This window comes from Hemiscyllium ocellatum, chromosome 15 (assembly GCF_020745735.1).
Source record: "Hemiscyllium ocellatum isolate sHemOce1 chromosome 15, sHemOce1.pat.X.cur, whole genome shotgun sequence".
Lineage (NCBI taxonomy): Eukaryota > Metazoa > Chordata > Chondrichthyes > Orectolobiformes > Hemiscylliidae > Hemiscyllium > Hemiscyllium ocellatum.
Window position 1 is genome coordinate 35,635,594 of NC_083415.1, and position 144,179 is coordinate 35,779,772.

Consider the following 144,179-nt stretch of genomic DNA (forward strand, 5'->3'; position numbering starts at 1 on the left):
GGCTCACACGCTGTGTGCTGCTGCATGGGGTGTGCTGCCATCTCCTGAACGAGAAGCAGACTTAAATTCTGAGCTCCAGAGAAAAGGCATTTAATCGATTAACCAAATAATTGATTATCCAAACGAAATAGTGCCCGCCCATCTCGTTTGGATAATTGATGTTCCCCTGTACATATGAGGGAGGGAGGGAGAGAGAGAGACAGCCAGACTGTGTGAGTGTGTGTGAGAGAAGGAGGGAGAGAGCGCGTGTGTGTATGTGCTTAATAGACTGTGTGCATGAGTGTGATGGAGTACTGTATATGCCTGTAAGAATGTGTGCACATGGGTGTGAGTGTGGGGGTTGTATGTGTGAACGTGGGTGCTTGAGAGAGCATGTTTATGACAGAGGGCTTACATGAGTGTGAGATTATGTAAGTGTGTGTGTATGTATATGTGCCTGTGTGTGAGTGAGAATGTATGGTTTGGTGGGGTCACCTGTAGTGTGACATGAACCCTCGGTGCCATTGAGGCCATCCTCATGGGTACCGAACATGACTAACAGCCTCTGCTCTGCCACTCTGTGTTGTTGCGTATCCTGAAGTCTGCCTTAGAGGACAGTCATCCGAAGATCCGAGGCCGAATGTCCCTGACAGCTGAAGTGTTCCTCGACTGAGAGGGAACTTCCCTGTCTGGCGATTGTTGTGCAGTGTCCGTTCATTGGTTGTTGTAAGGTCTGCTTTGTCGAACCAATGTACCATGCCTTGGAGTATCCTTGCCCACAGTGTATGAGATAGACAACATTGGCCAAGTCAAATGAGTACCTGCCGCGTACCTGCCGGGTGGTATTCCCATGTGTAATGGTACTATCTATGTTGACACTCTAACACATCTTATTGTGGTTGCCATGACAGGGCTGTATGGTGTTGCGGTCAATATTGTCCTGAAGGCTGGGCAGCTTGCTGTGAATAATGGTCTGTTTAAGGCTTGACAGTTGTTTAAAGGTGAGAAGTGGAGGCATAGGGAAGTCTTGGTGAGGTGCTTATCCTCCTTGATAATGTGTCGCAGGCTGCGAAGAACATGGCGTAATTACACCGCTCCCAGAAAGTACTGGACAACGATGGGTACCTTATCAGTCACATCCCATGTCTGTCTCCTGGGGAGGTCATTATGGTTTCTTGCTCTGGTACATTGGAACTGGCGATTGATGAGTTGAGCATTGTACCATGAGGGAGTCCTTCAGGTGTCAGTCACATTCCTCCTCATCTGAACAGATCCTGTGAATGTATAGAGCTTGTCCTTGGGGTTGGCTGTTTTAATATGTTTAGGGTGGAAGCTTGAGAAGTGGAGCATCATGAGGTTACCCATGGATTTGTGGTAGAGTGAGGTAATGAGGTGAGAGAGATACTAAAGAGTAGTCCATGGTAAGTCTAATGGTGGGATGAAACTTGTTATCACTGTGTAGTGGTTTCAGTGACTCATTGCCATGGGTCCAGAGGAATAAAAATGTCAATATATCTGGTGTAAGATGCTGGTTGGAAGTCCAGTGCAATCATGGTTCCATACCATGGCTTAAAATAAGAGACATACCTTTCTGGCCCTCCTCCAATCAGACGACCTTTCTCTTTTGAAAGCTTTCAAAATGAGTTGTCTTTTAAATGGAAGAAAATTAGGTAGAGGTTCAATGATATTCCTTCAAGTAGCATTGTCATGTATTCTGTTTGCACTTTTACAAACATAAGCACACTATACCAGGAGCAACACTAAAAATCTGTCAGCAACATAAAGAGGCTGCTGACCTGTTGACATGCTTCTCCATCACATTGCTATAACAATGTGCCTGGTAACAGAGTTTCCCAGAAATTAGATGGGAAAACATTCCCTTTGTGGTAAAAATTATAGAGTCAGAGTCATACAGCTCAGAAACAAACACTTTGGTCCAACCAGTCCATGTTGACCATGTTCCTAAACTAAACTAGTCCCACCTGCTTGCAATTTGCCCATATCCCTCCAAACACTTCTTATTCATGTTTCTATCCAAATGTCTTTTAAATGTTGTAACTATACCTGCATCTACCACTTCCTCTGGAAGTTCATTTCACACATAGATCATTCTGTGCATAAAAAAGTTGCCCGTCATGTCCCTTTTTAAAATCTTTCTCCTCTCACCTTAACAATATACCTCCTAACCTTTAAATTCTCCACCTAGGGAAAAGACACCTGTCACTCACATTATCTATACCCTTCATGATTTTATAAACCTCTGTAATGTCACCCCTCAACCTATGCTCCAGTGAAAACAAAATTACAATGAAGCATTTTAGCACATTACAAGAAATAATGTACTATACAATTACTAGAACACAGGGGAGGATGCTGATGCTTTCCTTAGAAATGTGTCATGGGAACGTTTACATCTACTTGAGAGGTCAGACATCTGACAGCTCAGCGTTTCCTCAGTACTGCACGTGAGGGTCAGCCTGGATTTTTATTCAATCTTCTGGAATGTGGTTTGAACTCTTAAATCTGACTCAAAGCAAGTGCTAGTCTTAATGATGACTAACAGTTGTGCATGTAAAGTTCACAACAAACAACCAAATATCACTTGCAGACTGAAGTTACCTTAATAGTCGACTAACCTCCTTTATGTGAAAGTTTCAATTTGTGCTCCAGCAAAGTGCAGCTGTTTAAGTAAGAGTGGTATGGGTTTCACTTAATTTCCAGAACAGGGATTAAAAAAAATATTTTCTGAGACATTAAACATATTTAAAAAGAACTGGATCATATTTTAGAAACTCAGAATTTACAAAAGCTACCGAATTCACTAGTCAATAAAACCTATTTGACAGTCCTGATCTGTATATAAAGTCATCTTGTTGAACTGCTGAGGAAGTTTGCAATCTGTTGGTTGTCATATTTCCAATACTCCTTTTAAGCAATGATGTGTCCTCTTAGATCTGGTGCAAGAATTGTTCTACTGAGAAACTCTGCCACCGTTTTTCTAAACAGCAGCAATATAACGATACTACCCTGCTTCTAAATCCTTCCCATATCTTCTATTATTAATAATAACATTTCTATTGACACTGCAAATGAGTCATGAGGATAGAAATGTAACCTGATGTTACAAAATTATCAAATGTTGTTCTGAGATTGTGAGGAAGAAAGAGTACTCATCTGAACCCCTGAATAAATTATCCAAACAAGAAACTCATTTTTGATTTGTAGGATATGGCCAACATTTATTGGCTGTACATAATTGTCCTTCAGAAGGTGGTGGTAAAACCTCCACTTGAATCATTGTATATGCAAATACATTTGTGGTGCCATTAGGATGGAACAACAAGATGCTAAAAATACTCAATACAATCTAAATTGAACCAACATATTCACATTTGAAGAATTATTACAACATAAGAACGTGGTAGCATTGCATAATTCAAAGGCCAAGTTTACTTACTAGGATTTGCAGAAAAAATTGGGGAAGCTGCCAAGGCGAGTCGGGGGAGGTGACAATTGTTAAGATCTTTTCACTACAGTATATTAAGGGGCTGTAAACTGTAGAACCCCTCTAGCTCATATGGAATATACATTGTGAGCAAGAGCATTGAAACTATATGAGGCATCTCAAAGTGGAGTACGGTGTATGGAGAAAAGTTTATTCCCAGTTCTTTTTCTGTAAATTTTTAATTTGAAATGTTTTGCCCTTGAGCTGTATCCTCACATTGTGCATACATCGTAAATGTTAGAGGCACCAATAGTGGAATATGCAGCATGTTGAATTCTGTTACCCTTTCTATACTTTCATGTTGAAATATTTTGCAATGTGCTTTGACAAATTATGTATAAAGTATATGTTTATTTTTTTCCAAATAACACTGAATATTAACTTTTTTTCTCTAAAAGTGGAGACTTATCTGTAAAGGTTGCAACTTCAAAAACAGTCTGAGAAGTATTGCCCGTTCAGTACTTCTAAAAGAAGGTCCATTGGAAAAACATCAGCTTTAGCTTTTGTAGTCGTGTACTAGACTCCACATTACCGAACATAAACATGTGAATTGTCCACCATCATTCATTCTCTATGTGACAGGACTGTAGAGCTCTGGCCCAATTGATTGCAGGATTGTTTACCTGCGTCTTATAGCACATGGCTTCCAATGAAGCTCTAATCAATATTCAATAAAATAACTACCACGGATCAACAATAACAAAAACCAGAGAGCCCCAATTTTCTAGAAACTCAGACAGAAAAAGTTGTGACGATAAAGACAGGTTCAGAAGCTCATGTTCTGTCACTTTCTGACTTCCCAAAGCCTTACCTCTACACTTGCCTAGATTGAAGCTTGTCCCCAATCCATAGCAAAGCAATATTAGTAGTGTCCTAGGCCCACCATTTTCCACTGTTTCAAGTCTTTTCCTGCATCATAACGTTAGAAGTGGGAATTTCCTAAACCCATGACCACCACCAACAAGAAGGACAAATGCATGGTGATTCGACACCACCATCAGCCACCAATTCCACTCCAAGGAATTCACTGTCCTGACTTAGATATGTTTTGCCAATCCTTCAGCATTACTAGGTCAACATCCTGAAAGTTCCTCCCTAATAGTTTTGCGGGTACCCAAGTTCACTCCAAGGACTGCAGTGTTTCAAAGAATGCAGTTCAAGGGGAATTGGGGTAAGCAATTCATGCTAGCCAGTTGTGCCCACATCCTTGAATGATTTTTAAAAAATTTTTAGTGCTTCAACCAATTGCTTTAAAATTGCCCTTTTTGGATTTTTAAAATCAGGAATCTTTCTTTAAATATACGTTGAAGTCGTCAACAGTAAACAAAATTGAGCTGTGTCAATTTATAAAAAACATAACAGCACTTACAGCTATGTACAGGCAGATAGCGTAGACAAATGCAAGTATTCTCTATGGTACTCAAAATGCTCTGTTCTCACCTAGAGAAGTCCCCTTCTATTGCTGTGCAATGCTTCCATTATCCCAGTGAACGCATCATGAATCCACTAGCAATTGGCTGAGACTTCGCAAACTCTTTCACACATGCCTCGTTCAATCAGTAGAGGGATGCTGTACAAGCTACTCAAACCAAGGTTCCACACTGACAATGAACTCACTATTTTAATGAAAAATTAACCAATTATGTAATATACATATATTCATCTAATTTCAAGCGGTGTTGCCCAATAGAAACTGCTGACAAGCCACAGATATTGCTATGGCAACAGTTTTAGCCGCATGCACTTCCAGTAGAAATTACATACACAATACAAATAAATTTCCTTTAAGGTATATTTATTTTACAGGCACACATCTTCCTTTAGTAACCAAGTAGGTGAAGTGTTTACATGAATCTGAAAACATTTGTTTACTCGTCTTTTTTAACTTACCATTCTACAAAGTAAGAAAGAGTTTAAAGTCCACAAGTTTTCACCGTATGATTCAAATACTCATTCACATGTCCAGTGGCATTTCTTTGATTAACGATTGGGACAGTCATTGTCCAAATCTAAACTTCTAAATTAGCCACATGACTAGTGTTAACATATTGGGTAACACTGATCTACTGTTGTGTTGTTGAAACTTAACATATTCAGTCAGAAAAATAAAAGGCCACTCCCACAGGGATCTCAGAAGATTGGACAGCTCTGTTATCCTAATGGTTCTGACAAGAGCATTCACAGAAAATCTACATCCAATAAAAATTTGAAACAATTTTGTTGAATTAATTGTCTTTACAGCATGTATCATATCATTATAGCAGGTTCAATTTGGCAGAAATTAGTTTGGAAGTCCTATCAGACAGTTGAGGTACAACACAGCAAGGACATAATGTTAGGCTATATTTACAAATGAGAATGATCAATTACAGAAAAAGAGGAAAATGTTCCAGAATTTAGATATTAGTCTTAAAAATTAATTCCAAACTGGATTTAAATGTTTCAGATGTAAACTAGCACTAAAATTTTGAGAATGCAGATATTCAGGAATGGATGAAAACTTGGCAGCTGAAATATGTGGGAAAATGTGAAATTTTGCACTTCAACAGGAAAGACGAGCTGAACATTTATATTATTTAAATAGAGAAAGACTGCAGAAAGCTGTAGCACAGAGGAAGATGGGAGTCCTTGTGCATAAAGCATAAAAAGCTAGCATATACATTCAGAAGGTGATAAGAAAGGAATATGGAATGTTGGCCTTTATTTCAAAGGTAATGGATTATAAAAATAAGATCTTGGTAAAACCGATACAGGGTACCTATCGGACCACAGCTGAAATACTGTGCACAGCTTTGGGGTACTTATTTAAGACAAGATATACTGGCATTGGAGGCAGTCCAAAGAAGGTTGGCTAGGTTGATCCCAGGTCTGGAGGGACTGCCTTATGAGGACAGGTTGAATAGGTTACAGTATAGTACCGTCCCATGCAAGTTCACTTCTGCTATCCTAATAGCAATCTACATCCCATCCCATGTGGAAGTGAAGAGTGGGTTTGACGAAGTGTACAACACTACATACAGTCTTGAGAAGGAATATCCTGTGACCTTGCTCATGACTTCAACCAGGCCAACTTCAAGAAGGTGTTACCAAAATGTCTTCTGTCCCACATGAAATCTGAACAACCTTGACTATTGCTATACAACCTAAGATGCCTACCGCTCCATCTCTGTCTGCATTTTGGAAAAACAGATCACAATGCTGTGTTCCTCCTTCCAGCTTACAAGAAGAAACTGAAGTGTGAGGACTCAGTACAGAAAGCAATGCAGTGTTGGGACTGCTTAGAGTCGGAAGAGTGGCCCACATTCAAGAACTCAGCAGCTAATATAAATGAGTATGTCACAACCATTCTAGACTTCGTTAGTAAATGTAGAAGACTGCATGCTGAAGAAGTTAATCCAAATGTTCCCCAACCAGAAACTAGGAACAAACCAAGAGATCCACTCCCTACGGAAATCCAAGCCTGAGGCATTCAAGTTGGGCAACCTTGACCGATATAGGAATCCAGGCGCACCCTTCATATGCCTTGGCTTCTCCCTCTGTAACTGGATTCTCAACCTCCTGATCCATTGATCATATCCATCATAAACCTCAACACGTGCCCTGCAAAGCTGCATACTCAGCCGCCTACTATACAGTCTGTTCTGTTTTAATGCATGTTTCTTCAACGCAAATTGGCTTTAATACGATTGAAAAATTTTAGACTGTTATTTGTAGAACTCGAACTTTCCTTACCTGTATTGGCTATAATGCTATTCTGGCCCCATTAGTTTAAATGGCATGGCTATTGCGCAATGTTCTTATAATGCGGGATCGCATGAGAACTGAACTATTGCATTATATCAGAACCGACTGTACTCCTTTTACACTCGTGACTGTGTGGCTAAATTCTACCCCAACTCCATTTACAAGTTTGCTGACACCACCATCGTAGATCAGATCACAAACAATGGGACAGAATACAGGAAAGAGATTGAGTGCTTAGCAATATGATGTAAAGACAACAATCTCTCAATCGATGTCAGCAAAACAAAGGAACTGGTCATTGACTTCAGGAGTTTGAGTAGAGGGCACACCCCTGTCAGCATCAATGCTGCTGAGGTGGAGATGGTCAAGAGTGTCAAGTTCCTGAGAGTGACAATTACCACACATGATGATGCAACAATCAAGAAAGCACACCAGCATCTCTAGCTCTTCAGGAGGATAAAATAATGCAGCAAAATTCAGCATGTCCACAAGGACTCTTACCAGCTTTTATAGATGCACCACAGAAAGTATCCTATCTGGATGCATCACAGCAGGGTATGGCAATTGCTCTTCACAAGACCACAAGAAACGACAGAGAATCATGAATACAGACCAATCCATCACACAAACCAGCCTTCTATCCATTGACTCTATCTATATTTCCCACTGTCTCAGGAAAGCAACAGATATAATGAAAGATACCTCCCACCCCAGCTATATTCTCTTCCAGCTTCTTCTGTCTGGCAAAAGATAGACAAACTTGAATACACGTACAAACAGATTCAAGAACACTTCCTTCTCCGTTGTTCAGGCTTTTGAACGGAGCTCTCAAATATTAATTCTGACCCCTCTCTCTCTCTTTCTCTGCACTCTCTCTGAGACTGTAACAATATATTCTCCACTCCTTCTGTTACTCTGAGGCACTTTGTATTGTACAATCTGTCCACATAACATGGAAATCAACACCTTTTGCTGTATCTTGGCAAATGTGATAACAATAAATCAAACTCAAACTCACAGTCAAGGACCAGAGGACATAAACTCAAAATTAGGGATCACACATTTAAGACAGAGATGAAGAGAAATTTCTTCTGAAGGTAGCAATTCTGTGGAATTCCTTACCACAGAGAACTATAGAGGTTGGTTCATTAATATGTTCAAAGCTAGATAGGCAAACATTTAACCAAAATGGGACTCAATGGGAAAAGGCAGGAAAGTGGAGTTGAAGGTTATCAGATCAGCCTTGATTGAATGGTACAGCATAGTTGATGGCTGAATGGTCTATATCCATTCCTGTCTTAAGATCTTAGGAATGTAAACTGATGATAATAAAGTGAAAGACCATGAGCCACGTGTATTATTAAATGTATGTGGGACCTACATAAGCACATCTAATGTTACACTGTTAGAACCATTGCTACTCAACTTAAAATGAATACGTCAATCCAAGACACTAATACAACTTCTACATTATATGTCAATAAATATTCAACTGCAAATTTATCATCTTCCATTTGATATTTGTTGGTTTATACAAAAATAATGTCATTTGAACGTGTCTCAACTAAATGACAGGTGATGATGAATTTGCTGTTGCCATTTTATGAAAATACCATTCACTGATTGAAGTGCCATCTAGTGGTAATAAAATCAATTCTAAAACATTAACTACAAAAGCTGGAAAACTGAGGATAGACGTGAAAGTGCTAAAACATAAGTACGAGCAAGAGTGGACCATGTGGTTATCTGAGCTCCACAATTCAATAAGATTATGGCTGACCTGATCCTCAGCATTAACTATACTGCTGTCCCCATGCCATTTAATTTGATTTTTCAAGACCCAAAATATCTACCTCTACAAGTCAACAATGGTGCTTCTACAATGCTCTAGGGTAGAAAATTCCAAAGTCCATAACTCTTTAAAAAAAATGTTCTATGACCGTATCTTTATGTTTTAGATGTGCCAACTAAAGGAAAACCCCTGTGTTTCTGTCAAGCTCCTTCAATATCTTAAATATCAATGGTATCGCCTTCTAACATATTCTACATTCCAGAGAATTAGCCCCATGTACTTAGTCGCTTATCAAAGCGCAAGCCTCTCACCCCATGAACCACTTTGTAAATCTGGTATACTGCCCCCCACCTACCACCACCCCCTACACTCCCCACCCCCCTCCAGTGCAGGCATATCCTTTATAAATAAGGAGACAAAAACTATGCAAAGTATTCTCAATGTCACCTAAGCCCTTAACAACTGATTCTTGTACTCCAATTTTCTTGCATTTAAGGCCAACATTGCATTTGTTTTCCTAATTGCTCATGAATCTACATGATGCCTTTGTTCTTTTTAGGAGAACAGACACATTTTTCTGAATGTCAACATTGTTAGTTTCTGCCTTTTCTGTACCTAATTTCTCACATACTCAAGATGGCAAAGGAGAGAAAAAAAGACAAGGTCAGAGGAAAGAGAGACGGGGGAAAACATATTTTTCTCCCATTAAATGTAAAGCTTCACATCTACTAATTTATTTGTTCTCTAATCAAACAAAAGCACTTCTTGCTCACCTTCTCCAGCAGGATGAATAAAAACATAACACAAAGTCAAGGAAATATATCTATCCACCATAGGACTGAAAGCTGGAGGCACAAAACATTCCAGCCAATCAGGAACCAAGTGTGTGAAGCAAGTTATTTTTACACAGTGGGTGGAAGGTGCTTGGAACGTGCAGCCAGGGAGGTGGAAGAAGCAGATGCAATAGCACCATTCAAGAGGCATTCAGACAGATGCAAGAGCAGGCATGGGATAGAGGTATATGAACCACATGCCAGCAGTGGGATTGGTTTAGAATGATATCATGGTTGGCACAGACAGCTAAAGGGCTTATTTCTATGCTGCCCCATTCGATGTTTTATGCTCACTCTGACAGATCAGTTGATACGCAGTCATTGAAGACTGGGTGTTCTAGTGAACCCTGTGCTTGATACTGGAAAATTGTGGTACTAAAAAATCTAATTTTTCCTTTGAATTGTTGGTCTTCAATACTCTACTGTGCATAATTAGACCATAAGGAATAGGAAGAAGTCCTCGAACCCACTCCACCATTTAATAGGATTATGGTTATTATAGCTGCTCCAACATTCCTTGCATCCACTTCCCTGCTCCAACTCCCCCACCCCAACCCACCAACAACCCTTAATTTCCCTTCTGATCAACGATCGATCTCAGCCTGAAGTACACACAATGTCTCTGCTCCCACAGCTGTCTGTGGCAAGGAGTTCCAAAGACTCTCAACCCTCAAAGAAATTTCTTATTTGCAAAGAAATTTCCTATTTGTGATGCTGCCTCTTTAATAAGGTTACTTTGTCTGTTTTTTTCAAGAGAGCTTGTAAAGGCAGAGGTGCCAATATGTCTGGAAGCGGCTACTCTAAACAATGGCAGGGGAGTGGCCAGTTCTCCCAGCACAGGTTTTTTCTAGTTTGGTTTGTTTTAGGAGGCAGTCAGAATCTGCTAGTAGGACAGAAGCTGTTACTGTAAAAAAAGGTTCTCTGCTTCACAGATGTTTCTTGCCTGACTCTTCTCTTTGTAGTCTCCCCCTACCTGTAAGAACCTGAGTTTGGATTTACCATTTGCCACGGGATATGTTTTTGGGATGTTGCAGGCATTGGAACAGCTCCTTCATTAAGTTGTGATTTCAAGTTGGTTGGGTTTCAAGTAGTTCAGTTATTCTGCATTCTGTTTTCTTTTGTTCATGTTTTAACTGTACTGTATAAATCTGTTTTGCTTAAAGCTGAATGGCTTGACCAGCTGCATCACTCCTAGAATATCCACTTTACATCTGCCTTTAACATAAGAAAAAGTTAAGGTCTGGGCTACCTTCTTAAAATGTTTTTTTTTGGGGGGGGTGGGGTCTAGTCTGGTCCATAACAGATTGGGGGATCTTGGCAGAATTTATTCTATAGTTCCAAATTGGGATAAGGGTTGTTGGGCTCAAAAGTGGCAAATGATAGGTGTTAGTGTCTTTTGTTCCAGGTGTTGCATTTGGTTAGTTTAAACAGTGCTTGTGGCAGTAATGGCTCTTTCAGTCACTAAGATTTTCAGGGGGTACTAGAAGTGACTTTGGGGGCTTTACGAAAGATGAACAAGGCAAAGCTGCTGGAATTGGTGGACAAGCTAGAATTGGAGATGCCTTCATCTATGAGAAAAGGACAGATAATTATAGCAATAGCTTGGTATTTAAATTTGCTGGAAACACCATTAGAATCTTTGAAAATGGCTAAAATTCAATTCAAAATGAAACAGCTTGAATTAGACACAATACAAAAAGAAAGAGAAAACAAAATTAATTATGATTAAAAGCAGAGGAAAGTGAAAAATAATGAATCACCCTAGCAGAACAAAAAGGAAAAATAGAGAGGGGAAAGGGAGAAAGAGAATGAGAAAGGAGAGAAAGAAAAAGCATTCGAACTTCAAAAATTGGCACTTCGACAGGAGAGTATTTAAAAGGACAGAAATGAAGGTAGATGGTAAGGTTAGTGAAGAAGATAGTGAGGATGAGCAAATCCACTGTAGCCAAAGACCAGGTAGAGATCTGTTTAAATATATATAAGCATAGTCTTTAATGAGAAAGATGTAGAAGCCTTTTTCATCTCATTTGAGAAGGTGGCTAAACAAATGAAGTGGCTAATGGGTTTTATTGATCCAAACAAAGCTGATAGTGAGGGACTTGCATCACTATCAGAGGAGGCATCTGTGGAGTATGAGATGGCGAAGAAAGCCATCTAAAGTACATATGAGCTTGTGCCAGAAGCCTACAGACAATGTTTCAGGAATCTAAGGAGGGACCACGGTCAAACATAAATTGAGTCTGAAAGGATCAAACAAAGTAATCTTGCTAGGTGGATAAGGGTATTAAAAAGAGCTCAAACATTTGATGCTCTTAGAGAGACAATTATCTTGGAGGAGTTCAAAGATTCACTTCCTGAACTGGTGAGCACTCATGTGGAAGAGCAGGAACTTAAAATGGCAAGACTAGCAGCTAAAATGGCTAATCATTATGAGTTGGTTCATAAATCAAAGTTTGGCTTCCAACATCAATTTCAAATCATGAGGAATAGAAGTCGGGGAAAGAGAAATCCTCATGTGACCACCGTAGATCTCAGTGAAGATCATAAGGATAACTTAGCCCATGCTAAAAACAAAACCCTTGAAGGGGAAAGACAAGTTAAAAAGCTCCAGTGTTTTCACATGAAATCACAGTGTTGGTGGTTTAGAAAAAGCATTGAGAAGATGGATGTAGGAAAACAGGATAAGCAGTAAGTTTTGTTGGAATTGTAAAAGAAAGCACAGTGGAGGCTAAAATGCCGCACCAGAATGTATAACCTGGTCAGGGGTTGGTTAAAGAGGAAGTGCCAGATCTTCTTAAACCATTTCCGTGCAATGATAAAGTTTACTCACATAGAGCAGAAGCAGCAGGTAAAGAAGTTACAGTATTAAGAGATGTGCGATCATGCCAATCTTTGATGCTGAGAGATGAGGAGATATGTAACTCAGAAGGATTATTGCCAGAAAATGTGTTAGTATGTGGAATTCATGGTGAGCCAAGAAGCACTCTATTATGTACAGTGATGTGAGAGTGTCCAGTGAAAAGTGTTGGCAGAAGTACTGGACAAACTCACGGCTCCAGGAATACAATTTGTCCTTGCTAACGATATAGCTGCAGCATAGATTGGAGTGTCGCCCTACTGTGGTTGAAAAACTAGTGGAAAATCAGGCAACTGAGATATTACAGGAAGCACATCCTGAGATTTTTCCTGACTGTATGGTAACGAGGTCACAAAGCCCCACCAGTTGAAACAGGAGGAGAAATCAAAGAATACAGATAAAGTTGAAATAGAATGATCAGAGACCATATTTAATTAAATATTTGAGACAAACAGGAAGAGATGGAGGACAATGTGGGCATCACTAGCTCAGAAAAAATAACTGAGTCACAACAAAAAGATGAAAAACTGAAGCAATTGCATCAAAGTGTACAGAGAAGAAGAATCTGATAGTAGCACTCAGGGATACAATCTTAAAAATGATGTCTTAATGAGGAAATGGAGACCATCACATACTCAGGCAGATGAGAAATCGGCAGAAGTTCATCAAGTCATATTACCAGTGGGTTACAGAAAGGAGGTGCTGCAGGTAGCACATGATCTCCCAGTAGGAGGTAATTTAAGGGTAAGAAAAACTCGAGCTAAAATACATTTTTACAGGCCTGCACAAGGATGTTACTGAATTTTGCCAGTCATGTCATCCATGTCAGGTAATTGGAAAACCACAGGCAGTAATAAAACCCATGTCTTTAATACCCATTCTTCCATTTGAGAAACCATATACAAGAGTTGTAATCGATTGCATAGGACCCCCACCCAAAAAAAAAGTGAAAATCAGTATTTGTTAATAATGGATGTGTCCATTAGATTTCCAAACGCCATTCTGTTACACAATTTCACAGCAAAGAGAATTGTAGAAGTTAAATTTTTCATGAGGTACAGATTACCCATACAGATACAATCAGATCAAGGGTCAAACTTTACACCAAAGTTATTGAAGGAAGTTATGGATAGTTTAGGATTAAAACAATTCAAATCCACTATGTACCATCCAGAATAGCAGGGAGCACTGGAAAGGTGGCATTGGATATTAAAGACTATATTGAGGGCTTTTGGTCAAGATTATCCAGAAGATATAGGATATAGGAATTCTGTTTGTACTTTTTTCCATTAGAGATGCACCAAATGAATCAAGTCCATTTGAATTAGTTTTTGGGCATGATATAAGGTGACGATTAAAATTAATTAATGAGAAACTGGTGAGTCAGAATTCAGAGACTGCATATTTGGAATGTGCACAAAATTTTACAGAATGATTAAATAGTGTGGGGAAAGATGGCTAGACGGCATTTAAAAGAATCACAGAATAGGACGAAAAAAGCAGATAAGAAATCAAAACTCAATTTTGCTAACAGAGATAAAATGTTAGTGTTACTTCCAGTGATAGGTGAACGTTTAAAAGTAAGGTTTAGTGGACCTTATCAAGTCAAAAGGAGATTCAGTGAGGTGATCTATTTGATAAGAACTCCAGGCAAAAGGTAATCTCAGTGCGTCACGTGAATATGCTCAAAAGGTATTTTGATAGGGTAAGAAAGTAAACGGAGAATGTGTTACCGGTTACCACATGGAGTGAAGAACCAAGTTCAGAGGTTTCTCAATTGGATATTCCTCATATAAAGTTGGGCAATAAGGAAGTTGTCAATGATTTAGATAAATTAAGTTACCTTCCAGAGGAAAATCAAATGACCTGAGTTATTTGCTATCGCATGGGAAGAGATGTGGAAATAAGTCAGGATGTACTAATCTAATTATGCATGATGGAGAGATAGGAGATGATATTCCAATTAGGCAACATCCTTATAAACTTAACCCTCTAAAGTTGGCATAGGTTCAAAAAGAGATTGAATGCATACCCAAAAAACAACATAATTGAAGTAAGTTGCAGTGACTGGAGCTCACCCATAGTAATGGTGCAGAAATCAGATGGTACCGAACAGTTATGTGTGGACTATCGCAAAGTCAATGCAGATAGTGTCTGATTCATATCCAATTCCACTTTGGAAGTCTGTATTGAAAAGGCGGGACAAACAACTTTTATTTCTAAATTGGACTTACCCAGAGGATATTGGCAGGTACCTTTACCCAAAAAAACCAATGGCAATTTTGGCTTTCGTAATGCTGCATTGACAGTATCAATTTAAAGTTGTGCCATTTGGTATGAAAAATGCACCAGCCACATTTCAAAGACTAACCAATAAAGTCATTTCTGAATTACCCTATTGTGTGATATATATTAATGACCTGATGATTTTTAGTCACACATGGAAAGAACATTTGCAGCATTTATCAGAATTATTCGACCAACTTCGGGAGGCAGGCTCAGTGATAAACCTAGCTAAGAGTGAATTTGCCAAAGCCTAAGTCGCCTTCCTGGGCCATATTATTGAACATAGACAGCTGGCCCCACAGAATGCGAAAACAAAGGTTATTAGAGAGCTTTCCATACCATTGATGAAGAGAGTACTCTGGTTCGTGGCACTAAGTGGGTTTTATCGGAAGTTCGTACCAGTGTGGCTGCTCCACTCACTGAATTACTAAAAAAAAGCAAAAACTTTCAGTGGACGGCAGACTGTCAAAAAGCATTTGACAGCTGAAAGCTGTGTTCACCACTATCCCAGAATTAGCCACACCTAATTATGCAAAGCCATTTAAGGCGGCTATAAATGTGAGTGATATGGGTATAGGTGCTGTGCTCTTAAAAGACAAGGTAGAGAGATCTATCAGACATTTCTCCAGGAAATTGAACATTCATCAACAGAAATTTTCAGCAATTGAGACTTGAGCTTGGAGTTGGCATTAAAACATTTATGTTGCCAGTAACATGTCTGACACAATCTTATATACTGCCCACAACCCATTAAAGTTTTTGGAGAACTTTTAAGAAGAAAACTTCCAGACTGTTTAGATGGAACTTATCATTGCAGCCATTCAGTTTGAACATTGTATTTGTGGCAGGGCAAGAAAACATGATTGCCAACGCATTGTTGGATGAGAAACAGCAGCATACAGTGGTAAAATTAAACAGACTGAAATAGAATGTGGTCAGGCATATTTACATGGTTTTAGTTAATGTATATGCATTGTAGTGTCCTAACAGGTTAAGACTAAGGGATTTCAAAATGCAGCCATCTTTGTATATTGTTGGTTCATTTTTTTTTAAAAGCAGACGTGTGACGATAATGCCCCTTTAACAAGGTCATTTTTGTCTTTAGCTTTTTTTTAAAAGAGGGGTTATAAAAGCAGATGTGCCGATCTGTCTGGAAGTGGCTACTTTAAACGATGGGCAGTGAGGAGTGGCCAGTTCTCCCAGTTCAGGTTTTTTCTAGTTTGTTTTGTTTTAGTAGGCAGTCAGAAGCTGTTATGGAGAAAAAAAAACTCCGTGCTTCAACAGATATTTCTTACCTGACTCTTATCTCTGCAATTTCCCCTGCCTGTAAGAACCAGAGTTTGAATTTACCATTTGCTAAGGGGTATGTTTTTGGGACGGCACCTATATTAGAACAGCTCCTTTGTTAAGTCATGATTTCAAGTCGGTTGGGTTTCCAAGTAATTGTTATTCTGTATCGTTTTCTTCTGTTCATTTTTCAACCATAGTGTGTAAATAAATTCTGTTTTGCTTAAAACGAGTGGTTTGACCAGCTGCATCACTCCTGGAACATCTGCCTTTAAAATCAGAAAATGTTAAAGTGTTCTGAGGGTGTCAGGGATGGTCCATGACATCTTAAATTGGCACCTCTTTATTCTCAGACTCCACCCTCTGGTCCCACACAAGCTCATGGAGAAAGAAATATGGGCAAGTTGTTGGAGGGAATCCTGAGGGACAGGATGTACATGTTTTGGAAAGGCAAGGACTGATTCAGGATAGTCAACATGGCTTTGTGCGTGGGAAATCATGTCTCTCAAACTTGATTGAGTTTTTTGAAGAAGTAACAAAGAAGATTGATGAGGGCAGAGCAGTAGCTGTGATCTATATGGACTTCAGTAAGGCGTTCGACAAGGTTCTCCATGGGAGACTGATTAGCAAGGTTAGATCTCATGGAATACAGGTAGAACTAGCCATTTGGATACAGAACTGGCTCATAGGTAGAAGACAGAGGGTGGCGGTGGAGGGTTGTTTTTTCAGACTGGAGGCCTGTGACCAGTGGAGTGCCACAAAGATCGGTGCTAGGCCCTCTACTTTGTGTCATCTATATAGATGATTTGGATGCGAGCATAAGAGGCAGAGTTAGTAAGTGCAGATGAGACCAAAATTGGAGGTGTAGTGAACAGCGAAGAGGGTTACCTCAGATTACAATAGGATCTGGACCAGATGGGCCTATGGGCTGAGAAGTGGCAAATGGAATTTAAATCAGATAAATGCGAAGTGCTGCATTTTGGGCAAGCAAATCTTAGCAGGACTTATACACTTAATGGTAAGGTCCTAGGGAGTGTTGCTGAACAAAGAGACCTTGGAGTGCAGGTTCGTAGCTCCTTGAAAGTGGAGTCGCAGGTAGATAGGATAATGAAGATGATGTTTGGTATACCTTCCTTTATTGGTCAGAGTATTGAGCAGAGGAGTTGGGAGGCCATGTTGCGGCTGTACAGGACATTGGTTAGGCCACTGTTGGAATATTGCATGCAATTCTGGTCTCCTTCCTATCGGAAAGATGTTGTGAATATTGAAAGGGTTCAGAAAAGATTTACAAGGATGTTGCCAGGGTTGGAGGATCTGAGCTACAGGGAGAGCCTGAACAGGCTGGGGCTGATTTCCCTGGAGCATCGGAAGCTGAGGAGTGACCTTATAGAGGTTCACAAAATTAAGAGGGACATGGATAGGATAAATAGACATAGTCTTTTCCCTGGGGTTGGGGAGTCCAGAACTAGAGAGCATAGGTTTAGGGTGAGAGGGGAAAGATATAAAAGAGACCTAAGGGGCAAATGTTTCACGCAGAGGGTCATATGTGTATGGAATGAACTGGCAGAGGATGTGGTGGAGGCTGGGTGCAACATTAAATTGCAACATTTAAGAGGCATTTGGATGGGTATATGAATAGGAAAGGGTTTGGAGGGATATGGGCTGGGTGCTGTCAGGTGGGACTAGATTGGGTTGGGATATCTGGTCTGCATGGATGGGTTGGACCGAAGGGCCTGTTTCCATGCTGTGCATCTCTATGACTCTAGGGGCATCTTAAGAATCCTGTGTTTTTCAATGAGATCATGTTGTATTCTTCTAAACTCCAGTGAGAAGAGCCTCAACCTATCTAGCTTTTGTTTAAAAAAAGTCAATCCCCCTACTGGGCATCATCCTAGTGAACCTTCTCTGAACTGCCTCCAATGAAGTAGCTTTCCTCAAATAATTTTTCTCACACATCAGCATTCATCACTGATAGCTCATACCACATAACAACTGCCGAGTCAACATCAATGCAATGTAGTTCAGAGTTCCATTGTTATATAGGTTGCTACTTATGCAACTCAGTTACCATTGAAGATCAGATTTTCCAAGAAGCTGAGAGACAGGAGTAATTTCCATTTTGAAAAACATTCCTTGCTCAAACCCTTGGAGGTTTTGGAAATTTCATAAGCATAAACTCCAACTGAATAATAATAAAATTAATAATCTAACGTAGTGAATAGAAACTCCACTACTCAGTTTCAGAAGGAAAAAAGGTTTGGCCATTGTTTATTCAGAGGCTGTTAAAGGAACAGAAATGTATTGGGTTTGGAGCCTATAGGACTGAGCAAGGGTCACTTTCAATACCCATAATGTCAACAAAGTGTGCACCATATATTTTAGCATTGTCAGCTTGTAAATAACTGATGAATCAGAAAGTACCCAATATTTTGTACTCAAAGGCAGAATACATTCACTTTGAAGAATCTTCACACATTGAATTCCAATTGTCACCACATCAAAAATCAATATATAAAGTACAGATTTTTAAACAGATAACTTTTATTTGTTTGCATTGGAGAAATAAATGATTTGGAAAAAGTGCACCACCTATTGACCAAAGAGTGACAATATTAGAGGGCTGGAGCATTTTTGGCCAATGCAGAACTTCAGTCAATACAGTATCATAGGAACTGTTACATTAAACATGCACACAAACTCTCACACATACCAATACAGTGATGAACATAAATTCTGCTCCTGTAATAGTAAGTGATCGGTATATGTTGATCAGACCTCAAGACGTATCACTCCTGTTAGAGCATAAGAAATAAGTGTAGCTCTTCAAACCTGTTCCATCATTCAAGATGTTCATTGCTAGTCCTGATGTTCATTACATTCACATTGACATCCTAATTTTTGAACACTTTCAAAGTGAAAAGATTAAATTACAGAATGAAGTCTTAAAATAAACTGGAATGTTAATAACTCTTCCCATGTAATTAAGAAAAAAGACAAACACTTTCACCTGCTTTATTGTCATACATCAACAAATAAGCAATCACACTCAAAAATGGGTGCAAAATAATTAGCAACACAAGTTGCTATACAGAATTTGTAGATATTCATTCATGTCAGCAATCTTCCATGTTGGCTTTTATAACATAAAAGCTCAATAATCCCAAGCTACAGAATGAGAATACATTAGCTTGTTTTCATGCTCAAAAATATTGCACAGATTTAATCAAAAAATCCAATACTGAAAGATCACTTATCCATATTATATCCACATTATACGCAGCTGGAATGTTTCTTTGGGTGGTGGGGGTGGTGGTGGGGGAGAAGGAGAGATAGGTTTTGGAGGCAGAAGACCAGACAAGAAATGTCACTGCACTTATAAATCTAATACTTTAGAAAAATTAAAGCTGACAAACCAGAGAATGGATTTAATTTCTGAACATTAAACAAATAAAAGATTTTTAAGTCACGTCATACATTTAGACTGGAAAAAGTTTCTGTTCTAGTTTGATGCCAAAGGCCAGTAAAATTATCCACATTTTGTTTAAAATTGACATAATGGAGTACTCTCAGCCCCAGATGAATATTTAATAGACTCATTTATTCTTTCATCTACTATTTTAGTGGTGTTAACCGATTGATGTTAGCAAGTGTTAAGGTAGTAGATGACAGAGTGTTATAATGAGCAACTTCAAGATTATATAGTCATTTGTAAGGCATGTAAAGTGAAGAAGGAGCAGAGTTAGTAATCAATTATGATTGGATTAGATTAGTCAAATGAATCATCTATAACCTTATTTCTATCATCTAGGGAAAACTATAATAAGTCACACTGAAAACACCAATAATGAATTTGCAAATGCTACCTGCCCTGTACAATTGCACATAAAAGCTGAAGACAGACACAATATAGCACATGCAGTAAATGCTACGTTTGCTGTATTTCTGAAAGAAAACCTGAGCTAAAATAATCGCTGCACTATTTAACTTTACATTTTTCTCCTTGATACCCTGCAGATTTCTAATGAATGTTTGTATGTGCAAAAAAAATTGTGGCAAATTAATGGAGAAATTATATTGTCTTAAAAAGAAAAATGGATATGTCATGTATTCAGTGTAAAATGATACATTTAAATTCAAAGTATGCAAAGGGACAGTGTTCTGGTTACAATACTGATTGCTCATTGTAAAGTCTCCTTTTGTTGGTAAAATATGCATGTAACCAGCCTCTGAAATGGAAAATAGATTTATGAAACATTGATTCTTTATAGACAGAAATAGGAACTGGTTTATGACAGCAATGAAGCCAAGTAATGCAAAGTGAATTGCAGGTCCATTCAATTTCAGGCACTTTCCCAAGCTACCAATTTTGATTGTCCCATCCATCATCCACAGTTCCTTCACTTTCTTTCTTCGGTGACTTTTTATTTTTGCTTTCCCCACCTGCTGCCCAATTATCATCCCAACTGTCCCAAGCATTGCTACCGTTTGCTTGTTTTTTCATGCTGTTCTCGGTGCCCCACACATCATTATTTGTTTCACCTGATCCCCATGCACCAGCATGAGACTTCATCTTGGAACTCTCATCCTGATCAAAATTTTCCCAGAAATCATCTTCAAGTCCACTGTTCTGATAACTTTCTCCAACCGGGTGGCTATAGTAAAGACAATACAACAGACTTCAGAAGTGATCAGGCATTTGAAAAATAATTTGTAATGCAAGCTGGACACTATACAAGATTTTCAAGTTATGCACGAGATGGTGTATGTGCTTTTGTGCCACCAGACGAGACCACTAAATTTAATGTTACAATCGGAGTAAGGACCAGTATTCAGTTTTAAGTTGACAAATTGAGATCCCAAGTCACGCCCTACGTGTATAAAATCACAAAATTCCACAGTTTTGAACAAAGAATGATAAACTACTTTACAAAAAGTTGTAGATTGTATTACTGTTCAAACTTATATTCCAGCATCCAATTAGAGTAACCCTAAGATAATTATAAATAACAGACAAACCTGATTGAATACCCTATAGAACACACAATACCAAATGTTGTCAAGACAGATCCCACTCAGTGAGCCTAATTAGTGACATTATGGGACATCAAAATCTTACTGAAACTTTACAAGGGTTTCCAATTCTTCTCTTTCAAAGATCTAGCTTCAAATGCTCCCTCGAAAGCCACTCCATCATGGAATTCCTCAACAAGTACTCACATTTGGATAATCCATCTTTCATTCCCGGGTCTACAAACCTGGAGTTTGGAAACTGCACTCTAGGACTTACTCTCAGTCACAAGTGCAGCTTTTCAGGGACAGCTAGCTTTACCAAGCCTCCATATCATATCTGTCCCATAGTTCTACCTCAGAAATAGAACAGGCTAGCTTTTCAACCAGTTACAAACCTGGATGCCCTCTGCGATTGCATGCAGTGACATAAAACATAAATATAAAACACCATAAAACCCTTGATCTCATGAACCCAAAATTGCAAAATATTTCCATAATTATTTTAAAGAAAAGATCAGGTTCCTGAACACAAAGCTAATTTATTACTAGTCAGAACGAAATACTACACAAACTGGGCAAGGCAAATTTTACCATAAATGCACACAACTTCAGAGTCATACCTAAATCTTCTCACTGAAGAATATTGCATATATTGGAATCTCCAACATATATTAAAAAAAACAACTGATTTGATAAATAGATGGGGGTGGCAAATCTTCGACAGAAGGAAACAGTTCTAATAATTTCTATTTGGATCATAGGCATAATTGTCCAAAGAATAGAAGAGAATATAGTTCTGTTAATGCATTAAACTTGTTATTTCTGGATCCATAATCATTCATTAAACTATTAAGCGCTACCAATGTGATGGCTTTATTTTAAATTTATTTAAATGCATTCAGTTGCACATTACCTTTCAGAGCCAGCTGTTTCAGAATCCTTATTGGTAAAGAAAGAACTGACATCTTGCCACCCTTTAACGGTCACTCCCTGCACCTATGAATGTTATTAAAATGTTTGAAACATCATTCCAGCATAAATCTAAAATCATGTTTAATTATATACACAAATTTTTAAAAAAAGAATTGATGCTCTAACATCAGCTATTAGTCTTCTATTACTTAAACCTAGAAAACAAATACAATTTCTCACATCAATGTTAACATTATCATACAATACTCAGTAAAGTATTAGAACTCAGGTTATAATCAGTTTAAATAGACGAAACCTTTTCCTACATACTAAGTTGGGGAGACTCATGTAACAGTCCAATGCATTAAGTATTTGATCACTGAGGTATCAATATAATATCTAAATTTCATTCAATATACAATATTACAATGGAATATTAAATCAGAACATAATTCCATAACCACACACATCTTAAGGCTAACCATGATTCAAGTTATCAAATCTTCCTCTGAACCAAACTTTAAAATTATGTATTGGTTCTCTGCAATTTTAATAAATAAATCACCTTTCCACATAGACACTCACCGCATCAATTATCATTGATAGCAAAAAAGAGGTAAACACAAAATTAGTACAGAATCAAAAAGGTTTGCATGACCACTCTAAGACAGATTTCACACCTGGCAACTGTGCAGCCAAGAGATTTATATACAATTTTGATGTGAACTGTAATGCTATCTAATTTTGCTTAATGGTTACATTTAATGTACAGTGCAAGTCCAGAGGGAGTCTCAACCTATTTCACTCTGGTGTGAGGTTGGCCTCACTTCACATCTGTACAGCAGGGTTGCTATCAGATCACAACTATGTTTAAGGGCAAAGAACTACACGCAAGACTGAAATACTTAGTAGAAGAGTCACAGCACTCCATCCACTCCACCCAGGAATTCCTAAAGATAATCAAAAACACCAAAATAGAGGAAGACAAAACAATGATCTCATTTGATGTAACAGCACTGTTCACCTCCGTCAACATCGACCTGGCAAAGGAAACACCTACCACACTTTTAGAAGAGACCATCACACACACCCCAACCACCATCAATCACATTACAAACGAAAACATCATGGAGCTAGTGGACCTCACCACCCACTTCACCTTCAACAACATAATCTACAAACCAATGGCACACCCATGGGATCTCCGCTATCAGGATTCAGAGCAGAAGTGGTAATGCAAAGACTAGAATAAACAGCCCTACCAACCATCAAACCAAAAATCTGGGTCCGCTACATAAAATGAAACAAGATAGAAGAGACATTTAACATCATCAACAACACCCTCACAGGCATAAAGTTCACCAAGGAGGAAGAAACCGACAACAAACCCGCATTCCTGGACGTCACAGTCGAAAGAACAGACAACGGAGAACTACAAACCTGCGTGTACAGAAAACCGACAAACACTGACCAAATACTTAACTACACCAGCAATCATCCCAACACACACAATTGAAGCTGTATCAGAACACTATTCCAACGAGCCACCACACACTGCAGCACAGACGAACTTCGGAAAACAGAGGAGAACCACCTATACAAAGCATTCAAGAAGAACGGATACTCAAAAAAAATACAGTCTGCAGATTCCTCAAGAACAAACCACGACAAGCAGACCAAACACAGCCAGAAACCCTAACCACCTTACTATACATCAAAGTTGTTTCAGAAATGACAACCAGACTACTAAGACCCCTCAGAGTCCTAGTAGCACACAAACCCACCAACACTCTCAAACAAAAACTAACAAACTTAAAAGACCCAGTACAACCTATGGACAAAACCAATGTCATCTACAAATTCCATGCAAGGAATGTCACAAACACTATGCAGGACAAACAGGAAGTAAGTAAGCCACCAGGATACACGAACACCAGCTAGCCATAAAAAGACACAAACCTCTCTTCCTCATAGCCCTACACATGGATAAAAAACAAACACCATTTCAACTGGGACAACACATCTATCCTGGGACAGGCTAAGCAAAGACTTGGCAGAGAATTCCTAGAAGCCTGGCACCCCAACCACAACGCCATAAACAAACACATAGATCTAGATACCATCTATCAACCCCTCAGAAAACGAACAGGAAATGATACCACCACAAACCCCATCCAGGACAAACATATAAATAGAAAGCAGGAGACAACAGCTTCCCTTCACTTGGAGGTTGTCACTGATGATGTTACCTAGCCAGGATATCAAACCTACAGCTCAGCGAGCAAACCTACACCCTAAACCTCAACCTGAGCTACAAACCTTCACAAACCTTGCAAACTAATGCTGCTGCACATAAAATCTTTACAGTTTCTATTCCATTAGTGAGTTTCCCAGCTTTAAGTTTTAAGAACTTGATTTTTTTTCCCCATCTTATAAAATTTAGTTTTATACTGATCCAGGAAGGCACTGTGAACTATTGTTTTTTCAACAATGTGTTCTTTAATCTGTTCTAGCATCAGTTGCACAGTATATGAAGGCTGGCTTTGAGACTTGACCAGCTGCATCTTTCTTCATACCTTATTAGCAATGTGTGACACACCAATGGATACATCATCTAAAAATTTCCCATCTTTCACCTGTATATATAAAAATGCCTACAATTAAAAATAAAGGCAGTTTTGAGAGTTACACAACAATTTACAGAACACATGAGGAGAATACCTTTATTGATGAAAAATAGAAGAGTGCATATATCCAAACATTCTCTAGGTGATGATAAATATCGAGATAAAAAGGTGGAAATATAATAAAACTATCGGTGATTTTAAGAACGAATAGTGACCAAGACATCATCAGAAATAAATGGACATTAACACACTTCCTTTTAGTGCAATGTCTGACCATTTAGATGAGCTCTGAAGAAAAAAGGGAAGCATAAAAAGTCAGCAAGATATTTCAAAGCATGGGGTTTGGGAGCTAACAATGTTTGTAAGTGGTGGAGTGATATCTAAAGATGAGAGGCAGACACAATGAAGTTGCCATTAAAGAATAACATATTTTTAACAAACTAATATATCTTTATTTGTCAATCATTTGACTTAAAATTTTCAAAGTGCCACATATGAATATGGACATGGTGGTAGAGAGAGGAGGAGCAAATAGGCTTTCTTCAGTTTCCACAGTTGAATAATTTGTAAGCAGTATTTGTCTCAATTGTGATAAGACTTAAAAGAACAACCAGTTGGGAAAGGTATTAGAAAATCAGAAGCAGCTATAGAATTGCATCCCACCTTAAGTCAGTGCCTTCAGGCAGAGTACAGAAAGTTAGAATGCTTTCAATAATAACACTTGCATCTTCCTTTTTGAAGGAAGATACATGAAATCTTTAGGTAATTAATCTGCTAAACAAAACAAAAAGAGCAAAAATGAAATTATTAGCTATATCAGATGTTACTATTAGCACAAATACTAGGCTAAAATAGCGACTTCACCTCTCCATTCATACAATGCTGCCTGCAGGCAGTCATTTCTTGGGATATACATCTCCAGAAGCAGAACACACCCAAAATCTGGTTTGGTTTCTATGGTGACTGATAATAAAGGTGAATGGCCACCAAACATATTGGCTGATTACATTAAATGTCTAGGCTAATGTGATTTCCATGCTACCTGGCTGTACACTGGAACAATTTAAACAGACAACTTAACAAGTAACATTATGGCACCAATTAGACTCAAAGCAGTCCACAGTAACATTTGATAAGGTACCACATAAAAGACTCATGACAAAGATAATGGCAGATCAAATTAAGGGAGATGTGGCAAAAGGAATGGAGGAATTCTTGAGGGTAGATTGCAAAGAATGAAGATCAAACAGAAGTCTTTGCAATGAAAAGATATGCTGAACAGTATCCTACTGGGAAAAAGTGAGGACTGCAGATGCTGGAGATCAGAGCTGAAAATGTGTTGCTGGAAAAGCACAGCAGGTCAGGCAGCATCCAAAGAGCAGGAGAAGAAGGGCTCATGCCCGAAATGTCGATTCTCCTGCTCTTTGGATGCTGCCTGACCTGCTGCACTTTTCCAGCAACACATTTTCAGCAGTACTCTACTGGGATCAGTTTCAACACTGCCGTTATATTTTGCACATGTGAAAAAACATACTCAGAGGCAGACTGGAAATTCTTTATTCTAATGTGTGGACAAAAGGATGTGGCAAATGAAGAAAAGTATTATCAAGACTGGAACAGTCTGTAAAAGTAAAATAAGCACATACAGTTCAATACTGAAAAAGTTAGAAGTAATAGCCTTTGGAATCAGAAGTGAAAGAAATGCATTTCAAATAGTAAGATTTTAATTGTAGAAGAATGAAAGAGGATCATATCTACATACGTATATCCCAGGTGGCAAAGCAAGCTTTTTTTTTGTTGTATATAGAAGCACAGAATGTGGGAATGATGAAGCAATGTTGAACTTGAACGTCCAGACTTCGATTACTTGGAACACTGTGCACAATTTCGGACATCCCATTATAGGACAGAAATCAAAGTAGAAACAGCGCCAACTACCAGTCAAATGGACTGTTTCTGATGTGCATTCTAATGTATATGGAATATTAAAAGACTAACTGCCAAAGGAATATGACAACAAAATGTACAATTAAACATCAATAAAACCATAAAAAATCATCCACAGGTATTTGCACGCAATATAGACCAATAAGCACAAGGAAGAGTGGAATTCAATTATTTCTGAAAGTAGTATTACTTATTAGCTTCAAGTATCCTTATAAGAATGAAACATGCACCCAAGTAGCATGGAATGAGGCTTTAAACATTTAACTAAAAACAGAATACGAATGCCAAAACTGTTCAAAACTAAATGCCTCAAACAAAAATACCACAAAAGATAAATATTAAAAGCAATGGCACCTTTAGAAGTTTGATTCTCTAAAATCCAATACCTTTACCATAAAATGAAAAATACTTTATGGCTAATAAGTTATAAAATGTAACACAAACAGATAAATAATCTGCACAATTTCAATACAAACAATGGGTCAGCTTTTACTGTAAAGATATCCCTCTTGTTTATGGATAAATGGTACATTGACTTCAGATTAAAGCAAATATTCACAGACACATCACAGTTAGTTGCACTCTCACCTCGGTCAGCAGGATGTCAATTCATATCCCGTACATAGTTTGACCACAAAAATCGAGTCAGAAGTCACAGGACAACAGGTTATAGTCCAACAAGTTTATGTGAAATCACAAGCTGTTGGAGCACTGATCGACCGTCAGGTGAAAACCTGTTGGTCTATAATCCACTGTCGTGAGACATCTGCCTTTGTCCACCGCAGTCCAACACAGGCACCTCTACATCATGGCTTCCAGAAAAATCAAGAGTGCAGTAATGAGGGAGTGTTGCATTTTTGGAGGTGCTATCTTTTGACATTTCACCAAGGTAGTGTCTGCCTCTCCAGGTGATCATAAAGGTTTTCATGATAATATTTCTAAGAGCAGAAGGGCTGTCCTCTGTATCCAGGCCAGTATTTAACCCTCAATCTGCATCAAAAAAGCAGATTATCTGGTCATTACCATCCTGGTGTTTGGAGGAGTTTTGGGGTATGTGCAAATTGGCAGCTCAGTTTCCGGCAATGGCTATGAAACACTTTAAATTTCATGACTGGCATACATTGAATGAGGAGAGGTTGCTGATATTTGCAGAGTGGCCACAAATTAAACTCATTGCAAATATTTAGGATTAGTAATTAATATACTATTTTTAGTTATGCACTTTAATCACCAGAAATCAAATTTCTATGGCACTGCAAATTAAATTTTTTTTTAAACTTACTTGCTGGTGAAGAATATTCAGGTGTTGCCAGAATGCAACTGGAGGGTCCAGCTGAACAGTTATCCAGGAGTTACAGAAGAATGTTTTAATACAGTAACATTTCCTGGGCAACAATTAAATTTGAGTGATCAAAACCCTGTGAATTCTGACTTTAAAGGGACTTCAGAGGAGTCTAGAAGCAACTCAATTTCCTGGTCAATTCTCATGGCGTTGACTGCATGAGGTATTCTGCATAGTCCTAATGCACAACTCCAGCAACACAGTGATCATTGAAATATCTAGGTCAACTGGCTGCAGAAAATTGTCTGCCAACCGATTACGTCCTCTTGATTGGGAAAACGATTGCCCAAAACGTAAGTTTTTAAGTACCATAAGACCATAAAGACACAGGAGTAGAAGTAAGGCCATTCGGCCCATCGAATCCACTCCGCCATTCAATCGTGGCTGATGGGCATTTCAACTCCACTTACCCGCATTCTCCCCGTAGCCCTTAATTCCTTGTGACATCAAGAATTTATCAATCTCTGCCTTGAAGACATTTAGCGTCCCGGCCTCCACTGCACTCTGCGGCAATGAATTCCACAGGCCCACCACTCTCTGGCTGAAGAAAATGTCTCCGCATTTCTGTTCTGAATTGACCCCCTCTAATTCTAAGGCTGTGACCACGGGTCCTAGTCTCCTCACCTAACGGAAACAATTTCCTAGTATGCACCCTTTCCAAGCCATGTACATTAGTGCACCGATAATAATTTTGAGCTCCTCAAGCAGGGTTACATTACCTTGTCCTGAGCAGGTTTAATGACGTTCTCATTTATTGTATGACTTAATTCTGTAGCCTATTTAAAAATAAGAAAGAGTTCATCAGTACTGAAATGAATGTACCATAAATTTATTTCAATCATGAGAAGCAAATAGCTTAAGGATACACATGCTTCAGCTTGAACCACAATACATGCAGACAAGACACAAGGACAATGTCAACAAAACAGGCTTGCATGACATAGCAATCAAGGCTTCAGTCAAACATCTATTTCAATATTGCATGAATTCAATCTAATGCATGAAACACAAGCAGGACACAGTCCTGTTTTTAAGTTCAGTCAGGCATATAGTTTAAGCTGAGTTCGAATTCTAAAGGTCTCTCCCAAGTAACTATTAAAGAGATCCATGCTGCATTATTTTTAAGAGTTTTTAATGTCCTGTGCCCCGCTTAGGATTTATGTTCAAAATTTCATTTTCAGTACAGAAAAACTTTAATATAAAGAGATAAATTCAACTTTCATGGGGTTGCAAAACAGACAAGAGCAAATCAACCACATGCACTGCTGAAAAAGAAGTTGAATCGAGGGAATGGAAGGTGGCCAATTCATAACCACTGGTTTTCTACTTCTACCAAAGCAGAATTTTACCTCCAAGGCGCAAAATAAAATTTTACTGGAGAGCCTCCAAACTCATTTCGAAAAAAGATTGTTGACCAGTTAGCTAAATTTCCACTGTAGAAGAGAATTTTCTGCGCTAGTATGTAATCACATTTGTAAGCCATTAACTTTTACAATTACTTAGACTCTGTGACCTTTGAAGCTTTCTATCTAAATCAGTAATAAAAGTATAATAAAGCTATAAAGGTCTTCCACAAAGGCAGGAAAGATTGTGTGTGTCTGGAAAACAATGTTAGTATGATTTTGTTTATAGAAATATTTCAATTTTAAAAGGCTTTATTGGCTATATTACACAAGTTTGGGAGATTTCCTGCTTGTATACAAAGCTGGACTTGAAACACAAAGGATTACCAACAAACATAAATGCAATGTGGAGACTGAGCTGTTAGTATACCTGCATGGTGATGACATCAAAAGAATCTGATGTCTGACTCGGTCAAATAGCCTGCCATAACTCAGAATCCAAACCAACACTAAGTGTGGCTAACAACGCTGTGACCCAAATTTTTTCCCCCAAAACATCTATCAGTGGTTTCAGGACAGAAAGGACAGAAGTAAAACAAATTTAAAATATTATGGGTTCTGGAGATCTGAAATAGAACCGAAGTGTTGCAGAAGCTCAGCAGGTCTGGCAGGTTCCATGGAGAAAAGGAACAGAATTAGTGTTTTTTCACACAGAGGGTGATACGTGTATGGAATGAGCTGCCAGAGGATGTGGTGGAGGCTGGTACAATTGCAACATTTAAGAGGCATTTGGATGGGCATAGGAATAGGAAGGGTTTGGAGGGATATGGGCCAGGTGCTGGCAGGTGGGACTAGATTGGGTTGGGATATCTTGTCGGCATGGACGGGTTGGATCAAAGGGTCTGTTTTTTCCATGCTGTACATCTCTATGACCCTATGACCCTTCTTCAGAATTGGAAAAGTGGAAAATGATTTACTTACTTAGAGTCACAGAGTCAGAGATGTACAACATGGAAACAGACCCTTCGGTCCCACCTGTCCATGCCGACCAGATATTCCAACCCAATCTAGTCCCACCTGCCAGCACCCGGCCCATGTCCCTCCAAAGCCTTCCTATTCATATAACCATCCAAATGCCTCTTAAATGTTGCAATTGTACCAGCCTCCACCACTTCCTTTGGCAACTCATTCCATGCATGCACCACCCGCTGCATGAAACGGTTGCCCCATAGGTCTCTTTTATATCTTTCCCCTCTCACCCTAAACCTATGTCCTCTAGTTCTGCACACCCTGACCCCAGGGAAAAGCCTTTGTCTATTCATCCTATCCATGCCCCTCAATTTTGTAAACCTCTACAAGGTCACCCCTTAGCCTCCGATGCTCCAGGGAAAACAGCCCCAGCCTATTCAACCTCTCCCTATAGCTCAAATCCTCTGACCAATAAAGGAAAGCATACCAAATGCCTTCTTCACTATCCTATCTACCTGCGACTCTACTTTCAAGGAGCTATGAACCTGCACTCCAAGGTCTCTTTGTTCAGCAACACTCCCTAAAACCTTACCATTAACTGTATAAGACCTGCTAAGATTTGCTTGCCCAAAGTGCAGCGCCTCGCATTTATCGGAATTAAACTCCATCTGCCACAGATCCTGTTGTAATCTGAGGTAACCCTCTTCGCTGTCCACTACACCTCCAAGTTTGGTGTCATCTGCAAACTTACTAACTGTACCTTTTATGCTCGCATTCAAATCATTTATGTAAATGACAAAAAGTACAGGACCCAGCACCGATCCTTGTGGCACTCCACTGGTCACGGGCCTCCAGTCTGAAAAACAACCCTCCACCACCACCCTCTCTTCTACCTTTGAGCCAGTTTTGTATCCAAATGGCTAGTTCTACCTGTATTCCATCAGATCTAACCTTGCTAATCAGTCTCCCATGGGGAACCTTGTCGAACGCCTTACTGAAATCCATATAGATCACATCTACTGCTCTGCCCTCATCAATCTTCTTTGTTACTTCTTCAAAAACCTCAGTCAAGTTTGTGAGACATGATTTCCCATTCACAAAGCCATGTTGACTATCCCTAATCAGTCCTTGCCTTTCCAAATACATGTACATCCTGTCCCTCAGGATACCCTCCAACAACTTGCCCACCAATGAGGTCAGGCTCACCGGTCTATACTTCCCTGGCGAGTCTTTACCGCCCTTCTTAAACAGTGGCACCACTTTAGCCAACCTCCAGTGTCCTAGCAACTCACCTGTGACTACCGATGATATAAATATCTCATCAAGAGGCCGAGCAATCCCTTCTCTGGCTTCCCAGAGTTCTCGGGTACACCTGATCAGGTCCTGGGGATTTATCCACCTTTAACCATTTCAAGACATCCAGCATTTCCTCCCCTAATCTGGACATTTTGCAAGATGTCATCATCTATTTCCCTACAGTCTATTGTTTCCATATCCTTTTCCACAGTAAATACTGACGCAAAATGTTCATTTAGTATCACCCCCATTTTCTGTGGCTCCACACAAAGGCCGCCTTACTGATCTTTGAGGGGCCTTATTCGCTCCCTGGTTACCCTTTTGTCCATAATATATTTGTAAAAACCTTTTGGATTCTCCTTAATTCTATTTGCCAAAGCTATCTCATGCCCCCTTTCTGTCCTCTTGATTTCCTGATGCATAAAAACAGACCTCTACTACCAGCTAATATGAAGTTGGAATAAAATTGAAGTTGAAGGGAAAAGGGAAAAATTAATGGAGTTCTTTATACCATGACAAAATGTCATTACAATGATAATACTAGTGGTACCTTCAGACAATTTCTGGACTGCTAAATGGAAGAGGTAAACCACAGCTCAGCAACAACTTAAAAAGGTTCCAATCATGCATTTAAAACACTTGATAAACACTCATTACTTATGCAGACAAACTTATGATTCAAAGCAAATTTCTAAAATTTGAGTAACCACAAAAAATCAAAGTGATGTTGATCAAAACAAAAGGAGGATATTGATGCTACACATTAAACGAACACTGTTGCTTGTAAACAATCTATCGTGCTTGGAAAATGAACACTTTACCGGCTCAGACTGCTGCTTGTAGCCCCAAACCTTTATCCAGCAAGAAAGCAACAAGGACAGAACAACCACTTTTAGCAATTCAACAATTCCTAATATTCTTCCTCATTACCAAGGCGCAACTCTGCCCCAAACCAAAACAAGATTATTTAACATGCATTCAATGCCGTAAATATGAACAGCATTTGAAAAGCTGGTTAATCTGGAGCGGAAAATCTAAATTCCAGTCCTTTGATTGTTCTGCCAAAGCCTGTTATTTTGGGTGCTAAACCATCTCAGCCACATCTGACAGTAGTTGACATACAGAGTATAGAACAACATGGAATAAAGAAAAAAAAGGTACCTTTTGTGTTGCCTGACTTCCAAGTTTCACTGCCTGGTGAGCAAAATAATGATTAATTTCACTCCATAACTTCAGTACTTTTCATCATTAATCTTCTTTTAACATTACTCCCCTTCAATATACAAACTTGTCAAAGAAAATCACATTGAAAAAGTCTTAATTAAACAAAGACTGTTTTTGTGCATGGCTTTTGCATTTTTTTTTTACACACACTGCTTACTAAAATGTAGATGCAACAATTGTACTTTTTTTTAAAAAAAAAGAAGTGCTTAAGACTTTTGAATTCCTCTTTAACAGCAACTATTAAATTAACAACATATGAAAGGTTTAGCAAACATCAATAACAAAATAAAAATGCATTACTGTATTCACCCAATTGAAAATCTGTTTCTGGATATAAAAGCAGAAATTGCAACAGTGCTACTTACACCTTCTTTTGCAGCTGATGCAAACTTAGTGGCCCCAACAGTAAAACTGCTCCAGCCCTGTAAAATAGTGAATGTATCCTAAATTAATTAAGGCCATTCATTAGATTTTGATTTCTGAGATGGATTTGAATTTCCAAATTTAATAATGGACAATAGTTCAGAAATTTGGTAATGTGAAGCTTTGAACAACTGAACTTCTAAAATCATATTGACCATTTTTCTGTTCTCTTCCCACAAGCTCCAGTCAAACTGACCATAGGTCAAGTAGCTAAGCAGTGTTTGCAAATAACTACGAGAGAAGATTCCATACATTCATATGGACAGATCAAAGGGCGTGAGCACGGGGCTAAAGTTTGAAGAGTTAAACATACCCATTTATATGCATGGCTAGAAATTCAAGTTAGTATTCATAGATTTCAAAATAAGGTTACCAAAAATGAAAACTTTATATTCATTAAAAACAAAAAGGTTAGCAGAAAAATAACCCAGGTATTGATCTTGAGACCAAAAGAGAAAATGCTGGAAAATCTCAGCAGGTCTGGCAGCATCTGTAAGGAGAGAAAAGAGCTGACGTTTCGTGTCTAACTGAACCTTTGTCAAAGCTTTGCAGCATCTGCAGTAATTTTCTTTTACTGATCTTGAGATCCTTACTATATATTGCAAATGTATTAGCAGATCTGTCAAATTTAGAGTAGACCTGTGACAGCACATTCATAAGCCAGAAAGACTTGAATATAAAGTCCAGACTGACATTTCAGCATAGCATTAAAGAAGTGCTGAAGAGCAATTGATCATTCTCCACCTTGTCTTGTGTCTTATGTGACTAGTGTTTTCGCTTATAAAAAAAATTACTATAATTTATTGATGAGGAGGAAGTTTGAAATATGCATTTGGCTGTTTTATCTTGTTTGAACAGGATACTGCTCCAAAATGTCACCAAGGTTGCAATGTGGGACTCCTGAGCTGGAGCTAATCTGTGCTGACCACTTAGTTTCTTTTTATTCCCTCTCTGTTTTCACATTTTTTTTCTTTTTAACCTCCTATCCTCTGCGATGTCTGGGCTGAAAGCCAGCATGGGCCCAGCCTCGAGGGGGGAGCCCACCACAGGCTGGGTTAGAAGGCCTGTTATTCTGAACTCCTATTTCTTTATTTTTCTAATTTAGTTTTCGCATAAGAATACCTTGGAACCCAAGATAACACCCTAAGTAGAGACTTGTAATCTTTTCATTATTGTCACATACTTGCATGAGAACAAAGATAATTCTTGCTTAGTGATAATTAGAATCATTTATTATAAAAGCAAAACACATTATTATATGTTCAGGTATTATAGTCTCTTAAGGCTAGAAAATCTAACTGTCATAAGCAAGCATGAGGTAAGAATGACATTTAGTTAAACAATGTGCCCCATATGTTCTTAAAACTACAAAGCCTAAATAGTATTACTGCAATTTCCAGCTAACAGTCAGAAATTGTCACATTAACAATCATAAGAAATATTTGTGATGCCAATGTAACTGCATTTTTTACATTGACTATTCAAAGAATATTACAACGCTTCATTTGAAAATCAATATGCAGCACAAAAATCTTATGTCTCAGAGTAAGTTGTTAAAGCCAGCATAAAATCAATTTTCCTCAATAAACAGAGTTAAGTAATTTGTACTATAAGTACAGAGTTCAGATAACAGGTACAAGGTTACTCCCAAATCTTTATCACAAGATAAAATATACTTGAAAACAGTGTCACTTGGTGGTCACGCATAATTAAAATTAGGTATTAACTAGTAGTCCAAAAAAAGGTCTCCCATGAGAGTTCTGAAGTAAAACCATAACTACAACAAATCCAAGATTATTTCATACCGAATAAAGAGAAGTCATGGCGTTGTTGAGAAAATCATCTTCCTTTTTCTGAGGAGATGGACTATTTCCAAATCCAACGTAACGATTATCCTGACTACCAAATCCTCCGCCACTTTAAAGAATGAAAGGAAATTAATCATCACTCCATCAACTGAAAACAACAACAAAAGGAAATAAAATACATCATAGATACCTGGATAGAAATGTAAAATTTTACCTTTGATAGGAATTATCATCGTTGAGCCAGTCCTCAAACATTTTATCAGTGGAAGATCCAGGAGCTTGGTTAGGTCTGGAACTACCAAAGAAAATATATAATACAATAAATGGAGAAAAAAAATGTATCTGTAACAGTGACATATCGATATAACAAAGTGGTACATGATGATTCCTCAATGCTTTTTTTAGCTGGAAACTCAAGAATGTAAAGCTTTCAACAAGGTTCTGCATGGTACATTAATTAGTAAAGTTAGGTCACATGGGATTCAGACTCAGCTTGTTAATTGGATACATATTGGCTCAACAGCAGGAGACAGAGTGATGGTGGAGGGTTGCTTTTCCAACTGTCACCAGCAATGTTGCACAGGGGTCGGTGCTGGGTCCTCTTATTTGCCATTTATACAAATGAGTTGGACAACAATATAGAAGGCATGGTTAGTAAATTTACGGGTGACACCAAAATTGGTGGCATAGTAGATAGTGAGGAAGGTTTTCTAAGATTATAAAAAAGTGAACTTGATCAACTGGGTCAATAGGCTGAAAAATGGCAGATGAATTTCAATCCGGATAACTGTGAGGTATTGCAATTTGATACAAAAAACAAGGGTAGGGCTTATACAATTATTGGTAGGGCCTTGGCTAGTGTTGTAGAACAGAGGGAACTTTGGGATTCAGGTACATAATTCTTTCCACAGGGTGGTGAAAAAGGTGTTTGACATACTTGCCTTCACTGCTTCATTCTTTGAGTATAGGAGTTGGGAAATCATGTTGAGGTTGTACAGGACATTGGCAAGGCATCTTCTGAAATACTGCCTCAGTTCTGGTCACCCAGTTATAGGAAGGATATTAGCAATGTGGAGAGGGTTCAGAAGAGATTTACCAAGATATTTCTGGTTATGGAAGGTTTGAGTTATAAATAAAGTCTGGATAGGCTGGGTATTTTCTCACTGGAATGTTGGAGGTTGAGAGGCAAATGGATAGAAGTTTATAAAATAATGAGGGGCAAAGATAGAGTAAATGGTAGTTGTTTTATCCCTAGGAAATTTTAAGACTAAGGGGACACGTTTTTAAAGTTAGGGGAAAGAGATTTTAAAAAGACCCGAGGACAAATTGGGTAAACAGAGAGTGGTGCGTATGTGGAATGAACGTCGTGAGGAAATGATGGATGGGAGTACAATTACAACAAATGTTTTAAAGACATTTGAATAAGTATATGAATAGCAAACGTTTGAGGTTATATGCCATGTGCAGGCAGGTGTGTCTAGCTTAGTTTGAGATTATGTTCAGCATGGATTGGTTGTGCTGAAGGGTTTGTTTCCGTGCTGTATGAGTCTATGACTTTATAATTGTTCCATGTTGAAAAGGCAAATAACAAGACGACATATGCATTTTATAATAGGACAGCACAGTAGCTCAGTGAATAGCACTGCTGCTTCACAGCGCCAGTACCCAGGTTCGATTCCAGCCTTGGGTAGCTGTCTGTGTGGAGTTTGCACAGTGTCTGCATGGGTTTCTTCTGGGTGCTCCGGTTTCCTCCCACAATCCAAAGATATGCAGCTTAGGTGAATTGGCCATGCTAAATTCTCCATAACGTTCAGGGATGTGTGGGTTAGGTGTAATAGTCAGGGGCAAATATAGAGTAATAGGGTAGGGAAATGGGTCTGGGTGGGTTACTCTTCAGAGGGTCGGTCTGAACTTGTTGGCCAAATGGCTTGTTGCCATGCTGTAGGGTTTCTATGATGTTAACATAGTTGTAGCGTTATTGTTGATAGCCTGCTCATGTTTTAACCTATTTACATGAAGATTTGCAGAATGCCATAATCTGTGCATCATAGTTCAATTAAAACATCAAACATCAAAATTAAGCAATCACAGAAGTAATAAAAGACAATAAGACGAGTCGTTGTCAATTTTTTGAAAAAAATCAAACTTGCTACAAGCAGAAGAGAAGCCAAGTTGCTGCTAAGTGAACAAAGCATTCAATAAGCAGTTGAACTCAACTGATCATGCAACTTGGCTAGATCACACTTCTGCAGGAAATACCCAAGTGGTGCAAATGAAGAAACAGCCAAATTATCAGCTTAACACTGTAATCATCCACGAGACAATGTGGAGTCACTGCCCAAAAGAGGGCCACATATAATCAATATTCAAATGGAATCAGTTATTGAAATACATACTCCTGTCTAAATTTTAGTATTATTAATAGGGAAAAATATAGTTCAGTGGAAAGTTTATATTTGCAGCTGTAAACTTAAAGGAATGCAATGCCTCACCTCAAAAAGTTAAATTGAAATTCTGTTAAATCTTCATAGACATATAAATTTAATATCCTTCAGTCTGTTACAATTACTTAATCTTATTTGCACAGAAAGATTAAATATCTTCAGTCCTTAGTTTTCTCTTCAGTTTACTATGTCACCAGTTTTATTGAAATTTTATGATCTCCAAATTTTTTCCTTTATATTAAAATGCTTGATGAAACATTTAATCTAATTAATTACAAAGCTCACTTTCAGTGAGACAGACCTCATTATTTAAAATTTTAAAAAGCATCAGTTCCAATAATTTGATCCTATCAGTTTCAGAATGCATCCATTAACCTTGAGGCACTTCACCTTCATATAATCACAGAGGTCAAATATAAATAATAGGCTCTCTTTCCAAAACAAATTCATGGCTCTCCCATCACAACATTGAATTGCCTCTTTAACAAATTCAGACTTTTAAACTAATTACACCTGGAAAACACTCTGCATGAAGAAATGCTTCCACAATATCAATCCTAAAGACGTCTTTTTCCAGTTCTTACCTACAGTCCTCATCCTGCAACTATAGTTCAACTTGCAATAGGAGTCTTAATCAATCTTATCTTCCATACCAAAACACGGATACTTCTAAATTTTTTCCCTTTTAATTACCTCTTGCACTCTTCATTTAACAAATCTACTGCTGCTGAAACCACTCTATCCTCAAATTGCATAGAATCAATGCTTACATCTCTTCAGTCAAACTGGTGAGTCAACACATCTAGGTAGCTTTTTATACTTGGATTTTCCCCCAAAACATTTTTTGCTCCATTCCAGGTACAATTCCTGCTTCTTGCATAACTGAAGGTTTTCATAATCAACTTTCAAATCTCCTTCCTTGTTAAATCTGCCTGCTCTTTTGTGCAGTACAGAGAATGAAAATGTGTCTGTATTGCTCCTCTCAACAATTTAATTCTATCTTTATTAATTCATGACTAAACATTGCAAATGTGAAAACGTCTGCCATATACTAAATTTACCCATCAACTGACAAATCTAGTTAGACCGTATCATGCATTCGGCTCCTGCAGTCTTCTTCCAAAACTGGTCAATAATCCAGGATCATTGTATACTACAGATACAACTACTAGCTTTTTCTCTCCACTGCCAATTGTCTCCTTAAATCTCTCTTCAATGTGTCCTCCACACTCAACTCCTAAACTGAAGCACTTTTGCCTTTACTGACTTGCCCACCAAGCCAAGCTTCTCCCGAAGATCCTGCCTACCTCAGCCCAGTGCATACTTCGATTCTCAGTTTCCTTCATTTCATGGTTCAAGTTAATTTTAATTATGGAAGCTACCTTCAGCATTCCTGACGCTGTTCAAATTAAATTACTGACAACGCAACTCTCCCTCCTGATTCACATCAGTTCTTATTTCCTCCCTTTCTCCGACCACTGTCTCAAATAGAACCACAGTGTTCACAATGTTGGCAACCTATTTCGTTCTGATAGAAGTAATAGCCAAGGACTGAATAGGGATATTCAGCATAGATTTGTGCAAGGAAAGTCATGTCTCTCAAATTTGATTTGAGTTTTTTTGAAGGAGTGATCAAGAAAATAGATAAAGGCAGAGTAGTAGACATTATCTACATGACTTTAGCAAATTCTTCAACAAACTTCCACATAGTAGACTGGTTAACAATGTGAGATCACGTGGAATTCAGGGAGATCGAGACTACAAAAATTGGTTTGATGGTAGAAGACAGAGGGTGATGGTAGAGGGTTGTTGTTCAGACTGGAGACCCATGACCAGTGGTGTGCTGCAAGGTTTGGTGCTGGGACCACCAGTTTGTCATTTATATAGATGATTTGGATGTGAATATAGGTATGGTTAGTAAATTTGCAGATGACACCAAAATTGGTGGTTTAGTCGACTGTGAAGAAGGTTATCTCATAGTGTAATGGGGCCTTGATCATCGGGCCTACGGGCCAAAGAATGGCAGATGGAGTTTAATTCAGATAAATGCGAGGTGTTGCATATTGGTTAGACAAACCAGGGCAGGACTGACACAGTTAATGGTAGGGACCTGTGGAGTGTTGTCAGAGAGATCTAGGCAGTGAAGGTACATAGCTCCTTGAAAGTGGCGTCAGGGTAGAGAAGATAGCGTTGGCATGTTTGGCACGCTTGTCTTCATCAATCAGAACACTGAGTACAAGAGTTGGAACATCGTATTACAGCTGTACAAGACATTGGGGAGGCCACTTTTATGAAGTACTATATACAACGCTGGTGACCCTGCTACAGGGAGGATGATGGTATTAAACTGGAAAGGGTGCAAAAACAATTTACAAAGATGTTATGTAGACTGGATGGTTTAAGTTATAAATAAAGGCTAGATAGGCTGGGACTTCTTTCCCAGGAACATAGGAGACTGAGAGGTGACCTTTTGGTAATTTATAAAATCAAGAGGAACAGAGATAAGGTGAAATAGTCCAGGGCAGTGGACTCCAAAATTAGAAAACACATTTAAAGTGAGAGGGGAAAGATTTAAAAAGGACCTGAGGAGCAATTGTTTCCATACAGAGCATGTATGGAACATGATGCCAGACGAAGTGATAGAGGCAGATACAATTACACCATTTAAAAGACACTCGAACAAGGACATTGATAGGAAAGGTTTAAGAGGGATAATGGGGCAAACGCAGGCAAATAGGACTAGCTTAATTTAGGAAACATGGCCAGCAAGAATAACTTGGGCTGAAGGGCCTGTTTCCCTGTTGTATGATTCTTTAACCAGCAAAATACATTTTTAGGATTGACATGTGGAATCATTTCTGAGCCTCTAATGCAAGTATTTGTTCTTGCTATAGGACATTAATATTTTATTTCCAATTACATTGTTTATGCTTTTTGAAATTGGGCAAGCCTAGCATTTTTAAACTATCCCACTTTTGTACTGTTCCTTCATGAGGACTTAAAAGACAGACTGAATTTTCCAAACTATACAATCGGCTAATAACAAACAAGCACATTCAGCAACAAAAGATCCAAAATTAAATTTAAGAACATGCAGGTCACTTTTAATTTTTGCACTCTGATTACCAAGCCTTCTAGCACTAGATTTGTTTATCCTTAACTATTTTAGTAAAACTGTTTACGATTTTGAACTTTATTCAAATCTTCTCTTACCAACCTCAGCAATGATGACCATGAAGGGTCGATGCAGAATGTTTAAATATTTTTAAGGCAGAAGTAGATAGATTTTCAATTATCAGGATTCGCAATAGTATACAGTTGAGGTTAAAATCAGTTCAGCCGTGATCTTATTGAAAAGTGGATCAGACTCAAAAAGGTCCGAGTGACCTACTCTCATTCTTTGTTCATATATCCGTAGATAGCTCTTAACCACAATGTTGAAGTATTATAAATTAGCCTGTATCTGTATCGTAACTTAAATAATTTTCACAGTTTGTATCAGTTAAATTGTATGTCAAGCAGGTTATTCAGATGAAAGGCCAAAGATAGTAGCTCATGCTAGATTATAAAATGTGTCAACAGTCATGGTTTTGGAGAAAAGATTCCACCAACTAAATGATCAATTTGTTGTTAAGAACTTTAAGTTAATGAAGATGGTCTTTGATGTTTTTAACTAATTTTGGTGAAATATTCATTGTGCATTAAGTCATGTAAACTATATTGTCTATTAATAGATTTTGAGGGGTAGAAATCCTCTTTTATATGTAAACACAGCCGATCGTTTCTGTTTATACGGCAGCAACAAGGAGCTACCTACATTTTAATAATCAAATCAGTTTGGATTTAAACTACTTAGCTTGAGAACTGGTGAACACAGATTTAGTGAGCTCATAATACATGTTCCTATATTAGATAATTTTTCTTTTCCAATGACCATAAAGAAATTGTCTGTTCATAGAGTGAAAATCGTCCTGTTCATTCACACGTTGTACATAAAACAAACTTGTTGCTTGAGTGAAGCTGTGCCACAACTTGATAAGAATGTTTTAATCAGCCTGTTGTAAAAGGAGAATGTGTGCAGCCAATATATCGAATAACTATCAGTTACAATTCTGAGGTCATGCTTTTCACAAAATATTGGACAAAATAAAGATACACTTCAGATTGTAGAGGATGAAACCAAAAGAGAAAATGCTGGAAAACCTCAACAGGTCTAGCAGCACCTGTAAGAAGAGAAAAGAGCTCACGTTTCGAGTCTAACTGACCCTTTGTCAAAGCAAATTTAATTTGCTTTTACCCTTTAAGGTTGTAGAGAATGAGGTGTCCACCTAATAGGACAGCTGGCTATGCAGAGTTCAAGAGCAAACAAAAATTACCTTGTGAAAAACGCAGGACTCAGGATTCGACTGCTGAAGACTGAACATAATTAAGATTTAAGTGCAATTTGTTTACTGTGAGTCACAAGAGATTCTGGTCTACGGAGTATTGTGTGAACTGAACTCCAAGCTTAATTGTTATAACTTCTTCTTGCGTTTAAGTTGCCTTTGAATTTAATAAAACCAGACCTTTTATCTCAATTTTGGTGTCAAATTATGATATCCAATGTCACAGTCGTCTATAAGTGACTTATTTCAGCAAGTATATAAAGAAAGTTACATATCCTGTTGGGACCTATTTACTCTCATCAGGCTTACACTATACATTATCGGCAACAGTGGAACACTAGCTTTGGGTAATAGAAGAAAAGTGATGCCTAAATACCGATGAGCTGAAGAAATAGATACTTTGGGCTGTGGTGGGGTCCAGTTCCGAGCTTCTGATGTTTCAATAGACCATTCTCTACCTTCAGCTAAAGTAGCAATCTGAAAATCGATAAGAAAAACAAGTGCATGTAGTGTTGTCTCTCAGAATGACAGATGGGACAGCTTGCAATTTTTTAAAACATAATTTCATAACATATTATGGATCCAGAGTTTTTGTTTAAAAACCGCATTAATATGAATGTGTACATTGTTAATGATGCAGAAGCAATGCGGTTACCAAGAAACAAGTTAAAAATGTATGCCAAAACTCAACACTATTTGCTCAAAGTAACAGAACACATGCAAGATGAGACAATAGAAATGATGCAAAGACATTGTTTTTAAACACTTCCCTTCGAAGTCTGCTTTTTTTTAAAACACCGAATTATGGGAAATTTACAGTAGTAAGTACTTTCTGAACCAATTAAAAAATTAATTCTTGCTGGTTTGCTAATTATTAATATGCAGGCCAAGTAAGGTGTTCATCTGGACTGAAACTGGCAATAATTTTGCATCATTGAACATGAACATAATTATTTCCTTAAGGATTTACACATCTTCGATATTCTTAACGACAATATATTAGTCCTGGTACTCCACTAACAACATGTTGAAGGAAGACAACTTTAAACAAGCTGCCATGAGAACCAGGAGAAGTAGACAAGCAAATGTTTTTATAATTTTAATACACAAGCATTTATTGATCTGGATTAACACCTCTATTTTCCATTTCTACGAAATATCTTGACATGTTTACTACTTGAAAAGGGCTATATACATATATAAAAAAAAATGTTGTCTTCCCTTTATCCTGACATAGAGCACTTTAAATCAAACCGCATCATACTGACCTCTCAATTTTTGCACCTTATTTGATATAAACCAATGAGATGGCCTAACTAAAGCTCCAATGACAGCACAGCAAATTTAGTCTGGATAGTCAAAACATGCATATAAGGACAATTCAGTTTCAACTCCCAGTCTGTGTTAAGTGATTAGTCTCAGGCGGATTAGTTGGGTTTCTATGAAACTAAACTATTGCTCTTGGTTTAGTCGATGTAAATAATTGAGAAGACCTTCCACTTCTGAACATTATGAACATAGGAACATAAGAAATAAGAGTAGGCCATCTGGGCCTACATTTGAGCCTGCTCCGCAATTCAATAGGATCATGGCTGATCTTTTCAAGACGTTAGTTCCACTTACTCACCCTCTCACCCTTAACTTGTTTACTGTTCAAAAAATCTTAGCTTTAAAAACATTCAATGTGGAAGCCTCAACTACTTCACGGGGCAGAGAATTCCACCGATTCACAATCTTCTGGGTGAAGAAGTTCCTCTCAATTCAGTCCTAAATCTGCTCCCTCTAATTTTGAGTCTAAGCCCTCTTGTCCTAGTTTCACCTGCCAGTGGAAGCATTCTCTCTACTTCTATCTTATCTATTCCCTTCATAATTGTATAAGTTTCTATAAGATCCCCTCCTCATTCTTTTAAATTCAAATGAATGTAATCCCAGTCTACTCAGTCCCACCTCATAAGTCAAATCCCTCAACTCCAGAATCAACCTAGCGAACCTCCTCTGGAGATAGTATGTCCTTTCTCAAGTAAGGAGACCAAAACTGCATGCAGTACTCCAGCCTCACCAGCATCCTATTAAACTGCAACATAACCGTCCCCCTTTTAAACTCAATCCCCTCAGCAATGAAGGAGAAAATTCTATTTGCCTTGTACCTGCAGGCCAACCTTCTGTGGCTGATGCACAAAGACACCAGGTCCCTCTGCACAGCAGCATGCTGCAATTTTTTGAGAATTCAAATAGTAATCATTTTTACTGTTATTCCTATCAAAATTATACAGTAGCCCTAGTTGTAAGTGTGTATATGCTGACAGTATTGAAAGGCCAAAATTAGCGTCAAGTGGATGGCCAACACAATATTCACAAAAAATCAGAAGCTCCTCTGGCAAATTCTGCAAGGATAATATTGCCGATGAAACTTTACCCAGAAGGTGGAGCGGGACGGAAAACAGATAAGCAGCAGAATTTGATAGGTAAATTGATATTAATATTTGCACAATTCTTAAAATACCTAGTGATTAACTTTCAAAAGTTTTCTCATCCATATATTTTCTTCAAAAGTCGATGAACATTCTGCTTAACTTCAGGTTGCCCCAGGTTTAGTTAACAACAATGGATGCTTTGTGAATCATTGGAAAGATTAATTTTTTTTTCCTTAATGCTTTTCTATTTTTCCCCATCGAATTTCAACAGGTGTCAATCAGAAAGAAGGGTGACAATTACTCTTTTCAAATAGTGCCTTGAGATCTTGAAAATCTAAGTGGAACATTGGTCAGGAAGTTGTGACCTTGATTTAATGTCTTATCCAAAGGAGAACATTTTTGGCAAATATGCACTCTCTCATATCCATGAATGGAGTTTGGACCCAAAACATTCTAACTCAAAAGACTGCATTTATTTCTCGAGAACTCTGTTAACACTTAGAAGTTTAAAGCAGGTTTTTAATTCTTCCAAAAGAGGCATGGAGGAGCAGCACACGTACTTTTCAGAAAGCAAGCAACTCATTAACACACATCTGTGTAGCAAATTTTAGAGGACAGTATATAAAAACTTGTTATGGACAATCATCATTAACTAGTAACAAACATAATGAAGGACAATTAATGCTTTTAGATATATTTTAATACAAATATTGAGGGCCATGATACATCATACTTATCTACCATAGATACTATGATTACTTGTTGCATGGCAACTAGGCAATAAACGAATGATGACCAAATGTATGTTAAGAGGGCAGCTGTAACAAAACTACTTTTTGAAGATTTTGACATTGTACGAATATCCTGCATGAAGGGTTTTGCAACTAGCAGCAGCTAAAACCAAATTAGGGAAATGTTAGAATTTCATCTGAATATTGGAAGCATCAATGCAATGATTATCAAATGAAGTAATAACGCTTAGTTACACAATTTATGAGCACTTGTATTATAATACCTTATCTCTATAAAGAGCTGCAGTGCGACTATTATATTTCTCTTGGAGTGACCAACATGGATCATAATCTTGTGATTCTAGAAACTGGCGGAATTTTGCGTTGCCTCCAACCTTCATTTTCTCCAATTCCAAATCTTTCCATTTATCCATGGTAACAGACCGCACAAAACTAGAGGACAGTAGGAAGCAATGTATTTTATTTACCTTTTAAGCAAAATTACATTTCTCAAAACTTTGTGAAAAAAGATAGCCTTATGCATGAAGCAAAATACAAGCGAGATCAACAAAAACAAAACCACTAACCTCCTTTCATTCTTCTAAGATGATGTTAAATTATTTTCACTAGAAACATTGAAACATGAGACCAAATAAACCATTTTTTAAAAATGTTCAATTAATATAAAGTTTGTTTTCCTAATGATGCAAATAACATATGCAAATTGGGCTCAATTGGTTTAATACACAAATTCTTATTTTTAGCAGAGGATGCATCTTCCAAATAAATGCAATTTCATTGTAATGCTAACCCTTAATAAACCACTGTAGGATAGTGTGGCAAGATGGAGGTAGATAGGAGGACACAGTCTCACACTTCCGACAGCTGGTTTAAATTCAACACAATGTGAAATTTCACCCTCTTTTATGATTCTTCAAGACAAGTGTGGACAGTTCCAATCCATTTGCTGGTGAATATGAATCTAAGTAAAACATAACATTCAGTACTATTTAGCAATCTCATATAGGTTGACAGATGTTGGGGTTAAGTGTGTTTTGGGAGTGGAATACAATGTCACAGCTAACTATACTTGACCTGAAGTGCTTAACGGAAATGCACTGGGACCCCACAAAAAAAGAGAGTTAGGAATGAAATTCTTTGATTAAACATAAAGAAAGAAAAAAACCTGCATCACCACATCTAACACTGACAATATTAACATATCTTAAATGGTTATTTATTTAGTAATAAGGCCTCTCTGTCCTGAGTGTATTAAATGCATGCTAGGGAATAATTCAATCATATTATGGTGCCACATTCATGTAGCCAATATCGTACGAGTCTCGACTTAGTAGCTGGTTTTCCAGCTATGTAGACTAGTTCAAAACAAAATGGGACTGACACTGGTATTGGAAGCAGGATATACTTTGCCACAGTGCCGATCAAAGACAATAAGATCTCGTGGCATTGCAATGGCCTGCATGGCTTAACATTTCAATAGACACATCAACTGAGGAACATTTTCTTTATATAGTCTTGTCAGGATATAGGCAATGCTGGCTAGGCTAACATCAGTTGCTCATGAGCAATTGTCCTGGAAAAGGGGTGGAGTATGTACGCTGTTCAAGAGGCACTTTAAGGATTCTGAACCAATATTTAACTTTAATTTTGCAGTTATGTTTTCTTTTTTAATCTGAGCTTATACCTGAGATGTACTCCTAGACCTCTGTGCTTTCCTGAGCACTCAAGGCAAATCCATATTCCATAAGTGACACTGACCCATTGAGGATTGAAAGCTCCACATTCAAAGCAAATCTAGGAGGCAGAAGGACAAAACATTACACAAATAGAAAGTATATTCCTTCACCAAAGACCATCTCTTTGATTTCTTCAAGCATTTACATGGAAACTGAACAAAAATTACAAGTATCCATATTAACATGAATTAAATTTGACTTGTTAAATAATGGGCATTAGTAGCATGAATCAGTAACTGAACTGAACAAGCAGAGAAATAGGAAGCGTGGAGATAATACTAAATCTATATAAAACATTTAAGTGATGTCAATGGGTTTTCAGTTTTAGGTACTGTATGTCAGATGAAGGCTTTACTAGAATCATTAGAGAGGGCCATGCTTTAAATTGTCAAGACTGGAAACGCCTTGGATCTAAGAAAGTTGACAGGACATTTGACAGAGATGCTTAAGTTCTTGAAGGGCTGACATACAGTAATAAAGAGAACTTGCTCCCAATGGCTGAAGGGTCAATAACAAGGAGCCACAGATTTAAGACAACTGGCAAAATAATCAAAGATGACAAGGAAAATTGTTTTGTATAATAAGGGTGGTGGAAGCACATTAATAACAAAAGGGAGCAGTAGTAGGTCTGACATTCCTACTTGAACCTATTCTTCTCGTTAAGATGATCTGTCTCTTTTCACTTTCCTGTCTGAACCTCTCATTCCTTGAGGTCAGAAATTCATTTATCTTAGCCTGAAATGTAGGAATACATTATAGGAAAATATTATGGAAGATTCATAATCTTATTTAGACAATTCCCAAAATAAGGAAGCATATGTCAGGTATAGACAGGAGATATCTATAAAGGCAGTACGAGTATACTTAAGAGGGAAATCAGGAGAGCACAAATGAAATAGCTTTGGATTCTCCTTAATTCTATTTGCCAAAGGGCTTTTAACAAAATATATTAAGGACAAAAGGGTAACTAGGGAGAGAATAGGGACCCCTCAAAGATCAGCTTGGTGGCCTTTGTGTGGAGCCGCAGAAAATGGGGAAGATACTAAACGAGTATTTTGCATCAGTATTTACTGTGGAAAAGGACATGGAAGATATAGAATGTAGGGCAATAGATGGTGACATCTTGAAAAATGTCCATGTTACAGAGGAGGAAGTGTTGGATGTCTTGAAATGCATAAAAGTGGATAAATCCCCAGGACCTGGTCAGGTTTACCCTAGAATTCTATGGGAAGCTAGGGAACTGATCGGTGGGCCTCTTACTGAAATATTCGTATCACTGATAGTCACAGGTGAGGTGCTGGAAGACTACAGGCTGGCTAACATGGTGCCACTGTTTAAGAAGGAAGGGTGGTAAGAACAAGCCAGGGAACTATAGACCAGTGAGCCTGATGTCGGTGGTGGGCACGTTGTTGGGGGGGGGGGGGGGGGGGGGTGGATCCTGAGGGACAGGATGAGCATGTATTTGGAAAGGCAAGGACTGATTAGGGAAAGTCAACATGGCTTTATGCGTGGGAAAATCGTCTCACAAACTTGACTGAGTTTTCTGAAGAAGTAACAAGAGTATTGATGAGGGCTGAGAGGTAGATGTGATTTATATGGACTTCAGTAAGGCGTTCGACAAGGTTCCCCTTGTGAGATTGATGAGCAAGGTTTGATCTCACGGAATACAGGGAGAACTAGCCATTTGGATACAAAACTGGTTTAAACATAAAAGTCAGAGGGTGGTGGTGGAGGGGTGGTTTTCAGACTGGAGGCCTGTGACCAGTGGAGTGCCACAAGGATTGGTGCTGGATCAACTACCTTTCATCATTTATATAAATGATTTGGATTTGAGCATAAGAGGTGTAGTTAGTAAGTTTGCAGATGACACCAAAATTGGAGGTGTAGTGGACAGCGAAGAAGGTTACCTCAGATTACAACAGGATCTTGATCAAATGGGCAAATGGGCTAAGATGTGGCAGGTGAAGTTTAATTCAAATAAAAGCGAGGGGTGCTACATTTTGGGCAAGCAAATTTTAGCAGGACTTATGCACTTAATGGTAAGGTTCTAGGGAGTGTTGCTGAACAAATAGACCTTGGAGTGCAGGTTCATAGCTCCCTGAAAGTGGAGTCGCAGGTAAATAGGATTGTGAAGAAGGCATTTGGTATGCTTTCCTTTATTGGTCAGAGTATTGAGTACAGGAGTTGGGAGATCATGTTGTGGCTGTACAGGACATTGGTTAGGCCACTGTTGGAATGTTGTATGCAATTCTGGTCTCCTTCCTATCAGAAAGCTGTTGTGAAACCTGATGTTGCCAGGGTTGGAGGATTTGATCTACAGGGAGAGGCTGAACAGGCTGGGGCTGTTTTCCCTAGAGCGTCAGAGGCTGAGGGGTGACCTTATAGAGGGTACAAAATCATGAGGGGGCATGGATAGGATAAATAGACAAAGTCTTTTCCGTGGTGTAGGGGAGTCCAGAACTAGAGGTCATAGATTTGGGGTGAGAGGGGAAAGATATATTCAGTTATTTAAAATAAATTTTGGTAAATGGACTCACTTTCATGGAAATGTTTTCATGCATAATTGTAATTTTTGACTATAACAGAACGATTTTCAGGTTTATATTTTCTTTAATTGTAGTACAATTGTAAAACTTGCCAAATTGGATCTGTCTCCAACAGGTTTAGTCAATAAAATTTTATTAAATGGCTAAATAGAAGAGATCGCAAAACTGTTTCTAAATCTATACAAATAACATGAAATTGCTAATTTTAAGAAGTTATTGGTTTTGAAATATCACAATTTTTAATATTTCCTTTTCACCACCTGCAATTGTATTGATGCACAAAAATGAGAGATAAAATGCTTAGCTTTGCACAGATTTGTGAAACATGCATCTTTTCACAAAGTCAGGTTGTTCTTAACAGCAAGTATACATTTATATCTTAACATTTTCTTTGAGTTACATACATTGTTTTCATCTTGAGTCCTCACTTCTTTGAGAACCCGTCTAGTTCTTGGACTCGCCATGATATCTAGAAGCAAAAAAAAACAATTCATCACTATTGAATAGTTCCTGTTCAACCCTACCTGGAAAGGTAAAATGTGGAAGATTATTACACTGCTGAAAATGGTGATGGCCAAAAACAATTTTTTTATTCTTTATATCAACGTAATCAAGCAAGAATTGTTATAAATAAATAAAACTGCAATATTAGAACTCTAAAATGAACACAGTAAAGACTAAATAAATATATCTGGTAAACGGTCAGTCAGCATCTGTTAAAAAGGCAGGCTTTGATGTGTCTCTTCATCAACTGAAGCCTAAAAAAACTTAAAATACTTTTGGGAGGTTAGAAAAAAAAAAGGATGGTGGGGGTGGGTTGGGGGGAAGAGATAGAGAATCATAGTGAATAACCTAAAATTTCTTCAGAGAGATCAGTGAGATCACGAATCTATGAAGGGAAAGTATACACAGCTGAGGACATGAAAACCCAAGGGAGAAAGCCACTGAAAAAAGATGCAAGAAGATAAAGTGAACAAAGGAAAGGGCAAATTGTAAGCATAGGTATCAAGTTAATACTGAGAATAATAATTTACCAGCCCACAAAATGGATAGCAAATCAATGTGACAGGTTCAAAACCTTGACATCACTCCACACTGATAACCCAGACAACAGTTTACTTCGTTCTCTTGCCAGACCCATAGTGTAAGCATTTCCTATTACAAAGGAATGGGGATTTAGCTATAGTGCAAAGTTATTAATAACAATGGTCAATAAGAGACTACAGAGTATACAGAAGAGCCAGTAATGACTTTTTTTTAGAAACGATAAGACACTTATTTCTCTCCTACCCACCATCCCCATCCTTAGTTTTTGCTTTGAACAACAGTGAAGTCAGCAGCTAATTGTGCTCATAAAATTCACAACAGCAACAAATCAATGACCCAATAATCAATTTTTTTGTAACACAATGTAAAATAAATATTCACCGGGGTACTAGAGATGACTTTCCTTATCTTCAAAATAGTGTCATGGGATCTTCCACATCCACCTAAGACAGGTGGAGTCCATGCTTAACATCTCATCCAAAAGATAGCAGTCCTGACAACACAGCATTCCCTTAGTGTACTGGAATATTAGCCTTGATCTATGTGCTCAAGCCTTGGATTAGGACTTCAATCTATGAACTCCTGCCTCAGAGACAAGAACACTGCCAACTATACTTGGCTGAAAAACCTAACAGTTTACTAATTATAAGACAGGGTTAGGCAATCAGTGCACTGCAGCATCTGACCAGGCTGCTCAATCCCCAGCAAGGCAACTTTTACCCTTCATGAAATTTCACTCAAGTTGGAGAAGACCTGGGTAACACTTCAGACTGTTATTTTCCTTACTCATATACCAAGCAAAGTACTTTTTAAAAAAATTTTGAATATAATTTCAATGGTTAAGGGTAGACCATTGAATCGGACCTGTACGAGGTACTAGATACCTAACCGATGTCATCATGCCATTATTTTTTGCATTTTCAGCAACAACTTAAGCAAAAACATGTGGTGAGAAAGTAGCAAGCTATGGACCAATATTTGGAATTATCTTCAGACTTCACTTGAATTGACTTTTATCTAAAGATTTTTGCTAATGTACTTCTATCGATAAATGTGCAGCTCTCAACTTCTGCTGTCACTGTTTCTAGTCTCACTCCCCCAAGGCTCTGCTAAGGTAGTTGACATTTTAATCAATTACAATATTAAGTAGTTTTCAAAGTATAATTAAGTCTTCTTAATTTATAACAGTTTTTCAAGAGATTAGAAAATAATTAAAAAATAATTGATTGCTTGGTCAATTGATAAAATACCACGGTTATGATCAACTTACTAAATTTGCATTATTTATAAAGAAAATTAACTATATGGTTAGTTAAGTAACTAATTATGTGAATTATTACATCCAACTGACAACAGCAGTATGATAAATTTGATGACTTACCATTCATATCTTTGACAGTTCCAATTAAACAAACCAGTCATGTTCCAAAACTTGTCGATGATTTGTTTCTCTGAATCAATATCTTTAGTTCGTTCAGGATATCCATTTTCCCTGTGCCTTGTTGAACCAGTAATCTATTAGTTCATCCATTCCAACCTAATAGCTCTTTTCAGCAGTATGTGAACCTTGATAATTAAAGTGGGTCCACTTGCCTCCACATTGTTCACTGCCACACCACACCAAAATGACTTATTTTTCTGCCATTCAACACAAAGTTATAGAACAACAGGACCAGATACAAGCTGCTGCACTATAGAGTTTGTGGCCAGAATGGAAAGGTCAGAAACGGTATTGCAATACTTAAGCCAAGAGGTACAAAAACATGGATAAGTTTCTAAACAGGAAAAGGAACAGAGAGGGGTGAGGCAAGCTGTGCAATACCATATTCTACTGCCCCCTTGACCATGACCCCACCTCCCACCACCAAACCATCATCTCCTAGACCATCCATAACCTCATCACCTCAGGGGATCTCCCATCCACCGCCTCCACCCTCATAACCCCACACCGCCCATTTCTACCTCCTGCCCAAAATCCACAAACCTGACTGCCCCGGCTGACCCATTGTCTCAGCCTGCTCCTGCCCCACTGAACTCATCTCCGCAAACCTCGACATGGTCCTGTCCCCCTTAGTCCAAAAAATCCTCACCTATTTTCGCTTCCACGGTCCCCATGGACATCCAGTCCCTGTACACCTCCATCCGCCATCACGAAGGACTCAAAGCCCTCCGCTTCTTCCTTTCCCGCCGTACCAACCAGTACCCTTCCACTGACACCCTCCTCCGACTGACTGAATTGGTCCTCACCCTGATCAACTTCTCTTTCCAATCCTCCCACTTGCTCCAAACCAAAGAAGTTGCCATGGGCACCCGCATGGGCCCCAGCTATGCCTGCCTCTTCGTTGGATATGGAACAGTCCATCTTCCGCAACTACACTGGCACCACCCCCCACCTTTTCCTCCGCTACATCGATGACTGTATCGGCGCTGCCTCGTGCCCCCACGAGGAGGTTGAACAGTTCATCCACTTTACCAACACCTTCCACCCCAACCTCAAATTCACCTGGACCGTCTCAGACTCCTCCCTCCCTTTCCTAGACCTTTCCATTTCTATCTCAGGCGACCGAATCAACATGGACATCTACTATAAACCGACTGACTCCCACAGCTACCTAGACTACACCTCCTCCCACCCTGCCCCCTGTAAAAACGCCATCCCATATTCCCAATTCCTTCGTCTCCACCACATTTGCTCCCAGGAGGACCAATTCCAATACCGTACAGCCCAGATGGCCTCCTTCTTCAAGGACTGCAGACTCCCCCCAGACGTGATCGACGATGCCCTCCACTGCATCTCCTCCACTTCCCGCTCCTCCGCCCTTGAGCCCAGCCCCTCCAACCGCCTCCAGGACAGAACCCCACTGGTTCTCACCTACCACCCCACCAACCTCCATATACAGCGTATCATCCGCTGTCATTTCCGCCACCTCCAAACGGACCCCACAACCAGGGATATATTTCCCTCCCCTCCCCTATCAGCGTTCTGAAAGGACCACTCCCTCCGTGACTCCCTCGTCAGGTCCACACCCCCCACCAACCCAACCTCCACTCCTGGCATCTTCCCCTGCAACCGCAAGAAATACAAAACTTGTGCCCACACCTCCTCCCTTACTTCCCTCCAAGGCCCCAAGGGATCCTTCCATATCCGCCACAAATTCATCTGCACCTCCACACACATCATCTATTGCATCCGCTGCACCCGAGATGGCCTCCTCTATATTGGGGAGACAGGCTGTCTACTTGCGGAACGTTTCAGAGAACACCTCTGGGACACCCGGACAAACAAACCCAACCACCCCGTGGCTCAACACTTTAACTCCCCCTCACACTCCACCAAGGACATGCAGGTCCTTGGACTCCTCCATCGCCAGACTATAACAACACGACAGTTGGAGGAAGAGCACCTCATCTTCCGCCTAGGAACCCTCCAACCACAAGGGACGAACTCAGATTTCTCCAGTTTCCTCATTTCCCCTCCCCCTACCTTGTCTCAGTCAAATCCCTCGAACTCAGCATCGCCTTCCTAACCTACAATCTTCTTCCTGACCTCTCCGCGCTCACCCCCACTCCGGCCTATCACCCTCACCTTGACCTCCTTTCACCTATCACATCTCCATCGCCCCTCCCCCAAGTCCCTCCTCCCTACCTTTTATCTTAGCCTGCTGGACACACTTTCCTCATTCCTGAAGAAGGGCTTATGCCCGAAAAGTCGAATCTCCTGTTCCTTGGATGCTGCCTGACCTGCTGCGCTTTTCCAGCAACTCATTTTCAGCTCTGATCTCCAGCATCTGCAGACCTCACTTTCTCCTCCAATAACATATTCAGCCCCATAGATGGAAAGATGTGGAATTTGAACCTCACCTTGCTGTCAGAAGTGTCCTGCTTGGTCCAATCTAAGCAAGTGTCTGTACAAAGAGACGCACCAAATCACATGAATCTTACCAATAAATTGACACAAAAATTGTGCCATATCAACGTTTTTTAAACACCGTCAATTCATCTCATTATTTCCTGTATCCTATTTCATATCTTCTGTAGGAGGACCAAAAATGTACCAAGCCACATTTACTTCATCCACCATGTATTCTTAAAAATCCTCCCTTCAGACTTTTGTTTTGCCCACAGAATGAAAAACATCTTTGACAAAATTACATTAATTTCATCTTTTGTAACTGTAATTGTAGAAGTTATCCTTCTTGCTTATTTGATCTTTAAAAGACAACTACTCCATTTCCTGGCATCATCCTATCATGGTTCTATAATTTCATCGACAACTCACAGCGACTTATCCACATTTCACTGGTCAAATTACACTCTCAGGTGGGAACTGGACAACATTCAAAATGAGTCAATGCATAGAGCACCTACCTAAAATGTGCGAGATAAGGTCAATGGGAGGGAGGGGTCCTGGTGACCTCATTCATACACAATCAATGAACACGTGATCAACAATGCCTTCCAGCGCATCTCCTCCACTTCCTGCACCTCTCCCTCCAACTGCAATAAGGATAGAATTCCCCCACTCCCCCCAACACAGTTCTCACCTTCCACCTCACTAATCTCCGGATGCAGCACATTATCTTCTGCCATTTCCACCACTTACAGTCAGACCCCACCAAAGATATATTTCCCTCCCCAATCCATCTGCATTCCGCAGAGACCATTCCCCCAGCAACTCCCTTGTTAGGTCTATGTCCCCCCTTCCCCAATCCCCACCAACCCACCTTCCATACATGGCACCTTCTCTTGCCATGACATGAGGTGTAAAACCTGCACCCACAGCACCTCCCTCACCGCCAAGACCCCAAAGGATCTTTTCACATCTGGCAGAGATTTCTGCACATCCACCCACCTCATCTTCTGCACTTGTTGCTCTTGATGTGGTTTCCTCTACATTGGAGAGATGGGATGTCAACTCACGGAGCGTTTCATGGAACATCTCTGGGACACGCACCAAACAACCCTACTGCTCCCAGCCAACCACATGACAAGTACTGGGCCTTCTCCCCTGCCAAATTAAAGCCACCTACCAACTGGAGGAAGAACACTTCGTCCTCCACCTTGGGACTCTTCAACCACATGGCATCAACATAGACTTCACTAGTTTTCCAATCTCCCCTTCCCCATCCCACTCCAGATCCAAACTGTCCAACTCAGCACCGCCCTCTTAACCTGTTCTCCCTGTCTATCTTCCTTCCTATCTATCCACTCCACTCTCCCCTCTGACCTATCACTATTACCCCCAACCTAACACCTCCCCCCCCCAGCCCCAACTCCTTATTTATCTCTCAGGTGCTGCCCGCCTCTACATTCCTGATAAAAGGCCTTATGCCCAAAACATCGATTCTCCTGCTCCTTGAATGCTGCCTGACCTACTGTGCTTTTCCTGAGCCACCCTTTTCAACCCGGACTCTCCCGCATCTGTAGTCCTCACTTTCTCTGAACAAGAAGGCAAGCACGATTGGGAATATGTACAGTTTGAAATGAGGGGTGATAGAAATATTGTAGAGAAAGGGGAGTCAGTAGCAAGAGTCCTGCTCGTCATGGCACCACACAGCAAGAAGAAATACTTTTATTTATGATTGGTAGCAGGTATCAGTGGTCCCTTTAAGGATCCTGCATTGGTTGTTATGTATTTGATAAATATGTAGTGATCTCGTACAACTGATGCTACACACAAACAATTCCACAAAAATCTTATTAAAAATAGAGTATCATTCCTAACACCAACTAGCCATAGGAAAACAGTGGCATTATTGCAGAAAATATTTGTTAATATTTGAAATTAAAACGGCAGTATATTAATAATAGAAAAGCATGTAAGTTTGATGGATGGAACCTGATGCCCATATCAACCCTCTGCAAGCCTCCCACAGACCCTCCAATATCTGTGGATTCCAGGTTGAAAACTTGGCATGCCAGACTTTCCATAATTTCTTCTCCAATCCTCATTTACCAGATTGTTTCTCAAAACACTGTCTTCGTGATGAAGACCATATATATATCATCTCAGTCCACCTCTTAACACTACTCTCAACCATTTAACTTCTATTGCACCACAAGTCTGCTTGTTTGACAAGTTAAGTTTTTCCAACCTAACAGACAGGCTTGTAATCAACTTACTCCTCGCAGATAGTCTAAGTTTATCCCAAGGTTTGTTCCCATGCCCTGACAGCTTATTCAGGAAGAATCTGACAATTTGTAACTTGTGTATTGTTAGAGCCTCAATTTAATTTCAAACTCACATTCCTTATCTACTTATAGTTACACCTCTATCCAGTTCCCACTGCACTGAAATCTTCAGTTCGACCTCTGTCACTCAGGTTCAACACATTCCTCCATGTCTGTGATTTCACTTTATCCTACTCCCAGTTCCCTAAAATTCTCCCTCTCCTCTCCATTCAAACTGGTGAAAGTCATCTACCACATTTCAGAATACAATCCTTAATTCCCTTTGTCTCCAATGTTTTCAACTATCATTTAGTAAACATGAGCTTAGCTAATCCCTATTTTCTGAGGTGCCTTGTCACATTAAAAGCATATAATAACTACGAGCCACTATGTAGATAGCATCCCATCATACGAATATGATAAATAAAGTCCAGCATTGTACAACTACAGAACAGTATCGGCTATTAGACACAGAAGCAAAAGTAGGCAATTCAGCCCCTTGAACCTGTTCCATCATTCAATGAGATCAAGTTATCTGTGGGCTTACTCCATATATTACCTCTGGCTAATATACATTAATAACTTTGCTTAATGAAAAAGATCTCTCATATTTAAAATTAACTGATCTATTATCAACTGCCTTTTGTGGAATAGAGTTCTACAATACCTCTACTACACAGCAATGCGGTTGCTGGATATCTGAAATAAAGACAGAAATCACTGGAAATACTTGCCAGATCCGAGTTTCTCCAGCAACATCTGTTTTTGATTTAAACCTTTACCAAGGTTTAAAAGCATGTAAAAGTGTTTATTAATAATATCTCTCCAGAATAGCCTGGTACTAATTTTTCAATAATGCTCCTTAGTTATAGAATCTCCAACCAGTAAAGTTTATCTTTATTTACTCTGCCTTTGCTGGTTATTTCAAGACTTCAATCAGATCAACCCTCAATTTTCTAAATTAGGTATGCTTTCTCTAGAATTTATGTAATCTCTCCTCTTATCTGGACTTCAGGGATTAAGTTATCATTTGTATAAATTTGCAGAATACTCCCTCCAAGACCAATATACCCTTCCCGAGTACCCAGATCTGCTCTCAGTACTCCAAGTGGGGTCGAACCAAGGTTTTCTATACTGTAGCATAATTTCTGCATCCTTTTACACTAGTCCTGTAGATGTAAAGACCAACATTCCATTAGCATTCTTGATGTTTTTCTGCACTTGTTTGTGGCATTTTAAAGATTTATGCAACTGAATCCTAAAGTCTCTTTGGACATCTAGAAAATAACCTGATCTATCATTTTTGGTCTAAAATGGATACCCCACACTTGTGTAACTGAAATCCACTTGCCACACTTTTGCCTGTTCATCTTGTCTATCAATATTTCCCTCCACAGTGAATAATGACATGAAAAACTCGTCCAATATCTCCCCATCTCCTGTCGTTCCACACATAGACAGCCTTGTTGATCTTTAAGGGGCCCAGTTCTCTCCCTAGTTAATCTTTTGCCCTTAATGTATTTGTAGAATCTATCTGGATTCTCCTTGACTCTATTTGCCAAAGCCACATCCCTTTTTTGTCCTCCTGATTTCCCTTTTAGTATATTCCTGCTCTAAGACTCTTGAGAGATTCACTTGATTCCAGCTATCTATACCTGACAATATGCCTCTTCCTTTTTTTGAGCAGAGCCTCAATTTCTGTAATACTGAGTGACATTACCAGCTTTGCCCTTCATGCTAACATGAACATACATGTCTTTGGACTCCTGCGATCTCATTTTCTTAAGGCCTCCCACTTTTAATCTGTCTCTTTACCTGTGAATAGCCTCTCTCAATCATCATTTGAAAATTCTTGCCTAATACCATCAAAATCGACCTTATTCCAATACAGAGCTTTAACTTTTAGATCAGGTCTGTACTTTTCTATAATAATATTAGTTTTAAAATAATTATCAATGACCACAAAGTGATCCCCCAATGACAGCTCAGTCACTTGCCCTGACTTATTTCCCAAGAGGTGGTCAAGTGTTGTCCCTTCTGTAGTAGGTACATCCATTTACTGAATAAGAACATTTTCGTATACACACTTAAATCCTTTTCTATCCAAGCCCTTAACACTTTGGCAGTTCCAGTCAATGTTTGGAAAGTTAAAATCCCTTACCATAACCACCCTATCATTCTTACAGATATCTGAGATCTCCTACATGGAAGGACATGAAAGTTAGAGAACTTGGGTGAATAAATAGTGATATCTTGAAATTGGACATAATACAGAGGAGGTGGTGATGGACATGTTACAGTACAAAGATCGATAAATCCAATCAGGTGTATCCCAGAACTTTATGGGAAGCTGGGAAGAAGATTGCTGGGCCTCTTGCTGAGTTATATGTTATCATGGACAGCCCTGAGTGAGATGCTGAAAGACTGGAGATTGGCTGCTGTGGTGTCATTACTTAAGAAAGGTGGTAGGGAAAAGCCAGGGAAATGTAGACCAGTGAGTATGAGTAAGTTGTTGGGAAATCTGAGGCACTGGATTTATATGTATTTAGAAAGGCAAGGAGTGAGAGGATAGTCAACATAACTCTGTGGTTGGGAAACCATGTCTCACTAGTTGAGTTTTTGTGAAGAGTTAACAAAGAAGACTGATGAAGGCAGAGTGGTAAATGTTTGTCTATATGGACCTCAGCAAGGCATTCAACAAGGTTCCACATAGTAGGCTGGTTAGATCATGTAGAATGCAGGTGGAGCGAGCGAGCCAATTGGGTACAAAATTGACTTGAAGGCAGGAAATAGTGGGTGGTGGTGGAGGGTAGTTTTTCAGACTGGAAAGCTATGACCAGCGGTGTACCACAAGGATCAATGCTGGGTTCACAGCTTTTCATCATTTCTATAAATAATTTGGATGTGAGCATATGAGGTATGGTTAGTAAGTTTGCAGATGACACCAAAGTTGATTGTGCAATTGGCAGTGAAGAAGATTATCTCAGAAAATGGGATCTTGATCAGATGGGCCAAAGAGTAGCAGATGGAGTTTAATTTAGATAAATGAGGTGTTGCATTTTGATAAGGCAAATCAGAGCAGAATGGATACAGATAAGGTAGGTCCCTGAGAAGTGTTGCTAAACGAAGAGACCCAGGGGTGCTTGTGCACAATTCCTTGAAGGTAGAGTCGCAGGTAGGCAGGGTGGTGAGGGCAACTTTTGGCACCCTTGCCTTCATTGGTCAGTGCATCGAGTATAGGAGTTGGGGTATCATGTTATGGCTGTACAGGACATTGGTGAGGCCACTTTTATAATACCGTGTTCAATTCTGGTTTCCGTACTATAGGAAACTTGAAGGAGTTCAGAAAAGATTTATAGGAATGTTGCTAGGGTTGGAGGGTTTAAGCTACAGGAAAAGGTTGAATAGGCTAGGGCTTTTTTCTCTGCAGTGTCAGAGGCTGAGGGGTGACCTTATAGAGGTTTATAGATTAATGAAGGACAAATAGTATGGTGAATAACTGAGGTCTTTTCCCCCCCAAAGTCCAAAAATTAGAGGGCGTAGGTTTAAACCGAGTGGGGAAAGATTCAAATGTGACCTGAAGAGCAACTTTTTCATGCTGAGAGTGGTGCATCTACGGAACAATATGCCAGAAGAGGTGGTGGTGACAGATAGAATTACAACATTTAAAAGGCATCAGGAGGTTACGTGAATAAGAAGGGTTTCAAGGGATACGGACCAAATGCTGGCAGATTTGACTATATTGGTTTAAGATAGGTGGTTGGGCCAAAAGGGTCTGTTTCTGTTCTGTATAACTCTATAATATCCCTTTGCCTCAATGTTTCACAAGCAGCTATTTTAAAAGATGCAGATGACTATGTATAGCAATGCATTTAAACTTTTTATTTAAAAGCAAGACACTTTAGTACACAACTAAAACCAAAACCAAGAAAGAAAAGCTTTAAAGTATCAAAAAAATTGGTCAGAGTTGCAACTTGGACGGTGAGGAACACCAAGACAGCTACACCAGTGAAAATCGAATTAGACATTTTAATATTCATAGTTTCTAAATACATGAGCCTATATTACAGCTCAAGTTGAAGAGGTAATACTACAACTGACAAAAAACATGTTTTTTGCTTTAAATTTCTACAATATTAGGGAACAAATCAAGTTTTTGCTCGATTGTAAAGAATTCATTCTGGGAATCATTTCGAAATTTTAAATCAGGAAAGGGGGGAATATATAGTTCATTCACTGTCAGTAAAGAAACAAATGACGGATCGATACATCAGAGCTGGTCTCCAACATGATCATAATCTGAAGATCAGGCTAATAGGAGTCCAAGTCAAGATTAAGCTCGACAGACAAACAAACAAATGTTCGTGAAGCTGCAATGCAATTTTCGGTATTCAATTGACTTGATTCTTTTTCAAATCAATTCTGCTCTGCTGCGGACGTGGCAGGACAATTATGATCTTCATGGAAGTGAGAATGCTGTTTGAGTGCATGAAGGAGTGAGGGGTAACAGTCTCTACGAGGTGAAGGTTTGATTACGCACAAACCAAACCACTGTTTTTTTAAAAACATAGCCGACATAGCTGTAAGCCGCTGAGGCTGTCCAGCCACTTGCTCCTCTTCACCATGATTTGCAGAGAAGGAGACGGGAACGACGACGAGGCCTCAACCGGTAAACACACACCTTAACTTCCACATCACAACGCACTGACTGACAAGCAGGCTGGACCAATCCCAGACATCGCTGGCCTGCCTTCGGCCAATCAGCTACCGGGGAGGAGGGCGGGACATCGCCGCCATCACGTTAGATTGAGTTACCAGCCTTACCGGCTTTTTCATCCCGCCGACGGACAGACCGGGTTGCCGCCGCCTACTCACCTCTCCAAGGTCGCTGCTCCGGATCACACCAGGTCCCGTTCAAAACGAAGACGCGTCTAGCCTCAGAATCATAAAGAACCGCGAGTGAAACTCGCTAGTCAATCCAACACCAACCGCCTCAGGAGCAGGCGGCCGCCATCTTTGAGGACGTTGCATTTACAAGAGGCTTTTGGGTAACGTGGCCTCTGCAAAGTGCTGAGAAATGATGATGTGTGAGATTGGGTGGAGGTGTATATGAGGTATCATTGATGAGAGCATGACATATTGCATAACGCATACCGGTGTATTAATATGCACATTAGCTCCTCGTACCAACCTATTTATTTCAACACTTTTTCATAAGTCCTTCTCTGCTAGGAGACTTCTAGGGTCAGTTAATGAGGCAGTTCAATTTGGCTCATATGAAAAAAGAACTAGAAATTGTAAATAAACAAAAATTGCTTGGAAAAAGTAAGGCATTTGATAAACCCATTCAGCATTGTGAGGCAAATAGAAGGTTAGAACATAGAACATAGCACAGAACAGGTCCTTCGGCCCACGATGTTATGCCGAACATTTGTCCTAGCTTAAGCACCTTTCCATGTACCTATCCAATTGCCGCTTAAAGGTCACCAATGATTCTGACTCTGCCAGGCCCACAGCCAGCGCATTCCATACCCCCACCACTCTCTGGGTAAAGAACCTACCCCTGACATCCCCCCCATACCTTCCACCCTTCACCTTAAATTTATCTCCCCTTGTAACACTCTGTTGTACCCGGGGAAAAAGTCTCTGACTGTCTACGCTACCTATTCCCCTGATCATCTTATAATCCTCTATCAAGTCACCCCTCATCCTTCGCCGTTCCAATGAGAAAAGGCCTAGCACTCTCAACCTATCCTCGTATGATCTATTCTCCATTCCAGGTACCATCCTGGTAAATCTCCAAAGCTTCCACATCTTTCCTAAAGTGAGGCGACCAGAACTGCACACAGTACTCCAAATGTGGCCTTACCAAGGTCCTGTACAGCTGCAACATCACTTCACGACTCTTGAATTCAATCCCTCTGCTAATGAACGCTGATACACCATAGGCCTTCTTACAAGCTCTATCCACCTGAGTGGCAACTTTCAAAGAGCTATGAACATAGACCCCAAGATCCCTCTGCTGCTCCACCTTACTAAGAACCCTACCGTTAACCCTGTATTCCGCATTCTTGTTTGTCCTTCCAAAATGGACAACCTCACACTTGACAGGGTTGAATTCCATCTGCCACTCCTCAGCCCAGCTCTGCATCATATCTAAGTCCCTTTGCAGCTGACAACAGCCCTCCTCACTATCCACAACTCCACCAATATTCGTATCGTCTGCAAATTTACTGACCCATCCTTCGACTCCCTCTTCCAAGTCATTAATAAAAATTACAAACAGCAGAGGACCCATAACTGATCCCTGTGGAATTCCACTTGTAACTGGACTCCAGACTGAATATTTACCATCTACCATCACTCTCTGACTTCGACTGGTTAGCCAGTTCTCTATCCAACTGGCCAAATTTCCCCCTATCCCATGCCTCCTGACTTTCCGCATAATCCTACCATAGGGAACCTTATCAAATGCCTCACTAAAATCCATGTACACTACATCCACTGCTCTACCCTCATCCACATGCTTGGTCACCTCCTCAAAGAATTCCATAAGACTTGTAAGGCAAGACCAACCCCTCACAAATCCGTGCTGGCTGTCCCTAATCAAGCAGTGTCTTTCCAGATACTCATAAATCCCATCTCTCAGTACCCTTTCCATTACTTTGCCTGCCACCGAAGTAAGACTAACTGGCTTGTAATTCCTGGGGTTATGCCTATTCCCTTTTTTGAACAGGGGCACAACATTCGCCACTCTCCAGTCCCCTGGTACCATCTCCGTTGACAGTGAAGACGACAAGATCATTGCCAACGGCTCTGCAATTTCCTGTCTTGCTTCCCACATAATCCTAGGATATATCCCGTCAGGCCCGGGGGACTTGTCTATCCTCAAGTTTTTCAAAATGCCCAACATATCTTCCTTCCTAACAAGTATCTCGTCTAGCTTACCAGTCCATTTCATACTCTCCTCTTCAACAATATGGTCCCTATCATTTGTAAATACTGAAGAAAAGTACTCATTCAAGACCTCTCCTATCTCTTCTGACTCAATACACAGTCTCCCACTACTGTCCTTGATCGGACCTACCCTTGTTTTCGTCATTCTCATGTTTCTCACATACGCCTAAAAGGCCTTGGGATTATCCTTGATCCTACCCGCCAAAGATTTTTCATGCCCTCTCTTAGCTCTCCTAATCCCTTTCTTCAGCTCCCTCCTGGCTATCCTGTATCCCTACAATGCTCTGTCTGAACCTTGTTTCCTCAACCTTATGTAAGCCTTCTTCTTCTTTACTAGACATTCAACCTCCGTCGTCAACCAAGGTTCCCTCACACGACCATCTCTTTCCTGCCTGACAGGTACATACATATCAAGGACACGTCGTATCTGTTCCATGAAAAAGTTCCACGTTTCAATATCATCCTTCCCTGACAGCCTATGCTCCCAACTTATGCTCCTCAGATTCTGTCTTGCAGCATGGTATTTACCCTTCCCCTAATTGTAAAACCTACCCTGTAGCACGCACCTATCGTTCTCCATAACCAAGGTGAAAGTAACAGAATTGTGGTCACCATCACCAAAATGTTCACCCACTAACAAGCCCATCACTTGTCCCGGTTCGTTACCGTGTACCAAATCCAATATGGCCTCCCCTCTGGTCGGACAATCTACATACGGGGTCAGAAAAGCTTCCTGGACACACTGCACAAACACCACCCCGTCCAATCTACTTGATCTAAAGAGCTTCCAATCAATATTTGGGAAGTTGAAATCGCCCATGACTACTACCCTGTGGCTTCTGAACCTTTCCAAAATCTGTTTCCCAATCTGTTTCTCCACATCTCTGCTGCTATTGGGGGGGCCTAAAATAAACACCCAACAAGGTGACTGCTCCTTTCCTATTTCTGACTTCAGCCCATACTACCTCCAAAGGTAGATCCCCCTCGAACTGCCTTTCGGCAGCCATTATACCATTTCTAATTAGCAACGCCACACCCCCTCCTTTTTTACCACCCTCCCTAATCTTACTGAAACATCTGTAACCAGGAACCTTCAACAACCATTCCTGTCCCTCTTCTATCCACGTTTCTGTGATGGCCACAACATCATAGTCCCAAGTACCAATCCACGCCTTAAGTTCACCCACCTTATTTCTGATACTCCTTGCGTTGAAGTATACACACTTGAACCCATCTCTGTGTCCGCAGGTATTCCCTGTCAGTGCTACCTTCTCCACAGCCTCCCTACATTCTTGGACATCCTGAAAAACAGCTAACCTACTTGCTGGACTACAAGTCCAGATCCCATTCCCCTTCCAAATTAGTTTAAACCCTCCTGAAGAGTGCTAGCAAACCTACCTCCCAGGATATTGGTGCCCTTCTGGTTCAGGTGCAACCCGTCCTGCTTGTACAGGTCCCACCTTCCCCAGAATGCAGTCCAATTGTCCAAATACCTGAAGCCCTCCCTCCTACACCATCCTTGCAGCCACGTGTTCAACTGCACTCTCTCCCTATTCCTTGCCTCACTGTCACGTGGCACCGGCAACAACCCAGAGATGACGACTCTGTCCGTCCTAGCTTTTAGCTTCCAGCCTAACTCCCTGAGCTCCTGAAAGACCTCCCCACCCCTCTTCCTACCTATGTCGTTGGTGCCAATGTGCACCACGACTTCTGGCTGCACACCCTCCCCCTTAAGGTTTCTGAAGACACGGTCCATGATGTCTCGGACCCTGGCATCCGGGAGGCAACAAACCATCCGAGAGTCTTACCCATGTCCACAGAATCACCTATCTGTCCTTCTAACTATAGAGTCTCCCATAACTAGCGCTCTCCTCCTCTCCCCCTTTCCCTGCTGAGCCTCAGAGCCGAACCTTGTGCCAGAGACCCGGTCACTGCAGCTTACCCCTGCTAGGCCATTTCCCCCCTCACCCCCCCAAACAGTATCCAAAGCAGTATACTTATTGTTGAGGGGAACGACCACAGGGGATCCCTACACTGCCTGCTTCCTCCCCTTCCCACCTCTAACTGTTACCCAGCTACCTCTATTCTCTGGTGTAACTATGTCCCTGTAGCTTCTATCTATCACCCTCTCAGCGTCTCGAATAATTCTCAGTTCATCCAACTCCAGCTCCAGTTCCCTAACGCGGTCTGTGAGGAGCTGGAGCTGGCTGCACTTCCTGCAGATGAAGTCGGAAGGAGCATTGGTGGTCACCCTTACCTCAAAAATCCTGCAGGAGGAACATTCAACTGCCTGCGCTGCCATAACTCTACACTTAGTCTCCAAAACAAGAACACTAAGTAGCTTACTTTTTTTTAGGTTAGAGGAAGAGGGAGGGTGGAGACACTACACGTGTAGTGTCTCGGGTTCCTTCTCCACTCAAATAACAATCACTTACCTTCCCGACCGGCGTTGCGCTCCCTAAAGGGTTGAAAAGGGTTCACACCTTGTAGCCAGATAACACATAGTATACAGCGTTTCACATTTTCACGACATCCAGATTGAAAAGTACGAATACAGTAACTGGCTGGAGGTGTGTGCTGATAACAGTGCAGTGAGGGCAACAGGTATATTGGACTTGGTCTGCCCCCTTAACAGAAATATCAAATTGCAGGAATATATGGCATCTACATTAGACGATCCCAAGATATTTCATGGCAGCATTTCCAAGCACGATTTGACTTTCCAAGCTGCACTGTGAGATTTTAATCAACTGACCAAAAATTAGACAAAGTGGTGGGTTTTAATGCATTTAGGAATGTGAAGACTAGAGATTTTACAAAAAAGCTTTGGCAAACAAAATCAGAGGTGTGCAAGAGAGCCATATTTGGAGGGTTGGTTGGAGCACAGAGACCTTGAATGGCTGTAGGGCTAGAGGAGGTTACAAGTCTGGACAGGGTCATGGAAAGATTTGCAAGCAAGTATAAGCATCTTAATATCGATGAATTGCAAGACTTGCAGTCAATGCTGATTTGCGAGAATTGGTTTACAAAGAGCGTAAAGTGGGAAGCCAGCCAGCAAATCATTGACAAAGTCAAGTCTAGGTTAGAGGGACCAGATGATTATTTCAGTAGCAGATGAGTTGATACAAGGGTGAAGACAAATGCTGCTATGGAGGTAACAGTAGCTGATTTTGGTGATGGAATGTACATGAGATTGGAAGATATAGAGTCATAGAAATGTACAGCATGGAAACAGACCCTTCAGTCCAACCTGTCCATGCCAACCAGATATCCCAACCCAATCTAGTCCCACCTGCCAGCCCCTGACCCATATCCCTCCAAAACCTTCCTATTCATATACCCATTCAAATGCCTCTTAAATGTTGCAATTGTACCAACCTCCACCACATCCCCTGGCAGCTCATTCCATACACGTACCACCCTCTGCGTGAAAAAGTTGCCCCTTAGGTCTCTTTTATATCTTTCCCCTCTCACCCTAAACCTATGCCCTCTAGTTCTGGCCTCCCTGACCCCAGGAAAAAGACTTTGTCTATTTATCCTATCCTATCCCCTCATAATTTTGTAAACCTCTATAAGGTCACCCCTCAGCCTCTGACGCTCCAGGGAAAACAGCCCCAGCCTGTTCAGCCTCTCCCTATTGCTCAAATCCTCCAACCCTGGCAACATCCTTGTAAATCTTTTCTGAACCCTTTAAGTTTCACAACATCTTTCCAATAGGAAGGAGACCAGAATTGCACGCAATATTTCAACAGTGGCATAACCGATGTCCTGTACAGCCGCAACATGACCTCCCAGTCCTGTACTCAATACTCTGAACAATAACGGAAAGCATACCAAACGCCTTCTTCACTATCCTATCTACCTGCGACTCCACTTTCAAGGAGCTATGAACCTGCACTCCAAGGTCTCTTTGTTCAGCAATTCTCCCTAGTACCTTCCCATTAAGTGTATAAGTCCTGCTAAGATTTGCTTTCCCAAAAATGCAGCACCTTGCATTTATCTGAATTAAACTCCATTTGCCACTTCTCAGCCATTGGCCCATCTGGTCCAGATCCTGTTGTAATCTGAGGCAACCCTCTTCGCTGTCCACTACACCTCAAATTTTGGTGTAATCTGCAAACTTACTAACTGTACCTCTTATGCTCGCATCCAAATTTTTTATGTAAATGACAAAAGGTATTTATGTGAATGACCCAGTACCGATCCTTGTGGCACTCCACTGGTCACAGGCCTCCATCATAACCCTCTGTCTTCTACTTTTGAGCCAGTTCTGTATCCAAATGGCTACGTTCATTTCATTCAAATAGAAATTCAAAGTTAGACATGTTTGACTCAAATGATATTCAGAGAGAGAAGAAATCATTGACTGGGATGCTGGGTTTATGTCAAGAGTCCAAAATGATTTAAGAATTTGGAAAAGAAGAGCATGGAAGAAAAGAAGTGTGACTAAAATGACTGGAATATAGTTAAATCAGGTGCAGAAAAAAAGGGAGTGAACAAGACCTGCTTGAAGAGGAAGAAAAAGTAATGGAAACATTTTAAAAAATTAAACTTTAGAAGTCTCAATAATTTACAGCCTGTAGGAATATGACAGTACAGTATAAATTGTTCTCCTTCTGCCCAAAGGTTGATTGAAATGGTTAAAAATTGAACCTCCACTCTCAATTACCAGCTCTAAGTTTCTGTAGCTAGTTTAATGAGCAAATTATTTGAAAATTCAAAATAGTTTTTCAAAATATTAGGGAAGTCTGGTCATCATCCTTGAAAATTGACCAGAATTCTAGAAATTTGACACCTATCTTAACTGTAAGATCACTAAAATTGACACCATCCATTCAACTGCTTCTGCCACTTCCATTCCTCTGCCTTTACCGCCAAACTAAACTTCACCTTTGTCCTAATGTTGAAATTTGACAGTTTTGCTGGAACAGGTATTCTATCCATTAAATGTGGCTAACTGCTTACTAACACGGTAAGTGAAGTCACAAACTCTGTTTCTTAGAGACCAGCTTTTCCCTTTCTTCCTCAGCCACTTTATTGTTACTGAATGTTTGGCCGTATTCCTGGCTGAGACGGCACATTCCGAGTCCGTGATCACTTTCATCTAGGAGGGCTAAGGGAGCAAATGCATGGAAACATCACCTGTAAGTTCCCCCCAACCCCCACACCATCTTGACTTGGAAGTTTATCACTGTTCTGTCACTGTTGCTGCATCAAAATCCTGGAATTCCCTCCCTAAGGACATTATGGATCAACTTCCAGCACGGGGATTGCAGTGGTTCAAGAAGGCAGCTTTCAACCACCTTCTCAAGGGCAGCTTGGTAAGGGCAACAAATGCTGGCCAGCCAGCTAAGCCCACATCCCATGAGTGAAAGAAGAAAAGAAACAGAAATGATTAAAAAAAAGTGAGGAAGAAAACGACTTGCTCAAATTGTAACTTACTGCCGTAGAGTTCTTCACGTGCACCTCAACAAGTGTTACTTGGTGACGATGCAGAAAATATGCAGTCAGATGTGTTGTATGAGTGGAGATGTGTACAAGAGTTTAGTGGGGAGCTGTATTGTTGGATGGAAACTGCAAAATATCTGGGAATCTATTTCTTCTTTAATGAGATTTGACCATCACTGGCAAAGTCAGCATTTGTTGCTGATCACTAATTGCTTGTTAACTGGGGGGTTTGTGAGGCAATTTCAAAGAGCACTTGAGGCAATTGTGGGGGCCTTCATGTGGCACAGTAGTAGTGTCCCTGTCCCTGGATCAGAGGGGCCTACATTCAAGTCCCTCCTGTTTTAGAACTGGATAATAACATCTCTGAATAGGTTGATTAGAAGAATAGGTTAATTAAAAAAGAGAGGCAGTTGCAATGCTCTTGCTCTCAGATTTAGGCCAGAGTAGGTAAGGATGACAGATTTCCTTCCTTGAAGGACATCAGAGAAGTAGGTGTTCATTTTACAATCAATGATAGTCACATGGTTTAAGCTTTGGAAATGTATGCCAAGCATCACAGAAGACGTAGTGGATAGATATGTATGCAAGATATCTTGTGATTTGTACTGCTGGGTAAACTTTTGTGTCAACTTTCCTCCCTAAGACCAATGAGTCTTGTTGTCTATTTTTCATGGAAAAAACTTGCACATGTAATTCAATTTAGAACATTGTCAGTGGTTTGCCAAAAGGGGGCACTGGAACTGGCCACCTGAATGTAACAGAATACTTCATCTTTAGTATTGATTGAAATTGTGATGCCTTTTAGTCTGATTACTTGCAGGAACCTGGAACCTTTAACACTGCATAAAAAGTATCACGCTACCTTGTTTAGGACTTTTATTTTGCAAAGTAATTTGGATACAAAATAATTGGTTATTTGAAGTATCCACTTAAGAGTCAACTATGTTCAATGATCTGTTTTCCAGAACAGATTTTTAAAATTAACCATTATTATAAGTGCTGAAAATGTGTTGCTGGAAAAGCACAGCAGGTCAGGCAGCATCCAAGGAGCAGGCGAATCGACGTTTCGGGCATGAGCCCTTCTTCAGGAATGAGGAGGGTGTGCCAAGCAGGCTAAAATAAAAGGTCGGGAGGAGGGACTTGGGGGAGGGGCATTGGAAGTGCGATAGGTGGAAGGAGGTTAAGGTAAGGGCGATAGGCCGGAGTTGGGGTGGGCGCAGAGAGGTCAGGAAGAAGATTGCAGTTAGGAAGGTGGTGCTGAGTTCGAGGGTTGGGACTGAGACAAGGTGGGGGGAGAGGAAATGAGGAAACTGGAGAAATCTGAGTTCATCCCTTGTGGTTGGAGGGTTCCTAGGCGGAAGATGAGGCGCTCTTCCTCCAGCCATCGTGTTGCAATGGTCTGGCGATGGAGGAGTCCAAGGACCTGCATGCCCTTGGTGGAGTGGGAGGGGGAGTTGAAGTGTTGAGCCCAAGGCGTGGTTGGGTTTGTTGGTCCGGGTGTCCCAGAGGTGTCCTCTGAAACGTTCGCAAGTAGGCGGCCTGTCTCCCCAATATAGAGGAGGCCACATCGGGTGCAGCGGATGCAGTAAATAATGTGTGTGGAGGTGCAGGTGAATTTGTGGCGATCCTTCCATATCCGCTACAAATTCACCTGCACCTCCACACACATCATTTACTTCATCCGCTGCACCCGATGTGGCCTCCTCTATATTGGGGAGACAGACCACCTACTTGTGGAACATTTCAGAGAACACCTGTGGGACACCCGGACCAACAAACCCAACCACGCCTTGGGCTCAACACGTCAACTCCCCCTCCCACTCCACCAAGGGCATGCAGGTCCTTGGACTCCTCCATTGCCAGACCAGAGCAACATGACGGCTGGAGGAAGAGCGCCTCATCTTCCGCCTAGGAACCCTCCAACCACAAGGGATGAACTCAGATTTCTCCAGTTTCCTCATTTTCCCTCCCCCACCTTGTCTCTTTCCCAACCCTCAAACTCAGCACCACCTTCCTAACCTGCAATCTTCTTCCTGACCTCTCCGCCCCCACCCCCACTCCGGCCTATTACCCTCACCTTAACCTCCTTCCACCTATCGCACTCCCAACGCCCCTCCCCAAATCCCTCGTCCTTACCTTTTATCTTAGCGAACTTGGCACACACTCCTCATTCCTGAAGAAGGGCTCATACAAGAAACGTCGATTCTCCTGCTCCTTGGATGCTGCCTGACCTGCTGTGCTTTTCCAGCAACACATTTTCAATTCTGATCTCCAACATCTGCAGTCCTCACTTTCTCCATTATTATAAGTGCCTAGCTATCAGTTTGGAATATCTAATAATTCAGTAAAAATCACCCCATGTATGTTCTGGACATGCAATAATATACAATGGAACTGCAGCAAACTAAAAAAAGACCCCCCCCCTCTCCCCGCCCCAGCAATGATTGAGCATGTCTGTGTAATTTTCTTACTGGTGAAAATAGCCTAAGGACATACAACAACTAACTTATCTCACTCAGCAACTGCAAACGCTTTTAGAACATTTATCTGAAAACCATCTTGTTTTAGTGTTACATTCGCAATGTTTATGATTTAGTTCAAAGTTATGAAAAGGAAAACAATGTCTGCTGCAAAATTTAGTAAAGTTTAGTAAAGCTGAGCTTGTTAATTACAAATATAGAAAATAGTGGCTGGAGTAGGCGTTTCACCCATCAGCGTGTACCATCATTCAAATCATCATGGCTGATCTTAATTCGCAATGCCATTTTAAATCACTATCCCCATATCCCTGTATATCTTAATTTCTACAAATCTATCAATCTCTGGCTTGAATCTACTCAGTGAATAAGCCTCCACAGCTTCTGTACTGGAGAACTGCAAAGATTTACCACCCTCTGAGTGAAGAAATCTCTTCTCATCTCATGTGAGCACTAAACGAGACTATGTCCTCTATTTCTAGACATTTCAAAACCACCCACCCCCACCACACCACATCTGTGACAAGGGAAATATCCTGCTGTGCCTTGTAAGACTTTTGTCATCTCACATTCTTCTGAACTCCAGAGAATATAGTCATAGCCTCCTCAATCTCTCAAACTTATGATGTATTACAATAATTTGCTTTTGGTTATCACTTAAAGTTAAGGTTGTGCACCTGGAAAATGCGACTTGAAGTGAAACAAATTTAAGTGAATAGGAATCAATGTTAAATCTAGAATTAAATGCAAACATTTTCTTGCCTGGGAAAACCAATACTGTATATGGGCTGCACTGTATATTTCTAGCTTAAACTGCAAAACAAAATAAGACATAATGTATAACAGAATTACTGTATATATTCAAATTAGATTGAACTCACCATTTCTCTTAAGCATAGAGTCTAATAGGTTCTGTCCCTCTCTGTCTCTGTTACTTTACCTTTCCACTCTTTGACACTCCCTATCGTCAACCATTTCCATGCTTATCTCTCTGTCTGTCTGTCTTTTGCAGCCCACCTCTGCTGCTCTGTCAACAAATCAGGTCCTAATGCGACAACAGATGACATGATGATGCGCTACTATGACACAAATATAAAAATAAAAATGTGTTTCAAGAAAACAGGTCATAAAGATTAATCAGTATTAAAATTTGTTAATTAAATGTTAATAGGAATAATATAAAGCAAGAACTAAATGTAAAATGTAAAGTCGCCATTATCTTGCCAGACCATAGTGCTGTTGTGTCATTAGAGAGAGATGACTGTAATGGTTTAACCTGAGGTTAACTATCCCTCAACTGAGGTGAGAAGTTGACAATGAGAATTCTTAATGTTACCCTTGCTGTACAACAGCTTTAACATTAAAAAAAAGTCTCATGACAATTCATACAGATAGCATCAGAAAGAAACTGAAATAGTAGAGATATTACTGTATGTGGAGCTGAGGCCACAATCGGAACAACCATGGTCTTATTGAATGGCATAGAAGACTTGAGGTCCCAAATGCCTCCGGCGTGCTAGTGCAGCCTTTGGCCAACTGAGAAAAATGGTGTTTGAGGACAATAACATCAGAGCATGGTTTACAGAGTTGTGGTGGTTCCTGTCCTCCTATCTAGCTCCTATCTGGGACTGTCTACAGCAGACACCTCAATGCACTGGAGCAGTACCACCATTACTGCCTGCGCAAGATCCTGCAAATCCACTGGGAAGAAAGACAACCCAACACCAGTGTCTTCAACCAGGCCAACATTGCCAGCATTGAGGCACTGATCACTCTTGATCGGCTAATATGGATTGGGCATGTCTTCTGCATGACTAACACGAGACTTCCCAAGCAGGTTCTCTACTCCCAGCTTCAAAATGGCAGGTGAGCCCTAGGTGGACAGAGGAAACACTTCACTGGTGAGGCGCAGCATTCCCACAAACACTGGGAATCACCGGCCCAAGATTGTTCAAAGTGGAGGAGGAACATCTGGGAAGGCATGAACACCTGATATTTGCCATTTTGAAAAAGCCAGGCAAAAGGAGTGCGCTGCCACACCAATGTCCCACCCACCCCTTCCAAAACTTCCTTCTGCCCCAAGTGAAACAGAGCCTGCAGAAGCCACATCAATCTGTACAGCTACCTATAAACTCACCCTGAGAGTAGAAGAGAGTCAACCTCATCTGCAAGGGACTGCCAATGATGATAACTCCTTGCTTCTAACTTATTAGCTCATATAAAAGAATGCAAAATTTAAATTGCAGATGCTCCAAATCCCCAAAAAAACAGAAAATGCTGGAAATATTCAGCAGGTCCAGGAGCATCTGTGCTATGTTCAGATTTATAACCTTTCTTTAGGACTGAGAAAAGCGAAAAGTATAATAAAGTTTGAGGAATGAGAAAATATTAGGTGGTGCTGGTGTGTGGTGGTTGGACGGAGGATAAAAGGGAAGGTCTGTGATAGGATGGAGAGCAGGAGCTAAAGCAAAAGGTGCAGTAATGTTATGAGTAAAGAAACAAAAGATTTGTCCACATAAATTTGAATAGCAGGATAGCAGCCATCCAAATAAAAAGTAAATGGATTAAGAAAGAAACTAGAGAAAAAACTGAAATCAACTTAAACAAAATTGAGACAGAAGTTATGATTGTAAGTCATTGAACACAATGTTGATTCCAGAAGGCTGTGAAGTGCCTTATCAAAAAATACGCTGTTTCTTGAGCTTTCATTGAGTTACTTTTGCCCACATATTGCCAAAGACCAAATGTTCAGAGTGGGAGCAAGGTAAAGAATTGAAATGAAAAGTGATGGGAAGTACAGGGTCATGCTTGTAAACTGAGTGAAAAGGCATAATTGTCCCCTCCATGAAGGTGGCAAGAAGTGGAAATACTAGGTTGAGTTGGCCCTGGGGAGAGACGTGTGACCTGGCCACCTCAGCAATTAAGTGCTAGGTTTGAAAATCTGAATTTGCCTGCAATTGAGGCCCTTAGATGGTCAATTAATGGACATTTAAGAGTTTTTAACTCACCAGCTTCCTGATCACTTGCCACCCCTGTAGGTGTAAAAAAACTAGGACAATGGAAGAGTGCTGAGGAAATAGAGAGTAAGGAAGTGTAATCAACATAGCTATATAAGTCCAAGAATTCATAGTAAACATTAGTAAAAGAGGTTTTTTCTTTGTATTCGCTCGTGAGATGTGGGCCTGTCCCTAGTTGCCCTTGAGAAGGTGATGATGAGCTGCCCTCTTGAACCATTGCAGTCCACCAGCTGTGGGTAGACCCACTATGCCATTAGGGAGGGTATTCCAGAATTTCAGCTCAGCGACAGAAGGAATGGTGATATATTTCCAGTGAGTGACTTTGAGGAGAACTTTTCAGGTGGTGACATTCCCATGTATCTGCTGCCGCTGCTCTTCTAGATGAAAATGGTTGTGGGTTTGGAAGGCACTGTCAAGGATGTTTTGTGAATTTCTGCAGTGTATCATGTGGATAGTGTATATTGCTGCTATTGAATGTCAGTAGTGGAAGGGGTGGATGTTTGAGGATGTGGTATCAATCAAGTGGGCATTTTTTTCTGGACAGTGTCAAGATTCTTGAGCGTTGTTGGAGCTGCAGCCATTCAAGCAAGTGGACAGTATTTCGTCACAGTCCTGGCTTGTAGATAGTGGACAGGCTTTGGGAAGTCGAGGTGAGTTACTCACTGCAGTACTCCTAATCTCTGACCTGATTGTATAGCAATTGTATTTATATGGTCTGTCGAGTTGAGTTTCTGGTCAGTGGTAACCGCTATGATGTTAATAACAGAGATTCATTGATGGTAACACGATTGAATATCAAGGGACAGTGGTTAGATTGTCTATTATTGGAGATGGTCATTGCCTGGCACATATGTGGTGTACATGTTAGTTATCATTTGCACATATGTGGTGCACATGTTAGTTATCATTTGTCAGCCCAACCTGGATATTGTCCAGATCTTGTTCTATTTGAACATGGACTGCTTCAGTATCTGACAAATCACAAATGGTGCTGAACTCTGTGCCAGCATTGGTGAAAATGTCAATTTCTGACCTTATGTTGGATGCAAGGTCATTGATGAAGCAGCTTGCTGGGGATCATAGATGCCGCTTTTGTCCATGTTTGAACCAAGGCTATAATGAAGTCAGGAGCTGAGATGCCCTGCTGGAACCCAAAGTAGCTATCACTGAGCAGGTTACTGCTGAGCAGATGGTGCTTCATTGCACTGTTGATGACACCTTCCATCAATTTACTGATAATCGAGAGTAAATGGGACGATGGTTATTTATGTTGGATTTTTCCTGTTCTTTGTGTACAGGACATACCCAGGCCATTTTCCACATTGTCGAATAAACACCAACATTGTAGTTGTACTGGAGCAGCTTGGCTAAGGGAATGAAAAATTACAGAGCACAAGTCCTCAGAACTTTTGCTGGAACGTTGTCAGAGCCCATAGCCTTTGCAGTATCCAGTGCCTCCAATCTTTCTTGATGTCACATGGAGTGAATCAAATTAGCTGAAGTGTGGCATCTATGATGCTAGGGAGCATTGGAGATGATAAGATGTATCATCTTTTAAGAATGATCTTAAAAGTGGACATGGAGGGGGCGAAGCCATGGGGCTTCAGGAAAGATATTCAGGGTAGTGAGACCTGGTAGTAGTAGGTAGCGGTGCATGAGAGTACAAAATCAAAGGAAAGGAGAAATTTAAGAAAGGTTTGTCAGCTTAGAGGGGACTACCTGTACAGAGAAAGGTGGACTGAGGTTATGAAAGTGTTCAAACAAAAGGTTAAGAATGTTTGATTGGAGGTATTGGGGGAGAGAAACTAAAATAAGTCAATGTTATAGGGAATAATGCATAAGTGAGCATAAGGCTACAGAAAAAGTTACCAGGATGTTGCCTGGTATGGAGGAATTTTGCAATGAAGAAAGGTTGGATAGGCTGGGTTTGTTTTCACTGGAACACGGAGGATGAGGGGTGACCTGATTGAAGTTTATAAGATTGTGAATGGCATGGTTAGAGTGGAAGGTATGAAGCTGTTTCCCAGGATGGAGGGGTTAATACCAGGCGACACAGGTTCAGGGTGTGGGGGGTAAGTTTAAAAGAGGTGTGTGAGGCATGTTTTTCATACAAAGGGTAACAAGTGTCTGGAATGCGTTGCCAGAGGTGGTGGTGGAAGCAGCATCAAGAAACACTGGGACAAATACATGAAAAGGAAGGTAATACTGATCATGTAAGTGAAATCAGTTGGAAGGGCAAAATGTGTCGGCACAGGCTTGGAGGGCTGAAGGCCCTCTTCCTGTGCTGTATTGTTCTTTGGTCTTGTCATAACAAATATCCTGTCCCACCAGAGGGACAAGTTCAAGACTTCATGGCAATACCCCCACTCCGAACACTGATACCTACTAGACCATATCATCGTTTGAGCCAGGGGCTGCAAAGGTGTCTGTATCACCTGCACCAGTACCAGAGCCAATGTTTGCTGAACAAACCCTTGAGTAATTCCCCCCTACCATCTCCACCAACCAGACTCCAAACCGGCAAAGGCAAAAAAAACTCTTACCACAGAAGACTCAGTGCTGCTGGACATGAACACCTTGAGAATGAATACATACCAGGCATCACCTCACAGCCAACCTGGAGATGATCAATGTATCAGAGCCACAGAGTGCCCACAGCACCTGGTCCACCCTAAAAGCCACCATAGTCAGTATCTGCATGAGGATGTTCAGCCTTTTGAACAGGAAACACCAGAGTGGTTAAAAATCGAGAAATCCAGAATCTCATGGATCGCAATGTAAGGGTTGCTGAATTGGCACCTCTGCCAAAATGGAAGTGAGAGGAAGCAAGCCTAAAGGTGAATGAAGGACAAGATACAACAAAGGACCTGAGAGTTATCATCAAAATCTTGCAAATCCACTGGCAGGATAGGCAGTGAGCATCCTCTCCCTGGCCAATATCCACCATGTCAAGGCACTGGTTACCCACTGTGTAATAGCCACATTGTCTACATGTCCAACACAAGTCTCCCTTAACAAGTGCTGAGATCCACAATGGTAAGCAGTTACTGGGAGCTCAGAGGAATTTACTGGCAGCACAGAGGACACCCTGAAAGCCCAACTGAAGAAGTGCAACATGCCCACTGACATGTGGGAATTGCTTACCTCAGACCTCTCAAACTGAAGAAGAAGCATCCATCAAGGCACCAACCACTTTTTGTGTAACCTAGCAGAGCACATGAAGATTAAGTGCAAGCAGTAGAAAGAGTGCACAGAATCCAGCATAAGCTATCCACTATCCTCAACAACTATCCTCCTTCACCTGTGACAGAGTCAACGGGTCTGGGATTAGACTATTCAGTCGCCATAGAACCCACCCCTGGAATGGAAGCAAGTCATCCTTGATCCAGAAGGACTGCTGAAGAGGAAGCTACACACTAAATGCCAGTGGTGGAGAGAATGAATATTTAACATGGTGGATGAGGTGCCAACCAAGCAGAATGCTTTACCTCGGATGGTATCAGGCTTTTTGGAGCTGCATTGATTCAGGCAAGCGGACAATATTTAGTCACACTCTTGACATCTGCCTAGCCTTTAAGGAAGAACATGGGTTATCCACAATATTTATGTGACTGGTCCAGTTAAGGCTCTGGTCAATGGCAACCTTGCAGGATTTTGATTGTGGAGATTCAACATCAGTAATCCAATTGAAATCAAGAAGAAATGTTTGAATTTTCTCTTGCTGGAGTTGGTCACTGCCTAACACTCGTTATGGTGCAAAGACTGCTTGCCATTCATCAGCCTAAACCTGAATATTGTGAGTGGCCCGGTGGCACAGTGGTTAGCACTGCTGCCTCACAGCGCCAGAGACCTGGGTTCAATTCCCGCCTCAGGCGACTGACTGTGTGGAGTTTGCACGTTCTCCCCGTGTCTGCGTGGGTTTCCTCTGGGTGCTCCGGTTTCCTCCCACATTCCAAAGATGTGCGGGTCAGGTCAATTGGCCATGCTAAATTGCCCATAGTGTTAGGTAAGCGGTATATGTAGGGGTATGGGTGGGTTGTGCTTCGGCGGGTCGGTGTGGACTTGTTGGGCCGAAGGGCCTGTTTCCACACTGTAAGTAATCTAATCTAAATCTTGTTGCTTGGCAACATGTACTTGATTCATTATCTGGGGAGCTACAAAAGAAACTAACGATTGTAATCACTAAGATTCCCTACTTCTGATCTTAAGATCGTGGGAAAGTATTGCTGAAGATGCTTCTGCCTGGCCACCATGTTGACAAATTGCTGCAGCAATATCTTGGAGGGAAGGTGATTGACCGCCAATAACCAAAACCACCCTCTTCTACATTAGCATCATTGCTAATGCTACACTCAGTCAAATGATGTTTTGATGTCAAGGGCAATCACTCTCACCTCACCTCATCTCAGAATTCAGTTTTCTTGTCCACATTTGGATCAAGGCTGTATCGAGGTTTGGAGCCAACCAGTGTTAACAGAGCCCCAACTGAGCATTGATGTGGTTATTGCTGAATAAGTTTCGTTTGATAACACTGTTGATAAAAGCTTACATCACTGTCCTGACGCTTGGAGTTAAAAATCACACAACATCAGGTTATAGTCCAACAGGTTTATTTGGAAGCACCAACTTTTGGAGCACTGCTCCTTCATCAGGTGGTTGTGGAGTATAAGATGGTAAGATACAGAATAAGTATACTGATAGGACAGTAGTTGACTGGTTTGGAACTGCTTTTTTTGTGGCCAGAACATAATTGGGTAACTTTGCACATTGCCTGCAGGTTCCTGAACTGAAGTTATACAGAAGCATCTTGGCTAGGCCACAGTTATTTCTTGAACTCAAATTTTCAGTATTACAGCTAATGTATCATCAGGCCAAGAGCCTTTGGTGCATTAGGCCATTCCTCACATCTATGATACGAGTTATTGAGATGAAGGTGAGATGGAACATCTACTTTACACTTTTGGCTGAAGATGGCTGTAAATACTTCAGCCTTGTCTTTTACACTGAAGTGCTGGCCTCTGCCATTATTGAAATTGGAACTGTTTGTGGAATCACCTCACCAGCTGGATTACCTGACATCAATCTGTTCAGAATGCAGAATTTGATCTGAGCAGATGACTATGATGTCGCTGAGCTTTACTCCTGTTTAGTATGCAAGTATTGTAGCTTTGCAAAATTGGTATTTTTAGGAATGCCTGGTGCTCCTCAGGACACTTTTCTACAGTCCTCATTGAATCACGCTTAGTCCCTAGCTTGATAGTAATGGTAGTCTGTGTAATATGCCAGGCCATAAATTTACATATCATGGTTGAATATTGTTCTGCTGATGGCCCACGGTGTCTAATCAATGCCCTGTTTTGTGTTTAGATGTGTTTAAATTCTTTCCATTTAGCATGGTGTTCGCGCCACATGACACAGGGAAAATCTTGGATTGGAAGCTCAATTCAGGGTCAGAATATTAGTTTGTGGTAGATTCAACATCATAAGCTTAGTGTTGTGAAACTTTAAATGTGGAATTGGTGTGTTAATCAAAGATTTAACATTTGTTAAGTAGTTTGATAACAACAGGTGCAAAGGAAGGGTTGTAAGGAGATGGAAAGTTAGAGGCAGATATTATGAGTTTAACAGGTCTCTGAATCATCCTTGCATTCAAACCTGCATATATATTATACTTTAAAACAGTGAATTATATTTTGGGAGGAGAATCAGGAAAGAAGGCTATTGAGGTGGGAATTTTTGTGGGAATTTAGGAAGACCGTTTCAAAGATTATGGTATAATAAATGAAGGATGTGTTATTGCTAGCTTGAGCTCATTAACGTCAGTTAGTACTGTCAATATAAAAACCTGGAATGTCAAACTATTTTTCAGCGTCTGTTTTCAATGCTGAAATGCAAGATGAAACATCCAAACATAAGAATGCCAAATCTGGTGAAACAAATAAGCCAAATAATAATTTATAACCAGGTTATAATTTAATAAAACCTGGAAGTTGTTTAAAAAAGTCTAATTAAGCTAAACAGAAACACATAATTATTTGGATACCTGTTTTACAATTGCAGTAACAATTGTGAAGTTCCACTAAGATGTGCTCATAGGAAGACTGAAAGCTGAGTGGAATGCATAATTGCACTCGTATACAGTATGAAATCATAAAGGCAGTAAAAACAAAATAATTCATCAACATTTTTTTTAATACTACAATTACGTACAATATTATGGACCAAAATTGATCACTGTCCTCAGCATTTTTTAAGTTGACAAGCTAAGATTAGTAGAGACCCAAAGAAATTCCGCTACACACACAAACTACTAAAATATTGCACTAAAGTGTAAAGCAATCAAAAAGCCTGAAAAAATGTTAGCCTTTATTGCACGTGTTCTAGATTATACAGGAAAGGAACCTTCTCTATAGAAAGTAATAAAGGCTTGCACTTCTATATAGCCTATCCCACATTTGATTTGGTTTGATTATTGCAATGTGTATTTTGTTCCAAACTGCAGTGAGAAGTATTGTATAGACATCCTAGAGTGCATGAAGTCAATAAGTATTTTTGAACAACTTTACTAAGCCTCAATTAGACTGCATCTGGAGTATTGTTTACAGTTTGACTTTCACAATTTAGAAAAGACTAGTGGCCATAGTGTGTAAATTCACCAGAATGTAACCAGGGCCCCCAGGTTTATTGGGAGAGATTGCATAAACTGGGCCTATTCCTTCTGAAATGAAGTAGGTTAAGGTTTTCCTTAAAAAAGATTTTGAAAGAAATTGATGGGGTAGGTAGAATCTTTTTCTGATTGTAAAGGATATTGGAACATATCCTTACAATCAGAGCTGAATTCTGGAACCAGGAGTCAATGCTACACTATGCATTGGCATGCTAATTGCCTTGCATGGAGCCTTGTAGTGGCTTGGAGAATGTTGCTGGGTGCACAGCAAATGTTGGAGCACCTCTTCAGAACTGTTGTAGGAATTTTGTCAGGTCCCATAGCATTTACAGTAGCTAGTACCTCCAGCTGTTTTTTTGCAATCACATGGAGTGAATCAATTTGACTGAAAAATGTCATCTGGACTGCTGGAAAAAGCCAAGAATATTCATTCACTTGGCACTTCTAGCTGTACATTGCTGGAAATGTTTCAACCTTACCTTTTGCACTATATGTGGAACTCTCCCATCAATGAGAATGGGGATTATTGAGAAGCTATCTCCCCCATTATTTGGTTAATTGTCTACCAACATGCACAACTGAATGGGGCAGGACTGCAGATCTGATCCATTGGTTGTAGAATCATTAGTCCTGTCTTTCATTTGCCATATGTGTTGTTTAGCATAAAGATATTCCTGTTTTGTAGCTTCACCACGCTGCCAGTTCATTTTTATGTATACCTGCTACTGCTCCTGACGTACCCTCCTACACGTTTAATGAACCAGAAGGCTTGACGATTCTGGTAGAGTGGGGATATGTCGGAACATAACATTACGGGTTGTGTTTAGATATAGTACTGCTGTTGTTCCTCATGGATGCCTATTTTTGAGTGGGTAAATATGTTCAAAATGTATTTCATTTAGTATGGCACATAAGAGGGTACAAAAACAGAAATTGCTGGAAAATCTCAGGTCAGGCAGTATTAGTGTAGAGAAATCAGGGTTAATGTTTCAGGATGTATGACTCTTATTCAGAACTGGAGGGTATCCGCAGTGTGAAGACTGGATTTTGTCTACACAAGGACTGTGCAGTGGTCACTCCTACCAGTACTGTCATAGAGCAGGCAGATTGATGAGGATGAGGTCAAGTATGCTTTTTGCTTTTCCTTTTTGTTGGATCCCTCACCATTTGCTGCAGTCTAGACGCAATGTCCTTTATGTATGTCATTGGGAACAATTATTATAGATGTCATATTAGGGCACTTGGATAAGTTCAAAAGAATCAGCAGAGCCAACATGGTTTTGTCAAATCATGTTGTCATGTCAAATGATTTTGTTTAGCTAATTTATTAAACTTCTAAAGTAATTTATGTTCTGGATAAAGAGGAACCAGTGGATGTACTGTACTTAGATTCTTGATGCAAGACCTCATCTCTCTTTCTACCTGTGTTATTGGTACCAAACTTTACCATGACCTCTGCCTGATTGTCTTCCCCCTTCAGGATGGACTGTAGCCATTCTGTGCCATCCCATACTTAGGCGCCAGGGAGGTAACACACCATCTTGGAGTCACATTGATGGCCTAACTGAGGGTCTAACTGTTTCCTTAACTATAGAATCCTCCATTACTCTTGCTCTTTCTCTCTTCTTCCCCTCCTATGGAGATAGGCTGCTTGGCTCTGTCTACATTTCCTGGAGGAACCAGCCACCTCATTAGCCTCCAAACCAGAATATTGTTTTATGAACAGGACCCTAGGGAATCTTGGACTGCAGGTGGTTACCCATTCCCCTTCTCCTTCAGGTCCCTTCATCTGCGATGTGACCACAACTCTAAATGTGCTTTCCACAATGTTGTCAGACTCACAGATCCTCCACAATGCTGTTGGAGATTTCAGGAGCTGCAGCTGGACACACTTCCTGCACACATGCTGACCCTGTGCACTAGAAATGTGCCCAGTCTCCCACATGAAGCAAGAGTTGACTTAGTTGAAGCATATAAGATCCTGAGGGGACTTGACTGGCTGGATGTGGAAAATATATTTCCTCTTGTTGCAGAATCTAGAACTAGAAGCATAATTTAAAAATAAAGCGCCACCCATTTAAAACAGAGATGAGGTAAAGAAAATCTATCAGAGGGTTGGGAACCTTTGGAATTCCCTTCCTCAAAAGGCAGTGGATACAGAACCTTTAAATATTTTCAAGACAGAGGCAACTAGGCTATTGATTACCAAAGGGATGAATGATTATCAGGGAAAGCAGGAATGTAGAAGTGAAATTAAAACTATGATCTTACTGAATGGTGAAATAAGCTTGAAGGTGAAAGTGAGAACTGCAGATGCTGGAGATTAGAGTTGACAGGGTGGTGCTGGAAAAGCACAGCAAGTCAGTAGCATCCGAGGAGCAGGAAGATCGATGTTTCAGGCATAAAGGGCTTTTCCCTGAAACATTGATTCTCCTGCTCCTCGGATGCTGCCTGACCCTGCTGTGCTTTTCCAGCACCACACTCTTGAAATAAGCTTGAAGGGCTGAGTGGCCTACTCTTGTTCTTTGTTGTATATTTGTATGTTTGGGATTTAGTCACCTTCCTTCTCTCTCAATTAATATCTTTAAATCAAAGATCAAAATACTTCTGTCAGCTAAGAGTATAAAGGGATAGGAAACCAAGATGGGTAGATAGAGTTAGGAAAACGCTCAGTAATAATAGATTTGATGGCTTACTTTTGATCCTATGTTTCCCAATAATATACACCTTTTCTTATTTCTTTGATAGAAATATATTTTGTTCCCACTTTATAATCAGTTTTTGTGTGGGGTCATGCATTGGCAGAAACCTTAGAGATTTGACAAAAACAGCACCGTTTTTGTTGATTCCTTAAGACACCTATTAAACGTATGGTGAGAGATCTCCTAGGAGAAGCTCATAGTATTTTTCATTGTTTTTCAATTTTAAAGTTGTTACCAAAACTTTTTATTTATAGTTAAGCTGATTAACGTTGTTAAGTCTCCAATCAATTGTGGGTTTATTTCAGTAGATCAATTTTAATGTATCAACAATTGACACAATTGTAAATGATTTAACTACATTAATTAATCACATCATTTGCTACCTTGTTAAAACTGTTATTCTTTGCAATGTTTGCTATCAATCTACTGTTAATGATAACAAAATTCAGTTGCATTCAATTCAACAGATCAGTTTGCACATTGTTAAGTTAGCTACTTTGTGTAGTATCCACTATTTTGTTTTTGACTCTGTTTAGTTTAGAATCTCCTGCAAAACTCATTAAAAGACTCTAAATTAAGCTCTTGATAAATCTACCCAGTGAAGTTTGTTTGCCTAATTCAGAAAAAAAAAGCAGAAAGGCTTAGGATTCAAATGCACAAGGCTTTTTTTTAAGTGAGAGAGCAAAAAAAGCCATAAAAATTATATGTACAATTCTATAATTTATAGAAGACAATGTATGGCAGCAAAGAGTCGATGTTCAACAATATATTAGAAGGGTCTGTTTATGTGCTGTATGACTCTATATATTGTTGGTTACACTATGGCTAATTGCTGTGTCCAGTTTTGGGTGTTCCATCAGGAAGGTTCATACAAGATTAATGAAGATTATAGCTGAGTTGTAGAGCTTTATTTATAATGAGAGCCTTCAGATAATGAGGATTTTTATTAGAACTTGAAGGATTCAGAAAAGCTGTAATAGAATTGTTCAAAACTGTGAGATGCATTGATTAGATGCATAGGAAAGCTATTTTCATATTCAGTGATTCAGTAATTGACGGCAAAAATGTAATGCAAAACTAAAACACTGCAGATGCTGGAAATCTGAAAGATAAAAATGCTGGAGATAAACAGCTAGACAGCAACATCTTTGGAGGGAGGAATAATAAAATAAATTACAGATAATGCTGGCCCTTCTCATATAAATTAAACTTTATTGTCAAGAGCATAAAGAGAAGTTAGAAGTTTGTTTGTCAGTGAAGGATTATTAGCACATAGAAGGCATTGTCTGAAGAGTGGAGGAAGCAAAGTGCACAATAGTTTTTAAGAAAAAACTGTATAAATATTTGAGGAAAAGATCTTGAGAAATGGAGTCAATTAGATAGCTGTATCAGAAAGTAATGTAGAGTTGATGGGTCAAAGCCTCCTTTTATGTAATTATTTTTAGTAGTTCCATGCAGCAAAGAGGTAGTCTCAAAGGTCATTCAGAGGAATATGTCTCTGTAATCAGATGGATCTGCCTGTCTGGAACATCTCTGTTTAGATTAGAGTGGTGCTGGAAAAGCACTGCAGGTCAGGCAGCATCCGATCTAAACTCTGGTTTCCAGCATCTACAGTCCTCACTTTTGCCTGGAACATCTCTGTGCCTGTGCCACTGCTAGCAAGTGCGAACTCAAAACTCCATTTAGAACATTGAACATAGAACACAGAAAAGTACAGCACAGAACAGGCCCTTTGGCCCACGATGTTGTGCAGAGGTTTAATCCAAATGTAAAATATAATAACTTAACCTATGCACCCCTCAGCTCACTGCTATCCATGTGCATGTCCAGCAGTCGCTTAAATGTCCTTAATGACTTGCTTCCATCACCACCGCTGGCAATTAATTCGATGCATTCACAACTCTCTGTGTAAAGAACCTACCTCTGATGTCTCCTCTATACCTTTCTCCTAATATCTTAAAACTATGACCCCTCGTACCAGTTAATCCTGCCCTGGGAAAAAGTGTCTGGCTATTGACTATCTATTCCTCTCATTATCTTGTATACCTCGATCAGATCTCCTCTCTTCCTCTTACTTTCCAGAGAAACAAGTTCAAGCTTATTCAACATTTCTTCATAAGGCAAGCCCTCCAGTCCAGGTAGCATCCTGGTAAACCTTCTTTGCACCCTTTCTAAACCCTCTGTATCTTTCCTATAGTAGTGTGACCAGAAATAGACACAATTCTCCAAGTGTGGTCTCACCAGGGACTTGTAGAGCTGCAGCAAAACCTCGCGGCTCTTAAACTCGAACCCCTGTTAATGAAAGCCAAAACACCATTTGCTTTCTTAACAACCCTATCCACTTGGGTGGCAACTTTGAGGGATCTATGTACTTGCACACTCAAATCCCTCTGTTCCTCCACACTGCCAAGAATCCTGTCTTTAATCCTATATTCAGCATTCGAGTTCGACCTTCCAAAATGCATCACTTCACATTTATCCAGGTTGAATTCCATCTGCCATTTCTCAGCCCAGCTCTGCATCCTGTCTATGTCACACTGTAATAGCCCTTGGTACTATTGATGGCACCTCCAACCTTTGTGTCATCTGCAAATTTACAAACCCACCCCATAATCCCCTAATCCAAGTTATTTATGAAAACTACAAAGAGCAGAGGTCCAAGAACGGAGCCCTGTGGGACCCCACTCAACACTGACCTCCAGGCAGAATACTTTCCATCTACAACCACTCTGTGTCTTCTATCACTAACCAATTCTGAATCCAGATAGCCAAATCTCCCTGTATCCCATACTTCCTGACTTTATGAATGAGCATACCATGGGGAACCTTATCAAATGCCTTGCTAAAGTTCATATACATCACACCTTCATCAACCTGTCTCGTCACCTCCTCAAAGAGCTTTACAATTTGTGAGGCATGACCTGCCCCTCACAAAGCCATGCTGACTGCCTTTTATCACACTATGCTTTGCCAAATAGTCATAAATCCCATCCCTCAGAATTCTTACCAAAACTTTGCTGACCATATTACATTTCAAACATCAGAATCCCAAAGCATGTGGGAAACCCCAGCTAATAATTTTTAAGCCTCTGACCTATCTTTCGCCAGTTCCCTCAAATTCCATATTTTGTCCCTCCTTTAACTTATTATTGTTGCCTTCATCTAGCTTTTCACCATTTCAGGAATCATCTCCTTCTCATTTCCTTCTTTGTCATTTGCAAACACTATCTCAGTCCATTGGCACCCTGTTACCAACTGTCAACTAAACTCTTCACCACACTAACTCAGAGACTGTTATTGGTGTGGATGAAGGTACTGCACCAGTTGACTCAAAAAGCTTTCAAATGGAATGGAAAAGGATGTCCCCATTCCCTTTGACAGTCTGCATAGAAGTCAATTTCAGATCTCTTGGATCTTGTTGTGGATATTTACTGAACTATACAAGGAATTCACCACCCTCATCTGCAGTAACTTTGAAAAAGATGCTCTTTTATTTCAGATGTGAACAGATTACATAGCAGCTTCATTGAAGTCTGTGCTTTGTACATCTAGCTTATGCAAATCCCAGGATAATTCACTGTTTCATCTTTCTGTTCTTCAACAACTCAAACTGCAATCCTAGAAGCCAACAATGCATGCTTAGAAAGGCCTGCATTCTGATGTTCAGACATTTTGGGTTTGCTTGCTGGGGTCACACTCTTGAGTATTCTTGAGATTGAACCCATGGTGGGTGCTTTTCAGATCACGGCTGTTTAGGGACGAAGGCAATCTGAGTTACAAGAGCCCTTGATACCAAACCAACAGCCAACTTCACAACACAGATCTTCTTTCAGTACTTAGATACTGCAACAAATTAGAAAATAATAAAGCACACCTAGCCCCCAGGGAAATGTGGTAATAAGAAGTAAATTTGAATACTTTTGTAAAATCAGTATAATATTGAATTGACTATGCTAAATTACCCATTGTGTTCAGGGATTTGTAGGCTAGGTACATTAGTCAGAGAAAATGTAAAGTAATAGGGTTGGGAAATGGGTCTGGTTGGGATATTCTTCGGAGGGTTGTGTGGACTTGTTGGGCCAAATAGCCTGTTTCTACACTATGGGGATTCTGTGATTGCCTAAGTTATCAAATTTTTAGGTGTTATATTTTTGTTCATGGTGTCTGAAAAGACTATGGAATGTTTGCAGTTAACAGGAAGGTTGCAACTTTGTAATAGTAGAGTAAACACCCCCCACCTTTTCCTCCGCTACATCGATGACTGTATCGGCGCTGCCTCGTGCTCCCACGAGGAGGTTGAACAGTTCATCAACTTTACTAACACCTTCCATCCCGACCTGAAATTCACCTGGACTGTCTCAGACTCCTCCCTCCCCTTCCTAGACCTTTCCATTTCTATCTCGGGCGACCGACTCAACACAGACATCTATTATAAACCGACTGACTCCCACAGCTACCTGGACTACACCTCCTCCCACCCTGTCCCCTGTAAAAACGCCATCCCATATTCCCAATTCCTTCGTCTCCGCCGCATCTGCTCCCAGGAGGACCAATTCCAACACCGCACAACCCAGATGGCCTCCTTCTTCAAGGACCGCAGATTCCCCCCAGACGTGATCGACGATGCCCTCCACCGCATCTCCTCCACTTCCCGCTCCTCCGCCCTTGAGCCCCGCTCCTCCAACCGCCACCAAGACAGAACCCCACTGGTTCTCACCTACCACCCCACCAACCTGCGCATACAACGTATTATCCGCCGCCATTTCCGCCACCTCCAAACGGACCCCACCACCAAGGATATATTTCCCTCCCCTCCCCTATCAGCGTTCCGCAAGGACCACTCCCTTCGTGACTCCCTTGTCAGATCCACACCCCCCACCAACCCAACCTCCACCCCCGGCACCTTCCCCTGCAACCGCAGGAAATGTAAAACTTGCGCCCACACCTCCACACTCACTTCCCTCCAAGGCCCCAAGGGATCCTTCCATATCCGCCACAAGTTCACCTGTACCTCCACACACATCATCTATTGCATCCGCTGCACCCGATGTGGCCTCCTCTATATTGGTGAGACAGGCCGCTTACTTGCGGAACGCTTCAGAGAACACCTCTGGGCCGCCCGAACCAACCAACCCAATCACCCCATGGCTCAACACTTTAACTCCCCCTCCCACTCCACCGAGGACATGCAGGTCCTTGGACTCCTCCACCGGCAGAACACAACTACACGACGGCTGGAGGAGGAGCGCCTCATCTTCCGCCTGGGAACCCTCCAACCACAAGGTATGAATTCAGATTTCTCCAGCTTCCTCATTTCCCCTCCCCCCACCTTGTCTCAGTCGGTTCCCTCAACTCAGCACCGCCCTCCTAACCTGCAATCCTCTTCCTGACCTCTCCGCCCCCACCCCACTCCGGCCTATCACCCTCACCTTGACCTCCTTCCACCTATCCCACCTCCATCGCCCCTCCCCCTAGTCCCTCCTCCCTACCTTTTATCTCAGCCGGCTTGGCTCTCTCTCTCTTATTCCTGATGAAGGGCTTATGCTCGAAACGTCGAATTCTCTATTCCTGAGATGCTGCCTAACCTGCTGTGCTTTGACCAGCAACACATTTGCAGCTGCAACTTTGTAATAGTCTAAAGTTTCAAAGGATAGAACTTCAGTCAATTAAATGTATAGCACTCAATGCCATAAAAGCAGCAGAGGAAATTTCCACCCAAACTAGAAATTTCTTTGGAATGTACTTGGAGGTAAACTTGACAGAAATATACCTATTAAAATATTACACTCAAAATTGAAGCCATATATGTGTTCAAATCTCAGTCTTATCACTGCAATTCCTTAGATGCCTAGGTATGCAGTAGATCGTTACATTTCCAACTGTAACAAAGTTTTTGGTCCCTCAATTCCAATCCAGAATATCAATGGGATGTTGTTGTGAAACAAAACCTTTATTGCTCAGTTTCAGAAGAGCATTTCCCATGTTATTGGACCCATGCACTGTTTCATTCTATCAGCACTATTCCTAACTTCAATTAGAGCTTTTTTGAAGGAACTCAAACAGGTGCCTCCAAACTTTCTATTAGTTAGGCAATGCAATAAATGCTCCAGTTGAAGTGGTTCATTAAGCATTTCCAACCAGCATTTACTCAGGCCTTCACTTGACTTTTGCTGAGATGCCACCTCTGTAAGATCAATTACCTGAAATCTGACTCTGTTTGATAGAATCATAGAGTCATACAGCATGGAAACAGACAAACGCCAATTATGTTCCCAAACTAAACTAGTTGTACCTGCCTGCATTTGGCCCATATCCCTCCAAACCTATCCTATTCATGTACTAACCAAATGTCTTTTAAACATTGTAACTGAACTTGCACACATCATTTCCTCTGGCAGTTCATTTCACATACTGACCATGCTCTGTATAAAACAAAAGGTTGCCCTTTATGTCATTTTTAAACTTTTCTCATGTTAAAAATACATCCCCTAGTTTTGAACTCACTCACGTTAGGGAAAAGACCTTTGCTTATTCACCTTGTCTATGCCCCTCATGATTTTATAAACCTCTATACGGTCATTCCTTAATGTCCTACACTCCAGTGAAAAATGTCCCAGCCTGTCCAGCCTATTTTTATAACTCAAATCCTCTATTCTCAGCAACATCCAGGTAAATCTTTTATTAACGCTCTCCAATCTAATGATATCCTTCCTAAAACAGGGTGACCAGAATGGCACACAGTAGTCTAGAAGAGGTATTACCATCTTCCTGTACTACGTCCACATGATGTCCCAACTCCTACATTCAGAGTTCAGAGCAGTAGAGGCAAGCGCACTAAATGCCTTCTTAACCTGTCAACCTGTCTTACAAATTTCAATAACTCCTAGGTCCCTCTGTTAGACCATAAAACATAGGAGCAGAAATTACGCCACTCAGCCCATCGAGTCTACTCCACCATTCAAACATGGCTGATACCTTTCTCAACTCCATTCTCCCACTTTCAACCTGTCACCTTTATTCCCCTTGATACTCAAGAACTGATCTATCTCAGTCTTGAATATACTCAGTGACCTGGCCTCCACAGTCTTCTGTGATAATGAATTCCATATATTCACCACTCTCTGGCTGAAGATGTTTCTCCTTATCTCTGTTCCAAAAGATCTTCCCTTTACTCTAAGGCTATGTGCTCAGGTCCTAGTCTGTCCTAACAATGGAAAATCTTCTCAACATCTACACTGTCCAGGCCATTCAGTGTTCTGTATGTTTCAATTAAATCCTCCCTCATCCTTCTAAACTCAATCGCAATCTCAAATATTCCTCAGATATTAAGCTTTTCATTCCTGAGACTGCCTCTGAACACAATCCAGGGCCAGTACATCCTTCCTGAGGTATGGAGCCCAACACTGAACACAATACTCCAAATGTAGTCTGACCCGAACCTTATATAGCTTCAGAAGTACATCCCTGCTTTTATATTCAAGTCCTCTCAAAATAAATGCCATCATTGCATTTGCCTTCCTAACTACCTTGAGAGAATCCTGAACTAAAACTCCCAAGTCTCTTTGCACTTACTCCATGCCTCTATTCTTCCTACCAAAGTGCATGACCTCGCACTTTCCCACATTGTACTCCATCTGCCACTTCTTCGCCCACTCTCCTAACCTGTTCAAATCCTTCTGCAGCCTCCTCGCTTCCTCAATACTACTTGTTCCTCTATCTATCTTTGTATTGTCTGCAAACTTAGCCAGAGTGCCCTCAGTTCCTTCATCTAGATCGTTAATGTATAAAGTGTAAAGTTGTGGTCCCAGCATTGAGCCTAATGGAACACCACGTGTGACCGGCTGCCATCTTAAGAATGATCCTTTTATCCCCATTCTCTGCTTTCTGTCAGACAGCTAGGCTTCTATCCAGCTGGCACCTTGCCTCTGACACCATAGGGTCTTATCTTACTCAGTAGCCTCCTGTGCAGCACCTTGTCAAATGCCTTCTTGAAGTCCAGGTAGATAACATCCATTGGCTCTCCTTGGTCTAACCCGCTCGTTACTTCCATTGTTCCCTAATCCTACCAGCCTTACCTTTCTGCAAGAATGCCTCTGAACTCTCATTGTCACACTTTTGAAAGCCTCCCACCTCCTATTCCAATCAACTTTTGAAATATCTTGTCTCATACCAGTAAAATTTGCCTTAGGTGTCCCTCTTCACAGATTGTGCCTGATCTGCTGAATATTTATGATAGTTTTGGTTTTTATAGCACATCGTGAGAAAGCCCTGACAGATCTCTTGAGGAGTACTGAAAGTATTAATCAGTTTACAAATTGAAGTAGTTCGTAGATGTAAGTGTTATCCAGCAAGATTTCTCCTGTAGATTATTCATTTAAGTCAAATTCACATTGATCTAAATTTTTTTCTCCATTTGAAACAGTTTAGGTTTGTATTAGTATTTCCTTTTGTAAGTGGTTAATGTATTTGTATTGTTCATGTCTAGAAAAGAACCAATGGAATAAGTTGAGCTGTAAGACATTGGTTCACACATACATGAAAGAAAACGTCCCCCATTGGCTTTGTTGAAAAGGATAATTTATTTTTAAATTAACAAACAACTTTGCTAAAATAATGAATTGCAAGTTTATTTTTGTTCATACATGGGATATAAAGTAAAGGTAAAATCATCAGACATTTTCTATCAAATCATGGGGCTGCTCTCTCATTAGAGTGAGATGACTTGTGGTTTAACCTGAGGAATATTATGCCTCAGATAAGGGGAAGAGGTTGAGAAGGAGAGTCCTCACAGTAACTTCAGCCAGTGTTGATGACATCACTCTGCATCACAAACCAGCCATCCAGCCAACCAAGTAAATCGATGACTGATATGATATGGGTTTCACTGGTAAAGCCAACAGATAATGTTCATCCCTAAAATGCCCCCAAAAAGATGAATTGTATTCTTGAACCACTGCAATGCAAGTGGTGAGCCTAGGCAGTACTGTGAAGTGGTGAGTTCCCTGGATTTTGACCAAGATGTGATTTACTTTCAAATCACGATGGCATATGACTTGAAGGGAAACTTGATGATGATGGAGTTCCAATGTGCCTATTATCCATGTTTCTCTCAGCAAAAGTGTTCATGAGTTTGAATAATGCATGTGTTAACACTTTCGTATTCTGATACTGTGCAGTGTGACTTCATTAAGTGTTCACTTCTAAAACTAGAACTTTAAACAAGATGTTGATAATAATTAAAATAATTTCTTAAATTTGATGGAACTTTCAATTTCACTAACTTTGCCTTCTTGTGTTATCCAAATAGATACAAATTTTGTAGCAAATGCTGCTTCGCATTAACTAGACAATAAAGTGTGAATCAGTTTACAGTTTTCTCTCTTGTAAATTCCAAAGCACACACAGGTGTCCATCGTTTAAATAAAAACGGAAAAAGCTGGAACTAAACACCATCTGTAAAGGTTTTGGAGCTGATTGTTGAATCTTGCCAGACATATTATTTACACCAGCTACAAAGCCACATCAGGTAAAAGCACAACAAACTAAACGAAATGAAACTTTTCCATTGAAACTTTTCCATTATAACAACAAATGAACAGGACCTGTATAACTGTTACACTCCTTGATTTTTACAATGTGTTTCTGAGAAATGAATATAAACGAGTAGATAGGAACATAGAAACTGACGCAGGAGTACGCTGTTTGGCCCTTCACACCAGCACCACCCCCACTGAACGAGGTCATGACTGAGCTTCTACCTCAATGCCATTTCCCTGCACTGCCTTTATATAATTTGATGTACTTAATATGAAATAACTGATTGCTCATTTAACTGGGAATTGCCTGACATTTTATAGACATACTATAACAGCCTGGCAAAAGTGAGGACTGCAGATACTGGAAATCAGAGTCTAGATTGGAGTGGTGCTGGAAAAGCACAACAGGTCAGGAATTACATCGATTTTCCTGCTCCTCGGATACTGCCTGACCTCTGTGCTTTTTCAACACCACTCTAATCTAGATACTATAACAGCCTGCCTTTTTCTAATGTACTATATCTTAGCATTTAAAACTGATACTGCTTTCAAAAGCACACATATGAAATATGTTGTATCTTTTAACTTGTTGGATTCCTTTTAATATTTACTCAATTAACTACACAGGTACAAGGAGAAAACTGCTGAAAATATGAAAATACATTTGGAGATTAAGCAGTAATTTCAGTATGATCTAGAATGTTGCAGTTACCCTCGGTGTTATTATACATGTGTTTTTTTTATTTGTCGATACAAGAGTTCTCAACTTTACTGGTATTTGAAACTTTTTTTGTTATCAACCATGAAGCTTTCCTTTTCAACAATTGAATTCCCTGTCAATGTTTAATCATCTAAACCATCTGAACACATCCAATGAACCAAAGCAGTCTTTGGTCTCAAAGGTCATTATTGTTCAATGATGAAAAAAGATGACTAGCTGGCAAGTTCCTTCACAAAATGTAAGCCCAAATGGATCTGTTGACTCATACAGTAGGTGTTTCCAAATAATCTATATATGAATTAGGACAGATAATTGTCCAACTATTATATGGCAAAGGCCATATAGAGAATTCTGGCTCTTCTCCAAACGACCTGAATTGATTTACACAATCTACAGTGAGTTCACATCAAAATTAAAAGTATGCCATGCATATGTAAACTGTAATATTTGGGACAATAACAGCTTAGGCATTGATGCCAATATGTTCCAATACAAAGGATATTTCTGTGAACAAATGTGTGTGAAAGTCTGTCTTAATTCTGTACTGATATTAAATAGAGGTAAATGATAGAACAATAACTTGCATTTATATAGCACTGTTAACTTAAGTAAAATGATTCAGGATGCTTCACAGGACTGTTATCAGACAAAAAGAAGGAGATGGATGTAAGTTTGCTCGTTGAGCTGGAAGGTTCATTTTCAGACGTTTTGTCACCATATTAGGTAACCTCTTCAGTGAGCCTCTGGGCAAAGACCTGCGATCATACCATCCAGGCTGTTGTGTGCCATACATCTGCACAACCTAGCAGGAACATTAATTATTGGGTTGTCAGAATCTACAAAGATAGAGAGGGAGTAAGCTAAGGACAATAGCAAGGATAGGAATTTCAAAATCAAGTTATTAGTCAACTAAAAACAATATAGATCTGCAAGAACAATTAAATTGGGTGAATGGAATTTGGCACATGTCAGGATATGGGAAGCAGAGTTCTGGATGAGCTTCAGTTTGTGGAGGGTAGGTGAGGATAGGATAACCAGGATAGCAGTGAAATATTCATGTTTGAAGACAACAGAGGTATGAAAGAACGTTTTCAGCAACAGATGAGCCAAGGCAGGAATGGATCATCATATTTCAGAGATGATTGGGTTTTCTGATGGAGAAATTACAGACTAGAAGCTTTGCTCCACGTAAAATGATAACTCAGTTAGTTTAATGCCCAGGAGGGAATGGAATTTTGTGTGGATACTATGGGGATACTAGCATTATTATTCTTATTGTCAAGAATATAGAGAATGGTAAGTTGTTTCATAGCCTAAGTTAGAGCCATATATCATAGGTTCATCATCATTAACCAATCAGCTCACCTGTGGCTTTTTGCACTCTAAATTCAGCAGTAATCCTTTTGATGCCTGGTCAGGGGTTACTGCAACAATTCCCAGCATTTCTTAATTAGGAACAGCATCCAGGTTCTTGAGGGATTAATTCTTTCTCTTTCAATGACTTGGTGAATTATCCCTTGCGGAACTGCCATGCAGCGCAAAATGAGTCAGGTTTGATCCCTGATCTGCACTAAATTAGTGGATCTTAGCCAGAGCACAGTATGCTTATACAATAGTCATTCACTTTCTTAGATTGGGGAAGCATAAATAACGAGGTTCTTCAGTGTTAATCACCGTCTGATTACCTCTGCTGGAAATGTACAAGTTTGTGGGAGAAGAAGCAAAGAACTATATTTGCAGTGACACATTGGCTTTAGTGCAGAAATAAATCCTGAGACACATAACAGAGGAATGGATGAACAGAGAACAAACTTTATGGTTAACAGAATTGCTGGAGAAACGCAGCAGGTCTGGCAGCATCTGTGGGGAGAAAGCAGAGTTTCCAGTCCAGGATCCTTCTTCAAAGCTTTTGTTTCAGATTTCCAGCTTCAATTATTCTTTGTTTTATTTAAACTTTGTTTGTTAAGTACTAACCAATGACCGGGTCAAAATACAGTTTTCATGGTGCTTTTAAAGGCAAACGGGAATACAGAGGAAGGGACAAATGGAAAGTTTTAAAGTGAAGAATGTAAAACGTAGCATAGAAGTGAAATGCTAAGGGAATGCTGCATTGTAAAAGGACGAGGTAATTTTAAAAAAATGTACAAGTGAATATCCTATTCCATTATTCGTTTTTTTTTAAATGGGAGTTTCTGTCCTTATTCTAGTCTTTCTCATTGCTGTTTTGCAGATACTTGACTGTCAACAGTAGTAGAATAATTAACTTGCATTTATATAGCAGCTTATCACCAACCCAGCTTGTTCAGAGACACTGTATATTCGAATGGATTACTTTTTGAAGTGTTGTCGTCGGTGTGCAGTAGTCAGAGGAAGTGGCCAGCGTGTACACAGAGTTCTCAGACCACTCCAAATAGTACCGGTCCCTATAATACAACATTGTTACACACACCTTAGTGTATCTGTTTATAGTTTGGGGTCTTGAACCAACAGCTTTTTTACTATGAATGCCATCAACTGAGCCAAACTGAAACTCAACAAGGGAAGGAGGGTTTATTTGGTGGGGGAAGCTGGGGTGGCTGCTGGTTACGATTCTTAAACCAGGAGAGAATTTTAAATTACAGGTGTGGAGGACTGAGTCTCTACAAGTTAACAAGGGCAGAAGCAACGAATACGTAGAATATAGTGGGCTTCTGCCTGACGCAGGTGTTTGGAAATGTTGAAACTTGGGGAAGGTGGAGACAAGAAGGATGATGAGACATGTAGATTGGAAGCAAATTATGGGTATATCTGCTGAAAGCAGTTGTGATTTAGGCTGGGTAGAGGAATGTAAAACTGAAAGGAAGTAATTTTGATGATGTAGGCAATAAAGACTAATTATTCTTTATTTGCTCACAGTCTCTCACTTAACCCAGCAGGAACAATGCCAGTCGACGAAAGTTAATAGCTGTAAAGCAATGGAGATCCCACGCACAATTGCCTTCGCCTTATATGTACTCTCCATGCCTGTGGGTTCCCAACATTCGGGCGGAATTGGGAAATTAACCTTGGGGCTCTGAAATTGATGTCGAGATTAACAGGATGCTGAAGTTTACAGTAAAGTAAAACAAAGAACCGCGGATTCTGCTTCTCTGTCTACTGATGCTGCCAGACCTGCTGAGTGTCTCCAAGCACTTTCTGTTTGTGTTTCAAGTTTACAATAGTCTGGCTCGCTCGAGTGAACATCTAGGGAAAGGATTGAGTTCACGGCAGGGGGAAGCGATTTCGATTGGGACTGAAATTCTTTGTTTCAGACTTCTTAGTTTTCAATTAAAGGAGGAACTTTTTGTCCGAATTTGTCGTGTCGTGTCATGCGGCATAACAAGACAGAAATGATGATAGGATCGAGAAAAGTGAAGGAGCGAGATAATTCGATGTTGTCATATAGTTATCGAAGTGGATTCCTTTGAAAGTGAATAGCTGAGCAACATATCGCAAATGGGTACTGGGACCGGGACCTTTGATGATGGTCGTAGCAAAGAACAAGCCTCTGTTGCCATAGCCCAAGAAAAAGTCACGAACTATTCGTCAAGAACAAATGGGATGTAATTTGTGGTATTCCAAGATCCAGTGACAAAGTCGCGGTGCAGAAACCGCAGCCTTCAGACTGTTAGCGACACACGTCGGACAGGCATGTTGATTTTTAAAAAAACTCGAGGCAGGTTGAAAGCACGTGGTTTCTCGGCGCTATTAGAAAACTATTTCAGGTACTAAACAGCTGGTGTATTCAACTGATCCGCACTGACCTGCTGAATGAAATGCTGTGAGATTCCTCAAACTTTAGCTTCCCCACCCCCCCCCCCCATGGTGTAGACTGATGGCTTACACCAAGAAACATTCCCCAAAACTGGTTGCTGAGTCTCCCTAAACTACACCGCAACTGCCCTCAAAAGCCCTTCATTGATCCAACATCCCGAACTTATGAAAGGTGCTACATTAATGCAAGTCCTTTCACAGCTGGCCTACGAGAGGTTGTGGAAATCTATGGGCTCGATTGCCTGCTCCGGATTCTGAACAGCACCCCTCCAATGGCCAAGGCTGAAGCCGAGCCATAGACAAGCTGAACCTCAGCATTTTACATCAGGAGCAGGTAGTCTGCAAGCAACACCCAACCAGACTTTCGGACACTCCCTGTCGGAGTCTCCGAGTCAGTGTGATTGCATGACATTATTGTTCCCCTTGTGCAACGAGGCCAGTTCTAGCATGCGTTATGTAATGGGAACCTGGCAGTGCACCACAGAGATTTCTCAAATCCTTGCAGTGCTCCAAATAACCAACAGCGACAAATTCCGGAGGCTTTGGACTTACTGTGGTCAACTTCAGCTGTCAGCTGTTCCAATGCACTTCCACTTAACCCGGCGTTTCATTCTCATTGACTGAAATCCTCTGGAAGAGATGGCAGAGCACAAATTGACACGGAGGCACTGCGCGGCGAATCCACAGACACATCCGGCCAGCCATAGGCGCGGGACCACAGTCCGCTTCAGAACGCCTCTGAAAACTTCTCGTTATGTGAACAGGGGTCAACCCTGCCCCGGGTGTGGAAACCAAGCAGAAATAATCTTCTGAAAAGGGCTTTGTGAATTCGAGTATTGCACAAGACACCACTCGAGGGTTGGTCTTCGATCCCTTTTTAGAAAGTAATTTCCAGAGAACTTGGCGAAAAAATGCAAATAATTGATTATTTCGACTCTCTGGCTAGTAAGAGATAAGCGGGTGCACCGAATGCTCAAAGTTCAAGTCACGTGTTTCTTTCAATATATAAAAGTGCCTTTTGAAGTGCCCTTTGCAGCCAGTTAGCGCTCGGAGTGGGAGACAACACCAACCAAGCTGGTGCAACGTGTCCAGTGCACAGCAGCTAAGCCGCTGCAAAGTCCGTGGAGCTCTGACAGTGGCACGTCAGGGAGGGAGATGTCCGCTATACGCTGCCGGCTGCCCTTCCTTGTCATCTTCCTGGAAGGGATCCTACTCGTGCTGATTGCGCTTTTTGTGACTTATGATGAACACACTGATGCTGCAGCGCACAGCAATGAGACAGATCACAGACACAATCAGCTGTATGTCATCTTCCCAGTCTTTCAGGACGTCCAGGTGATGATTTTTGTGGGCTTTGGACTCCTGATGGGTTTCCTGAAGAAGTATGGGTACGGAGGGATTGCCTTCAATTTTATGATTGCGGTGTTTTCCGTGCAGTGGGCTCTGCTGGTGCAAGGCTGGTTCTATCACTTCCACGACGGCAGGATTCACATCGGAGTTTACAACTTACTGACCGCAGAAACCGCTTGTGCCACTGTCATGATCTCATTTGGAGCCGTCCTTGGCAAGACCAGCCCAGTGCAGATCCTCATCCTGTCCCTGCTGGAGGTGCCCATCTTCACTGCAACCGAGTGGATTATTATGGAGCTTCTTAAAATCAAGGACGTCGGAGGGTCTATAACCATCCACTTGTTTGCTTGCTATTTTGGACTCAGCGTCACCACCGTGCTGTACAGACCCGGCTTAAAAGATGGGCACAAGGACGAGGGGGCGGACTATAACTCGGACAAGATGGCCATGCTGGGCACCTTGTTGCTGTGGGTCTTCTGGCCCAGCTTTAACTCAGTCTTCGCAGCGAATGGGCACGGCCAGCACCGGGCGGTGATCCACACCTACATCGGTCTCAGCTCTTGTACCCTGACCACGTTCGCCATCTCCAGCCTACTGGACAAACGGGGCAAGATCAACATTGCTCATATCCAGAATGCTGCCCTGGCAGGCGGCGTGGCTGTGGGCTCTGCAGCCGACATGATGGTGACTCCAGCCGGGGCATTCGCCCTGGGCTGCATCGCCTCGGTGCTCTGCACCGTGGGATTTAAATACTTGACTCCCTTCCTGGCCAAAAAACTCAAAATCCAAGACGTTTGCGGTATCAATAACTTGCACGGGATCCCTGGCTTTGTCGGGGCTATTGCCGGAATTGCCACTATCCTGTTGACAACCGATGAGAGATATGGCCATGGCTTGTATGATACCTTCCCGGAGCGGGTCCCTAAGGAAGGGGATATCAAGCTGGCCGAGTTGGTCGGGGTGCTGCCGCACCTGAAGGCTGGAGGTGGCCGCAGCGCATGGGAACAGGCCCAGTATCAGGCGGCAGCTATTGGGGTCTGTTTGGGTATCGCTGTCTTAGGAGGGACCGTCACTGGCTTCATACTAAAACTCCCCTTTCTGGCTCAGCCCAAAGACGAGTATTGTTTCAATGACGACCCTTACTTTGAAGTACCCGAGGTGGAAGAGAAAGAAGAATTTGAATTTACCAATAAAAACAACGCGAACAATAACCAGCGCCTTAAACTTCCGGTTTGATTTCAAACTACTTTTAGTTGTGTGCCCGAACATCGTTGCCTGTACATCAGTCTCCAGGACCTGCCTGAATTTAGAAAAAAAACACCTTGTGGTTAGCATACATTATGCTAATTGTCAAATACTTTCCCAGATATACTTATTAAAGAGAAGCCTTTAACACGAATTGAGTTGCAAATTACTGTTTCAGGATCGCACAACGCTCTAACTTCTTATAAGTGATTGAGAATCAGGATGTGCCCCACTCCTCCAAAATCATTCACAACTCCTGCACATTCCATGAGCTTTGCAAATAACACATTGCCCGGAATGTGAATCAGAACATATTTGTCACACTTGTTTTAAAAATGATTACTGTATTTTTCCACCTACAACATTTCGGCGAATGAGATACAAATTCACAAGTCTGGGGTACCTGACTGTTAACACACAGTGACATGCTAATCATTAATGTCAATCTCTGTCTACCAGCCAGGTCAAGTCTACACAGATGAGCCATTCAGCCAGTACTTGTGTAAGAGTGAGTTTTTATTTTACCTTTTTCTAAACTGCACACTATAAGATTTTCATGAAGAATTTTAGACAAGATAATAATTAAAAGAATTTTATTTACTCTGGTTAAGGTAATGAGTAGTTTTAAGAAATTCAAATAAAGTTGTTCAAACACAATGATCAAGAGTGTTCAGTAATTTCCTGCTGTACATTGTTTCCAGCAACTTTTGTTTTTACTTTATTGACTCCATATCTGTTTAGTTTCACCCAAATCTGTACATTTGTCAATGTTTTCCCTCTTTCTCCCTCTTTCCCAAATGTTATAGTTTCATGGGATCCTCTGGAATGTTTTACAACTGCACCAGCCTTAGTATGGAAACTAGTATAATGAATTTTGACAGATTATTTAATGGCACGGGGAGGGGAACTCACATTCATGCCAAATTCTGTCATCATCTTGAAGTGAAACCATTCCACTCATTAGGAATTCAGCCTACTCCATCACCCCCTACTACCTCCACCTCCCCACACCCCATCAAATACATCTACTAACAGATGGCACTTATTGCTATGCAGCGCGAACCCTGTCCAATTTGCCAACTTGCCTTCCTGGCCAATGGTCACTGGGAACAGGCATGGAAGCTCACATGACATCTGAACAGATATCAGTGACTGCAGCACAGACTGGAATCAAAACACGTGCCTTGTATTTACAACTCAGATTTATATTGCATTTGCCAACTGAGCCAGAAAGACGGTGCTTTCCTTCACTGTTTTAGTTTATTTTTCATTGGTGTCTGTACCCCTTACATCCTGAATCCTTTAATTCCATCCTCTTATTTTTGTGACCTTTATTTCCTCTCTGAAGGTTGTGAACAGTTGCAGCAAAACAAGTCTAAAGTATAGGTCAGTACATTTGCCTACTGATTATGGTTGACCTTTCATTCTTTCCTCTTATTTCTTGAGTTAACACTGTTTTCTTTCACTGTTGCAATTCTTCTCTGGTTTAATTCACTAACTTATTTCAAGTCAGCTCTTTTTCTTTTTTTTCAGTTTCCATTTATCTTACTTAACTGTCTCAACATGTTGTTATTTTGATGCAACCTTTTGTATTTTAATGAATACTGTATTTTACTTGTTATACTCCCCTACAGTACTGCTCCACCTCAGACAACTCATTCCTATCTCTATAACTTTCTTGCTTTGTTTCTCAATCTTGAAGAAGAATCTGAAGGGCTTCTAAAGTTTTAAAGTGTTTTAATAGTAAACCCTGTTCTTTGTCTTAAGTTTTCCTTTTCAGATTCTGACATTTATATTTTACTTGCACTTTTGTACTAATTTCAATAATTTCAGTTCTTCTATACAATCCGCAGCAAATTAAATTTATCTTTTACCTCTTTGACCCATTTCCACTTATCAAGGCAATGCTCATACCTAGGTATAGAAAGTAGCTTTTTAGGAAGCCCTCTAGTTCCTTGCCAACTTAACTACACTTCATTTATCTTGAGAGAGTCTTGGTCAGCTATTTACAGAATCATTGTAACTTAACTCAAATGTCCTTTAGATGCTTCTACACTCACAAACTATTCAACAGGAATCATCCAGTTACAACAGGAGCAGGAATTTTGACATTTTTTTTGTCTTCTTACTTAAGGGACACAGTTTAACTGTAGCACTCCCATTGTATCTCAGTTGATTTATCAAAATTGAAACTGAGACTTCTGAGAATCATATAGTTCACACCATGCAGTTTAATTGCATCACAGAGATTTAGATATTACACATCTTGAAGGTGACTGTTAAACTCAAGTGCATAAATTATACTTGAATTCGTGCTAGCTATATATACTGTGATTTAATTTTTTTCTACACTGTAATTTTCCTCTTTGTAGATTTATTTAATGCCATTTAGAATGCTACGATTGATCTGGTTTAACTATTCACAGAAGTAATACATTCCACTCTAGTAAATGTTCATACAAAAAATTATTCTAATTTCTATTCTTCTTATCATAATCATTACTATTGACTCATAAATAATAATTTAAGATTTTGCCTCGCAACTACTTCCAAGACTTTGAACATATAACTTTGTTTGCTGCAAAGAGCCTAGCCCTTGTTTTCAGGTCTTCCTCATAGTATCTTCTTAATTAATCAATTTTGTGCCTTTTCCATGGCTTCAAGACCCTTTCACATTTGATTCTTTGAGCACTGTAGAATATTTTCTTCTGTGGACTTCTCCACAAATCTCTTCTTAAGTTCCCTTCAATGCTACTGTTTATTCAAATTCCACATAAAAAAATGAGTTCTATGTGTCACATTTGTATTATTCTTTGCCTCATTATCTGCACCAAACCCCAGCCCCTGCCTTGTTACCTCAAGCTAAATTTGCTTAGTTGCTTATTCTTTGAGCTTTGATCCTGCTACTTCCATTATTGACAGCTTTCACTGCAATCATAAATTTCACCCCAACTCTTCCTTTAGATTATTCATTTCATTGAGCTGTTAACATTCACTTAACAAACATGCTTCCCAAATAGAGAAGCTAATGAGAAAATAATCTTGGACTTACAGTTTAATCAGACTTCCATGGTATGACAATGCTGTTCTGATTTTGCTAAATGTTAAGGTTGATAGTCAATTATATATGAATATAATCAAATTCCCATTGCTTACAAAACCCAATGTTATTCTTAAAGAAAAAACACATCAAGCACCATTTTACATGAACCTCAGATTATATTGTTTTAATGCACATGAACTACAGATGTTTGTATAAAAAATGGACATTGAAAATGGTTTTTTGGCATAGCATACCAGGTTCTATGTTTTTATACAAATTTATATTATACACGTAAGTGATAGAAAGTATATGTTATATATGTGTGTATCTTAGGAGCAAATAAATTACAGTCATCGCCTTTGATGGTTCATCCATCGTAATAGTGGTTTCAAGTTGTAGTAGCAGATAATATCAATTAGCAGCATAACAATGAAATACAGTTGGATCAGAACAAGAGATGAGCATGTGGTGCTGGAAATGCACAGGAGGTTAGGCAGCATCCGAGGAGCAGGAGAGTCGAAATTCCGGGCAAAAACCCTTTACTGAGGAAGGGCTTTTGCCTGAAACGTCAACTCTCCTGCTTCTTGGTTGCTACCTGACCTGCTGCGCTTTTCCAGCACCACACTCTTGACTTTAATCTCCAGCATCTGCAGTCCTCACTTATGCCTCAGAGCAAGAGATATTTCACAGTTTACTAATTACTGGCTTGTGTTGCAATTTCATAGTTTGAACCAAACAAAATTATAGCCCTGATTTCTTTAATTGATATCCAAGCCTATTCCGAGCAATATTCTGCATTTTGTTACATAGCCAGAAGATGCAGTTTCTCCAACAGTTCTCTAATACTTCTGAAATTCACTTGTTAAGCCCCACTGGTGTAAAATAGATCACACTGCTCATTGTCTACTGATCTATTGTAGAGGTTTATGCATTAAAACTTGTGGAGCCCTTGTAGATCCTTCCTTAAGTTATAGCAAAGTATACCAAGAAGAGCTTTTGATGCAAGCATATTTTCAAGCAAAAGTAGTTTTTAAAATTGGTGAAGAGAACATTTTTTTGTTTCTTTCCCTTTGGATCTTGTTAAATTAATTGGTAATGTTAATGTATTGAGATGGGAGACAATGATTCTACAGATCGTAAAATTATTATTCATCTACAGACTTCCTGTAAATGATTGTAAACAGGAATTTTAAGAAAATACTAATAGCGCAGCAATTATTTAGTCACATGGGTATTCCACAGAAGAAACATAGTTAATATAATTTTATAAAGCCAATCCCAATCAATACTCTCATCTGAATGCATTTTGAATAACATCTATGCTTATTGAAATAAAAGCTATTAATTGTTCTGAGACTGTTCATCAGTTTAAATTTCATGACTTTTCACTTCAGATCATAGTTACTCACATGCAAGAAGACGTATGTTCTTCAAAGAAAGTTTTCTGGAAAATCTATGTTTTTTAAAAAGCATTTACATCCGATGGTTTGGGATTGGGAGGATTTCATAATCCAAATTTTGAAACTTTGAAATGCTACTTCAGTTTGTTTAAAATAATTCCTACAGTGTTTGTCTGTGTTTTGGTAAGTTAATTTCAACATATGTAAAGGAGGCAAGTTCTAGAAAACACGAGCAATATCTATAATGGAAATGTTCTTTGCTAGTGACGTCATTAGAGTGCATTGTGTACTCTAAGGTTCAAGGTACTCTACCTTTAGTAAGACATCACTTCCATAATCAGTGACCACAGGCCTTTGCAGAAATTGATCTGCTTGTCTTGTCAAATATTTAAGAGTGGTACATTGTTTGGACAAATTTATAAATGAGCAGTTATTAGATAGACCATAATATCATAGTGTGTATTAAGTATAGTCACAGGTTGTTTGCACTAACCTCCCTAACTAAGCGGTATTAGATTTGTGCCTAGTACAAAAAACGACAGCTGTCTTATTTATCTGAATTTATCTATTATTTTGTCTCTATTCTAGACAGGTGTGTTCAGGTTGGTTTAGATGACTGCATCTGAAGAAGCACTATTAAAGTATTTCTAATAGAGCGCACCATGCACATAGTATGTTGTGTCAGTGTAGAGGTAAACAGTAGATGTTAAGGAGTTATAGTGATATAAAAAATTGGAGTGGTTGATTAGGAAGAAGATTTTGTTAGTTTGGGGTAGGTAGTATGTTATGAATATGTGTTTTTCATCTGCCCTTGAAACCTTTGTAAAAGGCAACAACAACAGGCATGGTTTCTTACTAGTGAGCCATAGCTGAAAAGTTTACAAGTTATTAGGTTGTTGCACTATAAGAAGAAAGACATTGAGCTCGTTCTTCACACTAGAAAGTGGTGCAACCTCAGAGTGGTGTTGAGAATTGTTTTCCAAAAAGTCAAGTAGTTTATCTTAGGTAAACTGTTGGTCACAATTTATTCCATTGATCTGCCTTGCATGAAAGGCTATTATTCTATACATTCCATTGCACTCTGGCTACCATTCTCTGCCCCATCAGTGGGAGAGTGTTGACAAAATTAACTGTCATGCCCTCCACCAAAAATAAATTATATCATCAATGCTATGTGCTGCATTGATGACAAATGACATGTTTCCATAGAAATACATTCAAATTGAACATTAACTACCTACTAGTTTTTGTAAAACTTTTCATATTAAAATGGACAGATAGTTGCATAAAAGATACTTTATATACTGTTGTGGAATTTTGACAATAAGTCTAAGGTTCTAAAATAAAATTTATTAAAAATAAGAATGCCTCTTGCACAGGATGGGTAAGTTAGTTAGGAGAATTTGTCAAATCCAATCTCACATGTGATTGCCCATCTTTGCTGAGTGTAGAGTGTAGGATCTGAGAGATAACAACATCTACCTTTCAATCTAGTAATACATTACAATGTTTATAAAAGATAAGCATTTTTAAGTAATTCCACATCTGAGCATGATAATGAAATTCATAAAGTTAAATCTGTTTTGCTGGATAAATTGGTGCTGGCTAAAAAAGGTTTCTCTGAGTAGAGTTGTAGAGTAATAAAGTTAGATAGCATGGAAACAGATTTTTTAGTCCAACTTGTCCGTGTCAACCAAGTTCCCCAACCAAGTCCGTGGGCGGCACGGTGGCACAGTGGTTAGCACTGCTGCCTCACAGCGCTAGAGACCCGGGTTCATTTCCCGACTCAGGCGACTGACTGTGTGGAGTTTGCACATTCTCCCCGTGCCTGCGTGTGTTTCCTCCAGGTGCTCCGGTTTCCTCCCACAGTCCAAAGATGTGCAGGTTAGGTGAATTGGCCATGCTAAATTGCCCATAGTGTTAGGTAAAAAGGGGTAAATGTAGGGGAATGGGTGGATTGCGCTTTGGCGGATCGGTGTGGACTTGTTGGGTCTTGTAAGTAATCTAATCTAACTAATCCCACTTGCTGCATTTGGCCCATATCCCTTTAAACCTTTTATATTCATGTACCTTTCAAATGTTGGAACTGTACCTACATCAACCACTTCCTCTGGCCATTCATTCCACATACAAACTACCCTCAGTGTTAAAGAGTTGCCCCTCAGGTTCCTCTTAAATCTTTCTCCAGTGGCCATGTTACTCCCATATACAGCATAACCAATGAGTTAAGCAGAAATTTACAGCAACTTTGCCAATGTTAACTTAAATTGAAATTTTCTTGCTATTTTTCAGCTTATACATATTGCTTTTATGTATGAAATAAACAATTTGCTACCGTTGAACCATACTTCATACACATTACCCACAGATGTTTATGAAACTAAAATCATGAAAACTATTCAACTTTTAAATTTCAACTTGCTCGGATACTGAAAATACGCATTCAAAAATGCACCCACAAATGCATTTCATATCTCAGTGAAGAGAAATATTTAAAAGTTGATTAAACATTACCATCAAATGTGAAACTTTAAATCATCATATACCTAAAGGTTTAGAGATAAATGTTTCAAACTCACATTTTCTAGCCTTTTGCAAGTGACAGGAATATGTTAATGAGAAAAGGAGGGCTTTGGCAAACATATCACTGAATTGGTGAAAAAGTTTGGGGAAATTTGAATGTAGCATAAGACACCTATATTGTACACCAAAAAGCCAGATTGTGAAGGACAGAACTGGACCCAATCTTTATACACTTTCATATGTATTTTACAGATACAAACATCTTTACCCAAATACTATGTTTCAATTTGTTCTTACATAGAAGGATGTCAGTGAATCCACAGTTAATGTCCACCATCGTTACGCACTTAAATGCAACTAACAATTTACACTTGTAATAAATTGTTTCTGCCAAAAATTGCCATTACTATTAATTGTTTGAGTTCATGGAAAAAGAATATTTGAGGCTCTTATGGATGTTGTGATAGCGTCTCTACCTTTGAGCCAAATGTCTAATAAGTCTCACCTGCTATGGAGCTGGGTCATAGCATGTCCTGTAAGCAACAGCTTGATTTAAAAGACAGGAAATTCTAGACCATAATAGTTAAATCAGACAGGCCTTAGATTTCAGCTAAGAAATGGAAGTACAACACCTGGGAGTTACTGAAGGGTTCATTCCACACAATATCATTTAAGTGCTCATTTTACTGAAAGGAAAGGCTATTATGATCCTGTTGGAGTAACACTATCTCCATCTATCCATACAGTTTTACAACATGCTTCTTTACTATGTACAGTGTGCATCAGTGTTTTATCTCTAGATAACCAGCATTAAAAAGTAAAGCAGAATTGTTTTAAACATACAACATTAATATTGGTGCAGCCTGATTCCCTATAACAGCAATTAAATGCACCTCTGAGCTGTTAAAATGGATATCTGTCTTGTGACTTCAAATATTCAGTCTGCCACTGATGCTAGCTGCAGATTTGCCAATGATATATTTATATGATACAGTGAATGAAGATGCACAAAAACAGAGCGGGAATATTGTGAACATCATGTTTGTGCCCATCATCGTGGTTTGTGCACATGTTGTAATTTTTGTTCATTATTATAGCACCTGATAATGTTGTTGATGTGCCCATTGCTGGAGCTAGACTAGACTTCTCTTTTTCTTTGCAAATTCAATTCTTATTATCTGAGAGAACCATTTTTTTAATATTTGACCTGTTAAAAGTAAAAATCTGCTGTCTTGTTTTCTTTTATTGAAGAAATAGAAATACTGTCACAGATAGATCAGAATGCAAGCTTTCCAGCTCTTTTTAATAATTGCGCACTGAGGGACTGCTGGCTGTTGGAGGTGCTGTCTTTCAGTTGAAGGGCACCTTCTCAGGTGAATAGGAAAGATTGCATACTACGATTCAAAGTGACTACTTTTTTTCCTAATTGCTCTGGACTGCAGTAATGTGTCTGGACTGCAGTGTGTGGGACGTTGTGATCAGCTAGACTGTTCTGAACCCCCACATATGCAACATCTCTTATCTCTCTAACTCAGAGTCATTAAGCTGGGAGTGAGCTGGAGTACTGTGTGATTTGAATCCATTCAGACACATAAGGCAATGAGTGCAGCACTTGAAAAGTCACACCTTGTAGAAAAGTGCTACATCAAAATGGAGATAGTGTGACTGAAAGTGTGTCCAGTAAGAGGCACTTAAATGAAATGGAGAAAGAGGATCTGTTGAAACCGATCTTATCCAACAAGTACAATATACTTGCTACCTTTGAGAATAATAATAAAGCCAGTTGGAAGATCCATCAAGATGTGGATCATAACAACATGGAGCAGGATGGAGAGCGTGAATCATAATGTAGTGGTAATGTGCTACTACTTGGTTTATAAGAAAGAGATGCCATGTTTGATAAATAGAATTGCGAATCCCACATTGTGAATTGGTTTACCTGACACCAGTGTTATGAAGTTGAAGGCATGTACTATACCTTTATGAGAGAGAGAGTACGCTGTTCTGAACTGAGAGCTTACAAGCACCTGTTTACATGACTAGATGACAGTCCTAGAGTGTACTGGAAAATGTAAAATAAGAAACATTTGGCTATGATAGAGTTTTGGTTGCTGTTTTGACAACAATTTGAATTTAACCCATCAGTTTAAATTATGCCCCAGGATAGTAAAACCAATTGAGTTTGAATTTATTGCTTTGCCAACATACAACCAATGAGACGATCCGATGTTAGGGGTATGAAAATGCAGACATTTTGAAAATTGGAGAGAGAGCAATTGCCATTGGGACAGAAATACATGGAGAGCTAACATCTTGCTCTCCAGGGAAATAGGAAACATTCTGTATCAAAGGTACCTTTTCATATGAAACATACATGCAGTTTAAAGAAAGAAGATGACCCAGGGAGATCCTTTGCTGGAAGAGGGAAGACAGAAGAAGACAGCGGCTGTGTGTTTTTGAAATTAAGTTGATGTAATTTTAATAAGTGTCTTGTTGGAACAGCATATTGTTATCGAGCTGGAGGCAGATAGTAAGCAGTTAAGGGAAACGGGGGCTAAGAGTTGTGAATAGTTGTTGATTAATGTTCACTTTTAGAGTTAAAAGATAAATTAATGTCATTTTCTTTAAATAGTATAATTTGGGAGTTCTTTGTCACTCATATTTTAACAGATTACGAGGTAAGACGAGCTTTTCTGGGCATTGGGGTTAAGTAACAGAGGGTTTCACCTCCATGTCGTAACAGTTTGGTGGCTTAGGTCCAAGATTTGGACAGGTTTGGATAGACTCAGTCAGGGATTTGGACAGATTTGAACTGATTTCGGGTATGAAAGATCCCAGCAGATTTAAGCACTTACCGATTAGTGACATCTTAACCCGGCTTGAACCAGAATACAATAAAGAATGGGAATTCATTCAGTGTATTTCATACCCGGACAAGCAACATCAGGGAGAGTAGGTATGAGGTGCTGTTTGAAGAGTACCAGTAACGAGGGGCAAAAATTAAAGAACAAGGCTATAGCCTTTAGATTATTACCTGAGCAATGTACAAATTGGCAGAGGAATAAACAGATTAGTAAGATGGCTGAAGGAGTAGTGTGTAGAAAGGGGTTCCATTCACAGGGTACTGGCAGTGTTATTCTGAAAAGAAGGAACTGAAGTGTTCAAATGGGTTCCACGAGAACCAACCTGAGCCCTAGAAATGATACATAAGTCAGCTGCAAGGAATTTAAACTAACAAGTGGGAAGGAAGCTCACAAGGAAAAGGGAGCAGAAGTAATAATTGAAAACAAATGGAAGCAAAGAGAGTAATCATCATAAAACTAAAAGATGTAAAGCCGTTAAACAATGAAAGAGAAAAGCACATGAGTGAATAAGGCATCAGAATAGAAATTCACATAATGATGAGTGGACCAAATAGGCAGGCATTGTTTATGCAACAGAGACAAACTAAATGAATTGCATGGACAAATTCAACTTCTAGGGTATAGCATGCTCGCCATTGTTGAGGTGTAGTTACAAGACAGTCACAACTGGGAACCAAGTATACCAGAAATAAAATTTGTACAAAAGAAGGGAAATAGTTTGTTGGAGATTAGCTTTAGTGATACAAATGAAATAATTTCAATTATAAGAAATGGTGTAACACAAGTTAAGCAAACAACAGAGATTTTTTAAAATATGATCCAAAGATAGAAAGGAATTTAAGACTATATTAGACAGTTGTGTTTTGTAATCATGATTTAGAGATGCCGGTGTTGGAATGGGGTGTACAAAGTTTTAAAAAAACACACACAACACCAGGTTATAGTCCAACAGGTTTATTTGGACGCACTAGCTTTCAGAGTGCTACTCCTTCATCAGCTTGTCAAATGTTTGGTAATAATTAGGATGTGGTAGTTTATATGCATGCAGAGATTAGGTAAGCAGGTATCAAAGGCAAAGTGGTTTTAATGGGAGGTTTCAACTTTTACGTAGATTGAAATAAGAGATTAGCATATATGAATCTCATGTGTGCCAAAACAAGGATGATTTCTGCAGTAACTGATCCATTAAACAACAAAAAACAAACAGCAGGCTATAATAGATTTAGAAATGAGCCAGATTTGGTTCACAGTCTAGCAGAGTGTAAACATTTATTTAGCAGTTATCATAACATGAATTAATTCAACATAATGTTTGAAAGATGAAATAGAGAAGAGCTACAAGAATTCTAGGGATTTGAATCCAGGCCTCCTAGCTCAGAGGTAAGGACAGTATCACTGTGCCACATGAACCTTTTTGATAACAATGTATACTCACTGAAAAATATGACTTTTAAATATGTGCTTTCATTTAATATGTTTACATTTTGTTGAATACATTCTTTCATATATTTGGAGACCTGCTGGGGAACATACATAAGTGTGAATGAACAGAATTGATATATATTGAGGAGAACTCATCAAAAAGTACATGGACTTGTAGAAAATTGACATATACTGAAGATTAAGTACCCATGAACATGTGTATATAGCCAGTGACAAAGTTATATCCATTGATGAATACATGTATTAGATTAGATTAGATTCCCTACAGTGTGGAAACAGGCCCTTCGGCCCAACCAGTCCACACCAACCCTCCGAAGAGTCACCCACCCAGACCCTTTTCCCTCTGACTAATGCACCTAACACTATGGCAATTTAGCATGGCCAATTCACCTGACCTGCACATCTTTGGACTGTGGGAAGAAACCGGAGCACCCAGAGGAAACCGACACAGACATGGGCAGAATGTGCAAACTCCACACAGATAGTCGCCCGAGGCTGGAATTGAACCTGGGACCCCGGTGCTAATCACTGAGCCACCGTGCCTCCCCAATCGTCATTGATGAATATGTATACTCGTTAATGAAGATGTATACTATTGATAGGGAGAATATTATTAAACTGGAGACGGTCCAAAAGAGATTTAGACCATAAGACCGTAAGACATAGGAGTGGAAGTAAGGCCATTCGGCCCATCGAGTCCACTCTGCCATTCAATCATGGCTGATGGGCACTTACCAGCATTCTCCCCATAGCCCTTAATTCCTTGTGACATCAAGAATTTATCAATCTCTGCCTTGAAGATGTTTAGCGTCCCGGCCTCCACTGCACTCTGCGGCAATGAATTCCACAGGCCCACCACTCTCTGGCTGAAGAAATGTCTCCGCATTTCTGTTCTGAATTGACCCCCTCTAATTCTAAGGCTGTGTCCACGGGTCCTCGTCTCCTCACCTAACGGAAACAATTTCCTAGCATCCACCCTTTCTAAGCCATGTATTATCTTGTAATTTACCAGGAATCTGCTGTGATTGGAAGGTTTGAATTATAAAGAAAGGTTGGATAGGATGAGACTTTTTTCACTGGAACGTAGGAGGTTCAGACGCAACCTTATAGAAGTTGCCACACAGAGCTAATTTGTACCCATATAAGATCGCTGTTTGCTAAAATAAAAAGACAGCCATGGTCGACTGGTGAGGTATGAGATATCATAAAACTAAAAGAAATGATGCAAAAATGCCAAAAAATGGCAAGATACAAAAACAGCAAAGAGTGAAAAAAAACCCGACAAAATGGCGTACAAAAAGGAACTTTCAAGCAATATCAAAATCAACACATGCAGTTTCATGAATTTTACTCTTAAAAAAAAGGGTGGTCAGGAGCAAGTTAGGTTCTGATAAACGTCTAATGGTAAAGTAATTATTGTAAGTGAAAAGAAGGAAAAAGCAGAACAGCTGAATATTTATTTTGTGTCAGCATTTACTATACAGGATGAGGTCAGCATGATAGACATCCCAAACCAATTAATCCTGAACCAAGGACAGGGTCTCACCAAAAATAAAGTAACACTAATGAAGAAAATAATGGCACAAAACAGTAGAAAATCCTTAGTGCAAGATGGTTCCCATCACTGGAATGTAAAGGAAGTTGTTGAGAACACTACAGATGCCTTAACCAAAATCTTCTAAAGTTTTCTTGTTTCAAGACTTTTTCCATTAAATTGCAAAGTTGCACTTGTCACTCTAGTATGTATAAAAGGTGAGGGGGAAACCAGGGAATTACAAAGCCATTATTAGAAAATTACAAAGAAGTTGGCTAAGCACTATGAAAAATTCAGCCGATGAGGAAAGCCAGCATGGACTTTTAAAGTTAGATCATGAGTGACATACCTGAGCAGAAAACTGGAGGCCGACTGGAAAATTCCAACTCCTTCAATTGCAGAGAATATCACTCTTAACAAATCAAATTGGCTACTTGCCACATGGGGTAATGCAGCCCTGTTGGTTGCAATCCTACTTTCTTTAAATTCATCATCGTCAGCATCAGGATAATGGCATGCAGACAGCAATGTAACCTTTGGTACCTTCTGCTTTTGCTTCCTCCCCCAGCAGGGCTTAAAGATCTAACTCTTAAGTGTATTGTTAATGTGCAGATACCCTAGTTGGCACAACATGATCATTAATGGCATGTTGCGATCTGTGTTGGAGATTTGACTACTTAGATGATGGAATAGAAAACCAAGTTTGCTTATGACATAATGATAGGTGGTATTGTAGATGGAAGCATAAAATTACATGTAGATATTGATAGATTAAGTGAACCAGTAAAAATTGGGACAAATGGATTTTAATGTAGGTGATTGTGATGTAATCACTTTGGCTGTAAAAGGATACAACAGGATGCATTCTTCTTGCCTTCTCTATCAGCTTTTTCCAAGTTCATATGAGATCACACAATACTGGTTGATCAACTTCAAAACATGTTTTTTTTTATGCAGCAGGTAGTTTTACAAGACAGGATATTTTCTGAAAGATGAAAATCTACGCAAAAATGGGGATCCAAAGAGACATAACAGTCCAGATATATAGATCATTCAAATGTCACTAATAGGTACTAATCAAAAAAGTTGATGGAATACTGGCCTTTACATAGAGGACAGGAATACAAGGCAGGAGAAAGTGAGGACTGTAGATGCTGGAGTACCAGAGTTGAAAAATGTTGTGCTGGAAAAACACAGCAGGCCAGGCAGCATCTGAGGAGCAGGAGAATCGACATTTCGGGCATAAGCCCTTCTTATATTAGCTGCACAAAGTCCTTGTTAAACCATATGAGAAGTACTGCAAATCATTCTAGGCATGTCATTTTTGGAGGAGTTTATTGATCTTGAAGGGGATACAATGTAGGTTTATCAGAATGATACCTGAAGTCCAAGAGTTAAGTTACATACACAAATTAGGGTTGTATTCCTTGGAATAAAGAAGGATAAGGTGTAATTTGTCCAAAGTTTTCATGCTATTAGGAGGAACAGATAGGATAGATTTAAAATACTTCCATTGATTCAGGGGTCTATACAGGGGAAGAGTCTAAAAGTTAGACCTGATCTTTCAGGAGCGACATTAAAAAACTACTTCTTCATCCAAACGATGGCAAAAGGTTGGAACTTTTTCTGTAAATGACAAATTGATGCAAGATAAATTGTTAGTTTAAATTGGAGATGGGTGGCTTTTTATCATATTTGTCTCAGATAATTGCTGTTGATAATCAAATTAGTCTCTGAAAGACTAATGTCAAAACTGCAGGATTTTCAAACCTCCCTCACTTGTTTGGCCTGTGTTCCAGTGAAGCATTTGTGTATGTGTGACATTCTGTAGGAATATCACGCTGAATAGATAAAGAGAAATATTTGTGGTCAATGGTGAAGGAATAGTCAGAAAATTTGAGTAAATGTAGAAAACTTGCTATCATTATTAAATGGTGAAGCAGACTCAAGAGTTATTCCTGCACCTATTTCTTATGTTTGTATCAATGCTGCTTGCCCTACTTTCGGCTGACAGCTTCATTTCCATATAAGGGACTCAGACAGGAAGAAGCAATTTAGTCTCGATAAGTAATCAGCCATGATCTTATTGAAGAGTGGTGGAACCAGCTCAAAAAGCTGAATGGCGAAAAACGCCTGGTCCTTTTCATTATGGTCTTATAATATTCATTAAACTTCAGTTCCATGCAAAATTTCTTGACAGGTGCAAGGTTCTGTACACACCAACTACCACAATAAATCACATTGACAGATCAGGAATCTGGGAATTTGGCTTGCTCATTTTTAAAAACCAACTTTTATTTTGAAATTTCAAGTAGGTTTTGCTGCATTATAACTGTTGGATTATTTGGTTCTGCTGCATGGTGCATTTTGCATTTATATGCCAATAGGTGTATATCACTATTCTTGATTGCAGTTTCTACTAAATTAGCACTGAACAAAGTGACAACCTTGGGAATTTTACGCCATGACATTGCATGATTAGAGCAGGTGTATTCATGAGAGGGCATCAAATACAGGTGCATTGACACTTAAGCTATTTTGCATATAGATGTCACGTCCAAATCCAACATTCTTCCAGACTCTTCCATAAAAGTTACTCATTCAGAGGGGCTCCATCTTTGTCACCACTGAATCACAAATCACAAAGTCATATCATTTGCAGCAAGATGTACTATAACAGAAAAAGCTGAGCAGGGCATGTTTGCCACATCAATGCTGCATTGATTCACAATTAGTATGTGAAAAGGTAAGAGACATCCACCTTTGCATTTGTTGCAAAGTATGAAGGACTTAATAACTTCAGTGACTCATTTGACAATCTCCCTTCATATAGCATACACACTGAATTTGTTGTGGAAGGTAGCTAGCTGGATATTGTGAATAATCCATCTTTTTTATAACAAAAATTAACCCAGACCTAAGTACTTATCACTATCTGGACTTTGTATGGCAATAGCTGAAAATGTGTTGGTGGAAAAGTGCAGCAGGTCAGGCAGCATCCAAGGAACAGGAAATTCGATGTTTCAGGCATAAGCCCTTCATCAAGAATATAGCCTATTCATTTTAGAGGAAGGAATTCTTCAGAAATTTAATATGATCTTCCACTGCACTGCTGGCATAATTGACCCTGCACTATGGTGTTAGTGTAAATCAGCACGTTTGTGCAGCATTTAATCATATGCAGGTGGATATCTCAAAACAAGAACATAAGAACTAGGAGTAGAAGTAGCCTGCTCTGTGATTTGATATGATCATGGCTGATCTCATCTCAGCATCACCTCCACTTTCCTGCTGACTCTCCATCCCCCTTCAACCCATTACTAATAAAAATCTATCTATCTCTCCTTAAATCTATTCAATGCCCCAGCATCCACTACATAGTGAATTCCACAGATTCACAACCCTTTGAGAGAAGCAATGTCTCCTTATCTCTGTTTTAAATCTGCTAACCCTTGTCCTAAAACTATGACCTCTTATTCTAGATTGCCCCACATGAGAAAACATCCTTTCTCTGTCTATATTTTGTCAATCACCTTTTGCATCTTACATACATCAATTAGATTTCCTCTCATCCTTCTAAACTCCAGACAGTATGGATCTAAACTGTTCAATCTCTTTCCATGAGACAAGCCCGATCTCTGAAATTAATCTAGTGAATCTATAGGGCAAACGGTGGCACAACAGTTAGCATTGTTACCTCACAGTGCCAGGGGGGTTAGATTCCAGTTTTCATGTTCTCCCATGTCTGTGTGGATTTCCACCAGGTGCTCCAGTTTTCTCCAATAATCCAAAGATGTGCAGATTAGGTGGATTGGCCATGCTAAATTGCACTGTAGTTTCTAGGGATGTGAAGAATAGGTGGATTGGCCATGGTAAATGCAGTGTTACTGAGATGGATCTGGATGGGATGATGTTCAGAAGGTTGCTGGAGATTAATTAGGCTGAATGGTCTCTATCTACACTGTAGGGATGCTGCAATCCTAATCTCCTCTGAACTGTCTCCAGTACAACTTGATCTCTTTCAAGTAAGGGGACCAAAATTGTATGTAGTACTCCAGTTGTGATTTCATTAATGCCTTGTACAGCTGTAGCAACACTTCTTTACTTTTATATATTCTATTCCTTTAGCAATAAATAACAAAATTCCATTGGCCTTCCTTATTACCTGTTGCACCTGCATGCTAATTTTCTATGATTCGTGCATGATGATACACAGATCCTTATAGGCCAAAACACTCTGAGGATTTTCTCCATTTAGATAAAAAATTGTTTTCCTATCCCTCCAATGAAAATGGATAACCTCACATTTATCCATGTTAAACTACATCTACCAAATTTTGGTCCATTCACCTTACCTATCCATGATCATTTGTAAATTTCTTATTTCTTCAGTACAATTTACTTTCCCACCAATTTACAATATAAGTTTCAACAGGGAGAACAGGAGGAAGTGATAAAAAGCCTGGAATGGTGGATCAAAAGGAGAGTTATGAAGAGTTTTTGGCATCATTGCAAGACAAAGTGAAAGGAAGTAGAGAGGTAGGATTTAATGCCTGGATGAGCAATTGCCAATGTTGGGCTCAATAAAACCATAAGAAAATGGAACAGGACTAGGTTATTTGACCCCTCAAGCCTGCTCCACCATTCAATGGGATCATGGGATTATCCAACATTCGTTACAACCACTTTTCTGCATTTTCTGTTTAAGCTTTAACTACCCTACCCATCAAGAATCTACCTCAGCCTTAAATATGCACAAATACTCTGCCCCCAAAGCTCTACATGGCAAGGTGCTCAAAATACTATCAATCCTCTGAGAGAAAAGAAGCCCCCTCTTCTCAGTCTTAAATTGGCACCGGTTTATTCTGGTTCAAGATTATCCCATGAGGAGAAATATCCTTTCAGAATTTGTGTTGTCGAGCCCTCTAGGAATTTTATGTATTTAAATGAGATGTCCTCTCTTTTTTCAAAACTTCAAATATTTTCTGAGCTACCTCCAATGAAATGATATAATTCCTTAATTAAGGGGACTAAACTACTCACAGCACTCCAGATGTGGTCTCACCAGCACCTTGTATAGTTGCAGTAAGACTTTCCAACTCTTAATAATACTGTTATTTTGTCCTCCCTTCCAAGTTGAACAACTTCACATTTTCCCACATTGTACTTCACATGCCAAATTTTTGGCCACTTACTTAACCTATCAATATTTCTCTGTAAATTGTTTCTATCTCTCTTGCAACCTGCCTTTCCACCAATTTTTGGGTGATCTACAAATTTGGCTGCAGAACATTCACTTTCTTCCTCTTGGTCATTAATGTATATTGTAAACAGTTATGGTTGAAAGCTATTTCTAGAGATGAGGCCAGTGAAAGTTCTGAAATCAGTTGCTTGATATTTGGTGATGGGGAATAGTCAGAGGGAAATGTGAAGAAATCTTTGAGAGTTGGCATTCAGCCTCTGCAAGGTAGGCCTGATGATACCAGCTTCACACTTGTCAGCAAATGTGCTAGCAAAGTGAAGGTTAGTTCTGAGACAATAGAGTGTAGCAAGTCCAGAGGAAGACAAGTTAGAGTAGTGAGAGGAGCAAAGAAATTGATGTTGATGTCATGGCAACAGGATAAAACTGAATCTTTTGCTGACCACAGAACATTCAGTGCTAGGAAGGTCAGAAGGTAAAATGAATACACAATGAGAGTTGTGATTCGAGGAATGGCTCAGATCAGGTGGGGAAGAGGTATTGAGGGAGGTGTCAATAATCAAAATCTTTGGAGCTTGCTTTCCTTAACTCGTGACAGAGGGAAAAGCTTATTTTTGGTAAGGCTTTTGGTGAGAAGAAAATTCAGATGAGAATGCGGACCAGGATGCTTTGACAAAGCATGAGTCAGTGTTGATGGAGAGAGAGGTGGAGTGTGGGCATCTGGCAGCCCATGACTCTGAGTGTGAATATCATGACGTGGTGAAAAGAACAGTCTGAGGAAAGTTGTATGTGTTAGAGATACCTGTAATCCCAATGTAAAGGACTTTGAGAATAATTAGCGAGTTTTGAGAAGATTTGTAGCCTCAGGTTGAGATTCTGCATGTAAGCTTGTTCGCTGAGCTGGAAGGTTCATTTTCAGATGTTTCATCACCATACTAGGTAACATCATCAGTGAGCCTCTGGTGAAGCACTGGTAGTATGGCCTGCTTTTTAATTATGTGCTTATGTTTCCTTGGGTTGGTGATGTGATTTCCCATGGTAATGTTATTTCCAGTGATGATGTCATTTCCTGTTATTTTCCTCAGGGGTGGTAAATGGAATCCAAGTCAATGTGTTTGTTGATAGAGTTCCAGTTGGAGGGCCATGCTTCTAGGAATTCTCATGCGTCCTCTGTTTGACTTGTCCTAGGATGGATGTGTTGTTCCAGTCGAAGTGGTGTCTTTCCTCATCTGTATGTAAAGATACTAGTGAGAGTGGATCATGTCTTTTTGTGGCTAGTTGATGTTCATGTATCGTGGTGGCTAGTTTTCTGCATGTTTGTCCAATGTAGTGTTTGTTAAAGTTCTTGCAATGTATTTTGTAAATGACATTAGTTTTGCTTGTTGTCTGTATAGGGTCTTTCAAGTTCATTAGCTGCTGTTTTAGTGTGTTGGTGGGTTTGTGGGCTACCATGATGTCAAGGGATCTGAGTAGTTTGGCAGTCATTTCTGAGATGTCTTTGATGTAGGGGAGAGTGGCTAGGGTTTCTGGACGTGTTTTGTCTGCGTATTTGGCTTTGTTGGCAAAAAATCACTGGACTGTTTTCATGGTCTTTTTGAATACATTGTATAGGTGATTTCCCTCTGCTCTTCATAATTCCTCTATGCTGCAATGTGTGGTGGCTCATTGAAATAATGTTCTAATGTATCTCTGTTTGTGGGTGTCGGGACGATTGCTTCTGTAGTTCAATATTTGGTCCGTATGTGTTGTTTTCCTGTAGATGCTGGTTTGAAGTTCTCCAATGGTTGTTCACTCTACTGCGACATCTAGGAATGGCAGTTTGTTGTTGTTTTCTTCCTCTTTCGTGACTTTTATGCCAGTAAAGGTATTATTGATGGTCTTGAATGGTTCCTTTAATTTGTTTTGTTTAATGATGACAAAGATGACAAGTTTGGATTGGATTGTTGGCGAGTTTGAGACTGTTTGTTCGAGTCTCTGCATTACTTCCTCTGTTAAGAACCCTGATATTGGAGATCCCATGGGTGTTCCATTGGTTTGTCTGTAGGTTTTGTTGTTGAAGGTAAAGCAGGTGATAAGGTATAGGTCCACTACCTTGACGATGTTGACCTTGCTGATGAAATTGATGGTGTTTGGTCTAGTGTCTTTGGTTTTTCTAATAGTGTAGTCAGTGTTTCCTTAGCCATATTGATGATAATGGATGTGAATAGGGCTGTTACATCAAATGAGTCCATTATTTCATCTTCTTCTATCTTGGTGTCTTTGATGGTCTTCAGGAATTCTTAGGTGGAGTGGATGGAGTGGTGTGAGTCTTCCATCAAGTGTTTCAGACTTTGGTGTAGCTCCTTGGCTAATCTGTAAGTTGGTGCTCCTGTAAGTTTGGGAAAGATTGCTAAGACTTCTCAGCAGAAACTTAGGTGTTTGTTTTTCATATTACAAATTTTAAAGCAGAAATGTTCCCTTAATTTTTAAAAATCTGCAATTCAAAACTGCATGATCATGACAAGAGATTTAAAAATAATGATCAAAATTTAGAATTACAAATGCTGCAAGAGGACAGCCATTGGAACCTGAACTGGGATGACGATAAGATGATAGTGTGAATGAGGAAATGAACACAGACTTCAGTGTTTCTGAAGTGTTGAAATGCAGGATTTCTATAGAAAAAACAAATTGGAGAATTTAAGTCTTCACATTTTAACAATTTCAAAAGTAGGAAGAGTACATGGAGTAGATGGCGGCATTGTCGTGGAAATGGGAAAAAATAGCATAGGAAATGAATTGATTGTTGGGATGGAAGCTAACCTCAAGGTAGTCAAATAATCAGCATCAAATTAATTTATAGAAATGTGAAAAGCAGCATATATTTTGGGGGGTTTTGGTGGTCAATGCATGCTTCAATTGTTGGGGGTATAATAAGTAATGATAAATCTAGTCCCATTTGTCAACATTTGGTCCATATCCCTCTAATTCCTTCCTATTTATATATCCATCAGATGCCTTTTAAATGTTGTAATTGTACCAGCCACCATCACCTCCCTGGTAGCTCATTCCATACATTCACCTTCCTCTGCATGAAAAAATGGTCTTTTAGATCTTGCTTTTAAATCTTTTCCCACTCACTTTAACATATGCCCTCTAGTTGGACTCCCCTATCCTGGGGAAAGACCTTGTCTATTTATCCTATCCATGCCCCTCATGATTTGATAAACTTCCATAAGGTCACTCCTCAGCCTCCATCACTATGAACCTACATCCCAAGGTCTGTGGTTTGCCAACACTACCCAGGATATTGCCATTATGCATGTAAGTGCTGCCCTGATTTGCTCTAGCAAAATGTAGCATTTCACATTTATCTAAATTAAATTCCATCTGCCACTCCTCAGTCCATTGGCCCATCTGATCAAGATCTCATTATACTCTGAGGTAACCTTCTTTGCTGTCCACTACACCTCCAATTTTGGAGTTTTCTTTAAATTTACTAATCATTGATATAAATGATAAAAAGTAATGGGCTCAGTACCAAACCTTGCAGCACACTGCTGGTCACAGGCTTCCTGTGAAAAGCAACCCTTAACCACCATTCTCTGTCTCCTACCTTCGAGCCAGTTCTGTACCCAATTGGCTAGCTCTCCCTGTATTCCATGTGACCTAACCTCATTAACTAGTCTACCATACGGAACTTGGAAAATGCCTTATTGTATTCTATAAAGACAACATCCAATGCTCTGCCTTCATCAGTCTTCTTCATCACTTCTCCAAAAACGCAATCAAGTTTGTGAGACACAATTTCCCACACTCAAAGCCATGTTGACTATCCCTAAGCAGTCCTTGCCTTTTCAAATACACGTACGTCCTGTCCCTCAGAATTCCCTCCAACAACTGACGTCTGTGTCACTGGTCTGTAGTTCCAGGCTTTTCCTTACCATCTTTTGTAAATAATGTCACCATTACAGCCCAACATTCAGTCTTCTGGCAGCTCACCTGGACTATGTATGATACAATATCTCAGGAAGGAGCTCAGCAATCACTTCCCTAGCTTTCCACAAACTTCTGGGTTACTCCTGATTAGAGTCCGGGGACTTATCCACTTTTATGCATTTTAAGACACCCGCACCTCCTCTTCTGTAACAGATACTTCTCAATATTTCACTATTTATTTCCTCAAGTTCTGTAGCTTCTATAACTTTTTCTACAGTAAACACTGATACAAAATATTTGTTTAGTATCTCACCTGTTTCCTGCGGTTGCAAACGTATGCAGCCTCGCTAATTTTTAAGAAGTTCTATTCTCTTCCTGGTTACTCTTTTGTCCTTAATGTATTTGTTAAATCTTTTTGGATTCTCCTTAGCCCTACTTGCCAAAGTTATCTCATGCCCCCTTTTTGCGCCCCTGATTTTCCTCTTAAGTATACTCATACTGCCTTTCTACTCTTCTAAGGATTCACTCGATCTCTGCTGTCTATATCTGACACATATTTCCTTTTTCTTGACCAAAGCCTCAATTTCTTTAGTCTCCCAGCATTCCCTACACCTACTAGGGTTGCCCTTCACACTAACAGGAACATTCTGTCTCTGGACTCCTGTTGTCTCATTTTGAAGGCTTCCAACTTTCCATCTGTACCTTTACCTGTGAATATCACTCCCAATCAACCTTTGAAAGTTCTTGCCTAATACCATAAAAATTGGCCTTCCTCCAATTTAAAATATTATCTTTTAGATCCAGTATGTCCTTTTCCATAACAAAGTTAAAACTAATAGAATTCATAATTCTTAATCTTGCAAGGAATTAAGCGATACAGGGTCAGTGCAGATAAGTGGCATTGAAATGCCCATCAGCCATGATTGAATGGAGGAGTGGGCTCGATGGGCCAAATGGCCTTACTTCCACTCCTATGTCTTATCGTCTTATGGACTAATTATGATCACTGACCCCAAATGCTCCCCCACTGATACCTCAGTCACTTATTTCCCCTGGGTAGGTCAAGTTTTGCTCCTTCTCTAGTAGGTACATGCACACACCAAATAAGAAACTGTTTTTGTATACACTTAACAATTCCTCTCTTTCCGAGCCCTTAACACTATGGCAGCCCCAGTTTATGTTTGGAATGTTAAAATCTCCTACCAAAACCACTCTATTATTCTTAAAGATAACTGAGATCTCCTTACAAATTTATTTCTCAATTTCTTGCTGACTGTTGTGGGGTCAATGACATGATCATCCCTTTCTTATTTCTCAATTCCATCCACATACCTTCACTAGCCCTGGAACATCCTCCCTAAGTAAAGCTGTAATGTTATTCCTAACCAAAAATGCCACTCCCTTTCTTCTCTTGCCTTCCCGTTTCTCTCCTTCCTATACCCTGGAACATTAAGGTGCCAGTCATATCCAACCCTGAGCCATATCTCTATAATAGCTATAATATTCCAGTCCCATGTTCCCATCATTCCCTGAGTTCATCTGCTTTACCTACCAGGCCTCTTGCATTGAAATAAATGCAGTTTAATTAATCAGTCCTCCCTCATTTTCTGCCTTGCTCCTGCCTGCCTTGACTGTTTGACTTGCTCCTTTTCCTAACCACACCAGCCTCAATCTGATCTCTCTTCTCACTGTCCCTCTGGGTCCCATCTCCCCTCCCTATCTAGTTTAAATCCTCCTGAGTAGCTCTAACAAGTCTCACTGCTGTTATTTTAGTCCTCTTCCAATTCAGGTACAACAGGTCACTGCTACCCCAGAAGAGATTCCAATGATCCAAAAATGTGTATTCTTCTCTCATGCATCAAATTTTCAGCCATACATTAATCTGCTCTATTCTCTTATTCCTCTTCTCACGAGCATGTGGCATCAGGAGTAATCCAGATCTCACTACCCTTGAGGAGATACTTTTTAAACTCCTGCCTAACTTCCTAAGTTCGCTCCTTAGAACCTTGTCTTTTCTCTTTCTATGTGCGACAATGCTGTCATTTTAACAAGGTTATTTTGGCCTTGGGATTTTTTGGGAGGTCATAAAGGCAGAGGTGTCAAAGTGTATTGGAAAGAGCCTACTTTAACAATGGTAGGGGAGTTGCCAGATCTCCCAGTTCAGGTTTTTTCTAGCTTGGCTTAGTTGTAGCAGAGAAGCTGCTGATAGCAGGCAGTCAGAAGCTGCTACAGTGTAAAAAGATTCCATGCTTCAACAGAAAATCCCAGCTGACTTTTCTCACTGAAATCTCTCTTTCCTGTAGAACCTGTGTTTGAATTTACCTTTTGCCAAGGAGTGTGTTTATGGAACGTTGCGGGAACTAGAACAGCTCCTTAGTTAAGTTGTGGTTTTGAGGCGGTTGAGTTTTCAAACAGTTATTATTCTATATTCTATTTTCTTTTGTTTGTATTCCAACTGGAGTGTTTAAATGAATTAAGTTTTGCTTAAAGCTGTGTGGTTTGACCAGCTGCATCACACCTGGAATATCCGCCTCACATCTACCTTTAAAATAAGAAAAAAGCTAATGTCTAGGCTTCTTGAAACATTTTGAGGGGGTCTGGCCTGGTCCATAACATATGATATTGGTACCAATGTATACAATGGCCTCCTGCTAACCAATCTCTTCTTTGAGAATATTCTGCATCCTCTCTGAGACATCTTTGACCCTGGCACAGGGAGGCAACACACCATCCTGGTGTCTCGCTGTCGGATGCATAAACTTATTTTTTATTATTACTTATAACTTATTATTTTTAAGAATGTACCAGATTCATACACAAAGATACAGATGGTCATTAAGACCATAAGTATCGTTTTAATTATGTTATCAATATTCATATAATGTAAATCAGCCTCTCTGCCTTGGGAAAAAAAAATAAGAACGTAAAGTTTCCAATATCATTCCTGCATTTATCAAATAGTTATTGGTGATTTTAAGAGTGTTAATTTAAAAACAAAAGCCTTATTCTTTTCTTTTCTGTCTGTTTTCTCCCTCTGTCTTAATGTAATTTTTCATTTGTTCTCTTTTTTGACACTTCCAGCAAATTAAATGCCCAAAACCTTTGAGCTGAACATTGTGGAAGAAAGGCTAATGGTTTGGCTTGTGAAATGCCCTGCTAGAGCTAGATCCAACCTATGCTGTAAGGCATTGTGTAACACTCGTATTTTTATAAGCAGTGTGTTTCTTATCTCACAATGATCAAAGCTGTGCCAGACTTATTTGTGCATTATGTTTGTAGCATTGTACATCTGTCACACTTCAGAATGTCAAGTTTGCACCTGATTAAAATAAATGTTCAACCTAATAATCTCCCACAAATTATTGGCAATCAAATGGGGAACGTGGTTAAAATGTGTATTTCATTAAAGTACAGCAAATCAATCAACTAAATAAGTAGGGAAAATACAAGTCAGCATCAATAACTGTTTTGTGGCCTGGCAACATTTTCTGAGTGCTTCCTAGTATGATCTACTGCTTCAAGTGCTTCCTGACCCTAATTGCTCCTTGGTACCCTTAGTATTTTGTGGTCTGTCCTGAGTGTTTTGTTTTCCTCCAGAGCTTCCTGACATATCTTGAGTGCTTTCCTTGGGGCATAACATCCTGACTCCAGCTGACCTCCTGTGTGCTTTTTCCTTCAGATCAGCTAATTTTCATTTCCTGATGCCAAACTGCTTCTCTGCATCCTATGATTTTCTTCCTCTTTCAGCCTAGACTTCCCATTGCTGTATTTTCTTTTATTCTCCCAGTTTGTAAAGTCATAAGGGTTCCCAGCTCTTAATATTGCCATAATTGGTTAGCTTGCCGAGCTGCTGTGTCAACGTTTCATTGCCATGCTGGGTAACATCATCTGTATGACTTCCTTGAAGCGCTGTTGTTCTATCCTGTTTGGTTTTTTATGTGGTCTGGTCTGTTGGGGTGAGTGTCACTTCCAGGTCTTCTCTGCAGCGGGTTTTACGCTGGGTCTATCTCTATGAGTTTTTTGATGACCTTTTTGGTTGAAAATCGGGCTTCCAAAAAATCTCTGGTGTATCTCTGGTTGGCTTGTCCTAAAATAGTCATTTTGTCATAGTCAAAGTTATGGCCCTTTTGATCTGTGTGTACAGTGATGAGAGAGAGTGGATCATGTTGTTTCATTGCCAGTTGGTGTTTATGAGGTCAGATGGCAAGTTTTCTTCCTGTTTGTCTGATGTAGTGCTTGTTGAATTTGTTGCAAGAGATTTTGTATACCACGTTCGTCCTACCCAGTGGTCAAAACAGCCTGGTAGTTAATTGTGATATGATCTTCACGTAGGATAAGGTGGTGTTGGTAGGTACAGTGTCTTCTTGGCATTGGCTGTTTGACAGGTATCGGCAGACGAAACTGATAGGGTAACTGTTGTTACCAAAGACTTTTGTGTAAGTGTCCTTCCTCTAGTGCGTTCTAGTTCTAGTATGTTGCAATGTGCCACGACTCTTTTGAATAATGTCCTCACACAGCTCTGTTTGTGGACATTGGTGTGGTTGCTGTTGTAGTTGGGATCTCATCCATGTTGGTTGGGTTTCCTGTATACTTTGGTTGTGAATCCCCCGTTGGGTCATCTGTTCTACCATGACATCTAGGAATTGGAGTTTATTGTTGTTCTCTTCCTCCCTGGTAAACTTTACACTGGTACGTATACTGTTCATGAGGTGGTATGTTTTATCCAGTCTTGTACATTTGATGATGACAAATGTGTTGTTCATGTATTGTATCCATAGTATTGGTTGGATCAGGGGAATGGCTGTCTTTTCAAATCTCTGCATACCTGTTTCTGCTATTAGTTCTAAGATGGGAGAGCCCATCAGTGTCCACTGACTTGTTGGTATGTCTGGCTGTTGAAGATAAAGTGGGTAGTGAGACATAAGTCGAGTAGCTTAAGCATGCTATCTGTGCTGATGGTGTTGTTAGGAGTCATTGTCACTGGATTCACTAGTACTGTGGTGATTGTTTCCTTGGCTAGTGATGAAAAGGGACATGACATCAAATGAAACTATGATTTCATCCTTGTCAATTTTAATGTTCATGAGGCTGTTGAGGAATTTCTGGGCTGAGTGAATGGAATCTCTGCGAACAATGGATACCCGATGCCTGTCCAACAGACCTGGCCAAGAAGATACTGTACCCACCAACACCACCTTATCCTACGGGAAAAACATATCACAATTAACTACCAGGCTGTTATGACTACCAGGTATTATGGTAGCACACAAACCAATCTCCACACTACGTCAACTACTTACCACGACAAAGGACCCTATGTCCACAACATCTCGGACTAACATGGTATACAAAATCCCTTGCAATAACTGTAGCAAGTGCAACATTGGACAAACAGGAAGAAACCTAGCCACTGACATCACGAGCACAATCTGGCAACTAAATGACATGATCCACTCTCCCTCATCTCTGTACACACAGACCAAGAGGGCCATCAATTTGACTATGACAAAGTAATCTTTCTAGGATAAGCCAATCAGAGACATGCCAGAGCATTCTTGGAAACCTGATTTTCAACAAAATGATCATCAACAAACGCATAGAGATTGACCCAGTTTACAAACCGCTGCAGGGTAGACCTGGAAGTGACACTCACCCCAACAGATGGACCACATAAAAACCAAACAGGACAGAACAGCAGAGCTTCACAGAGTTGCACTGATGATATTACCCAGTGTGGTAATGAAATATCGGCACAATAACCCAGCAGCTCGGCGACATAACCAACTATCTCATCCATAACCCAAGCTACAGATGTTGTGGTTCTGTTCGCCGAGCTGGAAGTTTTTGTTGCAAACGTTTCGTCCCCTGGCTAGGCAACATCATCAGTGCTCTGGAGCCTCCTGCAAAGCGCTTCTTTGATGTTTCTTCCGGTATTTATAGTGGTCTGTCCTTGCCGCTTCCGGGTGTCAGTTTCAGCTGTCCGCTGTAGTGGTTGGTATATTGGGTCCAGGTCGATGTGTTTGTTGATGGAGTTTGTGGATGAATGCCACGCCTCTAGGAATTCCCTGGCTGTTCTCTGTCTGGCTTGCCCTATGATAGTAGTGTTTTCCCAGCCGAATTCATGTTGCTTGTTGTCTGAGTGTGTGGCTACTAGGGATAGCTGGTCGTGTCGTTTCGTGGCTAGTTGATGTTCATGTATGCGGATTGTTAGCTGTCTCCCTGTTTGTCCTAAATAGTGTTTTGTGCAGTCCTTGCATGGTATTTTGTAAACTACATTAGTTTTGCTCATGTTGGGTATCGGCTCCTTTGTTCTAGTAAGTTGTTGTCTGAGCGTGGCTGTTGAACAGCCACGCTCAGACAACAACTTACTAGAACAAAGGAGCCGATACCCAACATGAGCAAAACTAATGTAGTTTACAAAATACCATGCAAGGACTGCACAAAACACTATATAGGACAAACAGGAAGACAGCTAACAATCCGCATACATGAACATCAACTAGCCACGAAACGACACGACCAGCTATCCCTAGTAGCCACACACTCAGACAACAAGCAACATGAATTCGGCTGGGAAAACACTACTATCATAGGGCAAGCCAGACAGAGAACAGCCAGGAAATTCCTAGAGGCGTGGCATTCATCCACAAACTCCATCAACAAACACATCGACCTGGACCCAATATACCAACCACTACAGCGGACAGCTGAAACTGACACCCGGAAGCGGCAAGGACAGACCACTATAAATACCGGAAGAAATATCAAAGAAGCGCTTCGCAGGAGGCTCCAGAGCACTGATGATGTCGCCTAGCCAGGGGACGAAACGTTTGCAACAAAAACTTCCAGCTCGGCGAACAGAACCACAACAACGAGCACCCGAGCTACAAATCTTCGCACAAACCTTGACCAAGCTACAGATCTTTGCTAAAACCTTAAAAACTTACTATTGCCTCCCATGGATTGAAACCAGCCTGATCCTTGATCCATGTATGGATTAACTTTTCCCTTGTACCAAGACAGGCAACTAAATTGCCCCTCAGTAACAATTTTGGAACCGTGATTATCCATGAATTTTATCTGTGCAAAACTACAAGAGCCGTGGCACTTAAACAGTAAGTTTTGGGGAATAGATTAACAACATACATTTGATGAAACACAAATCATTAAAAAATAAATTAATTATTGTAAAATTTATTGCTTTCAGTGACATTCCATAAAGTATATTTGAAACCTTTGCAGTTATTTTAACCTCTACCTTCTTCCCCGTTGTTATCAGAATTTTTAACGTGAAGATTGATCTCTCTCTGCACCTTCTCGGCAGCTGTAACATTGTATCCTGCAGTTTGGTCTGTTACCCTAATGGACTTGTATAGTGCGATCTGCCTGTAAAACACGTAAGACAATGCTTTTCACTGTACCTCAGTACATGTGACAGCAATAAATCAAATCAAATCAAACATGGATTATGCCTAAATTTTCATATACACTACTTAAAAGGCTTGTCAGGTTAATGTTAATGTCTTATTGAGTTTTTACCCAATTTGCTTTCTTGTCACTAACAGCAGCTGCTGTATTCCAGGCTCTTCATCAGCAAATGTGGTCAACGGGCCATGAACAAAACTAATGTTATTTCCTACAGTCCAGTTCCTAACATAGTACCTACCAGCCTGTGCCAGTTTCATTTAGTGTTCCTATTTCGCTTGAATTTAAAATTAAATACGTTTTTTTTCCTTTTTGCATGTTCCTGATAAAGGTTCTCTACTTTTCTAATGAACAGTGTTAATACTACTGAACCAGGCACTAAAGAAATTGTAGAAAATTTCAATGATTCTACAGACATAGCTGGAGGTTCAAGATTAAATGCAAAATACTACACCCCCTACCAGTAAAGGAACACTTGTTGCAATTCTGAAGCCATTTTGCAAATCAAGATATTTATCACTGGCTGCTACTCTGACAGCCTGTAGCTGTGCCTGTGAAACCTGACTTAAACTAGGTGAAAGCCATATGTTGCTATTCTATTAGCATATGACTTACTGCCGTGAAATGAGCTCCTGACTCCTCTGTTTTGCATAATCACCCTGTAAGAGAACTTGCTCAATTTTTTAAAGATTTACAGTTGTGAAGTATTGATAAAAAGTAGTTCAGCTTTTCTTGAATGTCAACATATATTCATAGGAGCCTATGCCACTTTAGTACTTAATTTTGTTTGGAACACAGCTTACTAAACCACTAGCAAGAATACAGAGTTAAAAATGGAAGCCATGTTTTCTATGATTCCTGGAAAAATAAACTTTCTGTGAACGTATTATGACTTTAAATTTTCATTCAACTTAAGTGTCAAGTCATTCCAAAAACGTGAAAATCTCTAGTCTAAATATGGTAGGGCTAGCTTTCAGAGCAGTAACTCATTTCTTATATAATAATCTTATATAATAAACTTGAAATACTGAATATAAAGCATAGAACATAGAACAATACAGTGCAGAACAGGCCCTTCGGCCCTCGAAGTTGTGCCGACCTGTGAACTAATCTAAGCCCATACCCCTGCACTGTCCCATCATCATCCACGGGCTTATCCAAGGATTGTTTAAATCTTACTAATGTGGCTGAGTTAACTACATTGGCAGGGAGGCCATTCCATGCCCTTACCAGTCTCTGAGTAAAGAACCTGCCTCTTAAATCTATCACCCCTCAATTTGTAGCTATGCCCCTTCATTCAAGCTGACTTCATCATCCTAGGAAAAAGACTTTCACTGTCTACCCTATCTAATTGTCTGATCATCTTGTATGTCTCTATCATCTTCTTAGCCATCTTCTTTCCAATGAGAATAAACCGAAGTCTTTCAGCCTTCTCTCATAAGACCTTCCCTCCAGACCAGGCAACATCTTGGTAAATCTCCTCTGCAGCTTTTGCAATGCTTCCACATCCTTCCTGTAACGGGGCAACCAGAACTGTACACAACATTCCAAGTGTGACTGCATTAGCATTTTGTATAGTTGCAGCATGACATTATAGCTCTGGAACTCAATCCCTCTACAAATGAAACCTAACACACTGTATGCCTTCTTAACAGCACTAATAATGTGGGTGGCAATTTTCAGGGATCTTTGTACATGGACTCCAAGATCCCTCAGCACATCCACACTACCAAGAATCTTTCCATTGACCCAGTATTCTGCCTTCCAAGTCCCCCTGCAATCTGCAACATTCTTCCACACTGTCCGCTATTCCACCGAATTTAGTGTCATCTGCAAACTTACTAACCCATCCATCTTTGCCTGTGTATAAGTCATTTATAAAAATGACAAACAGCAGTGGTCCCAAAACAGATCCTTGTGGCACACCATTAGTAACCGGACTCCAGGCTGAATATTTTCCATCATCCACCACTCACCACCTTCTCACAGAAAGCCAGTTTCTAATCCAAACTTCTAAATCACCCTTAATCCCATGCCTCTGCATTTTCTCCAACAACCTACCATGTTTAACCTGATCAAATGCCTTACTGAAATCAACTGCCCTATCCTCATTCACATGCTGAGTCACCTTCTTTAAAAACTCAGACACGACCTGCCCTTGATGAATCCATGTTGACTACCTGCAATCAAACTGTTGCTTGCAAGATGATTATAAATCCTCTCTCTCTTCCAAAACTTTTCCTACAACAGACATAAGGCTCACTGGTCTATAATTACTTGGGTCATCTCTATTGCCCTTCTTGAACAAGGGCACAACATTTGCAACCCTCCAGTCCTCTGGTACTAAATCTGTAGACAATGACAACTCTAAGATCAAAGCCAAAGACTCCAACACCTTCTCCCTAGCTTCCCAGAGAATCCTCGGATAAATCCAATCCGGCCCAGGGGACTTGTCTACTTTCACTTCTTCTAGAATTGATAACACCTCTTCCTTACTAACCTCAATCCTTTCTAGTCTAATTGCACGTATCTCATTCTTCTCCTCTACAATGTTCTCCTTTTTCTGAGTGAAAACCAATGAGAAATATTCATTTAGCACCTTGCCGATCTCCACAGGGTCCACACACAAATTCCCACTTCTGTCTTTGACTGGCCCTATTCCTACCCTAGTCATCCTTTTATTCCTCTCCCTTATTCTACCTGCTAAAGACTGCTCATGTCCTCTCTTTGCTCTTCTTAACTCTCTCTTTAAATCCTTTCTAGCTGATCTGTAACTCTCCATCGCCTTATCTGAACCATCTTGCCTCACTGTCACATAGGCCTCCTATTTCCGCTTAACAAGAGATGCAATTTCTGTAGTAAACAATAGTTCCCTTATCTTATCAGTTCCTCTCTACCTGACAGGGACATGCCTATCAAGGACATGCAATATCTATTCCTTAAACCAGTTCCACATTTCAATTGTCCCCATCCCCTGAATTTTGCTACATCATTCTATGCATTCTAAGTCTTGCCTAATCACATTATAATTGCCCTACCCCCCATTGATAACTCTTGCGCTGTGGCATGTACTTATCCCTTTTCCTAAACGTAACTGAATTATGGTCACTTTCTATAAAGTGCTCACCTACACTAAATCAAACACCTACCCTGGTTCATTATCAAGCACCAGATCCAGTGTGGCCTCCCGTCTTGTTGGTCCTTTAATATACTGTGTCAGGAAACCCTCCTGCACACATTGAATAAAAACTGACCCAACATACTAGAGTTATGGCATTTCCAGTCAATGTTGGGGAAGTTAATGTCCCCCATAATGACCACTCTGTTCCTTTCACTCCTGCCCAGAATCGCTTTGCCAATCCTCTTCTTCACCTCCCTGGAAATCTGTGGAGGCCTGTAAAAAGTTCCCAGCAGTGTGATCTCTCCTCTCCAGATGATTCACTGTGAGCAACCTGCGGGAAATTTGGTGCAAAGCTGTTGCACTCAACAATTAAGGCAGTACAAATGATACAAATATGAAACAACCTGAAAAATTGATGAAAAAAGCAAGCATTAATCTGGAGGCTAAAATGTGCAACTGCCCTTTTAATTGGCTCAGCAACCTCTTGTATGGTTGCAGTCACCAGGACTTTTTTCTCAGAGGAATTAGTGATGAAATACAATACCTGTGCCTCATATTCAAGGCACTCAACAACTTTTGCCATTCTTTACATTTGTACTTGGTAAATGATGGAAGAATTTATCAAAACATGAAACTGAGATCCGAAAATCATAACATTTGAACACACTTTTATATAGCCATTCACTAGTTTGAACAATCATCTTAAAGTCCATTTGGTAACATCTTAACATGTTGAAAGTGATACATTCACCTGCTCTCAACACCAAAAGTCTGTAGGACAATATGAACATGCAAAACCATGATTGATAGATTTTTGATAGTTAAGGGTAGACAGCATGTGAAGTAGAGACAGGAAAATGGTGTTGAAGTACATCAGCCTAAATCTAATTGAATGATGGAGCAGATCTCAGGACCTGAGTGAGGTCTACTCCTGCTCTTAATGTCCCTGTGCCTTTGCTGTAACAAGTCACCAACACTAGAATATGCAGACTATGAGGGAAGAAGCAGACCAGTAGGTAAGCATATGATTAGAATACATGTTTCAGCACATTTCAGATAAAGTTGTCTGAAAGAGAATGCAGTATAATGAGAGAGGATTTGAGTGATGAGAAACAAGCACTTTCTATTACTGTTGCCACGTTTTTTTCTGGGGTAAAAACCTTTTAGGTTGGTAACTAACACAATATTGCACAAAATATAAGTGATTGATGTGAGGAAGTGGGGAGGAGGCATTATCATTATCACACATCTAAAAAACAATAATTAACAACAGCAAATCCTGACACTGGTATTAACAGCATGGAAAATTTCTACATTCACAGATGGCGACTCAAAGCATGTTAATTGTAACCTTGTTTATTTTACTCTATCTCAGGATAAAGATAAAAAATAACTAGATAGTCCTGCATTAGTGCATAACAAGAGAGGGTAAAGGTCAGGGCTGCATCTTCCACACCTCATTGTGCGCATACTCAAGATTGGTAGAAATTCCAGATATTAACTAACTCAGACAGGAAATCTTGTATTGGTTGAACTGTGCCAAGCTTTCTTGTTATACTTTACTGTGACAAAATCTAATACTAACTTCAATTATAGTGTTTCATTCAGTTTTTAGAAATTTCTTCTTTTATTGTAAGATGTTGATAAATCAATTTATATTAGAATTTCAGTGATTTAATTGTCAATCATTATTGAGCTTATTGAAATGGGGATAGCGATGCTGAGGAATTCACTTAGTGTTGGTATTAAACATTCCCAGGTCACATGTACAGCACAAGATAAGTGTAGATCTTCAGTACCCATTAGTTTACCAGAAACTTAACTTCCGGACACCACTTTCTATTGTACCTATGTAACATTTCCTTTAGCAGATAAATCTTTATTGTAAGTTGTCTGAGTTTAATGGAAATTTAATGCCAGATAGTAGAGTGTTAGTGAGGTAATATTTTATGCTTGGTTTTGGTCTGAGACCTGTTACTGCAGATGAGACAGCACATGTGTGAAGGAAATGGTCAAGCAATTCAGAGAAACTAGTAATTAAGCCTGATCTGAACAAAAGGGCTGAACTGACAACCATAGCTGTATTTCCACAGGTGGCTTGCCTGTGGGAAAACAGCAGAATTCAAACATTTGCTTTGCTGGCAGAATTCCAAGAAACGAGGTTCCAGCAGGCTAGTTGGGGAAAGGGCAGTCATACTGAGTGTAGGGTCAGGAAAGCATCCCATCCCCTAGGGAAGTCATTTCTATAAAAATATTTTTTGTTGGAGGCCACAGAGACCATTGAAGAATCCTCACTCGGAACTAATTTCTCAAAATCTCCTTTAACAGGAGTTAATATCCTAAATGACAAATTCCAAATGACCTAATCCTGCTTTAGGAGCCTGCCCAGAGCAGCTAAAAATTGGGGAATTACCAAATTTAGCAGTACGGTTCTACAACTATATTGGCAGGATTTCCCTGTTTTATCATCGACAAAGCGATGCAACACATAGAAACGTAGAAACTAGGAGCAGAAGTAGGCCCTTTGGTCCATCAAGTCCAATCTACCGTGCAACATGACCATTGTTGACCCTCTATCTCAATGCCATATGGCTGGTCTTAAATTGTTTACCCCACAACATCTTTAGCTTCTCGAAGTATTTCTGTTTCTATTTTAAATATAGTCAGTATTTCCCGTTCACAGCCTTCTGCGGTAGAGAATTTCCCAGGTCCACCACCAGGAGTGAAGAATCTGCTCATCTCAGTTTAAAATGGCCTACCACAGACCCGAGAGTTTGACTCCTTGATCTGGATCCCAGGCCAGGGCGAAACATTGTCCCTATATCTAAACTGTCCATTCTTGCCAGAATTGTATATGTTTCAATACAAAATTTCCCAAAAGCATCTCCCCATTAAATTCCAGAACATATAGGCCAAGTCAACCTAATTTTTCCTGATACAACAAACTTGAAATTCCATCAATCCATCTTGTGAACCTTTGCTGCACTCCCTCTATGCCAAGTATGTCTTTTCGTAGCTAAAGAGTCCAAAACTACACATAGTATCCAGTTGTGGTCTCACTAAGACCCTATACAGTTGCAGTCAGAGTTTCTTGTTCCTGTACTCAAATCTTCTTGAAATGAAGGCCAACAACCATTTGCCTTCTTAGCTGCTTGGTGTATCTGCATGCTTGCTTTCAATGATGTACAAGGAGACCCAGGTCCCTTGGCACAAAAATACCGTCATTCTGTTTTTCCTACAGAAATGGACAAGTTCAAATTTATCAACACAACACTGCATCTGCTATGTATTTCCCCATTTACTCAAATTGTCCCGTTTATTCAACCTGAAACCTCTTTACATCATCCCTATGACTCCCACTCTCCACCTAGTTTTGCTTCATCATCAACCCTGGAAATATTGTATTTGTGCTCTGATCCAAACCACTGATATATTTTAGGAATATTTGCAGCCCATGCACTAATGGTTATGTGCCCCAACCCCACTCCACAACTTGGACACTGTCTTCCATCAGAGAATGATTCTCTGTTTCCTATTTCCTAACTAATTCTCAAACCAACTCAGTTCATGACTTCAATCCCATGTCCTTTAATTTTGTACAATAACCTCTTATGTGGATATAAATTTCCCTTTCATAAATCCACATTTACTTTGGACAATATCTTTGATATATTTTAAGTTTAAATTTTATAACATCCTTTCTAATAGATTTCAGCAATTTCCTGCCATTGATGTTGGATTAACCAATTTTCAATTCCTGGCTTTCTCACTTGCGCTTTCTTTACACAGTGGGTTACATTTCCCACTTCCCAATCTTCCAGGACTACTCCATAATCTACAAAATTTTGGAAGATGGCAACCAACACATCCATTATTTCCATGGGCACTTCCTATGTTTCTGGGATATAGGTAATCAGGATTTATTAGCTTTCAGTCTCATTAATTTCTCCAGCACCTTTTCGTTAACTAATCATTTCTTTTAATTCCTCCTTTCCAAAAGATCTTTCTTTCTGTAATACTCCTGGAAAAATTTTTGTGTCTTCTTCTGTTAAGACAGACTAAAGTAGTTGGTTAATTGCTCTGTCACTTATTTGAACTCCATTATCAATTCTCCCATTTCAGATTGCAAAGGTCTTACATTTGTCTCCACTAATCTGTTTCTTCTTATAAAATTATAGAAGATTTTACAGTTTGCTTTTATGTCCTTTGAAAATTTGCTCAAATATTTTATTGTTCCTTCTCATTCAGTATTATGGTCCTCCTTTACTATATTCTAAACTTGTCCCAATCCTCAGGCTTGCTACTTTTTTGAGCAATTTTATTTAAATCCTTTTTGGATCTAATACTATCCTTAATTACTTTTGACAGCCTTGATTGTGTTTTTTTTGTCAGTTATGTTCTTTCACCTGAAAAAAAATGTACAACTGCTGCATCAAATGTATTTATTCTTAAAGGCGATAAGAAATCGGAAAAGGAGCCGGCCATCCAGCCCATTAAGCCTGCTATGCCATTCAATAAGATCAGAGCTGAACTGACATTCCTCATTTCAATTTCCTGCCCTTTCCCCATAACCCTTGATTCCCCTATTGATTAAGAATCTGACTATCTCAGCCATAAATATGCTCAAAGAATCTGCCCCCACAGTTCTCTATATAAAGGATTTCCAAAGACTCATAACATTCTAAGAGAAGAAATTCCTCCTCATTTCAGTCTTAAATTGGCACCCCTTAATTTTGACACTATGCCCTCTGCTCTTAAACTCTCCAATGAGTGGAAACATTCTCTCAGCCTTTATCCTGTCAAACCCCTTAAGAAGGGAAGAAAATGAGGTCTGCGGATTCTGGAGATCAGAGCTGAAAATGTGTTGTTGGAAAAGCGCAGCAGGTCTGAAGAAGGGCTTATGCCCGAAACGTCAAATCTCCTGTTCCTTGGATGCTGCCTGACCTGCTGCGCTTTTCCAGCAACACATTTTCAAACCCCTTAAGAATCCTGTATGTGTCAATGTGATGAAGGAGCAGTGGTCCGACAGCTAGTACTTCCAAACAAACCTGTTGGACTGTAACTTGGTGTGGTGTGATCTTTAACTTTGTACACCTGAGTCCAACACAGCACCTCCAAATCATCTCTGTAAGCTGTATTACTCTTCCAACCTATCTTTCTACCTATCTTTGTGTCATCTACAAATTTGCCTGCAGTACATTCACTTGCTTCCTCCAAGTCATGAATATATATTGTGAACAGTTGTGGGACCAGCACTGATTGCTGCAGAAACCCACTGGTAAGTGATCACTAATCTGAAAAAGAACCTCTTATCCCCACTCACTATTTCCTACCCATTAACCAATGCTCCATCCATACTAACATACTACATCCAACATCATGGAGTCTTATCTTATGACTTAATTTTTTGTTGGGTGCCTTGTCTGATGCCATCTGACAATCCAAATACAACACATATGCTGGTTCCTCCCTATCCACTTTTGAGACTTCCTGAAAATCTCCAATAATTTAGTCAGACACAATTTTCCTCTCATGAAGTCACGCAGAATCTGATTAGTTTATAATTTTCAAAATGGTCTGTTATTACTTCCCTAATAATTGATTCAAAACATTTTCCAACAGTAGATGTTTGGCTAATCAGCCTACAATTACCTGCGTAAATATTAATCATTGCCCCTCCACCCAATGCCTGGAGGAAGAACGCCTCATCTCCCACCTTGGGACCCTGCAAACCACACAAGATCAATGTGGATTTCACCAGTTTCTTCATTTGCCCTCCCCCTCACCTTATCCCAGTCTCAAATCTCCAACTTGGCACCGCCTCCTTGACTGGTCCTACCTGTCCACCTTCCTTCCTTACCACCCATCCGCTCCACCCTCCTCTCTGACTTATCACTTCCATCCATACCTTCATCTACCTATCACATTCACAGCTACTTTCCCCCCAGCCCCAGCCCCCTCCCATTTATCTCTCAGCCACGGCTTACAAGCCTCATTCCTGATGAAGGGCTTATGCTTGAAATGTCAATTCGCCTGCTTCTCGGATGCTGCCTGAGCTCCTGTGCTTTTCCAGCACCAAACTCTCGACTCTGATCTCCAGCATCTGCAATCCTCACTTTCTCCCTCTACTATCATGCATTTTAATGAAGTTGACCAATCTGTCACAGCAATCTCACCCCTCATATCTTCATAGTTTCCTTTTTTCCAACTTAGAACCTTGGTTTGAATTGGACTGTCTCGCATTCTATCCAAATGAAGAAATCTATCAAGTCAATTTTTTTAAATAACTTCTCAGAATTAGAATATTAATTAAGCCTTTCTCATTGTACAAAACTAAACCTAGGATAGCCTGTCTCAAACAAAAAAAAGAGGTTACTGGAAAAGGTCAGCAGATCAGACAGCATCTGTGAAGAGAAATCAGAGTTAACATGACAGGTCCAGTAAGCCTTCCTCAGAATATGGACCCTTCCTCAGAACATAGCCTGTCCCAAGTTGGTTCCTCAATGTATGGGTATAAACTCTATCTTATCCACCCTTCAGGAACTCATCTGCCATTGTATTATTGCTAATGTGGTTTGGCCAGTCCTTACGTAGCTTAAGTCACTCATGATTACTAAACCATCCTTGTTGCATGCATCTCTAATTATCTGTTAAATGCCATTCCCTACCTCACCATTACTGTTTGGACACCTTGTAAACAGCTCCCACTAATATTTTCTGCCCCTTCTAAGCACCGCTCAGATTGGTTCCACACCTTGAATCAGTATCCTTACTGTAAAAAATGAGGTCCTTACTCACATGCACACTCATCTCCCCCAAATAGAGTCACTTCACCCCTTTTCCATGCTGTCTGTCCTTCCTAAAAATTGAATATCCTTGATTGTTCAGTTCCCAGCCTTGATCATCCTGCGGCTATATCTCCACAATCACAATGATATATGCTGTTAATTTGGCTACCATATTGCGAATGCTTCATGCATTCAGATATAATACCTTTAGACTGGGCTTTTTGACATGCTCATAATTTTTATGTACTCCAGTCCTACTTGTTGCTAGCTGTCATTTCCTCAATCTTCCACTTTTGCTTTCTACATTTCTATCCTTCATTTCAATTTTTGTTTCTTAGTCTTATGTTCCCACTCTGTTTCCCAAACTTCACCATTCTACTGTTAACTCTGCCACACTGTACTAGCAATTGGCCCTGTGATGATATTTGTCCTGGATCTGGTTCAGTTAGGCTGTTGTACCATCCCTCCAACCATGTGTTCATTCAGTCTAGTCTCCTGTTACTGATCCTGAGCTTACTAAATTTGACATTTTTAAATTTATTGCCTGCCTCCCTCTGTTCCCACTTACAGAAATCCCATCCTTCTTTTTATCTATGTTATTGGCACTGACATAGTCCATGACCTCTGCCCATCCTTCCTCCCCCTTCAGAGTGTCTTGCAGTTGCTCAGTGATATCCTTGACCCTTACACTAGGGAGGCAACATGCCTTCCTAGTGTCCTATCTGCAAATGCAGAAACATCAATCTTTTTCCATTATGATGGAAACCCTTGTCACTTTTGCTGTTACTTTTTTTTTCTCCTTCCCTGTGCAGCTGAGCCACTCCTGGTGCCATGCGCTTGGCTCTCCGCACATTCCTCTGAGAAGCCACCTCCTCCATCAGTATCATAAACAGAAAACCTACTGGGGAGAGGGGAAGAGAGGTAGAGAGGGAGAGAGATGACTCACTGGCCCACTTTGTCTTACCCTTTGTCACAGGAACCTTATCTCACCTGCTCCACTCAGTGATGCTGACTGTCTGTTTTCACTTTGCCTGCTCCTGTAACAGTTTCTGACTCAGTATGTATGTAGTTTTGTGCTAAGTTCTTGCACAGTTGAGAAAGTCATCAAAAGTCACCCAAATAAGATTTCACATAGGACCCTTACAATTGGTCATTAGTCAATTCCATTAATTTGTGTTCAAAGTAATTCCAAATCTCATGAAAAAAAACAATACTCTACTCTAGCGACATGACTAAAACAGAGTAATGAAAACTCCTTGTAGGGTCTGATAAATATGTTTCATCAAAAGTGCAAGCATTTATTTTTATTGATTTCTGCAGAAATATTATAAAACAAGAAATAATTTTTGATCCTGGTGTAAAATAAGCATTTTCTTTCTGCTGAGTATATATAAAATAATTGTCTACCATGTGTAATACAAAGAAAAAATCTAGGATGGTACATTCAGTTTGTTAGTTTGTATATAAAACCAGTACATAGTTAAAGTCCAACTTCTACAGTATTATTCAATTATGTTACCTAGTATATAAAACTAGCACATAGTTAAAGTACAACAAATATTTCACCACCAATCTCAACACATTTTTCCACATACACCAACTAAATTACTTTCGAACAGCAGCCTTTAATCTGCAGCTTTCAAGAATGTCAATCCAGCCCTAACTAACTCTTAAACTATTTTTACTGAGATTTATAAATGACTGGTTCAACCATTTGAAATTATTGCCACAAAGTGTAAAAAGCAGTGTTTATAGTTTTTTTGATGCAGTGGTTGATACACTTTAAATAATGGGCAGAATTTTGTGGTGCTCTCAGAGTGGGAAGTAAGGCAGGAGAAGAAATTTAATTACGGAACAGGCCAAAATTCAACCTATCAATGTGGAATGAAGTATAGGAATGAGGTTCTTTCTGTATGATGGATCCTCACTCCAGATCATTTTGATGAAAGGAAGAGTTACAGTTGTACACAATGGACTGGCTAAAGGGGTACCCTAATAATCACAAGTCAACTAGCTAAGATCTTGCTCAGGTGTATTCGCCTCTCTCCAGTCAGGCAACATTGCTTCCTGATTCATAGATCTCATGCCAATAAGGTCTGAGTAAACTTAGGAGCTGGAATCAAGTATGTGATGAAGGGCAGTGTCCAAAAGATCAGAAGAAGTAAGAGCAGAGTTAGGCCATTCAGCCCATTGAGTCTGCTTTGCAATTCAATCATGGATGATAGGGTTCTCAACCACATTCTCCTGCCTTCATCACATAATCCTTGATCTCTTTGCTAGTCCAGAGCCTATCTATCTCTGACTTAAACACACTCAATGATTTGACCTCCACAGCCCTCTGCAATAATGAGTTCCCCAGATTAAGCATCCTTTGGCTGAAGAAATTCCACCTCATCTCAATTGTAAAGGTCATTCCTTCACTAGGCTTCAGGTCCTAGTCTCTCCTATTAATGGGTGGCACACTGATTAGCACTGCTGCCTCACAGTGCCAGGGTCCCAGGTTCTATTCCAGGTTTGGGTGACTGTCTGTGTGGAGTTTGTACATTCTCCTTGTGTCTGCGCGGATTTCCTCCGGATGCTCCAGTTTCATCCCCCAGTCCAAAGATGTGCAGGTCAGGTGAATTGGCCATGTTAAATTGCCCATAGTGTTAGGGAAATGGTCTGGGTGGGTTACTCTTCAGAGGGTCGGTGTGGACCGGTTGGGCCAAAGTGCCTGTTTCCACACTATAGGCAATCTATTTAGCAGAAACATTTTCTCCATGTGCACTCTGGCTTCTCAGTATTCTGTAAATCTCAATGAGATCTCCCGTCATCCTTCTAAACTCCATCGAGCACAGAACCAATATTTTCAACCACTCCTCATATTGACAAGCCCTTCACCTCCAGGATCATTCTTGTAAATGTCCTCTGGACCCCCCTCTAATGCCAGTACATCTGTCCTTAGATATGAGGCAAATCTACACACAGTATTCTGCTCTTGTCTTCCAGCTGTCTTTTAGCTGTCTAGCACCCACTGCATTTACCTTCGTAACTGCCAACTGAACCTGTTTATTCTGAGAATCATGATCCAGGACACAATTTCTGAAGCTTTTCCCCATTTGGAAAATAGTCTCTGCATCTATTCTTTCTACCAAATTACATATTTTGACACTTACCAACATTGCATTCCAGCTGCCACTTTTTGCCCACTCTCCTAACCAGTCCAAGTCCTTTTTGCAGCTCCTTGTTTCTTCAACAGTACCTGCCCCTCCACCTATCTTTGTGTCATCTGCAAAACATAGCAACAATACCCTTAGTTCCTGTCCAGATTATGAATGCATAACGTGAATAACTTACCCCAACACTACCCTCTACGGAACTCCACCAGTCATTGGTTGCATCCTGAAAAAGACCCATTTATCCCTCATTTCTGCCTACTGCCAGTCAGGCAAACCTCTATCCACGCCAATACTTTACCCTGAACACCATGAGTTCTTTCTTATCTTATTTAGCAGCTTCCTGTGCAGCACCTTGTCAAAGGCCTTCTGAAAATCCAAATAGGTTAGGTCCACTGGCTCTCCTTTGTCTAACTGCTCATTATCTCCTCAAAGAATTCTAACAGATTTGATAGGCATTGTCCTCCCCTTAACAAAGCTATGGTGAGACAGTCGGACTTTACCATGCACTTTCAAGTTCTCCTCAATCTCATACTTAATATTAGACTCTAAAATCTTAGTATTTCGATAAGATAAACATTTTTTATCATGACTGTTAGGAGACCTGAGATAAAAGGTCTATTCCCTTTAAATCCTAAAATGTTCTTTCTGTGCGTTTCCATCAAGTCATTATGATATTATCAGAATGGATGGAACTTAATGTAGTCTTCAGCATTAATCCTTTCTTTATCATTCCCTTATCAAAATCTCTCTTCAAGGTTTATTTAAAATCATGACTGGCAATTCTATCTTTATGTATATAGTAACATTATCCCATTTTCTCCAAGTATCCAATTTCACCAACTCAGGTTGTGTGGAGGTTTCATCATTCTTCCAGTACACATTCTCCATGAACTTGGAAGGTTGTTAGATCTTTGGCTTGAGAACTGTTGATCTTTATTTTGCTGTACATCCTATGAGGTTTGTGGGTCTCTTTCAGTGGAGGACATTTAATCACCTGAATGTCCTTTTTAGAGGATGCTTCCCTACAGAATTTGTTCATTGCGTCATGTAAAACACCTTTAATCTAATGAATGACCTTCTGTCCTTTTTTTTGTTTGAAAAATATACTTTATTCTTAAAATATTTTGATGATCTATACAATTGGTCATGCCATACATACGTATACATTCCA

General features: G+C 40.0%; 2 protein-coding genes across 3 annotated transcripts; one reads left to right on the forward strand and one right to left on the reverse strand.

Moving 5' to 3' along the window:
• Nucleotides 1–18,804: 18,804 nt before the first annotated feature.
• Nucleotides 18,805–98,652, reverse strand: arfgap1 (ADP-ribosylation factor GTPase activating protein 1). 2 transcript variants are annotated; one of them, XM_060836369.1, is made up of 13 exons: nucleotides 98,549–98,652; nucleotides 49,866–49,930; nucleotides 46,864–46,973; nucleotides 45,443–45,611; nucleotides 42,390–42,490; nucleotides 35,399–35,479; nucleotides 35,182–35,293; nucleotides 33,319–33,375; nucleotides 32,891–32,923; nucleotides 28,841–28,897; nucleotides 24,782–24,841; nucleotides 22,207–22,289; nucleotides 18,805–20,935 (listed from the first exon to the last, which is right to left on the reverse strand). In XM_060836369.1, the coding sequence occupies exons 2-13, from the start codon at nucleotides 49,923–49,925 to the stop codon at nucleotides 20,641–20,643; spliced, it is 1,218 nt and encodes a 405-aa protein (XP_060692352.1). In that variant the 5' UTR covers nucleotides 49,926–49,930; nucleotides 98,549–98,652; the 3' UTR covers nucleotides 18,805–20,640. The 2 variants fall into 2 exon arrangements, with proteins under 2 accessions (XP_060692352.1, XP_060692351.1); XM_060836368.1 differs by lacking the exon at nucleotides 98,549–98,652 and adding an exon at nucleotides 61,555–61,710.
• Nucleotides 98,438–101,248, forward strand: rh50 (Rh50-like protein). Its single transcript, XM_060836367.1, has one exon. The coding sequence runs from the start codon at nucleotides 99,152–99,154 to the stop codon at nucleotides 100,580–100,582; it is 1,431 nt and encodes a 476-aa protein (XP_060692350.1). The 5' UTR covers nucleotides 98,438–99,151; the 3' UTR covers nucleotides 100,583–101,248.
• Nucleotides 101,249–144,179: the final 42,931 nt, after the last annotated feature.

Bases quoted from the DNA above. Each gene is read 5' to 3' on its own strand.
- rh50 (XM_060836367.1), top strand. From the start codon at position 99,152: ATGTCCGCTATACGCTGCCGGCTGCCCTTCCTTGTCATCTTCCTGGAA.
- arfgap1 (XM_060836369.1), bottom strand. From the start codon at position 49,925: ATGGCGAGTCCAAGAACTAGACGGGTTCTCAAAGAAGTGAGGACTCAA. The intron at 46,974-49,865 runs GTATGTAACTCA...TCTGCCTCCTAG, and splicing joins GGACTCAAGATGAAAACAAT to ATTTGCTTTGAATGTGGAGC. The intron at 28,898-32,890 runs GTACCTTTTTTT...ATTTTTAAATAG, and splicing joins GAAGTCAGGCAACACAAAAG to GCTACAGAATTAAGTCATAC.